At 38.6% G+C, this 120,106-nt stretch overlaps 1 protein-coding gene and 1 long non-coding RNA gene across 2 annotated transcripts; both read right to left on the bottom strand.

Moving 5' to 3' along the window:
* Positions 1 to 26,894: 26,894 nt before the first annotated feature.
* LOC111947709 lies at positions 26,895 to 27,213 on the bottom strand. The gene is made up of 2 exons (XR_002873603.1): positions 27,167 to 27,213; positions 26,895 to 27,083 (listed from the first exon to the last, which is right to left on the bottom strand). It is a non-coding gene; the product is annotated as an uncharacterized LOC111947709 (long non-coding RNA).
* An 11,009-nt stretch (positions 27,214 to 38,222) lies between these two features.
* LOC101156579 (heparan sulfate glucosamine 3-O-sulfotransferase 2-like) lies at positions 38,223 to 57,757 on the bottom strand. The gene is made up of 2 exons (XM_004071593.4): positions 56,830 to 57,757; positions 38,223 to 39,506 (listed from the first exon to the last, which is right to left on the bottom strand). The coding sequence occupies exons 1-2, from the start codon at positions 57,315 to 57,317 to the stop codon at positions 38,888 to 38,890; spliced, it is 1,107 nt and encodes a 368-aa protein (XP_004071641.1). The 5' UTR covers positions 57,318 to 57,757; the 3' UTR covers positions 38,223 to 38,887.
* Positions 57,758 to 120,106: the final 62,349 nt, after the last annotated feature.

Below are 120,106 nucleotides of genomic sequence, written 5' to 3'. Positions count from 1 at the left end.
AGCCAATACACTAGAAATATGGTGAACATTTGCATGAATTTTTAATGAAGACGTTTATATGTTTGTGGATTAACAAAAAAAAAAAAGGAAGGATACATTTTTTTCCTAAAATTAAGTTAATAAACTGGTAAGTTGTGTTTGCAATTCAAATAAGAGGAGAGTGGAGAGCAGTATTCTGAGGGAAGTTAAATCCCTTTTTAAAAAGCTTCATGCAAATAATTATGTTGCAATGAAAGACTGAATCAGAATGTGTTGACTGAAATGTTCTGTTTTTGTGTTCTAAAAAATTCTTTTCAGATTTTGATAAGTTATTTTGAAAAAATACTATTAAAAAAATCAAGTTCTTGTGTAGGGATGTAACGATTAATCGACAAATCGATGTTTAGTCATTCAATAAGTCAATTAAATTGATATCTGAAGAGACCATTTGGATTCAGTCACTCTAGGTTTATTACACTAATAAGTGCATGTATCATAGTGAACACAAATAGTGATGGCAGCAAAAAATGATCAAGTCATCATTTCAGTCCAGTTTTTGGAAACATTTTGAATTATGCAAAGACATGTGACCATGTAGTGTGGAACAGTAAAGTGTTCTAATAATGTATTATTTAGATGTGAAAAAACAACAGTGGGCTGAACTTTATGAAACCAAAATGTAATGGATTTGACATTCATTCTTGTTTACTTGTTTTTACACATTTAATTTACACTTGATTATCTTACAAGGAATCTGGAAAACTCTACCTGCACTGTTCAGTATTCAGGTATTTAAAATGTTGAATATCTTATTTTACCTAAAAACTTAAAAATATATATAAAAAAAATCCTCTTAGTTATGCTACTCTGTGTCAACTTTCAATCTTTAAAACCAACGATTTACACTTTTTTAACGAAACATAGTTTTGCCAACAAATAACACCTCACAACTGGATTTTCAATGCGTTTTACTGGAAACCTTCTTGTGCATCATCTTAAGCTTCCAGGTGAGCAGCAGGTGCCACTTGGTTCTCATTGTCGAACCAGCCTCCTCTGGTGATGTGAGCAGAGCCCCGTGGAGCTCCTTTGGAAATCTTCCCGCGGTTTTATCTTCTTTGTCCCTTCTTTTGACTCAGCCCTCGAGAGTGCAGAGAAATCAATAGTAATTGATTTTACATGGCAGGAAAAGGAGGTTAGAATTCAGGGGAAGGAGTGAAGCAAGACAGAGACGGAGAGGTTCCAGCAGAGAGGTGAGAGACCCTCAGCGGTATATGTATGTGCCGGCACGGATAAAGGTCGTCAACATGAACCTGTCTGTAACAACAGATTATGGAGTGTCTGAGCCTCACAGTTACTCAGGTCCTCCACAGAAATTAAATGGTGACACCTTCAAGCTAGGGGAACGGGGAAGAAAAAAACAAAGTAACAAATAATTTCTTTTTTTTTTTTTTATCCTTTTGAATATGGAGACAGAATGGAGATGCCTGCTGTTTTGCCTCAGCACATTTATTTTAACTTTCAAAAGTCTAAAAACATCTGGAAGGATTTCAATGACGCTCCCGACTTCTGACAGCAAACAGAGAAAACCCTATGGAGAGAGGAGAACTCCTGCAGTGAAAACAACACAACAGTCAAATGCTCTCTGTGAAACAGTTGCTGCGTGTTCATCTTCTTCATAGGTTTTGCTAATAATCTGCATGTTGAATTTGTATGTTGAAGCCACTAATTGGCATTGTGGTAGCAATTCTTTGGACACAAATTAATACTTTTTTGGCAGAACTTCATATTTTGTGGGCGCAAATTGACATTTTGCGTGCACAAATTTCTGCTCACAGATTAGGAACGTTTTACAGTATGAAACTTCTAAGTTTTCCAAAATGGATTATTCTGATTTTCGATCGAATGACAGACTGACATCAGCATCAAAAATGCTAATTCTGTTTTTTTTTAACTCAAATTTATAGATGGAACTAAAACAATAAATATAATCCAACACTACTGAATGACTTCCAAACATAAGTGCAGTGGGGCGAAACATTTTTTTTTAGACACAACTGCCCCCTTTAAGAAGATGCGTGTGGTCTGTAAAGTTCATCATAGATACACTTCAAATATGTAGAGGGTTAGCTCAAATATTAGCTTGGGTCTTAAGAGGTCAGTTAGACTGCAATTACTCCAGCGTGATCAAGACCCAAAGAGCTGTCGAAGGACACCAGTTTACAGACCGAATAAGAGTGGCTTTGTAGAAATCCTTCCAAGGCTCTAGAGTGGTCCGTCTCTGGGTCTCAACCCAAAAGAAAATCTGTGGAGGGGAGTTGAAAGTCTGGGTTGCCCGGCAACAGCCCCCAAACATCCCAGCTCTAGAGAAGATCTGCATTGGGGCAAAATAGCAGCTATACAGTGTTTTTACAGGAAGCATTTGATGTTTGTCATTACTAACCAGGGTTGCTTTACGAAGTATTGAGGTGAAATCATTTAATTTCTGCACCATTATTCAACTATATATTTAAAAATCACACTGTGTAATACGTGTTTTCCTGGGTTCTTATACATTCTGTCTCTCACAGTTGAAGAGTTTCCATAGTTACCATAACAGATAATACTCATTTTTAAGTGGGACAACTAGCACACTGGTTTACTGTTTTTGTGTCTTCAATTAAGTTTTGTCTTACTTTGCGAAGGAAGTTGTATCTTTTAAGGATTTCACAAAAAGCTTCAGTAGACAAACGTAAAGTTCATGAATTAGGAAAATCAAATTTCACTTTTATATAGAAAAGCTCTTTAAATTAGAATTGAAGCTCAATCTGGAATAAAAGCTGCTCTATACAGTGACATTCACATTGTAGAGTTTTTGTTTTTCTCTTTTCCTGTCAACCTTCACAAAGCGATGCTCAAAGCTGAACAAGAAAGCATCAAACTTTCTCTACAGAAGGGCCTGACTGTTTGATTTCTGCTGCAGGATTTTTGTGGGGTCCTGTGGGGGGGTCAGTGAGCCTGACAGCTTGGAGATTGATGGTTCAGATTTTTCCCAGACGGAACTTCGTTGGACAGCATGGGCAGTGATCCGAGGCTCTGAGGAGGCGGCGGCCGCACATGCCTGTGCACATGTGTGTGCACATGCGTGTGGTCTTTGTGCTCAAGGCCCCGTCTCCGCCTCGTCATCAGCACTGCTTTATGGTACTTAGTACCTGGCGGCTCCTTTCTAAGCACCATCTTGGGAGCCATCCGTGGCTCAAGACGGGTGCGGCTTCAAGAGAAACGGTAGCTACTACCCCCCCACCACCACCACCTTTTCCCGTTTTATTTATTGAGTTTTTTCTCTGCAATCATTTCTTCTTCTTCCTTGTCAGCCATTTTCAGACAAAACAAACACCTCAAGATAAATAAAGCGTCACTCCTCCAGATTTTGATCTTGGCCATCAAAACGGTGAAGTGATTTTAATATAGATGCATGCACACATGCACACGGAGCCCGCTCTTTCTCATTTGTCATCTGCAGCATTATGAGCATTGTAAAAGGAATTCTTGGAACAAAAGATGTCACAACAGCAGCGAGTTCTTAAGAAGCACACAGCCGTCTCATCTGTTCTTACAGCTGAATAATTAGACAGGTGTAATGACCCTTCAAGCAGCTCTCATTATATGTGCAGACATGTTCAGTGTGTTCATAATTACTTAATAAAAGTTTTGTAAAAGAAAAATGATGAAAAACATCATTTTTGATTTTTCTTAAAAAAAAAAAAAATAACCAGACAATATAGTAAACTACAAAGCCCTGGACTTTGACATAAAAAATGTGTGCCCAGAAATTCACAAATTAGTATTTTGTGCAAACAATTTATATGTCAAGGCCACTAATTGGCATTGTGGTAGTATTTTTTTTACACAAATTAGTATTTTTTGGGCAGAAATTCGTATTTTTGCAAATTCTGCTCACAGATTAATATTTTTGGAACTCAAATTAGTATTATTACTTTATAGTCCTACAATTACTTTGTGGTCCAAAAATAATAATTTGTTCTAAAGAATTCTAATTTGAGTTCACAAAATACTTATTTGTGTGCACAATATCACATTTTATGCATAATTTGTGAGCACAAAATTAAAATGTGTGCCCACAAATACCAGTTTGTGCACACAAAATATTAATTGGTGCACAAAACACAGATTTGTGTATAATAAAATTAAATAAAAGTAGTTTTTGTTGTGACAAAAACTAATTTGTGCATAAAAAATATTAAGTTTGGCCATAAGTTATTATTCTAAATAAATTTATTTTTGAATGTCATGTCCAGGGCTCCATAGTAAACAAGTTGGTGCATTAAAACTTAAAAAATATATATATTTAGTTATAGTAATTTTCTGCTTCATCATGAAAGCTATAAATGACAAAAAAGAAAAACAAGAGAAAGACAACATAAAATATGATTCCATTCAGCGTTTGTGTTGCCACAGCAACCACTTATGGGTGCTCATGTTTGAGGAGTTTCTTCAAACAAGGTAGTTAACTGGGATAAACACACAACATGCAGTTTTCATTCAAAAAGTGAAGTCCCACTTTTTTTTTTTTAATTTGTTGTCTCATTTGACATCATGGGGGACAAACCAAAGAAAAAGTCCGACTTTAAGCTCTATCTTTGACAACATGCTTCTTTTTCAAGTGTTACTATTGGAGTTTTGGAACTGAGTGAGCTTTGATCCTTTGGCTGGTCATCTACTCAAACTCCTGCTAATTACATCCCAACTGTACTTGCAGGCAAAGAAACTGTTCTTATGTTGTGCAGAAAACTAAGATTACTGCTGCCTCTGCCCTGAAAACAAACTGGTGAGATGCCTTCATATTAACCTGAAATTCCAGGAGCAGGTCTTTCTATGTACACCTTTAAAAGCTTCCCCTTTAGCTGCCACCTGCTGCACTGCTGCAGGCGGGATTAGTCCTCCCAGCTCGGTTAGATTCCAGCTCACAGCACGCACTGTAAGTCTCAGTACTTAATGTTTTCCAACTTTAAAGAATAGAGGCACTCAGTCACTCTGTGCCAAGACATTGTATTAGGTCAGGGATATTCAGCTCCCTCTTTCTGCAGCAGAGTGATGCTCACATCCATCAGCACCAATGTTACAAAAAATCGTAATAGCCATCTAAGAACTGCCATTAAGGTCCTTTTCTTATCGTGATGTCACACATACATTAAATTATTATCTTAAGAAGATCATTTTAAAAGATAAATAGTATCCACATGGCTCTTTTTTCACGTTTCCACTTGTTTTTCTCTGAGATTGCCAACCAGTGAGTTTGACAACTTGAAGATCACATCAAAGGAATCTGTTTTTCTTGTCTAAATTGAAGCTTAATATCCATTTCCACCCTAAAAACCATTTCTATGGTATAGGATAAAAATGTGACCATTCGTGGTGTGCATAGAACAAAAGACTCGAGCAAAGCATATTTTAAGGAGGCCCAGTGCTCATGAATCCTGTTTATCATGATGCATGGTTTCATGAGCACAGCCGCTAATACCAATCCAGCGCCAGATGCCCCAATAAGCTGTTTCACCATCATTTATTTATGAATGAATATTCTCCAACTGCACTAATATGTCCCTGGGTGTTGGGAAATGCTGTAATGTATTTGTTAAGCTCGGCCTGGGATTCTTTATTGCCTGTCACATCTGTAAAGGTAGCACTTTGTCATGTGTTTTTATTTCTTTTCCTCCCCACAATGCGGAGGATCGGCGTGAGCTGACAGCAGCTGATAGCTGAGCACAAAGGTCTAAAGAAGTATTTTTCATAGTGTATGTGGCGGCTGCATTATCCAAACTGAAATGAAATGGTCAGGACGTTTGCAACCTTAGAAATTTATCACACGTCTCTGTCTGGAAAATGTTTGTTTGAAAATATCAAGAAAATTGAGCTTTCTAATGTTTTTGGCTCCAAAACAAGAATAAATGAGAATGTTGAAAATGTTCATCCTCTTATATTTCCATATAAAAACCAGAACCATGTGGAGTAGAGATGAAATGCTTCTTTGCTTTTCTGTTTTGGGCTTTTTGAAAGGGAGCAGTGTTGCTACAACAGAGAACGTTGTGCAAACGGCTCAAAACTAGATTAAAGGAAGAATTAAAATGAACAAAGAATTAGAGTGTTTCTCACATGTGGAGGTTTTTGACTCCTGAATCAAATCAATTTAAATCAAACTTTTTATCTGTTTATAAAAACAGATGACAGAGTGCTTTACACTAAAACAAAACAAATAAAATACATGATATAAAGTTGGTTGTTGGAAACGCTAATATTTGTGACCTCCCTTTCTGTAAAGAGCTGCATGGCCAGCCAAAAGCAGCATCACAGGCGGGGACCAGCCTCACCACGTCGAAGTGGCGATGTAGGTCCCATGTAGAGCTGCAACGTTTGAACAGCAGCTGACCCAGAGGGAGAGGATCCAACTGACCCCTGAAGCTATGGACACATTGGGCATGTGACACATGCCCAATTATGAGCTAATTGTGCGTTCCTAATAGCCCATGGTGTTCACACTGGACATGCAGGGAGGGGTTTCTTCTTCTTTTGTTTTTCTACTGTTTACTAGCGCATGTCTGCCATCTGCAGTTGGAAGATACTTGGGGTGAATCGTCGAAGCAGTGCAAATCTCTTCTTCTTGCTCCAGACTTTTTTTTTTTTTTTGACATCTCTACAGAATTAAAAATTTGGTGTCAAATTATTTCGGCTGAGCACCAGCCTCAATTATTATTTCTTCTCCTTGATCGATTGTCAAACTGTTGGCACCTCCGTGACTTAAAAGGGACGCCATTCGTCACTATCAAGTTCGAGTCTCTGATTGGCCAAAGCTCAACTGCTTTCAATTACACATATTCAATGGCTGCGCATTTTGTACGTAGAGCCCGAAAAACGGTCGTAGAAACTTGCATAGCTATGCGTAAACGGAAGAGTTTTAAAGGTGGAAGCCCGAAACGAGCATTTACTCGCATTTTTATAGACTTTTGATTGGAAGTGGCTGCTTGAACAGGGATTTGCAGAGGGTGGTGTGAACGCAGATTGACAGGCAAACATTTGGAGGTAGTCGAAAGAAAACACGGCTTTTAAAAGCACACATTTTTACCATAACTCCCCTTTTTGGCATTACTGGAATTAGCCAAATATGCTAGTTTCAAAGAAGTTGAATGAAGAAAAAGAGGGAAAATCCAATCTATCTGCTAATTAACAGAGAGAAAAGAGCCGATCACATTTGCCATGCAGTGTCCTTTTCATAGGAATAACAATGAACCTTGCAGAATGAATTATAGATTGCCCACACTGAAGGATAACTCTCAGGCTTTAGTACACAGTAAATTTCAGCGACTGTTTAAAGCTCTTTTGGGCTCTTGACTCCTCATAAACTGACTAATGAATTAGTCAGTGCTGTAATGAGTTAAACAAGCACCCTGAAGCTGAGCCATGTTGCTGCACTAGTGCTTTGCGTTTTTGTTATATTTAAAGAAAGTGAAATGTTTTTTTTCTTCAAAAGTTAACTCAATTTGTTGAGGTATTATTAATAAAATGACACATAAGAACGTTTTTAGAACACGTTTTTCATGCTCATAGCAGCTGGTTTAAAGGGTGATGTCCACTTATTTTGTACAACACTTTTCTTTGAATATTTTGTAGAATTTGGATTTATTTTATTTGTGTGCCCCGTGTGTTCGAAAAATCTGTTTTTCCTCACTATTTCCACTAAATTCCTACACAACATACCTTTAAAGTCTTTTCCCCTTTAAATCCTATACATTAAAACGCTTTATTTCCCCTATTTTTGTTTGTTTAAATTGCCATTTTTACTACTAAAACCAACAATCTTGAGCTAAAAACAAATGTTTTCCTTTTTTTAACCACTATTAAACTAAATGATTTTTATTGCTTCATTTTGTAGCAAATGGAAAATGTTTTACATTCCTTTCTGCACATTTCTGACCAAAATATGACAGATCTTAACCTTTAGAGAGCAAAAATGCCCTCAAGAGTTTTCTTAGCTTTTGCTGTGAGAGACGATATGAAACCTACAAGAGCTGCAGAAGATTCACTGCATCATAAATTAAGAAATGTCAGCTCTGACTTTAAGGCAAGCACCCAAAGTCTACCTCTGCAATTATGATATGAGAAAACCCATTAATGCATAAAATATCAAACTGTGCTTGGAGTTTATAAACTTAAAAAACCCCGAGGCGACTCATGAGAATCTTAAAACTATCACTTTCATGCATTTTTAATTGCTGGTAAAATAAAGCGAGGGGAAGAAAACAGACCAAAATGAACTCTGCGAAAAGTCTTTACATGTAATGCAGGGGCAATTTGCAGCAATTTAGTGTGGCTGCTATCCAGCAGCCTCCTCAGGCGCCTCTTTTATTTTCATAGAGGATTCAGTGACAATAATGAATCATAGTTAAGACCATACTGCCGTGTAAGCTTGCAGTTTAATAAACAGTCAGCAGGTCACTGAGTTTAATCCTTTCGAATGTCATTAGAACTGATTAAGGTCCACAGCGTTGATACTTTTCCAAGCCATCCTCCTTTGGCGTTCTCATGCCTTCATCGTTGGCAGATATAAATATTTTTTTGCAGTGGACTCCATAGCAGGCAAACCGACCCAAAGAGTCATGCTTTGGAATGTGAATGCGCTGACCTTGACTTGTGTTATCCTCTGGAGTTTTGAAGTTCTCCATGGCTGAAGGCAGGAATTTAATCACCGCTTCTTTTGTCTCTGAAACAGGTTCAGTCTGACATTCGGCTGAAGGACGAGATATGTTTGGGGAGACTTATCAGGGCTCGCGCAGACGCGGGTCATTTCAGTCTCACTTGACTGTAATATTTATCATCACATGATTGATGTTTATATCTGCGACTGCAACGGAATCGTTCTTTTTTAATTATTTTCGACATTTTTCTCAAGCGCCTCAGAACTGAGTCAGAACGGGGTCATTTAGAGGATTAGCGAGCATTAATGATGCCAGTCAAGTTCTTTAGTGTTGACCCACAAATCAATGGTTTTAGCTGGGAGATTAGGAAATGTGACACTAAGATACTTAAATAATATTCAAGGCTTTATTGTTCTCCTTTACCAACCTTTGTAAAATGTATATGGTTGAATTTTGGAGTTCATGCATTGCGCCCTCTGATGACCTGTCCAAAATGTGCCTTCCCTTGCCTCCCATGACCCTATACAGGTAAACCAGTGCCAATAAAGTTTTTTATTTAATGATTCATAAAATCACGGCATAAACAAAGTGATAAACTGGCTCATACAAATCAAATTTTCAGACTTTCTTGTCCATATTCTTTGTTTTAGCTCCTAAGTTTTCAAATGAATCAAACACATCTGCAAGCCACTCCAGACACACCGGTCAAGCAAAAGAAAACAGAAAAGATTGAACTTTATATTTATTATCACTGAACAGCCAAATGTTTTACTTGATAAAAAAAAAACGCAAGAAAGAATCTTTAAGATGGTCACCATGTTATTTTACTTCTTGTGTGTTCTTAATGCGAACAAATGGATGGATGGATGGATGGATGGATGGATGGATGGATGGATGGATGGATGGATGGATGGATGGATGGATGGATGGATGGATGGATGGATGGATGGATGGATGGATGGATGGATAGATAGATAGATAGATAGATAGATAGATAGATAGATAGATAGATAGATAGATAGATAGATAGATAGATAGATAGATAGATAGATAGACTTTAATGATCCCGAAGGAAATTTTAAGTGGCCAGCTGCACACTTAAAAACACAATCCTTCCTAAAACAAATAAAAACACAATAAATAGATAAAAAGATAAAAGGATAAAAAGATAGAAGCAAAAAATCACCAAAATGCAGTCTGATGGCTCGTGGGACAAAATACTTTATAAGTCTGTCTGTGGTGCAGCGTCAGCACTAAAGTCTGCTGCTGAAACTACTCTTCATCTTACTGAAGGCCTCAGGCAGAGGGTGTGTCACATTGTCCATGATTGCCCGAAGTCTGGCTAATGTCCGTTGTTCGGCCACATCCTCCACTATGGCCAGCTTCAGTCCCATAACAGAGCTAGCCCTCCTGATGATCTTATTTAACCGGGTCAGGTTTTTCTTGCTTGTGCTGCACCAGCACACCACAGCGTACAGCAGAGCACTTTCGATGACTGTTTGATAAAATATACTGAGAAGCTTGTTGGAGATGTTAAAAGATGCCAGCCTTCGCAGGAAGTACATCCTGGTGTTTGTTAAACTAAGAAAAAACTATTTTTTTTAAAATACAGTGAAAAAGAAACAAAAAAACTATTTTCTTAGAGGAAAAAAAAAAAAGATCGTTCTCATCTTCTTTGACTTCAGCTTTTATTTATACTTTTACTTTTTGTTTTTGTTTTTTGTCCTATGATAGGGGATAGAAAAAATTTCCATTTCCCGTTTCAATAGTTTTGTCATGTCTATCCTTTTGAGCTGCCAGAACCCTGTATGTGTTTAGCTGCCTCTAAACGCCCCGCCGCCCACTTGAACCAAATGCATTAAAACATGCCTGATTTCATCATGTGTGTAAAACAGTTTAGCGGCGCGTTGCAATCACCAGCTGCACATCCCTGTTCCCATGCTTGGTGAGAGGGTTGAACACCTTCAAGGACATAACACGTCCCAGATTGCATAGCAGAGCGCGTACGCTGGAGAAGTGCATGTTGAACAATGAGGCGCTTGCATTACATAACACGCCAGCTGCTCCTCGCAGATCCAAAGCAGGATTTCTCCACTGGTGACGTTCTCAGAGGAGAAGCGAGAGCTGCTGCTGGTCTGGTCCAAGCAACAATCAGAAAACTTCTTGTTCTCAGAAAAATTCCCACTTTTGTGAATTGTGGATGATGCATTGACTATGAATTGGGAACATTCAGCAACTGTCAGCAAAAGGTTGTTTTAAAAAGTCTGCATTTGAGTGTGAGAAAAAGCTACAAGTAAATAAAACTTCTCCTAACTCCTCTCCTAACAGTTGAATGGAGGAAAATCAAGAATTAATACTGCAAGATTTGAGACTTCAGTTTAGTGTACAAAACAGATAAAGTGTATGATTATACATATATACATAACTTCATCTAATTAAATGTTTTTACAATAATTTGCTGTAAAATACAGTTTTAAAAAAACTTTTGTGATATTTAAAGTCACAAAGTGTAAACTTATTTTACACCCTTGAGCTGAAACTCTTTTAAAACTTCAAATCTCTTGAATAAATGTCTTTAACTCAAAAAAACTAAGACCTGATTACCCTTTTAACAACGTTTTCTGCAAATAAAAAAATCCTGGATGAATAAGAGTCTTCATAGATTTGTTTAAGGTCCTACTTCGATCATCTTTTGATCTGTTGTAAAAGCGTCCCAAGTGGTCTTGTGATAATGATTATGCAGAGCAGCAACAGTTAATTAAATATTCATCTCTGACTTGTGAGCGGGACTGTTGGTGCGAAGCAATCCCGCCCCTACTTCCTGGAATCCATTTTACACTCCCTCCCACTAGCTTACAGCCTCTCATACTCCCAACATTACCAGTACATCAAAAATGGCAAACAATAGTGGAGCTATCCAGCCGTACAGTCTAGTGGATCTAGTCGTTTCCAAAGATACAACCGAATGGAGCGGAGCAGGGAGCTTGAGGCTTGCCGTAGTACCTTCTAGTCACACCAACGAGATTTTTTCAACACCATTTTTCTGTTTGCTCCTGGTTCACAGCAATTTGAATAAGGAAATATGCAGAAATGTAATTTTAATCTTAATTGTCTTTACATGTGTCCTCCATCATGAGAAAAATGCCCCAACATGTTCATTTTTGGAATAAAATGAACATGTTGATAGAAAGTTAGTTGAACAATGTCTTTTTTTTAAACAAAGTCCCGGCTGGGACTTTTCGGTGTGGAGTTTGCAAGTTCTCCTGGGGCACTGTGTTTTCCTCCCCAGTCCATAAACATGCATGATATTTGATACTCTTGTCGTTAGGTGTGCATCCAAATGCATGCATGTGATTTTGCGCCCTGCCACAAACTAGCAGCCTGTTCAGGGTGTACCCCACCTTTGCCCAACAGTAGCTGGGCTCTGGCAACCCGATGACCCCAAAAGGTTTAAAGGGAATTTGGAGACTGAATGGATGGATGTAAGGTGTTCAAAATCTTGATTTGGGTGCTGAACAAGCCACACCCCCACCATTAAATGAACACCAGCTGTGAATTATTGTTCTCACAGGGCTGTGATGGACCCAATCACACCAAGAGTCACCAACACGCAAGAAAAGAGGCTGTAATCAGTGTCATCATGTCTTGAGTCCACCGTGCCGGGTACTGTCAAGCTCCCGCCGCACAGAAAGACAGCTAATCCTCTACTTGCTTTGCTCAGCATGAAGAAATGTGAGGGCAATCTAAAAACGCTGCTCTGCTAACTGAAAGAGAGCGTGTTTCCAGGGGCATATAATTTCCCGTTTCAGCATATTGGCCTCTTGTGTAATTCATCTTAATTTAGGAACAGGGAGTGGCAGGGAAGGAGGTGACACAAGCTTTAGAGGTTCTCTCCTTTGAGGTTGACGGAATAGACGACAAACACAACACAAAAACGGAAAAACTTAAAAGTCACAACAGGTTGATTTCAGACTTTTCAGTGGATGCCTGGGTCCAAAAGTTGGGATTGTGAAGATTCAGGATCTTTTTCATAGCAGGATATTCAGTTTAAAAAAAAATACCATCACAACTTTGTTTGTTTCCAAATAAAACCCCCAAAATATCAGTATAACAAAACAATGGCATCATACTCACAACTGTGCTCTCATGCTCAGAAGCCCAAGCTGCTCCTGTCCTGTTTGCTCCCATAACCAGGTTTCTATTCAGAAAATTCTCTATAGCAAAAGCAGATGCTTGTGTAATTTTTAATTAATTTGATTTTGTCTCCTCATTATGGAAATTGATCCCCTGAATATGTGCTGGCCTGTCATTAACATCAGACACAGCACATTTAGAGCGTGCTGCTGAATAAAATATGGCCGTTCATGTTAAGCAAAACAGATGAAAGCAGAATGAATGATGACTCAGCGCTTGGGAAGTGAAGCCTAACGTGTTTACGTTTAATTGCGGCAATCTATTATTGAAATCTATTAAATGATACAAAGCAGAGTTGGACCCGGCATGGGAACTTTGGGGACACAGAGGAAGAGACCACATGCATGAATGGATGAGGGCTTGAAGTGGGAGGACATCAGGTTTTTCCATTCGAATGTGGAGCTGATCCAGCTTCATTTTACAGAACAATAATACTAGACGCTATTGGGGTCATCATTTCAAAAACTGGCTGTTTGTAGATGTTGAGAAGTCTCCAAGAAAGAGCTTAAGATTTTTAATTTCTATATTTTAAAAAAATGCTGATGTCGATCATCTACATTTGATGGCAAAATTATTTTAAAATCAAAACAATGCAAAATGCAAACTTTTCACTTGATACTGCTTGTCTTTGTGACTCATTTGCAGCTTTCTGCAACCATCTTCAAAGTCTCTGAACAACTGAGACTATGTCTTGCTTGGAGGCTTATGATGCTGATCTTGTAAGATTCACTGTTGAACACACAGATATGTAAACACAAACACATGTAAAAGCCTTCAATAAATAAGATGAATACAAAAGCTGTAGGTTTGATTTTATTTGAAGTGTTCTCTTTTCTTGCCAGTCTTTCTTCCCTTGTACAGTTTAACCACATCATCCCACATGCTGCACTTTAAATATTGTTTCCTGTTAGCATTTCAATGTAAACTCAAAACAAAACTTTGAGGAATTAGCTAATGCTCTCCCTGAAATATTGATGAAATATTGATTTTTCCTTTATTTTTGGCCAAAAGAATTAAACATAGAAACATTATTTGACAACTATTTTGCACACTTATAATTTTATTTAAACATTTGTTTTTATTTTACATTTGTTTTTCTAAAAAAAAAAAAAAAAAAACATATATATATATATATATATATATATATATATATATATATATATATATATATATATATATACAGAAGCAGACGTTATTTCACCCTCACCTGAGCAGAGGGGGAGCGGCTATATATATATATATATATAAATATATATATATATATATATATATATATATATATATATATATATATATATATATATATATATATATAAATATATATATATATATATATATATATATATATATATATATATATATATATATATATATATATTTATATTCTTAAGAACATGAAACCTTTTATGATTATATGGTCAATCGAAGTACTTAAGGGTAGGAGACCAGAGTAGGTCTACAAAAAACTAATTAATAAATAATGGAAAAAGTAAAACTTGAATTTTTTTCTCAGAGATCAGATCAGATCTCAGAGATCAGATTTTAAATGTATGCATAACTGGAACAAAAATAAAAAATTAATAATTAAACAAAATAAGACAAATGATTCAGTTGGTGACGTACAGAAAATATGACATATTGGCAGAATCCGAATAGTTCTTCCTACCCCGACATTTAGCCCTCCAAATGGAGCATCATGGAAGTAAAAAAGTCTTCTGATTCGGACATCATTCCCACTTGATGATGATGTCCTCCATAGTTGCTGGTCATCCACGCTAGCATAGTTGGCAGCGCTCGGAAAATGCACAACATCAGTTTTAAAACTTTAAAAAGTCAAGTAGTGCACAAATTGTTTGCGTGATCGAATGAAATATTTCACACTAGTGTGTTTGAAGGCATAGGTATGCATGTGTGAACATTATTTGTATTGTGTACATGTTGACATGTGAACATTTTTGGAGCCAATTACAGGTATGTTAATAACATTTGAGTGTGTGTGTGGACATATTCTACCCTTATAGACTTGTATTACATCTGAACCTGACTGTAATGAGTATAACCATCCAGAAACTTGTTGCTTTAAGGCCTGTTCACACCGGGACGAATTTCGCCGGCGATTTTCGCCGACGTTTAACGCCTCGTGACTAAACAAAGGGCACCAATGAGAGTGTGCACACCGACGCGAAAAAACGCCAGGCGTTAAAGCGTCGAAAAAAAAAACGCCTCGGGTTCGTTTTTTTTTTTCGACGCGTCGCGTCGAAATCTACTCGACCAATGAGAACGGCGCTTTTGCTCACGTGTCTGGAGCTTCTGAAGTTACAGTAAAACACAACTTGGGGGCGCTCAAACACAAAACTGCCTTGCTGAGCACACATACCAGCGAAGAAGATAGACGCCAAGTAGCGTCTACACTGCCGCGAAGCAATAATGACGGACATTCTAAAATATCCCCGAACCAAGCACCAGTTGGAGCAACTGGTGCTTGAAATATTCATGTTTTCTTTGTTTGATTCTGACAAGCGCGTAAATACTTGCTCTCTTCTTCTGAGTGAAAAGCGACTTTAAGAAGCGTAAAGTTGCGCAGCGCCACCTTGTGTACAGGAGTATTTCTGTTTTACATTAAGCGCCATCTAATGTCAGGGAATGAAATTGCATGTTCACTCCACTCATCGTCAGCGAAAATCGCCTGGGTGTGAACACAAAAAACGTGACGAAAAACGCTGGCGAATAACGCCTGGCGAATATTCGTCCCGGTGTGTACGGGCCTTCATGCTGCTTCATGATTTTACACCCTCCCCCTTTCCATAATCACCCCCCCCCCCTTTCCATAATCACCCCCCCCTAACATCCGTCTTTCTTCCTCCCTCATTTCCTTTTCCGTCCGGTCCAACACAAAAGATTTTCATACATGATTAAAATTAATAAAGTTTGGCCTCAATTACAAAAGGGGGTTTATTCAGACATACCTCTGGTTTGTCTGAGGATTCATAATCCCTGTTGTTAAAGTAAAATATGTCCAACACAAGAGGCCCTCAGCTCTCATCTGTTTGCCCAGCTGTTGGACAGGACAAGTTAAAAAAATTACATTAAATTAAAATAAAGTCATGCTAAAACAAAAAGTCATTAAATACATTTACATGTGGTTGTCTATGCTTTAAAGCTCACCCACGTGAAGAAATTATACATCTCCTCAATCTCCCATTAAAAAAGCTATATCGGATACCCCTATCCCTCCAAATGCCCCTACAATTGTAGGGTTAGGGAGAAGCCGGAGGGGTAGTGGAAGATTCGGCCATACTTTTTTGTTGACAGGGATTCTTAGGAGAAGACGCACAGACAGCTTTGGTCATTAGCAACTATAACCTGGTGTGATCACAAAAGGCCTAAACTGAAATGACGGTAAGATAGGATGGACGGAAAATGACAAAAATACAACGGAATTGAAATGCCATACCAGAAAGATTAGATCAAATAAGTTTAGTTTTTGTTTAAGTGCACATCTTAAACGGTAAATTGCAGAGAAAGACCTAAATTTGGTATGTCTTTATGCTTCCGATTATTAAAGTCTGTGAAAAAGTAGGAGAACTGGAACATGTTTGTAATTTTTGGAACTTTTTTCTGTGCATGCGTGTCATTTTGGTCAACAAATATAGGTCACCAATACAGATTATCTTACAAATGTTAAACACTCATTAAAAATGCAACATTAGACAACGAAGAATCAGTTAAACGGAGACTAAATTGTTTTGTATTTATAAGTAATAAAAGGCCACATATACAGAATTCTATGTTGTGCAAACAACGCATCTGTAAGGTGTGTGACACCATTCTGATCAGCTGAGATGTTCAGTTCAATCGGATCAGCCTTACTAGCAGCTATGCAGCTTTAATTCTTTGCTTTGCACATATTCATTCAAATTATTGAACAATCTGATCTTACAATTAAATATTTATTTATTTTTGTCACAGTTAAGGACATTTTTGAAACACATAAACCACGTTTTCCTTGCAAATTTTAGAAAAAAAAAGAAAAAAGAAAAAAAACTTCCTCTGGCTTCAAGGTATAAAATTCAGCCCATTGATGTATTTTTTATATTTAGATGCGGGCTTCCGTCTTGTAATACACAGCAGTGGAGCTGGACGCGCCTTTGTGCCTTGAATAAAAATCTTTCATGTTTCACAGTGCAGCCTCTGAAGGGCCATCTTAACCCCCCAGTCTTCTGCTTTGTAAAAATGACAATCATTAAAGGTAATGATCATTATTCTGTCACTTACAGTCAAGGGTAATTAGCAGACTGCACATATCCTGAAAACACCCAGCAATTAGTGAGCCCTGCAGTGATGTTGAGGGAAACGAATCGGGCCTTAGAAGGCTGCCATGAACATCTAAAACGTTGCTTTATATACATCAGATAAATTATATAAGACATCTCTTGGACACGTTAGTTCAAAAGCATCTTCTGCACAATGCCATTCGCCTTTCAGAATAAAAGCCCAGAGTCTTGCTGAAACATCAAGGAGGACACAGTCAAAGTCTATTCAGCACATCTCAAAGAAAACTTCTTGTTTGCTCAAGTTTTGTGCACACTTGCAGCTCGCTCGTGCACATCTGCTCCAAACTTCTCACTTTGACACGTTATTTAAAATGTTCTTTAATCCGACACATCAGAACAACAAAAAGAGAATGGGGAAAAATGATGAAGGGATGCCAATCAAGGATTTCAAACATGGCAGACTAACTTCAGCGTGTGCAGCATTCATTTTTTTCTCTGAGAAGCACAGACTAAAAGGCAATGTTTGTGTTTTTTGGAAAACAGAAAGGCCTAGTGGTTTCAACTGTAGAGCCTTTATGCAGAAAAAACTAAAAAAGCTTAATACTAACATACATTTTTTACTCCTTTGATCAGAAATGAAAATACATTTTTAGCCATGCGTTATTGGTCACTTTATCTGTTGCTGTTTAAAAAGTGCTTTATAAATAATGTTCAAGATTCAATTTGAATCCAAATTAAAACTTTGCTTTAAACATCAGTTATCAAGTCTCTCCTATCTTTGAGTTGCTAAAGATTTTTTACCCCTTCACAAACAGCAGCTTCATTTTCGGCTTACAGAATTTTAAAATTTTGTTGTAATAAAGCTGTTGTAAAAAATGTGTTGGCATAGGTATTTATCCTAAGAAAAACTGTAAGCACGTTTTAATGTAAGGTATTAGCCAATCACTGTATTGTATTATTGAGAAATACATAGAACACTGGATAGTTGACCTTTTCTCTCCAAAAATGTTTGTCAAATATGTTGCTCCTCTTCGAAAATCCCAGATCTTTGACCACTTTCTCGGATATATTTTTAATATTTCATTAGAATTTGCGTTGTGGTCTGTTCTCCTTCTTCTTCCTCTCTCTGGTTTATCCTCAGCCTCTTCCCTGTGTGCCGCTCAGTTTTAAGGATGGCCGATGATACACGAGCAGTTAAAGAAGGGGGTCAAATTCTCACGCCTTTATTTCATCAGCAGGAAAAATGAGCAGCTTCTATCTGACGGGTGGACGGTTTAAGAACCACTATCTTGTTCCTATTCAGCCAAAGGTTTGTTCTTTCAGATCAGCTTGTTCGGATCAGGTATTCACAAGCTGAGCAACTTTGGATTTTCAAATTTCTATTAAGTGATGTTTGGCTTTGTTTACATGTTTGTTTGAACATATGTATAACTGAGTGTCTTTAGTCCTTTCTTGACCCAAACTAACTAACTGGAGACATTTTGATCCCTTAACCATCACAGTTTGGGTTTAGTGGAGTCAAGTTTTCCATACCGTCCCTTTTTTCGATCATTATGATCAGTGATGATACAACAGAGAGTTTGACAGAGGTTCTTTACTGCTTGATGTTTATTTCTCTGAGCTGCCAGAAGAAATCCAAGTCACACACACACACAGTGCCATGGAATTTAGAGAAATTAAGATGACTGGCTCTGTTTTTTTTATCATGAGTTTATCTTCTCACAGAGGGATGAGATGAGCTGAAAAAAATGTCAAAAAGTTTTCTTTCAAACACAGCAAGACTGAACTGTCTCTGTGTCAGGAAGGGATAATACAGAACAATGGGAGATGAAACGACACCATGATGGAATGAAATGAGACAATGAGGAATAGTAAAAGATGAAAAAGTTGAGATTTATTGCATGCACTTATCGGACATTACCAAAATTACCAAAAAAATAACAGCAAAAGGGATGATATAATCTGAATACAGATGCAAGGAAAAGTTGTAATCTTCCTCTCAGTCTCTACAATAGAAAAACAAAGTCTGTTTAAACTGGAAAATACAACCATTGTTTTCACGTTTTTACTGAACACAACGTGTTTACATTGACAGTTCAGTGATGAATTATTATGTGACAACTCTTAAAACACTTAGGTTGTTTCTTCAGCCCAATTTTTCATCTTGGGATATATTTTTGGGATACTTTTTGAAGCAATACTAGTTTTTTTGGGTTAAAGTGGTTTCACCCAAACGTGTCTCTGAGCTTCTTATTTTACATTTGAAACTCCGCTTTACCAAAACTGGACCCCGGAAAGCCGGCTGTGCTAATGATAATCTGATTTTCAGTCGCCATATGTTTTGAATTTCTTCATTTTTAAATATTTATTTGGAGTTAAAGCTTCACAAAATGCTCCACATCTTTAATCTTCAGGCAAGGCTCCGATAAACAGAGAACTTCGGTGTTTATTCCTTGTTAATTTACTAAACTTATGAGATTTTAAGTCGTAAATTCACCACTTTATTCTCGTAATTTATCTATTATGATTTTTTTTCTCGTAACTTTACGACTTAAAAGTCGTAAGTAAAAGAAAAAAAAGTTTGTACACTGGCCCTAAAACTCTGTCGTATTAAAGCACCTGGTATTGGGTCAATCAGAACTTTTCTTCGTATTGATATTACGATCACACAATCTGTGGCGGGTTGCTTGAGAAGTTGCTTGAAAAGCCTGAAGCATGAATAATCTTTGAACACATGAGATCAATTGTCTTTAATGATCAAAACCTCCAGTGCTGCAGTGATTTCCTTTGAAGTTTAAGGCAGTCCGCCCGACGGCTTCTGATTTCTAGCTTTGCTGAATCAGTTCCATTTCAAAAATCCCTGCAGAGGATCATCACCTGTAATCCATTTTTAACAGCCCAAAGACAGCCTTGATTGTGACAATGCAGAAAAAAATTGTGAGGACAAAACTAATAAAGTGTGATATACTGATAAAGATAAGGGTTTACCTTTTGTGCTTTGCTAAATAATTGATGTTCTGTTTGCTTCATGATCACACCAGACTCAAGTCACCGCAGGTTAACTGTCAGTAAATCAGTCATTCAGTTTATTTAAGCCTGTGGTTTGTGGTCAAATGTTTGATTGTCATAGTCTGCTTATTTACACTTATTTTTCTGTTTTTCCTGCACTCAAAAACCCTTCACATTGAATGAACATTAAAAAAAATTACGGAAAGGATTTCCACCTGATTATATAGCGTTACTTGAACAAAAATGAATCATATTGGTCCTACTTAATGTATCTCGTGGTTGTTTCATTTTTTTAAGTAGTTGTGTTTAAAACAGAGCATAAAATAACATTATAACGATGCGCAAAGGCAACCAAATAATTCGACAGCTTTCATGGATTTGATAAAAAGCTTTTGTTCAATACCCAACTGTCTTGAAAACAGTGAGATTATAAAACTTGTATAGCAAGAAAAAAATGCCTTTGATTGTTAAGTGCTGGCTGGTAAAACTATCCTCTCCAAGGAAAATAGATCATCTCAAGACTGAACAGTTATGTCTGTATGTTTGAAGTAGTTTTAAAAAAATGGCACACAAAGAAAAATATTCTTGAAAGAACCACTTTGATCAACTTCAACCACAATTTATGGAACTGCAGCAAAAAAAAGAAAAAAAGAAATCATCTATCATAAAGACAGTTTAGCTGCTTTTCTAAAAACAGGATGTGACTCACTTTCAGAGATGCTGGGGCGTATACATATTAAAATTCATCAAGATCTCAAAAACGATTTGTGTTATTTGTTATTGCAAGTTTTTTTAGTGGTTTTGTGATATAACCTCTTTTTTTTTTTTTTTAAGAAAAAAAGCATCTTGGATTCGCTTTGTTGCTTCAAAACAACAGCATCAGCATTTCAGTGTGTAAACCTTATTACGCCCAGCTTAAATCTGTTTTATCTGGGGTTGTGTTGGTGGGCCAGCTAAAGGTCACCAAAGAGAGAATTTAGGCTGGCAATCATTTTCCAAACAGAACGATTATGCAGTGTGAAATGAGTGGCTAAAAAACGGGCAGCTGAGCTGTGTTTTTCTAATAATCTGTACCAAACTGCAGCGTTAAAAGGCAGCTCCTGTCGACTTAACACGGTCTCTCTCTCGGGGTGCTCATCAGCCCCTCTGTGCAGCATTATCAGTGACCTTTACGTGATGAACCATGTGGGGCGGCAGTTCTGACATATCGTTTTGTCTTGGGAGTCTTTGGCGAAGGGGCCAAACTCTTTGCGGTGCAAGAATGCCAGCAGAACTCTGAGTTTTCTGAAAGGCCACTATCCATTTTCAGAACATTTAACAAGCAAGTATAGGACACAGTGTCTTCTTGGCCCCATGAATCATATGTGCTCACCCACATCATACCCATTTGTTTTCTCTAATGTGTTTTTGGCTGGAGGGGAAGAGAGAAACCTTAAAGTTGTCTTGACGATAATAGAGTCGTCTGCTCTTGGTTCCAATTGATTTTTGTTGTTGTCTTGTTTTTCTGAAATGATCGCTTAAAGTTCTGTTTGGTTGATATTAAAGTAAATTTAGTTTGGATGATTGGTGCTCTATTTATATACAGGAAAAAGTAGGTACGGACTTTCAAATTTTCTGCGTTGTCTCTTTGAGAGCTTTTGATAGCTTTAGTTGAATGGCTAAAGATGTAGATCAGATAGATGGAAATTCTGTTGAGCCCAATTAGTTTTAAGGAGCTGGTAAGGTTTTACTAGAGTTGCATGCAATTTCAAAACCCCAAATCTTTCAAACTGATTTATTTGTCCTTTTCACGAGCTGAAAATAACATATTTAAGAACTCTCAATGAGAGTTGTCTTGACTCAAAAGCTCTTCATGGCTTAATAATATAGCCGGGGGGGGGGGTTCGGTCATTGAGGATTACTCATACCAACATCCCACGCTCTCTACCTTTTTTTCATTGAACAATTGCTTGACACTGCACGATTGTTTCATTTTAGTTGGTGTTAAAGACATGAGATGCTCTGAAAATTGACCCAAGCAAGATTTCAGCCTTGAAACATCCCAAGAACAAGAAGAACAAGAACTGAAATCAAAGTCTTCAATTGCTGAACATAGAGAAAGGGCCCAGGCATCCTTTTTTCTTTTTTTTTTTGCATAACATTTGAAAGTCAGAAAGTCCCACAATTTGGCACATCCCAGATGGGATTTTCACCTTTTGACTTTTGCTTTTAGTCAGGCAAGAAGACCAGAATAAGGTGACTGTTTGTCAGATTCAGCCAGATTTCACAGATAGATTGGACTTTCTTTTTTGCAATAGATCTTGAATAAATGAAGCAATTATGTTGTCGTTGAAGGTGACTATTCAAGAAAAGGGTCATTTTGCACCCTTCAGTGGTGGATGGTGACACTGCTTGATAGTTGCCATGAGCTAAACTGGGATTCATCTTTTGGGTTGTTCATATTTTTGCATATAGCTTTTGTTTTAGGGTTGAAAAGTAACAACAAGGTTCCCTCTCGTTCAACCAGTTTAATTTTTCTTCCACCTTCTTATCCCAGTTTTTGTCAATGTTCTGGTTTTGTCCAGTTTTGGTCTGATTTAAATCTAAACGTTTTTTTAAGCAAATCCAGGATTATAAAGTTAGACTGCATGTTTAAATAAGAACTACAAAGAAACAATGAACACAACACAAAACACAACTGCTGTCATGTGCAGCTTTGCCTGAGACACATTTTCCTTCTTTGTACTCAAGCAGTAAAAGCAATAGCGTTTGATGTTCACACTGGACAAGCAGGGATGGACTTCTTTTTCTTTTGCTTACTTTCAGATGTCCGCAACTATAGTTGGAAGAGGCTTGGTGTAAAATGTTGAAGCATTTCCATTCTCGTGAATCTTGCTCAAGGCATTATCTTTCACAGCTCTATTCCAATATACGAAGAACTTATTGTCATAGAATTCTGCTTGGAAACAATAATTATTTCTCTTCTGATCAATTATCAAACAGTTGGCACTTCCGCAAATTAAAGGGACGTCATCCTTATGTCTGATTGGTCAAAGTTCGGCCTAATTCAACTAAACACAAACAATGCATTTTGTACGTAGAGCCTGAAGACACTTGTAGAAACTTGCATAGCGACACATGAATATGCAATTTTGCAGAAGCCTGAAAACATGGATATATGCATGTTCAAATAGACTTTTCATTGAAAGTGGAAAAAAAAGGTTTTTATTTTTATTTTATTTTCCAGATTAAAACAAATTATATTACATTAAATTAAGTCACTTGTGATATAACCTCTTTTTTTTGGAGCATTTCTTGCTCCAAAAAGTCACGATTTGTTTTTTTTATTTTCTGATAGTGTTATTTTTAATCATTAACATGATTTTTCTAATGACGATGGGAGCTGGTTTAGCTCGTGCTGGTTTGCGGCACCTTCCGTCCGTGAAACCAGGGTTCGACTCCGGGCTGTTCCCTGTTCCCTTCTCTACCTCTGTGCCGGTCCCAAGCCCGGTTTGAGAAGGTTGCGTCAGGAAGGGCATCCGGCGTAAAACATTGCCAAATTTACCATGCGACTAGTTCGCTGTGGCGACCCCTGATGGGAGAAGCCGAAAGTGGAAGAATGATTTTTCTAATGACAATAATCTGAAAATATTTCAGATAACTGATCTGTATGTGGTATGTTATTACACAAAATAGATACTTAAGCATGCGTAATGACCTGAAACTGTGTTGGTAAGGCTTTGATATCCGATGAAAAGTTAAGAACTGGATAATGGTAAATCTGTAAAAAAAATGGTTACGGTAGAACAGGGGTGGGATTATGTAAATTTAGTTCCTCCACTCCCTTTCAAGTAATCTTTGATTTAATATCTAATTATCCTAAGTTTGATACGTCATTGAATGAATTTATGAATGCTTATTGTATTGTTTTGTGCATTATCCATTGATTGGTTGAAAACAACATTTCAAATTAAAAAAATCAAAAATGAGTTGTACACAAATTTTTGCATGCAATAATTGAAATATAAATAGTAAATGACGTATACTAATATAGCGCTTTACTACCTTTTTAGAAGACTCAAAGCGCTTTGATTGTTGAGTTAGGAAGCATTTGGTCCATTTTTGGAGATAATTTTGTATGACTTGACCATGGATTTAAACTCTCAACCTTCCAGGCTCAGGGTGGACACTCTACCACAAGGCCACTGAGCTGGTGATTCAGATTTCAATTGTAGCAACCACAGAAGTGCTGCTTCTGATTCCTCACATAATTAGAGTAGATTTGTTTTTATAAAATAAAAAAAGCTCATAGTATTAAAACAACTGAGGTCTCTTTAGCGTTCACTTTTTGTACTTTTAAAACAATTTTCATGCAAAAAACCTATTCCGATCACAGAAAATAATAGCCACAGTTAGACGTTTTTTGGTTGCAATCATATGATTTGTGATCTGAAGGGGAAAAGCACTTGTGGTGTCCTTGAACTGTGAAATGTTTTCTTTTGTTGCAGTTCTGGCTGCAAAACGACTTTTTCTGTTCAGTGAGAGAGAAAAACTCACTTGGAAATCTTCATCTTCAGCCCCTTTAAAGAACAGCGTTGGCGCATTTGAAAGACATTCGCTTCAAAGTCGAGCAGTAATTTCAGGCTGTGTCAAAGCAACAGCAAGACTTCCACAGAGAGGGAAAAAGAAACACACACTGGTTAACACTCACAGAAGTTGACTCACAAATTGGGGATGGTTGTTATTTAAAAAGCACAAAAAGTAGTGGTAATAATGTAGAAGTCTTTGCTTCAGCTCTGCCAGAGCTTGCTGTCCTCTGAGAACAGCATTTATCTGCAGAAGCTCAGAAATGTCTTCTGTTCACAGAAGATTCTTTAAAAGAATCATTAAAAGCTTAAAATTACTTCATCCCAATCCCTGTTTGACCTCAAAAAAATAGAAGATAGCAAGCTTCCTTTTTATGTATAAGATATGTTTTTAACTGAAACATCTTCCGAGCGATCGCTGTTCATAAAGCATTTTTAATAATGCAATACTCCAAAAACCTTGATGTTAAGACACCAAAGCTGCCAATTCCAGTGGTGCTCGCTGGAAGTCCCAGTTATGTCAGCAAACAGCAATAATTCTTCTGCATTCTGGACCCTTGTAGCGCAACTTGTCATACTTTTCAGACCGTCTCCTTGTTGCCTGCCCACCGGTATACGAGCTCTTTTCACAGCCAGAGAAAAACACGTTCTGTTTTTCTCATCAGAATTTAAGTGAAAAGAAAAAGTCAATCTCACAGAAATGTCTCGGCTCCCAATGAAAAAATGCAAAAGTTAAATGGGTTATTATCTGTCATTTAACAAGATGATGGCAGGCTCTTGGATTTTTTTTTAAACACACCATTTTCAGCACTTAACACATAATTTTGAAAGGTGGCAAAATGACGCATGTGCCTGTAATTACACCATTTTTTTTCTCTTTTACTTGGGGTTGGTTATAATTTCCTCAGAGCAAAATCCTTCTTATTTCTCTTGGTTTATTTGTCTGCTTTAAAACCAGAAAGGACGAGGGAAAAATTCCTCTTTCAGATGCATGAATTCATTCCAAATCCATTAAAGCAAAAACATTGAATTAATCATGTTGCCATGCTTTAAAGCTGTGGACTAAAGTATGTTGACAGCTCTAAATGTTATTTAGTTTCAACTCATTTTTTTAAAGTCCTCTCTCTTGATAACAGCAAAAACATCCCCCTGATCTCTTTGCAATCTGTGTGCCACCGATGATGATTATTTCTTCTGCATATTAGTTCGCCCTGCTGTGACGAGTTATCTCCAAGGTTTGAAGTGTTATGCTGTTGAAACATTTTTGTTAACTTGTTTTTTTCACATTTTTTTATAGAGCTGAGAGGGTTGACACATTTTCCACATCTGTCAAGTTAAAATTCCCATACTTATTATACTTAGTATAACACCTTAAGAAATTAGTGATATATCAAAATGTTGGTTTTCTTAATGAATTTAAGAAACTATGACTGTAAATACAAAATACTGTACTGTAATCTGTAGCCTTCTTAGCAACAGACTAAAAAAAAAATCAGCAAAAGAACATTTGAATTTCCTAGGGGTGTAACGATTCATTTTAACGATTCTATTCATATCATAATTTGTGGATGATGACAAGATTCATAGTTGATTTTGGTTTATTTTGAATTATCCGATTTACTGACTTAAAATGAATCAAGAGCATCTTTAGCCAAAAATGTAACAGTGTGACTCAGTGGTGAATACCTGGGTACTGAACAGTGCAGGTAAAGTTTTTCAGATTCCTTGTATTTTATGCAAGATAATTAAGTCCAAAGTAATTAGGTGTACAAACAAACAAGTAAACAAGAATGGCAAAACCATTCGTCCGGTATTTTAAGGCCATGTCACACAGCCACTATGTGCATTTTGCGCATTTTCCACTGAAATTTCTGTCTTTCGTGATAGATCTGTGACATACGTATTTCATAATTGCATTTTTTATTTGTCGATGTGTGCAGATGTTTTTACGTGAATCCAGTTTTGAGCTTTTCAAAATTTGTGGTTGTTTGAGCATTACGCAGTTTGTGCGAATTACACAATTATAACTTAAATCTTACGAAATTGTGAGTGATATTGTAAGATGAATGCACAAATTGGTGGCTTTCCACACACTAATATATATATATATATATATATATAGATAGTCATGACTTGAAGGATTGACAGACCCAGACGCTGAAACCCAGAGAGAGGACGAAGATAGGTGAAAGGTAAGAAATGGGTTTTATTTTCCTTCCAGGAAAGTTGGTGTGACTTGGTGGGCAGCTGGAGAGGAAAGCGGCTTGTGGCGTGGCTGGAGGTAAAAGCGCGGCTTGGCAAAGCTTGAGGGTTCCACCGGACTGCTGGAGAACTCGAGCTGACATCCACACTGGGGACTCTTGGAGGCTGGAATCCTGAGACAGAGAGAGGCAGGTTAAGCACTAGGCCAGACTTAAACAAGAAAACATGAACTAGACTTGAGACCAGGTAGAGTCACCATAGAGGGTAACGAACTGGCGTTGGCTAATGGGTCTGGATCTCCTTAAGAGCAGAGCAGGTGATGAGGTGAATTGGTCCCAGCTGGTGGAGTCAGGAGCAGAGCAGTAGGGGGAGGGGGAGGAGACTGACAGGCACCATAACATATATATATATACATTTTCTTTTCTTTTTTTCTTTTTTAACTATTGCACATGCTGGAAACAAGCACACAGTTCAGGGTTTGCATAGAATGACTGAAGTGCACACAAAATTAAAGTTAAACCCTACTCTTTTATCAAATACAATACCAAATAAAATATGTGGATTCAATTTTTCTTTTAATTCAGCAACCTTTTGAAAGATTGCTTATCTACACCTTTTTTGGATCTATTTGTTTTTGGTTCTTTACATTAAAATGCTGTGCTGCAGATACAAACTGCAAGACTTCCCCACGCTTTTCTCTTTTTCAATTTTTCAAATAAGTAAAAAAAAAAAGAAACCACAAAAAAACAAAACCTGCATCCACCGATTTTTCCTGCCTTCAAATGAAGAAGTATGCTGCAAAGTTACATGGTGAAAGCCTCCGAAAAAGAGCAATCAGAGCCAAGAGCTACTGAAGTGGGCTGGAAATGTCTTAAAATATTTAATGTTTTGGGGTGGGGGTTGACACTGGCAGAAAAGGGAGACAGGAAAAGATAAGAGAGTGAGATGGACTGATACTGACTGAATGAGCTCATTTTCACTAAAAGCAGGAAAGTAATGACACAATGGAAGTGCTTTAATGAGTTGCATTACACTGGAGCGGAGTCGGGGTGATTGCAAAAAGCTTTGAGCAATCTGTGATGATTTCCCTCTGAGAATCTATCCCAGAAGCCATCTCAATGGTTTCACATTTGCTGTGGTTATTGTCTCCTGTTCTCCAGAGTGAGGCCATTAGTTCCACAATTACAGTGGGATATATCCAAAACTGATTTGCATTTTTTTTCCTCAAAATGTTCACACATTAAGGGTCAACAAGGCAATTTATCAGCGTAGCACGTCTTCATCCATGTGTATGCCTGTGATGGCATTTACTTATGCACCGACAACAACAATGACAGTTTTATGATTCCCAATTTATGAAAGATGCTTTCATAAATCTCTACTTTGCAGTTGTAATTACAAAACAGCCCCATGATGCAGAATTAATTAAACTAAAGCGTATTTCTTCTGAAGAATGAATACAGAATGAATACCATAGGGGCTGAAATCAAAGTGCATTGCACGCTGCTATATTCTTTTCATGGTACTGATGTTGCAATTCAGCTTTTTTTGGTGTATTAACATACATTTTATTATTAATACTTTTGTTTACACAGCCAATAAAAAACAAAAAGTACAACAAAGATTATGACAATAACAAAAGAAAATGAAAATTTGATGAATTATCATCCAGTGATGGCTGTCAATCAATTATTTGGCAGAACATTGGTTAAATAATAATGAAAATCTTCTGCCTGATGACAGCAGATTTAATTAAATTTATGTTTTATTTTTTTATTTAAAACATCATAGCAATTTTTATAATAAGTACAATATGGAGCAGATTTAAAAAGAATGAAAAATATTCCAACATGGAGCCGAGAGGCACACCTAGGCTGAGAGATGCATGTCAGGATCAGGACAAAGCTCACTCTAAAATCCGACATACTGATTTTTTTTAAACGTATTGTGCAATATTCATAAACTGAACATCTGCTTTTCAAAATTCAAAATATTGCAAGTGATCATTTCTGTTCTCCAGCTGTGTTGAATTTTAAGAGTTTAAATAAATGTTGGTTTAATCCAGACGTGCATTGGTGCTGCTTTACAGCACATCTATTAGAGGTTCTGATGTGTTCATTGTTGTTGTGTAGTTAAAGCGACTCCTTTTTATACAGTTATCTGCCTGATATCGAGCATTTCAAGAACAAGGTAAGGATGTTTCACAAAGAAAAAAAAAGTAACTGAAGGAATTTAGCCAGTAACGCTGGTATAGCCAGTTAAAAAATCCTTAATACATTGTTGGATAATGAGTAATAATTGACCTGTTATATAACAGTGAACAGTTTGTTAAGGATTCATTAATGTGCCTTATAGTAAGCCAATAGATAACTAGGTTGAATAAATTATGAGGGTCTAGGTTGTGCTGAGTTGTGCGATATTAAATATGCCAATGGCTCTATAATTATCTATTTTGTTTTTCTGTTCTGCACAAAAAGTGCCCAAACAGCATGGGTTTGTTTACTGTTGTATACTGCTGCTCTGCTGTGATGGCTCAGTATGTGTTCATGTACGATAAACACAATGTTCAACATTTCATTTGTGGTGTTTCTTTGGTAAAACACAGAACACAGAAAGGCCTATGGGTGGTACAAGGCTGAAGTACAATATTATATATAATATATATAATATATAATACATATAATACCAAATTTCAAAAATAATTTAGTACAATGTCACAGTGACCTATATAAACTAGCAATTGATGCTTAACAAATCATGAATCAGTAACATAATAACAGCTAATTAATTGTTCATTGTTTATTAATAAAGTAAAGTTGTTGTTAATGTACAGTTAAAAAGTCAGTAATGAATCACTTACTAATATCTTGTTAGTCATCTATAGGCTATCTTTAAGGCACATTTATATGTACATTGATAACTTATGAACTAGCATAACTACTTACTACTCAAGTAAGAAAAGTAGGACAGTTTTTATAAAAAGAGTTACCACCTACTTCTGGTGCAAACAGTCAGAAATGGGCAAAGAAAACTTTTGAAAATAGTCTTACTCAAGTCCCAAGTTTGCACGATTCCAAAGAGTTAGAGGAACTAAACAGAAATCTTCAAATCTAACCCCATAATAGCAATCGATTTTACCTTGTAGGGGTCAACTGGATATTTATCACTTTGTGGGTAGGGATTAATGTGGCACTTAATAAGCCATAGATAGTTACAGCTTATGCCTATTGGTTTTGACAGAAAATGATAGATGAAGGAGAAGTCCATCAATCCTTTGGCAGAGCTATTTCTTCTTCACTCCTGAACTTGCTGCCAAGCACATTTGCTCAGTTGACTGAGCATTTAATTATTTAAATTATAAATTCATACAGGATGCATTTATCAGGCATCCCCAAGAAGTTGTCTCTTGTTGTTACATGGCCTCATATTTTATACAGTGAAAGGACGTCTTCTGGTATCTTACATTTAAATGGAAGGCGTCAGGCCGAGCTTCGTCTTCTGCCCACACATAGTCAATGTTTGACTTGCAAAACCACATCCTCCAGAATTGAAGCTAAAATTTGCTTTTTAAATTGGCTTTTTTGTTCAGAATATTGTTAACATGAAAATGACTTTTTCTATAAAGACTGTCTGTTTCTAGATAAATTATAGTGGCACACTAAAGTAACATTATTCAACTGTGTTGAGGATGAATGTAGTGACAATCAGTGACAACAAGCTTATTAAAAATCTAAAGTTTGTGAAAAATTCACAGTTTTTAGAGGGGAAGGTGAATACCGAAGTTCCTTGTGACCATAAATGTCTAAGAGTCATCTCTTGTTGCCTGGCAACTGGTGTAAGAAAAATTGCATAAAGTTCAGGAGGAGCAGAAACGGTAGCGATCAGCTCATCCTCTATTTCAGTTGAAGCTCAGCTGCTATTCACATCATCATCGCATCACAACTAAAGCTAAGCTCCTGATTGGTTGAAACAACACGGAGCTTCGCCAAAGTGCTAATATTTAAACTCTGGAAAGGATGTGCCAAAAGTTTGATGCCTGAAAAGCCAGGAGATAGAGAAATGTGCCGAGCCTAACGCTTGAAACACATTTCAGGATGGGGTCTGTACCTTTACCGTAAAATAGGATGTCGCTGATGCGTGAATCGCGTTCGGCGTGAACCCAGCATAATTCCTTCTCTTTAACTATCATGAAAGCAATGCGCACTCATCATTCGTGTGATAAAGTCAAAATATTAACCATGACACCAAAAGGAATCAAACCCTGACCTGCTAAATCAGTAGTAGCATGCCTAGTGTCTTTGGCGTTTTGATCCCATCAAGACCTTCATTCAAATTTACAGATAAATTATTTAGTCAACAGAAGAAGAAAAACAGGCAAGAAATATGTAAAAAAGTATTGACCATTGCTTAAATACACTATACTTAAATTCTGTCTTTCATCAGAAAGGCGCTACTTGCCCCACGGCACGTCAAGTCCCCGGCAGAAGACCACTCCAGCCCACTGGGGTGTTTATTGAGGCCCGGATCGCGTGCCTCCGCAGTTCCCGCCCGATGGATCCTAGCCCTCTGTGGCAGCAGTGTTTTCCGTTGCACGCGCTTCCCAAGGTGCTAGCCGCGCTTTAGAAATGCCATGCTGCCCCCATGGCGCGGTCACTGCTTTCTGTTTTTGTAATAAAACGCCTCATCTGTTAATACAAAAGAATCTCCTCACAAACATTTGTGTACTCTTACTGTGTAGTTTTAGAATGATCAGTACATAAACAATGTTGTGTACTAATAGTTCATTATACTATATTTATTAAACAGTATTTCAGTCTCAAAATACCATAATTAATAAAATAAATAGATCTTTAAGACACTGTCGTCTCAAAAGTAGCTCACACGCCAAAAAACGGTGGGCCCATTATAGACATACACCTTCTGACTTAATGTCTATTTTAGAACCACTTTTTTTCAACTTTATTTGAAAAAGAGAAACAGAAAAGCAACCTTGCACTGTTATGCAATTCTTCAAATCAGTGAAGTGCATATGCAATCGACGTAAATCAGCTGATTCGGTGGTGGAGAAAAGGGACCTTGCAAACGGCTTTATGAAGTTTAGAATATTAGTGCAAAGCTGATATGAAAAGCTGCTTTTTCCTGCATCAGGACCACCTGATTCACGATGATCAGGTGAACGACTGAAGTGTGCATGTGCTTTTTAGGTGTCGCTAGCAATATCTGTGGTGTTAAAGGGTTATATATAGACATACACCTTTTGACTGATTGTTTTAGAACCACTTTTTTCACTTTGAAATTCGAAAAAAGAAGGTTGTAATATGTTTCTGAAAACCAATGCAATATATAAAGCTCTCATTTTAATTTTCAATGATGATAAAGTTGTTACTCGGAGGGTGGTTACCAACCACACCAGTGTCCCAGGAGCATGTAAGTATCTTTCACCACTGCCGTTTAATTAGTTGACTGCGAGCCTGGAAACCCGATCTGCATTTGACCTTTTCTGAAGGTAAGGCATGTTCAGCAGACCACAAGAAATGAGATGAGGGGAAAGGTTTTTACATGGTTTCTGGTGTGTGTATCTACAAAACTGGAGACATTTGTTTGTGGGCATGTACTTCTCCAACTATGCAGGGTTTCTTTAATGGGAAACTTTTCATTAGTATGGCGCAGAGCATCCTGCGTGAGGGAATTGCAGACCGGCTGATATATTCAGAGAAAAAACTGAAATGCATCTGGAGGAAAAAAAAAATCAGTTTTTGTACATCTTTAATTCAAAGCAACAGCTTCAAGTACCTGAAGATTCATGGTGACAGTTTCAGGAAAAACTCCTGGGTCTGATGACATATTCAAAAGGTGCATCGATGCAGATAGAGGTTACTTCGGATGCCATTTTAGTTTTTAATGAGATTTCTTCTGGAGGGGTTTCTGGCTGGCAGGTTTCAAATCATCTAAAGGATAGTCTGTTTCTCTCATTGTCCAATGGAGAAAGGGAACATCCTCATTATCTTCAATGGCTTTGGCTCATTAAGAGGGACGAGGAGATGTCTCGATACAAATGTTTTCCATCTTTCCCTAAAACAGAGGAAGTTATATTGGAGGAACAAGGCAGAGATGTGTTACATAGGAAAATATCTACTGAGGAAATATAATATGGTGCATCACACATGACATGCCACATTGGGTTGGTTGGTTGGTACGAGGTTGTAGTTTTGGAAAGTATTTCTCGAGTGAGTCGGAAATTAACCAACCCTAATGTAGTGGAATTTAGAGTGTTTTCTGCTAAAATGTATTTTACCACCCAGTCTTTGAAAGTTCAAGACATTTACAAAAAGCTTCCTTGGTATTTATTCTGAGGGTGAAAATGCTCAGTCAGACAACCTCTAGTTACCTTTCATTTCTTCATAATGACAGGGTGAAACAAAACACACATCAAACGATCAGACAAGCTGAAAATGTGGTTTATCTAACCTTATGAGCTGAAAAAACATGTAAGGGGCGAGCTTCCATTTCTATTCCAGTTCAACCATGATATAAAAATGGCAAAATAAAACGACTAAACAGGATTTACATTCAAAGAAGCAACATGATGGACAAACAACACATTTTACTCAGCTGTGTAACTTAGCTCCTCACATTCTTTGTAGGAACTTATAATTAACTGAACAATGATAAAGTTGAGCTTATTGGAAAACTGCTGAGACAGATAACTTGTACACAGCTGTAGACAGTACTGACAGGTTTATCAAATATTAATGAGGATTATCACATGTGACAGGTTAAATATTGCTTCTGGACAGCAGGTTGAAGTGGAAGTGGAACGTGGAAGGACGGATTGTGACATTTTATAATTGTGACTTAGTGAAGCTGTGGCCATGATTATCTGTGGACTTTGTTCTTGGTTTTGTTTGGTTATATATAGTCAACACCTTATTCTGGTTCCTCCATATGATTTTTGGTATGTACAAATTTTAGTTTGCATTCAGCTTGTTTGTCTATGGTGGTACTAAAAGACCCTCTCAGATGAAATTTGTGTTTTTGGTGGTTTAACATGTTTTTGGAGCTAAAAAACGCATTTCTGTGTATTTCTTTATTCAAATTGTTGCATTGTTTTGTGAATCAGGAGCAGATGAAAAATACTGTTTGTAAAGATTGTATCATAATTAAAAGACCACAGGGAACAGTTTCAGAATCAATCAAAAGATGAGAATGGGACTTTATTGTTGTTTTGGCTTACTTTTATTGTTTTACAAATTAAACTGCCTTATTAGAATCAGAAAAGCTTCACAATTGTCCAATGTTCTTGCTTTCTAAAACCTGACAACTTAAAAAATTCAGAGACAATCCCACCCTTTCACGTGTTCTCTGGCTTTTTGATAGTTATTTCAGGTTCGGCCACAAAATAACAGACTTTTGTTTACTTAAATGTTATTTATGGTCTTTTTAAAAACATTTTAAACCTTTATTTCATGTATAAACTTACTAAATCTTTTAGAAAACGCAATTAAAAAAAAAAAGAAATTGCAATTACTTTTTAGCTGTTATCGTAGCAAATTCTATTGTTAATTTCTTTTTTCAAACTTTGTTACACTTGACAGATTTATCATTTATTTCCCCCTTTTTCAAGTATTTTGTTGCTTAATAATCTTTTACATGTTTTGCAGGAAAGCAATGATTTTCATTTGAACTTGGTTCATGTTTCGGCTCTTTGTCACGTTCACACCTGTTCTGAATCACCACAGCTGTTGCTTGTTTCTTAATTATTCCTCATTGTCTATTTAACTTCATGGTTTCCATTGCTTCCTTGCTGCTGGTTGTTCTTGGTTCATCTGATAATTCTGTAAACCTTCTGCTAACATGCCTATGTTTGCAATCCCACTGAAAGCCTGGGTTGAAGACTCTTTCAGTTCTTTATTTTGCAAGTCTCCCTCTACAAGATGCATTTTGTTTAAGATCTGATTTTTGGTTTTCATTTCACTTTTGCTTCAATCTCTTGCCCTTTAATTTTTGTCTGACGTTTTGTTTCCCTTGCTCTAGTTTCATTGCATTTTTTTTCTCTCCGTTTCTACATTGAAGCATTTCATTGGCATTTAGCTGCCTTGCAGTGTTTTACCAAGTATCCAAGAACCAAGGAGCCTTTTTCTTTACTGTTCTTTGAAAAACAATGATGTGATTATCACACAAATTCAAGCAAAGTACTTTATGCTGTCATTTCCACAAATTGACTTAATTATTTTCTGATGGTTTCATAAATGAATCTGGCATAACAGGAAGCAAAATATTTTGTTTGGTTTTAACTTTATAGCATGAAGCACACTTTCCTCTGATTTCTTATAAATAACTGACATATTTTGCATTGACCATCATACACGTCTTGTTTTGAAAATAATTTGTGTGGAATACAGAATCATATTAGCTTTTAAGTCCAGAATTACATTGAGCTAACTTATGAAAATGTTTTCATCTAATTTTTAGAAACACATTTTACTGCATTTAAAGCAAGTTCTCCTGTATGTTACTTGAGAAAATGATCTAACAACTGCATTTTGCAGGAATTTTGTAAATTTTCCAAAGCTGTGTTTTTATTTTTTTTTTACAAAGTTTTACCCTTCTCTCCTCAGTGCAAATCATTAGTGACAGCTCTGATTGGCTTCATAGAGAAAATTCGGAAGGTTAATAGAGCTGCTTGGTATGGGGAGCTGTTCGGTGCAGCGGCACCATCAACTCCATCAGAAAAGGGATTAAAGAAGCTAAAGAGATCAATGACATGCACCTAGAAGGGAATATTCCTTTTTTCAAGTCATCAGGAACGTGATTTTCAACCATATTTTCCATAAAACCCTCACTATGTATAGATTGAGATTCCAGATACTATATGCAGCTGTACGTTCAACCTTAAATGGTATCTCAGCTTGTTTTATGGGTTCAGGCTTTCACAGCTGGGAGAGCTTTAGACCAATTAAGTACAAACCATAGAGATGTTGCTTTTAAATGCACATATTTTTGACACAGTTTACATTTCATATCAGTGTTTGACTTAAAAAAATGTCCTTTTTCTATAAAAAAAAGAAATTCTAACTTAACCAATGGGTGGTGTTAAATATGGCAGTTTTTTCTTTGACCCTGTCATTTTTGTGATACACAGAATCCATAAGGCAACAACTGGGCTTCACGTGTTGACATGAAACTGTGAACAAAAGCTGAAAATTGGAAAGGAAACGTTCAAAATTCACCAAAACGTCCACAAATGCCAATTTCTTTGCATGGTGCAATGCCTGATGCCAGCGTTTCCTTTAAAATGTTCTTTTTTCGTTCAATTTGGTTGACCTCTGTCAGAAAGTGAGAGTAAAACTCGGATGTACTAGCATGTACTGTAATATCATTGGTAATCTCTGCAGAATCTATGTTGCACAAATTGACTAGAATACCTCTGAATTCCTTCATTTCCTTACAGTTTTGTGTCTTCAACTACGGTCAACAATTGAAGTAGAGGCAAATTGTGTCTAAGAAAAAGTTTCTAAAATGTTTTTAACCATTCGTGTAGTTTGAACCTCCTAAATAGTGTATACGTCCAACTCTAAAATTACAGTTTTTCAAGTAAGTCTCAGTCTCCGGGCTCCCTGGGCCCGGCGGTGCTCTCTCCGCACGGTGGGGGGGTTCATATTACACCTGAGCCGGGGGTGTTCGTGTCCCTGGGGGGTGGGTCCTGGTCCTTGCCCCTGGGCGCTGGGCCCCGCCAAACTTCCAACATGGCCGAGCCTGGTCGGGCCATATTTATAACATCCCTTGTGGGCCGCCCTTTTTTCCCCGGGGTTCCCCCCTCCTGGGCGGGGGCGGCGGGCCCCTGCCTTGCTCCTACCTGGACCAACCGTGGGCCGGGTGGGTGGCTGCCTGGAGTGCGGAGCGGGTCTCCCTTGGGGGGTCCTGGCTCGTACCTGGGGTCGGGGCGGGGGGATGCCCGGAACTCCTGGGTGGTGGTGGGGTGCTCGTCTGGGGCTGTGGGCGTCCCTCTCCGGTGGGGCCCTGCGTTGGGCTCTTCCGGCGCGGCGGGGGGCTGCTTTCCTGGCTGGGCTGGGGCGGCGCTCTCTTTCCCTCTGCGCCTCCCTGCTCTCTGGCTCTGGGGGCCTCGCGGCGGTCCGGCTGGCCCTGGCCTGGGTGGCGGTCTTGGTCGCCCGGGGGGCGGTTGTTCCCTGCCTGTTCCCGTGTGGCGTTGGGGGAATTCCGGCTGCCGCTGCTGCTGCGGCGGGGGTATGGGTGTGGGGGTGGCTGGGCGCTCCTCCTCCTTCTTTTCACATTCCACCATCCATTTTAGAAGAACATAAACACTCACCTGAGCACAGGTGTTAGCTCACCTTTGCACTAATAGTTTGCATGATTGAATGAATGAAAGATTTCACACTAGTTGGTTTAAAGGCATAGGTATGCGTTCGTGAACACTATCTGTTTTGTGTGCATGTTGACATGTGGACATTTTTGCGGCTAGCAGGTGTGTTGATAATATTTGAGTGTGTGTGAACAGGCCCCGCCCTTTTTGTACTACATTTGAACCGTACCGTAACGATAAACAACCAGTAAACCTGTCTGCTCTATGCTGCTTCATGGTCTTACCCCCCTTCCCCTCCTATTATCACCCTCCTACCCCCCCCTCTCTCTAACGTCCCTCTCTCTTCTTCCCCTCTTTCCTTTTCCGTCCGGTCCAACACCAAAGATTTTCAAACATGATTGAAATTAATAAATTTTGGCCTCAATTACAAAAGGGGTTTATTCAGACATACCTTTGGTTTGTCTGAAGATGAATAACCCCTCTTGTTAAAATAAAATATGTCCAACACAAGAGGCCCTCAGCTCTCATCTGTTTGCCTAGCTGTTGGACAGGACAAGTTAAAAAAAAAAAAAAAAAAAAAAAAAAAAAAAAAAAGTAAGTCTCAGTCTGTTGCCAATTAAATTAGTAGATGGTTGGTTTTCCTCTAACCATTTTGGGATTGGAAAGAAGAATGAGAATCTAAGATTACAGGCAAGCTGTTTGTAAAAAACAAAAAAGCTCAACATTCTACCGAACAGCAGCAACATTTTGCAGGCATTTTGCTGACAGTCGATGGAGCATTTCTACAACACAAATTCAGTGTTAATTTGGGTGAAAATTGATGCTATATTGTATAACATGGCAACCTTGAGTTCAGACATGGAAGTATCTGATCAGGTTAGACAACCCTAAAGAAACAAATCATGCAAAAATATTAAAGAATTTTGTTTTGCAATGTACTGTAGATTTATTTATTTTTTTTATACAAAAAAAGCATGTCTTCAATAGATACTTTGATTTAAATATTGGCCTTTTATTTTGGTGGTCATTACAGAAATTTCAACAAGAAGTGCAATTGAAAGAAAACAAGAGAAAACCTTTTATATCAGCTTTAAATTACTTTTCTTAAATAAACTCTCACCTTCATTCTAGTACATGTGACTTTTCCGGAGCCCCTTGATTTAACTGCAGAGTAATCAGATTGATTTTTGATTAGTTTGACATTTGGAAGGAAAGTTATTTTCACTAAAAACCAAGTAATTTTATTAAAAAAAAAACAAAAAAAAACTTTAAAAACCCCCCAGCAGAAATAGGCAATTAAGTTATAACATTCACTCTGTGTCTTTATTGTATATTCTTTGTGAGAAAATAATGCTATAAGGTGTCGGCAAGGAACCAAATGGTCTTTTGGCAGCATGAAAACAAAGAGGGGCATTTTACTTATCCATAAATGTAAATATTTTTTCTCCATAACACTTTACAATAGGAAGCCAAAAAAATGCAACTATTACCAGACCAAGATGACCCACATAATGACACATTCGCTGAATTAAACTTTATATTGTGACTTCTATACCTTTATGATAATCTGAAATTTAAATATATTTTAGGTATAATGTTATCTATTTGTATCATATCTGTGGAGGTAGGCTTTTTGAGAACAGCACATCTTTACATTCAATCCCACTTAAAATCTTGTCCCACAGTTTCATAGAATTTGATGTTAAACGGCCTATAAAACTCCTGCAGCTGCTCTATGGTGTCCCGTTCGATCTGTACGTGAGTCCGTCCCTTAGATTTGCCGAGGCATCGTGGCTGACTGCTGCTCTCCGGCTTTTTCAGACACGGGAAACCTTTGGTTCGATTGAAGTAAAAGTGCTTGTCTGTGATGATCCGTTTGAGGCCCAAAAAGTCCTGAACACGACCCATTTCACCTGCTGGATCTGTTATCAGGCGCTCGCCGCTCACAAAGTGCATCTGCGACAGGCGGAAGTACTGCAGCCAGTTTTCCAGGTGCAGGATGTACATCCCAATCCTGATGGCATTCCAGGAGGTGTCCACCAGACCTAAGCTTCTGTTTGTAAAGGCCAACTCCTCGAATGATGGGATGTCGGGCTTCTTGGAAAGTGTTTGTGTGTAGTCTGAGATTGCTCGGGTGACAGGGTTGCGCACCACGACGATCAGCTTGGTCTCATGAGACATCCTAGAGATGCGTCTTGGGGCCTCTCTGGTGACAAAGTAGCTGGGAGTCTTCTCCAAAGTGATCTGGCTGTCCAGCGTCCGTGGCATTAATCCCCTGGATAGAGAGAAGAATAGTGCACAAAACAGATATTAATGATAAAATATTAGAAACCAAAACTGTACACTGTGGAATCTGAGCAGTCTGGATACTCACAAATGAGTATCCAGAATATGTGCAATGTTGTAATGGTCTGCTACTCAATGCCAAGGGCAAAAAAAAGAACATAACCAACAATTCAGGAAAAACAATTTGACTACAAATCAATCTGCACAGGATTTCCTAAGAGATTAAAGTCCATCTTTCTACAGAAAGAAGGAAGATTTACAAAAGGAAAGCATTTAAGGCATTTGTGAATCTTCCCTGGAGTGAAGGTTCCAGTAAATTTGCCTCAGGGTCAGACTGCAGCGCTTAGAGAAATACAGGAAAAAACCAAAAGCCATATTTCAAACGCTACAAGCTTCACTGAGCTCGGTAAATGCTAAAGTCCATGACAGCACAATTAAACGAGGCTGAACAAGTGTGGTTTGTTTGGGAGGGGGGGTTGTTGCATGAGAAAGCCTGTCTGTGCTTTTGCCAGTAGGACGTGTGCCTGACAGCTTCAGCTCTGAAATCCGATTCACCAAGACAAAGATCTGACGCCTGACGTCATTCCTAAACAGAAATGACAGAAAGGGGTATTAGGAATTTGAGGGCCATTTAGTAGAGGTACAATCCTGAGATCTACAGAAAAAAATGAGGTTTTAAGAAGAATCAAGTAACATGGATACTTTTTGTAGTTTGTGTTTCTATCTTTGTTCATTTTTGATAGATACAATGCCAAGTTCATACCAGCCTCAGCAACACATGTTTAGGCAACCATTTTCAATGAAAAGTCTGTGTAAACTTTGGTATATGCTGTAACATCTTCCAGTTGTAGGTGGCAGAAAAAAAAGTATGGAGAAGTCGCTCCCTGGTTGTCCAATGTAGCACCTTTTTGCGTGTTCGTGAATGTGCGGTGCGAACGTAGTTTAACAGGAAAAATCAGGAAAGACTTCATCACTGTTGTTCATCTGAGGCCCAAAACCTCAAATGATCAACAGTGATGCCTTTTTTTTAGCTTGATATAAGGATTTTCCATCATTGTGTTTAAGCTTTGCCACAACTGCTCATAGTGGAAGAAAAGGGCTGTCTGTAGGCGAAAAATGGGCAAATGAGTACAGAGCATGCAGGGGAACAGCACAAAATATCAAGGTTGAAGACCGCTTGCAAGTCCTTAGTTAATATGTTCATGCACATTTTTTTTATGGCATGCAGTAAGCAATGGGTCATAGCAATCCTTTGTAGATCTGGCAAGAGTAAGTACTGGTTAAGTGGTAAGATGCAGCCATGCTATATGTTTTTTTTTCTTTCAACCTCGGCAAATCCGGGGCACTGCGCAAAGGGCCATTAGTGCTGTTCAGATAAGTATGGGCCCTTTTCATCCAGCCTGACTGTTAGAGATGAGGGAATTAGACAGAGTCTAGTTTGTGCACACCCTGTGAGTGCGCATTCGCAGGCTTTCAGTAAAAGGCCAGTAGTTGCACCTTACCAATGACAAGAGTGCAGCAGAAGGATACTATCCAACAGCACCACCCATTTGTTATAAGTGTGTCCAAGTTACTTTATCCTTACAAATACCTTACTTTCCTTACCTTCCTTACCTAACTTTTTAACAAAGATTTAAAATCAAATAAGGATCTGGCAGACCTCACAGACAAAGGGAGACAGTTTAGGCGCAACCACTGAAAAGGCTCTGTCAGCCTTGGTCACAAGTCGAGTCCTGGGAACCACTAGGAGCATCTGATCTGCAGATCGCAAAGTTCCACGAGGGTGACGATTCTGCAGGGGCACAGTAAGAGAGGTGCTAGACCATATAAACACTGAAAGTCAAGAGTAAAATTCAAAAATCGATTTTAAAAGAAACAGGCGGTGTAGTGTAGAGAGCGTAGTATTGGGGTAATGTGATCACGCCGTCTGGTCCCCGTTAGTAAACGGGCAGCTGAATTCTGGACCAGCTGAACACGGCGGAGGAGGGACTGCTCCATCTCAGAATAAAGGGAATTATGGTAGTCCAGTCTAGAGAAGATGAAGGCATGAACAACTCTTTCCAGAGTATCATGAGGGAGGTATGGCTTTACTGTATTGATTAATCTGAGATGATAAAAGCTAGCGTGAAAAACTGCACTAACTTGTCTATTGAATTTGAAACTACCTAAAATAACCCCAAGATTTCTGATAGAAAACAGATTCGAGTCCAATGATCCAATGGTACTGCTGCATTCTGTCAAAAGTTCAGTTTTCCCAAACACGAGTACTTCAGCTTTGTTTTCATTTAAGCAGAGGAAGTTTAGGTTCATCCAAGTTTAACTTTCTCTTAACATTTCTATAGGTTATCTACATACTGGGCTCCACCAGATTTTAACGGTGAATAAATCTGGATATCATCTGCATAACAGTGATGGGACACGCCAAAAATGGCGCCTAGTGGAAGCTGGTATAACAAAAATAAAATAGGGCCTAAAATTGAGCCTTGAGGTACCCCATGTCCAAGTGGGGCCTTTGTGGACAAGATTTGTCCAAGTTGGACAGAAATACAGAACTGATGAGGTCGTACTTAAAGGTTTTATTCTGGACAAGAGCAGGAGCATTCTGGATAAACTGCTTTACCATAAAAAATGTAAAACTTTTAGTGTCTGCCTGAGAAAAGTGTGTAGCAAGGGGTTTTATAGCCTTAAAAACTAAAACTTAAAACATAAAACTGACTTGCAAATGTAATCTGTTGCAGATTATTTTGAAATCATAACTCCTGCGAGACACAAAGGAACTCTCTTTGCAAAAGATTTTGGAAAATAGTTTGATTAAAAGAACTTCCTTAAGACCATTAAAAAAATAAAGAAACTTTCCTAAAGTAAAAAGGCATTGCCTAGCAAAGCAAACCAGAATAAAACTAAAAAAGTGTATATTTAATTTGCTCAACTAAGAACCGATTAAGGAAAAGAAAAAGGGGAATACCTAGGATCTAATTTTGGAATGACAGGTTTCCCTAAAGATTGTGTTTTCCAAGCACTGTCTCATTTTCAACAAACCCTCAAATGTTCCCTCAGTGAATATGTCTTTTAGATACTCTTTGATGACAGGGCAGGTTGTAAAATCAAAACATGCATCACAATTATAATCATCACGCTGCCACGATAATGGGTTTGCAAACCACAAGAAAATGACTGCATTTGTCATATTTGTTATGAGGGGTTTCCATCCAGGTGTAATATGTCATTCAGCTTTGGCACTTTGCTTCATAAACGTTGATTAATAACCATGTGGGGCTGGCAGTTTAGAAAATGAATGCCTCATTTTCCATTCAGAGATCCGCTATACATCTACCGCTCTCTGTTTCCCTCGGATTGAGAAGTGACTCGGCTGCAGCATCAGCATAGTAATTCAGAAGTTTGGGAGGAATTATGACTGTTGGTTTATTTATTTTTATTTCTCTTGTAAGACTGGAGGGCATATTGCATCCAAACTGGCACATTTTTTTAGTCTCTGCATGCCAACCAGTCTTTGGATTACAGGCGCATTGCTGCAACGTTCCGATGATGATAAATAGCACGCTTTTTTATTATTTCAGGAGGAAGGCTTTGATTAAAACCTAACCTTTCTCAAATCTTTCTCTCGGAGGGTAGAGGCAGCAATAGGTTACTGCTAAAGTCTAGGAAATATTGATCTGTTTAGTTTTATTTATGAATCTGGAACAGTTGGCCTGGGTGCCTCAGGGCCACCAGGGAAGTATTATTCTTTTATGGCAATGGTCCCTATCCTAGCAGCTTTTTTTATGGTATGGATACACAAACTATCTCACAAAAAAAAAGAGAAAAATTCTGTTATAAATTGGAGCGTATATAGTTTAAAGGCATCATATGTGTTCTGAAGAAAATGTCCTTGATATCTGCCTTGTCACTTTCTTCCCGAGAAGATTCTGTGTCTGCGGGATCAAGAAAAATAAAAATAAAAAAATAAACTCAGCAACATGTCACAACACAAAACCGAGCTCACAACACTTACAGTGAAAGGTCACATATGGTTCTGCTCAAAATAGCAAAGGCAGCTGGTGTCGGCAGACATGTTAGCACACATGCAGGCAAAGGGAAAGAAGCTGGCACCCTTTGCAAAGCTGATGCTAAATTGGGGAAGATAATTCACACCGGATTCCTTCCCTCATCTTGACAGCTTTGTTGCAAAAACAGGAGCCTGTCCATCAGGTGAAGTTTCAGCATCGCCTAACTTGTCTGGAGTTATTGATTTTTACAGTTACTGTGTTTGTTTACTCCCAGGGAGTTTTAGGAGTGGATAGATTAAATGATTGCTACACGGACACCGTGCACCACAAGATGTGTATGACAAATACACCTGAAGCACAGAAGTTTGCAGGATATTGACCCAAAAGAGATTAATTTTATAGTACATTAAACACATAAAGAGAAAACACTTTACAGATCAATTTAACAGAGGAAACCTTTTTGCAAAGGCTTGCTCAGACACATGTTGGCACAGTCAGTTCTTGATAAAATCCTATTTGCATGTGGTATAAAGATGATGTGATGTGGGAAAGCACATTTTCAGAGGATGCTCATCTATTCAAAAGAATTCCAAAATGCATTTGGTTTGCATCCAGTGGGGTTTGACGTACTGAGAAAGGAAGACGCAGAGAAACTACTCATCAACAGCAAAAAGTAAAAAAAAAAAATAGAAAAAGAGATGGGCATATCCATGTTCCAGGGGAAGAAAACTCAGTGGACTGTGAAGGGATTTTTTTGCCTCACTGTTAGGCTTCTCGTGTGATGGAAAAGAAGCAGCTGTGAAAAAAAGTTAAAAACACTTCTGAGCCACAAACCAAGTGATTAAGCTAAGCTAAGCAAATGAAACTAAAAGAGGGATTTTAGTGACACAACCATGCAAGCTACAACAGACTGTGTTATGGAAATGCAAATGTTTGGAATATTAACATTTTAACAAATTAATGGCTTGGATGATAATGGGGCACTGTGAAATTAACCCATTTCACTGAATATACATGGCAACAAAACTTGGATATATTTCATAGAATGGGTTGTTTTTAGAAAATATTTCTTAATACAAGTTATTTACATGCTTTATTGCCAAGTCTTTTGCTCATTAAAGTAAAATTGTTCTATATCTCATGTATATAATGTTTTTTTTATGTTTTTTTCTGGAAAATTTTTGTCAGTGCAAGTTGCTTTTCTGATATTTTGCCAAGTGTTTTTGTCTGTTAAAGACCCACTTTGAAGAAAACTGTGTTTCTGTTGTTTTTAAAATGGTCTTGCAGCATTTTTTCTTCTGATGGATGTATATAGAAAGACAACAGTTAACCTTAAAATGTCATTTCTGAGTATTTCTTGATTCAAACCGTGGTGATTCAGCACCAGACGGAAAAAAAATGCACTCTGTAACAATTTTTTTTGTTGGGTAGAAAATATTCTGGGGAGGACAAGCTTCTGCCTCATTCCGCTGCATCCACTTGTAGACAACTAGATAAGTGTACGTCTTCATGTTCTTTGTCTGAGCTGGCATCTGGCTCAAAACTGAACGTCTTGAAGGCTCCAATATCACTCGCCTTTTTTATTGCACCGGCAATATTAGGTTGTGGGGTTTTTGGCCTAAAAACTGCAACATAATATTTAAAAGACCACTGGGAACAATTTTAAAATATATTAAAAGATGATTGGAGTGCGTTAAAGAAGAAAGTTATCTATAATTATCTACCCCCCCTCCCCTCTTTTTTTTTGCTAGCTTCCTTACTCCAGACACATTTTTAGCCTCAATACTTTCTGGATAATTTACAAGAAATTAGCAGTTATAACAACTTGGAGTTTTAAGCGGCGGCAAAAAAGGTGCTAATCACAGGTTTTTTTGTTATTTTAAGTTTGACTGGAATGTTGACGTGTGCTAATGATTCCTTTCGTCTTTCCTCACAGTTTCTACATTCAAAAATAGGCTTAAAACGTTTCTCGTTGGACAGGCTTATTGTCAGGCTAGCTAGTAATCAGAGAATATTTAACTTACTATTAACATTTTTGAATTAAACTTAATAATTAGTTGTTAGTAGGCTGCTAGAAGTTTGAAGCTGCAGAAAATATGGTGCACTGGGGTTCTGTCCTCTGTTCTTGACCTTTCATTTATTTATCATTTAGTTCTCCATGCCTCTGTTTGGTGCAGTGCGATTCATGCATTGTCCCTCTTTCCCAGAGGAGTGTTAGAGTGTTCTCTGCTCCTGGTCCTACACTTGGATGTGAATCCTACCTCTGACTTGTCTCAAACCCCCCAGGCTGTCCTCCAGCTTCATCTGGATGAACCACATCTTCTGGGCTATTTAAACATGTAGTTGTAGAGTTATATAAGCTAATTCTTTCTAAGAGTTCTGGAATCCTTTTTTTAAGAGTTTTTCCTTACAGAGAAGGAGGGTCTAAGGGTAGGGATACCCAGTTTAGTTTAGTCTGTTTGGTTTAGTTTAGCCATATTAAATTCTATGATTTCATGTTCTTTATGATTTCATGTTTGCTATACAGTTACCAGTATGAAGCCCATTGAGACGACTATGGTTGTAATATTGTGCTATATAAATAAAATTACACTGAATTGAATTGGATTCTGGATCCCCTTTATCTTTGGGTTAGGTATCTGCAGTGTGACCAGCTTTTCTGGATACTTGGGAATCATTACCCCCTTTAACCCTATTAAGATCAGAACTTCATTTCTTTTGAACCCGAGGCTGTTTCTGGGAAGCAGTAATAATATATCTTCATTTTTAAAAATCCAATAAAAAAATGCTTCGCTCCTTCAAATGAAACTAGAAGCACAAACTATAGAAAAACACTTTGCATTTGTTCCTAATGGAGGTAATACAGACAAAAAAAATGTTGGATATTATTTTAATAAATCACCCTGGCAAATGGCAGCAGCAGCCTTGCTGAAGTGTTCCTCATTGAGATAGCTGGAGTCGGGTCAAAGGGAGAACATGAGATACCTGAGGCAAATGTCAGAACCGAGAAATAACAAATTTCTTTTTCGTGGGGACAATTTCAATCAGTGTGCCCTCGAGGAGCTATCTGCTCTGCACAAATCATTTTACAATAAGAAGATAAAACTGAATCTAAGTTCAGCTGTGCATTTAAGTAGCAACAGCTCTAAGAGGATGACGAATATTCCCGCTAATAGCATCAGTGGAGTGGATGGATGGCTGCTTTTGGAAACTTATATTTTATCATTTTGATTTTCTCTTCTATGCAGAGGGAAGAGAACACCCTCACACATGCACACACATCCAAAACCTATAGTTGATTAACTGACATTTGAGTGAAGTGTCCTTATTGATTACTCACTTAGAATCAACTGCAAATTTAGGGGCCATTTCCAATCTTTTCCACTCATCTTGGTTGAAGTCAGAATGCATTAAAAGCTTTGCTGTGACATTTTAATTACTTTGGTAAAATTAACACAAGTGCAGAAAATCTGAAGCAGTAATTGAAGAAGTTCCTATTTGGCTTTTTATTTTTGTGTCCTATCAGCCCAGTCTGATTAAACATGGGCTCACAGAACTTTACTGTAATTGGATGGACAGCTAAACACACACTGTCTCCATTTCATTTTGAACTGTCGGATTTCTGCTTCTCACTATTAACAAAACAGCACATTGTAGCACAGAAACATTGATGGTTTTGGTTACAACACTCCTCATGTTCTCACACAGGGGACTTGTGTTTGGACTTGATTTGAAGTAACTGATCATAGTTTTCTAAGAGTGTAAAAGTGTAAAAGTTGGCCTGTGTGACTTTAAACCCTGTCTTAAGTCACACTGTGACAGCATAACGACAGATTGACAGCACTGTCTAGCCAATGGCAGTGAAAAGCAAGTGTATGCCTTCTGGACCAATCAGAGGAGGACAATCTTCAGTTTATTGTCCTGTTCTGGATTTTGTAAAACGTCTCATAAAGAGTGAACAGTAAACTTTCTCTGTAACCCAGAAGTTTCTTGTCTTTTAACGGAGATTCTTCAACGGTAATTTGAACCTCAGATCAGACAGTATTTCCGATGTATTTCCGATGTTTTCATGCTGGACCAGCAAATACCAAGATATTTATTTGTCCCCTTGCAATCTGACCCCCAAGTCTTGGGGTTTTCATTTGTTTCTTGTTGTTGTAAGGAATTATTATTTAGTTTAGTCCAACACACAGAATAAAGGTTTGATAAATATTCTTTGATGTGGAATGTGTTTTTAATTCAATCTTCCAGTTTCCTGTCCAAAAACATACTTCATAGGTCCAGGCTTTGCAAACGAGAACTGGATCTCAATTAATTTAGCTGGTGAAATAAAGGTTAAATAAAAAAAAATTATTGAGTTAATAAAAAATGTAGCAATGGATCTGCAACAGACTAGACCACCTCAGTTTTTGCTTTCAAATTATTTTTTTGAATGTATTTTTTTCTATATATTATATTAAGACGGTTGTAAACTGATAAAAAGGTTAAATTGATTCACGTTAAATAAGCTTTTTTTAAATGCAGAGTATTACTAATAGATCTAGTCTGCTCTTTAAGCTACATGTCTGCATTATACGTGACAAAAATGCTAAATGTTCCTACACTAATCTCCAGCTGTCCTGAAGAAAGTCAACACAGCAAAAGCTGGAGAACTTGGCCGTCATATCAACACGGATCAGTGTGCCTTTCAGTGAACCGTTCAGCCCGCTCCAGACAGATGCCTCGTTGACCCGCTTTAACTAAATAAGAGCGTCTCAGGCTCATCAGAGATGCACATCGTTGGAACAAGCAAAGGTCAGCATTGATTACCGTTCCGCTTCCGAAAATGAACTCTGAATTTATTTATCCACTTTGAAGTAAAACCACATTCTCTTTAGTTTTTACATATTTTGGAACTCCTATCTTGCAACCATTAAAATGCAGTAACTAGAAAAAAAGTGTACATTTAACTTTAAATGTGTGTTCAACAAATATATATGAATAAAAAAACATTTTTTTGTGCAAGAATGTATACATTATTCAAACATTACAATGAATCAAAGCCTAAATTCCTGCCCCTTTTGACTCATTCTACCGCTGAGAAAAAACAGTTTAAAGAGAAAAAAAAAAAGATCCACCATAGACCGAATGTTGCATCCAACATGACAACTTTTTTGCATTGGATGGAAGTGAATGGCCCAACTATCTCACTTGACAACAACTGTTCTTCGTTACAAGATCCAATGATGAACTTTAACCAGTAAGTAGTGTGCAGACTTGCAAGCTTCCACACAGAGCCCCAAATCAAAGAGTCCATTACATTCCATGTTTGTCTGGTCTCTGGGGTAATTTAACAAAACTGCAACACAATAAATTCGGAGTCTTCACTGCTTGCATTGTTCTAAGCAGTAAGCATAGTAATGATCATCACAGGCTTTGGGAATAAAAGGACCTATTTAAAAAACTGGAATTTTGGCACTTAAAGGACGGAGATACATTCTAAAGCCAATCATGTTTATTTTTAATAATGTTATTTAGAAATAATTTTATTATGGAGATCCTAACATATTTTAAGGTATTTGAGTGTCTTTTGATTGATAGATGAATTGCAAATTAAAGGGCATTTAAATCTGATCACTTTTTTATTTAAAATTTGAAAAAGTGTCCAAAGTATTTGCTCCAATGTGTTGTGAAAAATCCAAAATTGCACCCAGACCTGCTACTTGCCATCCAAACCCATTAACAGTTTGTGTTACACAGACAGACAGAGCAGACAATTGCTCTTGTGCTGCAGGATTCTCATAATGTCTCTCCCTCAGCACTCCTAAAAATGGCAACCCCTTTCTTTCTGACATGACAGCATAGATCTACTCCAGCGAGGCTGCTCCATTATTAAACTATCACTCACTTAGATTACAGCTGTGATGACATGCGATCATTAATCACCAGCAACAGAAGCCTGCCACCTCCAGGAGGTTATTAAGAGTTAACAGTCCAGTAGTCCAGGTGATTACAACAATCCTGTTGCCAAGCAAGCTCAGTGAGCAACAGAAGTGAATAACAATTCCGAATCTGGAGAGCCCGGCTTCCATTTCTCTAATTTAACTGGAGACACATTGGCTAAAAATGCACAAATGTCTCAGCCTGTTGTTATCTTCATGACATCTTCTCAGCCAGATCCTCCCAGCCACACATGGAAACATTTAATAGGTTAGTTAGTCCACATATGTATGGTTTCAGAATCACATAGCTACATTTTTAGAATGTCTGTCTGTAAACAGGATTTTAATGCCTAACCCTTCAGCCAGAGCCAGTTGAACCCAAAACTCTGTCATATTATTTGGCTACCAGCTTGAACAAAACATACACTGAACACAGCTGGCTACTGATATCCTGCAGAATGACAAAATGTTGTTTTAAAATATTCAGGTCTGAACAAAATCCCATTAAACTGCTGTCAATTTAACTCCAGCTTCTTGTTTTCCCTTGAAATAACAGTTATTCATGGTTTGACCTGCAGAGAAAAATGGCTGACACTTGCTCCGCTGGAGCAATAACACGTTCAATTGAACTGATCTCTGAGCTGTCACATTAACATGTGGCAGAGCAAGGTGTGCTCAGACACGGAAATGAAGACATAACAACTGAGCTTAAAGCTTTTGAAAGGCTTAATTGAACCATTCCAAACGAGAATTGCTGCTCCAATGTTTTAATGTGATTTTTATTTATTTTTATAAAAACGTTAATGCTTTGAGCTGTCAGTGGAATTCCCTGATAAAAAAGATTCAATTAGGCTTGAAAAGGCTGTTTTGTCTTTTATAGCATGAATCAGCAGTGCAAACTAAAGCAGAAAATAGTTTACAGGCTCAAAATTGTCTTCAAATGCCTGCCCCTGTGACTATGTGAAGGTCCTAATCAGCCTTAGAGACAGATTCCTATCTGTTGCCGCTCATCTCCCTGCAGTTTCTACCTTTTTGAGAGCAGCTTCACAGCAAAGTATTAACTGACAACAGCACAGGAGCCCCTTAACTGCTCTCTCTGGCTTTACAGTATCGCCTCCAGCAATGTGACAGTCAAGGACATTTGCAAATGGAGAGCAGTCAAATTGCAGATCTTTAGAAGATTTTTTTTTCTAAAAATGTTGGGGGATAAAAGAAAGGGAGACAAAAAAAAGAGAGATGAAGAACACCGCAGACAGGATCGGATCTCTGCAAACAAATTAGGTTAGCCAAAAGGAGGAGACTAACAAAAAAAAAAGTCGGCAGGAAGTTGTTGAGCAAAGTAGTTTACATGCACGTTTTCTACAAAGACACTGTATGTGCACAAATATGTCACAAAAAAATAAAGAAACTTGTCAGACACGATATAATTTTGTCATCATTATTAGATCTACTCACAAAGTTTGAGGAAAAAAGGTTTTTAGACTGGCAAAAAAAACAGAGCTTACTTTAATTGATCAAAAGAGTTGGTTCTTGTTTGTAATCTTTGTTGTCTGTGGTATCCAGGCAGAAAAGGACATAAATAAATCAAGAGTCTTTCTAAAAATGGGGAAATTGAACTGAGATTACAAACAAAAGTTAGAAAAATTAAGTTTCTGAGTATTTCCATCAGTGTAAAAGGAAGTATCTGGGCTTGAAAACAAGTCTCAAGGGATTACTTTGTGAACTGTGGCTGCCTCCCGTTGGTTTTGTTTTTAAATGTGCTTCAATCCTGAAGAAGTATACTGATTCCTGTCTCTTTTTCTGTCTCTGTGGTTTTCAACATCACCTCAATGATCCCTAGACTTTCTTGAAGTGGTTAAATGGGTATTAAATCTGGTTAGAGTCAATCAGCTGTGATTTAAAAAAAAATGTTTTTTTTATTAAGTTGCACTGACAGTAACTGGTGAATTTTAAAGGGTCTACAACATGTTTCTCTTAAGCCTTTCAGAGTAAACTCTGTCAATACATATAAGATGTTACCTTTGGCACACTAAAGAACAACTTTTTTTCAGAAATAAAATATTATTTTCCCAAGTAATTTTCTACCTGGAAGTAAGACGACTTGATCTCGGAGGCACCGGCTTTCGTTGTGGGTTCCGCCCATTTTGTGACATCATCCTAGAGTCGGCCTCAGCAGCGTGTTTGCGTTTCATCCGTGAAAATAAACATTCAAACTTTTGCAAAGATAGTTGTGCATCTAAAATGAGAGCGTTTTTTCTGATCACTGCTAGCTCCGCGGAGTCTGTGTGTATATTAGCCTGGGTTTGGTGCTGGCAGCGCAGCCTCTCCCTGGAAGGGGCTGTTCTCACTTATAGGTATGGAGACCCTCTTGTTTTCGTGGAGTGGGAGGAGGAGGGGCTTAGAATTCAGGTTTTAGAGGAATACTCAGAAATGCTTAAAATGGTTCAAAATACAGCTTTTGGGTTGCTCATAGAGAGAAATGAATATTGTAATACACCTAATTGCTCAAAAACGTGATTTTGCATGATGTGTGCATGAACTGTGCTTCAATCCAGAATGATGAGAATTTTTTTTTTTTCCTTGATCCTGTGGGAAGCAGCTTAAATGTTTACACGTGAGTTGGCACAGGGGTTTGTGGGTTTGTACTAAAGCTGAATTAATATTTTCTAGGTGTTGAGTCATGCACTGATGACATAACAGTTAAGAAACCATCACAAACAGGCGACTGAGACACTGAGTGTCAAATGCGAAGGCCTATTAAATCACCTATCAAATTACCATCACAGTTGCTGTATTGAACTGATATGTCAGGTTGCTTAATTGACTGAAGATATGAGAGGATTAGGATCTTCTGAGCTATTTATTGGATTTCTGGTATGATCTCTCTATTTCATACTGTTAGCATTCTGAAAACGTCTCAGAGACCTTCTTCGTAATTGATGTTAACCAACACCTATCTGAGAGCTGGACTGGAATGCAGACAGCTCATTAATAATGCAGAGTTAGGGCTCGAAATCTCTCATCCTGTAATGTATATATTTTTTTTTTTTTTGTTTTAAATGAGGACCATCCAGCTTTCTCTCCTCATCAACCTTTTGCGGCGCTCCTGTTCTCCAGCCTTCCTCAAGCCAATTAAAGGGAACTTGGTTGAATTTTTGTAGCTGCAGCCTCTCATATAATTTCAACACTTTCCCAAGAAGCAACCACAAGTGCTTTTTACTTGAGTGAAATCAATAGAGCTGAGATGCCCTTTTAAGTTTTGATGGTGTATACCAATGTGTTTCTGTTTGATCTTTGTGATTCTGTAGAGGACGGGGAAAGCATATGGAAGAGACGCAGGAAATCAGTGGCAGAGGAATGTCTTTTTCATCAGGTCCTCCGTGGTAACACGGATGCCCGCACACAATAAATGAGAGAAAACCTGGGTTCTGTTCAGAAGGCCGCTTAATGAAGACTGCAGTATTTTTCTATACAGCCTAAATGGTCTGTGGTATTTAATGCAACAAAATTGATGAACAGTTCAGTGCAATGAAACTTAGGAGACTTACTTTGGCATTACATGTTGTATTTTCTGGACTTTTTAACAGGTAACCTTTACAAGCCATGTTTTTACACGAAACTAAAGTTTGAGTAACTCAGTTTTACACAGATGTGACAACATGTCTTTGAAATTCTCATGGTGGCAAAATGGTTTTCCTTGTCAACTTCCATTTTTGGGCCTTTATCCTCCAGCAGTAGCAGCAGAGAATCTTCTTTCTCTTTCAGCTTGTCCCGTCAGGGGTCGCCACAGCGAACAAGTCGCATGGTAAACTTGGCAATGTTTTACGCCGGATGCCCTTCCTGACGCAACCTTCTCAAAGCAACCGGGCTTGGGACCGGCACAGAAGTAGAGAAGGGAACAGGGAGCAGCCCAGATTCGAACCCTGGTTTCACGGACGGAAGGCGCCGCAAACCAGCACGAGTTAAACCGGCTCCTCCCGTAGCAGCAGAGAATACAAGGGCAAAATAGTTTTATCCTTAGACATGATACAAGCTTCCTGACTCACAGTCGTTTTATCTGTCAGAAAAATTGTGCAAAATCTGTCTGCACCCAGAACTGTGAAATACAGTTTTTTGTAGCATCCCCGTTCTGCATACTGATAGGTTAAAGGAGCTATCCGTGGTGCTGAAGTTTCAGGGCGCACTGGAATAATTTCTCTCTTGGACCCACCCTTTTGTCAGTTTTATCCAGAATGAATGATATTCTTTAATCTTTTGGTGATAAATAGTTTGCTGTAGACTATAAATTCTGTAGAATGGAGTGTCAGTATGTCACAGTCGCAGAGGAGCAAAAGGATTATAGTGACACACAGTAGCTTATAGCAGGTTTTAATATTGCTATAATCATTCAGGATGAAACAACACTTCACTGAAGGCATGCACGGAGACAGAAGTTTTATGACTTTTATTTTGTGCAACTTCGAAAAAATCTTTTAAAAGTTTTCAGATATTTTAAGTTGAAATTTTGATAGAAGGTAAAAGAAAATGTTACTTTAAAATATGTATAAATTACAAATGGCATAAACTTATCTACCGCTTTTCTACTTTACAGTCACAGTTCCATTGATCCATGCTTACACACATTCACACAATGATGGTGCCAACCCTAATCACAAGAGTAGAGTGGGGTTCACTTGATATGTATTGATACATGATGTGTATCAATACATTGATAATGATCACATACAATTTGATTACAAATAATAAATTAAGAAAACAATCAAATATTATCATTTGATAACTAAATGTAAATATTTAATAGTTAGAATAATTAATGACATTTAAAGATAAATATACAGTAAGTCACAACATGTGTTTGTCAATTTATAGGAGTAATACATTAATAAAGAAATATTAAATTACTTTATAATTGAAGCCATAAAAATAACTGAAGCTTTAAGTAAAAACCTTCTGCTGTTGCCAGTCTTTAAATTAATTGAAATAAAACTTTAATGACGCAGTAGATATTCCACTGTTTATTTGCACTTAACCAAATCTATTTTACAAAGCAGAAAGCATATATTTAAAATTAGATGCTCCATTACAGTTTTCATGGAAAATGAGAGGTCATGTCGAAGTCAGGTACTGCTAGTCATATGTAACTCATTTAATGGATCATCAGCAGATGTGCAGACCTCGAGCAAAGCAGGAGTCATGCAGTTTCCTCTGGAGCTTTCAGGTGTGTGCTAACACAACAAGACATTAGCAGAGATCTTCAAGAAAATAATTGCTGCTGTTTGTGAATCTAGGAAGGTCTCTGAGGCTATTTCCTAGAAACTTAGAATACACTCACCATTTTGAAATAACTTCCAGGACATTTTACAACAACCCAATGCTAAATTCTAGACTGGAAGGGGACTACGTCACAGAGAGAGTGTGGTGCTGTTTTTAAAATGTATATAAAGGAAATCTCCTTCCCATAAAATGTAGTTAAATAACTTAGATCTGGAAAAACAAAAACTTTTGAAACAGTGTTTTTATTTTTTATACTTTTCAGATTGGATTTAATACCAACTGTTAAGCATGGTGGTGGTGTAATAATGGTTTGGGCTTTTTTGCAGCAGGAAATTGTTGCATTTTGTCAATGAACGCATTCAAAAAAGGGAGTAAATATAGATAATACATAAATAAAAATAAACACATTTTAATTAAATTCAAAGATAAACAGTTAGTCCGTAAATAAAAAAATATAATTTTGTTAGCCCCATGTAAATTTCAGAGAAACAAAGTGGAAAAGCACATCCACTCAGTCGCGACCGAACCCTCAAACAACCACAAATAATTGTGTTATCTGTGTGCATTTTAATAATTCTGTATCTTTAAAAACATATCAAGCATAGCAAGTGCACTTTGTTCTTCAGATTCCACTTAGATTCACACATATTTAAGGAATGGATTTAACATTTAAAGTGGATCAGTTGAGGTGGCTCAAGAGGTACTGGAACTGTTTAGTAAATGCTCAAGATGCATTCAAACTACATAAAAAGGATGTTAGAAATATTAATAATAAATGTCACTGCATTTTATCTTTTTGCCTAATGAAGTGTTCAGAAAAGTTGTGGAAAACCCGCTGATCCTGGCTGACTTTGATGTTCTCTCAATCCTTATTTTTGTTGCAACCAAGGACAAAATAGTAAGCAGAATCTTAGGCTTTGGTCAGATTTTTGTCTGAAGTTTGTTTTTATACAGAAACTTTCTCTTGCAACTGTAGTTTTTTTTTAAGCTGATCATTATTGCTTTGTTGAGAAAAAATGAAATCAGCAAAGAGCTGCTTTCATAACCGAATGTGTGGCAGGTCTTTGTGAGAAGGCAGGAGTGTTGGATGAGGTTTTTCCTACACTTGTCTAAATAAAAACACATCAACAGCCTTTTCCTCTTGGAATTTTTCAGTTGTTTTGAAGATCAGGATTTTTTAAAGCACACGGAGCTTTATGATTTAACAGATTTATCTGTGAGTATTGACTGAATGCATGGAGAAAAGACATTTATTTCAAAGATGTGACTCACATAAATATAAAAAAAATATTATATGAGCTGCAGATGCTTGGCTTAAAAATCAGCTGACATAAATTCCATTCTTGGCCTGTATCAGAAACTTATTCAGATGTTACATCTCCACAACCTGACTATGGACTTCCTGTAATTAATCACTGACGTGGAAATAAAGGAAACCTATAGCCAGATAGAAATCAAGGTACATAAAGAGTTGAGCGTGATGAGATCTGCGGCAGCTATCAGCAGTCGTGATAGACAGTTACCCGACATGTTAATTTACTGCTTTAGTCCATCAGAGGAGGCCGCGAACATCCATTTTCTCTAGTTTTTATTTTTTGGATGTCACTTTAGGTGTGAAAATGACCAGCCAGGTAGAAAAAAGCAAACCTAGTTTCAAAAATAAGCAAGATCCCTTTTCAGAAGAAGCTCTGAATCTGTGTAATTTTAAAAAAAGAAAACATAACAGGGGTAAATGAAGAGTAATTAAAACAAATGGAAGAAACGATGAAGACAAGAGCGTGGCAATGCCTTGCTCAAAAGCAAATGGGAACCTATGGGCTATTTGTGCCATTTGAGGTGCTTCCTCTTTTGTTTCACGTGTGAACTATGACCTTGCATGTGCTGACAAGTGCACTGATGAAAAATTATCTCTCTGCTAAGTGGGAAGTTGTCATAAGGGTGCTTGATTGTGAAGCAACAAGAATGTGTTTGAGCTGTAGATCCTTGCTCCAAGGTTTTAGAATTCCTTAAAAATGATGTTGCAGCGATGGATCAGAAATCACAGACAAACGAGCACCTAGGTGGAAAGATAAGACAGTTTGACAAAGTATTCTGCTGGGTTTCTCCTCACCTGTACCAGTCCAATCCTCTGTCATAGTTTCTGTCAAAAAAGTGCGGCTCCGTCCCGAGAGCGCGCACATCGGGATGTATCCGGATGAACTCCAGCACCGCTCTGGTTCCTCCTTTCTTAACACCGACAATTAACGCAGTAGGCAGCTTCTTGTTTCCATATTTCTGCGCAACGCTCATGTTTCTTGAATTCATATCAGTCCACTGACCTCCAGCGGCCGCGGGGGTGTTTCTTTGAAGATGACTTGATCCCCTCTGAGCGGCAGAACTGGGTTCCAGCGAGGCGCAATTCTCCAGTTTCCCAAGAAGTTTCTTCCCTCCTGCGCTCTTGCTCGGCGGACATTGTTTCCCCTCGAATCCCTGGTTCCTCATGACTGCGCTGCGATAAATAATGAGGTTGTAGAACAAGTACGTGCAAGATACTGACAAGGTGAAGATGAAGGCGATTCTGGCGTTGACTCTGCTCGCAGAGAGGAGCCTATGTGCCATGTCTCCATGGGTTCAAAGTGCTGCATGATGTTCCATCACCCTCCTGCTGGTCTGCGCTCCGCGTCTGATGCAGGTTCCAATGTGAGGCTCACGTGCGCACATGAAGGCAAAAGAAGTCTAGGGGACAACCGAACTTGCACAGACTGATTACAGGTCAGAAGCTGGTGCAGCCCCCCCGGCTTAAAAATAAGTTCTCATCTGGGCTGATCGCCTTCTTGGAGCGCGCAGAGGAGGGTGTTTTGCGCGCATCCTTCTTTGCTTTCACTGAGGATTGCGGGAGAAATTAGGAAAAAGAAAAAGTCCGGCGCGTCCTCAGTGTCCCTGAAACTCAGCAGCGCGGCGCCTCTGCTCTCCTCAGGGATTTCAGCGCTCAGCCTTCCTCTCCCGCTCTCGTTATGAAGTTGGAAAGATATGCGCACTTGGACTACCAGGTATAAATATTTAATAAGCGCTCTGACGTCACGTGCTTGATCATAATTCTATATGCGGGTCAAATTTTAAAGGAACAAATACAGGGATTTCTAACATTTCAGGAAGAAATGATTGGGTTATTTTGCTTTGATGAAGGTGAATACTCAGGTGTGAAGGGCTAACACCTTCTGGAAGCTTTGACAACATTCATAAAGTGCAGAAAAAGTAAAAGAAAATGACAAACAAACAGATTAATGGGGTCCTAATGAACGAAATGATACACTTATACCTTTGAGACATTTATTGTTCTTTTTAAAATTAAAAATGGCAATGATTTGTTGCTGGTTTTGTCTGATTTTCTTTCAGTTTAAAGAAAAGTAGAGAGTCAGTTTTGCTTCTGTTCTTGTTTATTAAGCAAACAGGACCATCATAATTACTGCAGAGAGCTGAAAAGAATGTGCCTAGTTTCTACAATCAGCCTTGAACTGTTTTGTCATCAGTTTTCCGCTTTACCTGCTTGCTTTTGACTTGAAACAGAATGATTCATTAGCGCTTAGAGGTGATCCCTACATGCTGAGTGTTTTCTCTGCTCACATTTAGCCTCAAAAAGTCACCGCATCGCACAGAATTCTCTGTGTTGCAGGGATGAAGGCTGGAATGCAAAGTTCTGGAAGTAATATTTTTTTCTTTTTTTTGTGCATGTGTCAAGATATAGAGATTATGGAGTTTTATTTGATCTGGAAAACTATCATAGCACGAAAGCATGGCTTCCTCATTTCCATTAGTTTGGTTTGTGGACTTTTTTGTTTTTTTTAAAGAAGTCACAGACATGGTAAAAGATGCTTCATGTTTCACTCTCAAAAACTGAAGGAGGAGGCTTTTCATTTGCCTCTGACTCCCTTCTTTCCTGTCTTTTTGGTCATCATAAGTTTAAAACTGCATCAAAACAACACAAGATAACACCCGATTCATTCCTCTTATAGATTCTTAACCCCTGAACTAACTGAAGATTGACCAATCCCGATACGATTTGTGCTTTAATCTGTTTTACATTTACAAGTTCTTTACCTGTTTTTGATATCTAATGTCTGGTTTCTGAGTTTCCAACAGTGAGATTTCAGACGTGTTTCATTTGTTACTTTTATTTGTGAGGTTTCATGTTCAGAGGTCCTCTCCATTATTTAGTAGCGTAATTCATTATTTACTGTCAGCTGCAGAAAATCGGTGGTTAACTGATGTTCGGGGTTTAAATCTCAGTTTGTACCTTTAGAAGTTTTGTGTAAAAATAGATCATTCAGAAGTCAGTCATCATTAGAATTGGTTTTCTTTTGCTCATTGATGTATAATTGTAACAAGAAAAAAGAAGTTTCAACTTTTCTAAAGCTTCTTTTGCAACTAAAGATGACAGTGAGTCTTTTACACTATAGCAAATGAACTTTTGAGCAACATTGACATGTTTTCTAGTGTTTGGCCACACAGCACAGTCTCACTCAAACTGGCTATTCCAAATCCTTTTAAGATGTTGAGCCATTCGTTAGTAAATGTGTTGTGTGCCTGCCTGGTGTCATTATTCTAATGCACAACTTTATTTATAAACACATTTTTGATCTGACATTTTGCAGCAGATACGGCACAGAATTTGTGGTTTTGTACAATAAAGCATAAACATTCAGGTCCTGAAGCTGTTCAGCAGCCCAGACCACCACCCTACCACCACCATGTTAAACTGCAGATGTTAATTCTTTCAATAGAAAGTGTATCAGGATGCATGAACTTAACCTAAGCCTGTGTTTTATCAATCCTCACAAACTTTGATAAAAAAAAAGCAATTATAAAACTATTTTTGATATAATTTAGTCATTTTTGGTTAAGATCTTTATAAAGTCTTTTTTTTGTTGCATTGGTAATACTTGCCTTAAATGAATCAGGTGGGACCTGAGGTTTTGGCTCCTGAAAGAGTCGTTGTTGTGTTCTTGGTATTATTTTGGTCAGTTACTCCTGGGAAGGTTCACTACTGTTTTCTCTGTTGGTCAATAACAAATCATACTGTGGTTCCTAACATGTGTGATTTTTTATAACCCTTTTCAGAGTCTTTCATGTTAGTGGCTGTTTCTTGTCTGCTCTTGCATTAGTTTCACTCAACATTTTTGATTCAACGTGTCTCCTTTTTTGACAGATGTGTTCTTTTTCCAAACAATCATAAAGTGAGTTTTAACAAGCTAAATTGTCATTTTTTTATTTACTTGTATTTTTGCTTTTCATCCGTTTGTTTTTCATCTTCCTTCCTGTCTTTTATCAGCAGTCTCCTTCCAGTGTCTGTCTGTGCAGAGGAACAAAAACAATTAGACCGCTGAACAGCAGGTTACCTCTCTCCTCATCAAAAACATGTCAGATAATTGCTGCTGACATTTCACCTGTGTTGTTTTTATCTCCACTTTTTTGATGCTTCGGTTTGTCTCTGTCTTATAAAGAAAAATATCCCCAGTTTAGAAATGCCATCTTTGCTGTCCGCCGAGAATTTCAATATTTGGAGAAAGTGTCTCCTAATTGGCACACAGTTTGCTTTGACGGAGCTCAGCAGTTTTCTGAAGGTGGCAAAAATGTCTGATTTCAATGGGGAGGAGGCAAAAAATAACATCTACAAAGCAGGCAACCAGTAAGTAAATAAAAGACTAAATAATTATTAGCCTGAGTGAATTTAATTTGTAGTTTTTAGTTTTTTTTTTTTGATGGACACCAGATTTTAGAGGTGCATTGGTAGTTTTCCAAACCAACTCACCCAAGTGTTTTTTGTACTTCAGAACTTAGCACCTTATCGATTCAGACAAACCGCACAGCTGATGGATTTTTGTGAGTTTTATTTGGATCCCAGCGACACAGACAAAGAGCTGCTTCACTGACTGATTGATCACTGCGCATTGAGGGCAACACTCTTGTTTCTGTTGCCTATATGTAACATTTTATCGATGGCTACGAGGCGGCGCTCCTGGTGGCTCACAAATCTGTCTTCAGGCTGATCGGCAAAAACAGAAACAAACAGGACACTCCTGTCTGCTGGCATCCTAAGGCTCTCCAGTCCTGACAAAGAAAGCCCTCTACATTATTATAGCAACATTTTATAAATACATCACTGAGCAAAGTCACTGGTTAAATTCCAAGCCTTACTTGACTAGTTTTCATGAAGATTCAGATGAAATAAAGATTTTGTTTTAGCAGATTTCACATGTTACCGACCCCCCCCCATCACCACAATTACTCCAAGAGTAAATTAATGGAGAGAAAAATTGATTGGAATGTCTTGCGGGTCTTAACTTAAATGAGAATATTTAATTTGGTGATATTCTGCTCTAAGGCAACTATTCAAATTGTATTTTTTTTGCATGCATGCATGCATGACCAGAATATTAGGTGAAACACTTTTAAATGTGGTGCTTTGGTTTGCCAAAATGTTCACCCACTGTGATTGTACAGGAAGAGCTCACTTAAAATCAGAACTTAAGTTGAGAATGAAGTGTTTAAGTATGAAAGAAAGAGGAAGAGGATTGTATCTAAAAGGTTACTGTTAACTGGCTTTGTTCCATTTTTAAGTCCCACTTGGATCAAATTCGATCTATTTTAAAAGATTTTCTAGTATTTTTTCTAAACATGATTATGTTATTTTTAGGCAAAACTGTTGTTTTTTAGGACATAGTTTCTTACAGAGCAGCAGTAGTTCATCAGAAATGGTAGACAAAGGAGTTCTAGTTGTGGGTGGGACTGTTGGTGCAGAGTTAGCCCCCCCCCCATGCATCTGAAGAAAACAAAGCTGACATGGATCTAGTCATCAACAAATAGATTCAAGATTCAAGATCAACTTTTCAAGATCAACTTTATTAATCCCCAAAGGGAAATTTGGTAAGAAAGTTCCACTATCTGTCACACACCTAGGTGTGCGAAACTTGTTCTCCGCATTTGACCCATCCCCTGGGCGAGCGGTGAGCTGCAGACGAGCCGCGCCCGGGTGGCAGCAGCATTAAGTTTTCTGATAATGTGTCACTTTTAGCCCAAGAAGTCATGTCTGATTCAGCTCAGACTACTCTATCATCCTTGAAGGACATTCATCATAGTTTATGCAGTACATGATCTATTTTCTATGATAATATTTGTATAATAAGGATTAAGATCAATGAGCATCATATTATTGGAATACAAAACACAAGAATATGAATAAAATACAGCACTGCAGGGCAACAAATTGAGAAATAACATTTAAAATATGCATTAAGTCCTTCAAGGGATTTCGGATAGAAGCTTTGTGCTCATTTGGTGTTCATTTCTAATCCTCCTTTTTTATCTTAAGAGTCCATTAGGAGACAAGAGAGATGCAATTGGTGCAGAGAAACTCAGAAACTGGAATTGGGAATGTTTTGTTTTACAAAGTTTGAAAAAAAGTAAGACAAAGATCCTACTTTTCAGCTCAACTCTATCTGCTGATGGAAAAACACGTGGTAACCTTATCCATCCAGCTTCCAGTGCACCGTAGTATTGTAAAAAACATGCTCTCATACAGTGTTGTGAACAAAGATGGATTTAAATCCCACCATCCTTAATAAATGTTATCACTAATCTAAGTTTATTCTAGCTAAAATGACCCAAATAACTAACCTGCAAGACTTTTTTTGTCTTATTTTTGAATGGGTTGCACTGAAATAACATGTAAATTTTTTTTCTGCATGTAAGCTTTTATGATTTTGTACTACTTTAGTTTCCCCTACACTTATGGGTGTGTTTAATTTATTTTTTTTAGGGTGGCACAAACAAGAAAAAATATAAATAAACAGTGATTCCAGTCTTATGAAGCCAAATCCTTTTTTTTTCAATTTATCTGGTCAAGCCTGACACTGGAATCTAGTGAGACTGGCCTCACTTCTAACAAAAATTGCAAGTGACAACGAATAAAATAAAGAATAAACTGAGATGCATTTTATGGAAACTTGGCCCTCAACATCAATACATTAAAAATCCCCCAACAGTCACATGTGATGATGGTTGATTTTAATGGTGTGAGAGATTCTTCTGTGAGTCTATAGAGTCATTTTGCAAAGAAGAAAATCAATACAGTGACCTTTGAAGAGTTTGTACACTTTTCTTTTTCAACTCCAACTGGTATTCCAGATATTCTTGCAAAAACTGGGAATGTAGAAACTACTTCCACCCAGAATATTTTAAACATCATTATGCCAAAAAGAACAAAACAAATATGGAGTTTAATGTTTCTCTTTGATACAGATAAAACAGAGCAAGGCCTGTCTCTGTGGTGTTTGATGACATATTGGTCCGTAAGCTGTTTTATCCAGATTAAAATTGACGTTAGTGTCCCATGCTGCTGGCTCCAGTTCAACTGCTAATCTAAGATCTGGATGCTCTGCCTTGGAGCAAAAATCCCACCAAAGCAGCATTATGGATAAGGGTTGAGCTGGTGCTGCTTTGAAGGGATTTTCTACCAACAACCCAGCTTCCAAAATGCTGAGCAGACTGTCCGATATGACTCAAGTGGCAGAGATGAGTAGACTATTTGCCTGTCTCAATGCATCAATTTTTTAGGATACCTGCCACTGATTCCCCTACAGCACACTCCACCTTCAACAGTAATTTTAGAGCTTCCTGGGGAGCCCTGCGATTCATCAGACATGTATGATTTCTGTCAGTGCAGGATGAAGGAGCTTAGCTCTTACAGGGCATCCTGCTGAAAAATTGTCAGAATCTATTTTTTCGGGTCTGTTAGCGCAAAAGCTCTGCCCTGATCAAAATAAAACAACCTGCATTCTGCATGCAGCTATAAGAGTGTTCAATCTCAGAAAACACTCAAACTTGGAGGTTTTGTTCCACTTTTCCTTTTATTTTAATGCCCTCAGCTTTAGGGAAAACAGAATTACTGGACATGACTTCAGCAAACACCAGTATTTGAATTCAGAATCTATATAAACTGGAAGAGTACTCAAGCATATCTATTATTGAAGAGTGAGCGAGAATTTTTAGAACACTCAGAATTTCTGCCGTATTCATAATTTAAATTTAAATCCGTCTTGGTCTCCTCTGCATATTCACATCTCATTTGCTGTCATCCGTGCCGACTCGTCGCCTTTATCCTCCTGGAATCTAGTCTCAATTAAACTTCTTATTGGGATTTAAACGGGGGGAGGGGGGATTTAAAAGGAAAGGCAGTTGGCAGAGATCCTGAAAACCAGGTATCAGGAACAGTTTCTCCCACAGTGAAGTAACTCGATCGGACGGCGGCGCTTTGGCTGTCACCACAATCACACTGCGTTCAGCAAAATCCTCCATGAGCTCAATATGTTTATCAGAGCTTTACAGGATGTGCATGCACATATAAAGAGGAAGCCGTGGGATCACTGCGTAAATATCTGAACAACTTTTCAGATAAATTGGCTGTTGCAGATGATGAAAGAGGTTTTTTAATTTTCTGCTTAGTTTGTCCTGTCACAGAGGGCTGACTCCATATCCCTGCAGCATCCCTGCACTGCAGGCTGTGTCTGCAGAGGAGATTGTCAAGCCACAATAAAAGAAATATAACTTATTAAAGAATTTATAAAAATAAAGGTCAGCAGGAAAGGAGACCAATCATTTATTAGAGGAGCTTCTGTCGCAGATGAGTTATGAGAGCAAAGTTCAAGGATGCCCTAAGTGGAGAAAAGAAATGAGGGCTGTTTAAAAGGACTCTTTACTTTTTTCCTCTATAAATTATGAATTTGCTTCACATTTATGCGTTCTGTTTTTAGGGGAAGTATTTGTCCCACTTTTTTGTGATACAACACGAGTAATGTCAAATCTACAGGCGCTACTTGCGCAAAGTTTTTTCTTTGTTGAAAAGGACAAAAATGGTGTTTTAAAGTTTTATTAGCATGCTTGACTGCTGCAGAATTCATGTTTTTGCCCTTGTTTTGAGACAAAAAACTTTAAAAGTCAAACCATTTTACAATGATGCAATGATTTTTGTCTTTTATTGTCTCTGCCTTTTATTCAAAACCTATTAATATCTTGGTTTAAATTGAATTGGAATTAGTCTTAACCTACATGACTAATTCCTAAATGGAAAATTTGGCATATATTACATTTTAGGGTTCAATAACAAATAATGATTTAGCAAAGGGAATATACATTTTTTTAATCAAAATTATTTACTGTTTTTTTTTCAAATTGTTTTGGCATAGTTTGTGCAGTTGTCCAGTGTGCTACTTATACTCAGATATGACATATATGTGATTTTTTTTACAAATAAACAGCAACATTGGTGAAACTGCTGCTGCTGTTCATGTATCCAACAAGTGCATCACACATCTGTAAGCAGGTTTCCAGCTGTCCTTCTGGTTTTTCCCATTTGTCTGTCTAAGCTGCTATCGTTTTGGTAATGTCACATGATCAGGAGAAGAATTTGATTTAGTTGACCAGCTCATTTGTAGATTTTTTTTGTTTTTGTTGGCTGGTGTGTGGATAGAGTGCAGGCTCTAGAATTGTTTATTGATAGCTTCTTTTATTATTTTTATTTATTTATTTATATTGATTATGGGAGAAAGAGACAGCACATAACAGCAATGCCCAGTGGCTGGTCTCTCTGAGAAAAGAGAGCATTGCAACATTGCAACTTCCCTGAACAGAATCCAGTAACCATCACAGTGGCAGACATCCAAGAAAGAGTCTCAGGTATGAAGAACTGGACAGCACCAGACCCTGACATGATACATGCTTACTGGCTAAAGAAGCTCAACACACTCCACGAGTGCCTGGCAGCACAAATGAACCAGCGTCTAAGAGATGGGACTCACCCTGAATGGATAACGGAAGGGCGAACGTCATGTCAGGCATCATTGCAACCAAGATAAATATGGATCAATACATGAGCAACACACAGAAGGACATTGGTAGAGACTCCAGAGGAGCCAAACACCAACTCCTGGTTGACAGAACAGTCGCTCAAGACTGCAAGTCACGACACACCAACCTGTGCATAGCCTGGATTGATTACAAGAAAGCCTATGACTCAATGCCACACACATGGATCACTGAATGCTTGGAGCTGTACAACATCAACAGGACTCTAACTCAATGAAGCTGTGGAAAACCACCCTTGAAGCCAATGGGAAGCCACTTGCACAAGTGTCTATCAAATGTGGGACATACCAAGGTGATGTTCTGTCCCCAATGCTGTTCTGCATAGGTCTGAACCCCCTCAGCCAAATAATCAATAAGACTGGCTATGAATACCGACTCAGAAATGGGGCCAACATCAGTCACCTCCTCTACATGGATGACATCAAGAGCATAAGAGCATATAGCTTGATGTCATTAATTTGATGTCATTAATTTTCTTTATGTGTCCTACATCATCAGAAAAACGTGGGTCAGCGTCTTTAAAGTGGGTCTTTAAACCAAAATCCCAGACATGTCTGAGTACAAGAACACAAAGCTCTGATTGCTGAACTTACTCGATGCTGTAATGCAAACTCAGATGAGGTTCCCTCCTCCCTGTGGCTTACCAGATGCTGTTTGAAGAAGATTGGAATGAAGGACATCCAAATGAAGGAGATGACACATCTGAGGAGTGTGAGTTGGGGTGTGACTCCAATAAAGCTTTACTTATTTTACCTTTTTGCCCACTATCAGTTTGGATCTCCTGCTAAAGTGAGTTTAAGAAAAAAGAAAAAAAAGAACCTAAATTCTGCGACAGCTTACTCATCTCTAAGAAAGCAAACCATGGAAATGCTGTTTTCTTCCAAAACAATCTCCACACAAATAATCCACATTTGTTTGCTCTCATACTCTAAGCTGCTGCTAAATCAACCAAATCCCCCCAGGCAGCTGTTTTCAGCAAACAAGGTGAAGGAGGTGATGGCGCACCTTCATTTAAAAGCAACAGCAAAGAAAAGAACCTGTTCATAATTTGCAGACTGGCAACAATGACTCAACCTGTTGGCTCATTAGTGAGTGCAGATGAACTAGATGGGTCCATCAGAGAGGGCACGAGCGCAATAGCTCTGAAAACACAAGAAAGTTAATCACGTTTTTAGTTGAGAATCTAATGAGGAAATAAAGTGAGACTGATGTTCATTAAATCAGTCCGGCACTTTGTTAATTTACATTTTGGTTTCGGAAGGCTGCAGTTCCACCACGATTAGAAATAAGTGTGAAAGATGGCAGAAAAAATGTGACATGCAATGCTTTTTTTATATTTCTGCTTCTACATTTGAGGAATGCAGCAGTTTTTAGATCAAACGAGATCAAAGGCTAGAGGTTTTACCACCGTCTCAGCCTGCTTCATTTTATAATCCAGTCGAATCTAAACTAAATTTAGTACTGGATTTTATAAATGGCAAGAATCTTGTGACTCAGATTTAGGAAATACTCTTTTTTTTTAATAAAACAAATTTATCTTTTGGATCTCATTAAACTATTTTGCATTGAAATGTTTAAATGATGATCATCTTCAACATGATTCCACAAATAAATGCAGATATATGATGTGCATAGCTTTGATTTGTCCTGACAGCACCTCAAACTTTCATCGATTTGTTTGCTTTTGCTGAGTTTTGCATAGTTTTTGTAATCCGGTTCAGATCAGCTCAAGCGCCACGCCCATAACATGCAGATTTTTTCGAGTAATAAAATGAAATGCTTATTATTATCTTCAGAAAACATTCATTCATGATTTCAGTAAACTGTCACATGGCATGTGATTCAAGTTACAGATATCTAACACTCATTGATTATAATCAGAATACAATTTCATATTATTCCAGATATCATTGCTAAACATTGCAGATCAAGTAATGAAAATCAATAGCTTATTGATTGTAATTAAAGTATTTCAGTAATCAATAGTTGCACATTACACAATGTAATACTCTTTGTTGTAATTAAAAGAGACTGATCATTTAACCTCATTTAAGTTCACATATGTATTTAGAATTATTCAGACAACTGTTGATCCTTAACTCTTCTTATCTCCACATCTTGAAATCAGAGTTTCTTTATACATTTTCTTGAATATTTGGATATTTGAACATTGTTTGAGTTCATTACATAACCCCTTCCAAGGTTTAGTGCCACACACCGACACACAAAACTTTTCTCTGTGGTTCCTATCAAATCGATCTTAAAGTTCCAACATCCCCTTAGTTTGTAGCCTCCTTCATTTTCTGAGAACTGTTTCTAAGTCTGGATTGATAAAATAATTTTTTTGTATGATCAAGATATCCGGCTTTATGTACAATTCTGATGGCTCGTTTTTTAAAGTAAAAAGAGAAATAGCACCTGCTGTAGTCTAATTTAGATGTATTTATGATTGAAATACTTTTTCAACTTGAGTTGGTCCTCCTCTGCAGAGTTAGTTGTTTTTTGTTTAGTACAGCAGCTTTTTTGTTTGCTGATGGAAGAACTTGTCCGAGTCAACGCCATGCTGCTTTATATTTAGAGAAAAGAGAAGTTATGGGGGGGAGGGGAGGGTCTAGGAGCGGAACCCCAGACACCTGAAAGTCAGTGGTGCTAATGTAGGACCTGAGAGTGCAACCTCACTCCCAGTGTGCTCTGATTAAAGAATGATTTATAGGTCTGCTGGAGATCCCTCTCAGCAATCTGTCTCCTCAATGGTTTATTTTTTTCCCTCCTTTTCAAGAGGTTTGGTAAATCAAGCTATCTTTGAGAGGATCTCAGTTGTACAATGTCAATGTGTTACTATGAGAGAGTCATTAAACTCCATAATCATGAAAACATGCATGGGGGGGGGGGGGGGGGGGGGGGCTCGCAGGTGTACTGAAGTGATTTATTCTATGTTGTGGTGACGGATGTGGAATAAAAACATGTTTTTTTTTTTCTTTAGATCTGTGGAACTGTTGTCCATTCACATTTTTGCACAGATAGTATTTAAAAAAATTAAAAAACTTACAACTTCAAAGTCATACTCCAGTCATATTTTGATCTATTGTAAACATGTTTTAAGTGGTCTTTTAATTACGATTATGCTGTTTTATGCCAAAATATAAATTTGCCTCTGAATTGTGGGCGAGACTGTTGGCGCGGAAGTCAGCCCTCCCTTTGGTTACACACTCACCTAACATACAGCCCCTCACAGCAATATCAGGAACTATCCAGGGGGAGATGCCAGCTCGGACGAGGAAAACGAAGACATTAACATATCTATTTGTCTGCAAGTGAATACATCAGAATGGAGTGGAGCAGGGAGGCTTTGGCCCGCCCATTTCAGTTCCTGCATCCCAAAAGAGAGCTTTTCAAACCCTATGGTTTTCATTGAAGTGGGACTTTGATGGATATGACCCCCTTTAAAAAAAATGACCTCCCAGCGGCAAAACTGTCAAAGTAATGGGTGGCGCCAAAATCTCTCAAAGGAACTTGTTAAAAATCCACCAACAAAACCAAAATAGTCCAGGATATCCAAGGGACGTTTTAAACATGTTATAGGACCTATGGCTTGACGGCCATGTTTATGGCAAAGTCGTCACCCTTGTGCTAAAATAGGCAGTTTACCATTGGGAGTTGGGTCATCTAGACCCACTAGACAGTGCTCTGAACCTTTTTTCTTCAATGATTTGTGATCTTCACTGGTGTCCATGGATTACATGAAATCTTTCCACCTTTATCCACCTTTGTGATGGTAGTGAGAACACGTCAATGGAAGGGTGGGGTCATCTAAGATGGCACAAGGGTTAAATTTGCCATTTTTCACATTTTTGCACAAGAAAAGAAACTTTTGTTTGAGCGATGGTCGAGAAATTTCACAAACACGCCACCAGGGTAAGACTACAACCAAAACAAACAGCGTTAGCGTAATAGGCTTCAAAAGGGGCGTTTATCTGATGCTCGCAAATTTTTTACCGGACCATTTTGAACATGAATGAATCCAAACCATGTGACATGCATTGTAAACATACTCAGAATGTGGGTGTGGTTAATAAAAAACCTCCATTGCCAAGGAAATTCCAAAAAATTACTTTAGCAGATTTCTTCTAAAAAATTACATAGATGTGTTTGTCAACCCTATAGGTGACCACAAAATTAAAATGGTTGCTATGCAGATAAAAGCAACAGAAAAGCTGCCATTTTGAAAAAGAAGTGTGTTTCTTTGTTTTTTTATTTTTATGATTTTGTCACATGTAGCTCTGACCTGGTTAGCAGACGGAGAGATTGAGGGGAGTATAATAGCTGCCCCGCCAGTAAGGGCGGGACAAAGGGGGCGGCGATGGCGACAGGGGGTACAATGCTGCTCACGGCTTTAATCAGAATATTTTTCTCACAACATCAGCATTACAATTTTATAAAACCTCAGCATCCATTAAAAAAATGTAAAAGCTACAACTAAATCATTAAATCATTTTTAATTAATCACAATTTGTTTTTTTTTCCCTTTCAACTTGTCTTTATTGTGTATCATTTCATTATTTGGTTTTGTTTATTCTTTCTGTAATTTCTTTTAGCAATAAAGTTTGCTTTATGCAGCTTTTTAACAAGCACTGGCCCACACTCCCTGTTCCTTTTGTCTCCCCATTATCTCTTGTTGTTTGCTCATTTATATTAATTAGAGAACAAAGAATTTACATAACCCCCAACAAATAAGCCATCAAGCTAAACCTATTAAGCTCATGTGAGAATAATTAATCCATAAACTGTTGTCATTGTTTGCATAGTGTTATAACTTTCACAAGCAGAAGGTTACAGGTTTGTTTCCCCAGCAGGACAATTATTATGTATATAGGGACTGCGTGTTTAGTGCATTTATGTGAAAAAAATGATGTAAACAACGGTGCAAACATGTCCAAATGCACAAATGAGATCTAAAATGTTTTGTTTCTCATAAAGGTTGATCAACATTGTTTTTTATAAATCCATGTTTTTCAGAGTGGACTTTCTAATATGGCCTTTAACAATGTAGCCCACGTACGGCACATACCTGCTTGAATAACAGTGATTCAGCTGGCAAAGGGCTTGTTCATCATTATGGCACAAGGAGACAGCAGTCAGAGAGTGCTTTAAAGTGCTTCAACGGTAACAGAACACATTATTTTTCCACAATGATTAGCTCACCCGGCGCAGAAGAGCGCGGGTGACGTATCCCTCCAGATCAGAGGAGCAATCTTTTGAGATGCAACAGGGCTGTGCTGAATCTATAAATGTCCCGGTAAGCACCATCATTCAGTGCTGTAAGCACCATTTCCCTTGTTCCTTCTACCACCTCAAGTAAAAACAGGTTATCCTTGACTTTTATGCTGAATGTGGAGTCTCCTTGGCAAACACATAGACGGCATCCTGAATGTCAATTCACGAGGAAGGACGTTTATCACTGTTAGTTTGCTAGAAAACTCCCAATTTTACCAGATCTATCCTGGTTGGGTATGACATGCTCGATATAGGATGTTTTGAACATACATTAACTTTAAATGAAGACAGTGTAGCTCCTTAAAAATGTGTTGTATGTGTTCATGGAAAAAGTGCCAATTATAATACTAAAGATATCTGTACTGCTGACCTTTCTGCATTTGCTCTGTATGCTATTACACTCAATCAAGAAAGGTCAGCGATGGACGTGGGTCCCATGTAAAGCTGTTTTTTTCTTCTTATATTGTGTTTGTTCAATTTGTGACCCCATTGGTGCAATGTACAAACATACAGGTTGTTTTTCTTGAAAAAAAAAGTAAACACATTTCAGACTTACAAAAGCGAGAAATGGAATACAATTAGCTCTGCACGGAGCCACAAATAAAGATGTATACATTTCATTTATTTATGTTTTTCTTTTATGTTTTTTATTGCTTTAAAATCTACCAGAACCCGTTAAAAATAAAAATCTAAATTTAACTGTAAAAGAAAAAAAGGTCAAACTTTGAAAAGATTACAAATATAAAATTGACAAATTATCCCATAAACTGTCACAAAACCATTTTTAACGACTTTATAAGAAATAGCCACCAGTTTGAGTCCTTGTCACTTGAAAACAGTTGAAACTTGCTTCACACGTGAATGTGTTGGCGTAGGGAGCCCTCTTGTGGACAAACTCTGAACTTTTCTTCCCCCCCCTTAGAACATATAAATCTATTATATCACCTTTTTTTATTGCCAGACTGCACAGGCAGTAAAACAAATGTATGCAACATTTTTGGATCAATAATATTTGCTCTTTCAGAGTATACTATATAATATATGTCAGCTATATATACAATATATATAAGATGTGTTTTTATTTTTTTGCTTAATAATTAAATATGCTTTAAATGTGTTTTAGCTTCATCTTCTCAGTTCTCTAGGTGCTATGATCCGTTTTTCCTATAAAAAAAGAATCATACATTAACAGTTGTTTTCACCTTCATTAGTGAGAAAACACTACATAGCACATCCAGATCTGATTTGAGGGTGCATGCCCTACTGAAGAGTGGCGCCTGTCCAGGTGTCAGCCTGACTCCATCAGCTGTGTGAGGGTTCTACTTCTGCAAGACCCTGAAGAGACACATATGTGGAGAGTAGATGGATAGACAGAGGGCTGGACCAAAAATGCTCCTCTATTTTCTGGTATGTGATCATCAGATTCAATTTTTTTTTTCCAACTCCTAGCAAAGGTTTGTACAGAAAATGTAACACAGATGAGCATTGTCTTCTCCTTGGAAGATTGTTTGCTCTTGCAGCATTATTCTCAGCCATATTTGTGATACATTTGAGTTCCTTACTTTAATCCATTTGAGCAGACACTGTTTCTTTCAAAAATCCGACATAAATGTAACAATTTCTACAGCATCGAACTCATGGAGTCTTCAAAAATTGTTTAAATTGTTTATTTCATGAGAACTTTGAAAATAAATACAATCCAGACATAAAAAAAAATCAATCTACCATGTTCTGTACAGTGCATGAGGCATATTAAGTATGACAAAGGATAGTTTTCAGTACACCAGATCAATGAAATGAAATAAGCTCACATTAACGCCAAGCTATAATGGGGCCTCAGAGAGTAGCATTCATGAGTGCTATCTAATTAAATGAGTTTCCTTGATTACGTGAGCCTCCCATGTAATAAGTATCCTTTGACAGACTTTCAAATCATTATCAATGTTTCTTCAGCCTATTAGTGCTTTATTTGTTTTCAGATACAATCTGATTAAACTTTTATAGCGTTCTCAGTTAGTTCATTAGCGTCAAGCGTTGTGTGTTGATGTTTAAAATGCTCATTTAAACAGAAGGAAAGAGCACTGACAGTTTAAAAGAACAGTTAAAACTCGCTAAGTTGCTCTTTCTGAGTTTTTCTTTTCTTATATTTTTTTGGAGATTCAGTAAAGTAGTAATAACATGGTTGTAAAGATCTTCAAAAGTAAAGGTATTGTGCTGCAAAGCTCTGCTCTGCCTCAGTTGTATTCAATGACTTCTTCATGAATTCATTCATGCCTAATCCATTAGTCATCCATTAAAACAAGCGGAGCTCAAACTAACTCACACATTTCTTTATCCGCACGCAAAACAAAAACTTTCCCTGAATCCATCAGGTTGTTGATGCTAGAGATATCGTGCAATATTCAAATGTAGAGCTTTGTTGGGATTCATCATTAAGTTCTAAAAACGCAAAAGGTCAAAATTGTAGCTTTTGATGAATTTCTAGGACAAAAAGAGTCATTGTTCTTAATTGTTTAATATGCTGCTTTAAATGGAAAAGGCTGCAATGATATCAAAGCGTGGGGGGTGCTGGTGCAAGTTCAGAAGAAAGACCACGTCTCAGTCTGACTGACTCAGATGAAACACATTAGTGGACTTGCAATGGAGCATGCCTTCAGCCATCAGACAGTGGAAATTATTGGATTTAAAGTGACTTAATGGGGTTCTTGATTATTATATTTTTTTATGAGTCATCATACAACACTGTACATTCATCAAGCATCAATATGTGTAGGTATTCCTCTCATTTTCATGCTGATGTAGTGCCCCCCCCATAGACAGATCCATTTATTACATCTTTACATGATGTCAGACTGAGGAATTAGCTGCATGGGATGTAAAAGTGTATGCTGTCTCTGTCTCCCTTTAAATCTTGTAAAACAAAAAGTTTTTATAGAGGCCTTGGGGAATAATATATTTATATAATTTTAAGCAGTTTGGATGTTTATTTTTTTATATAAATCACATCTTAAAAATAAATACGTCACTATACTTATTTATTTAATACTATAAAATGTTCACATTACAACCATATTTGTTTTCTGACAACATATATATACATATATATATATATGTATATATATATATATATATATATATATATATATCAGCCATCTTTATGCTCTCCACAATGGGTGTGGATTGATCTGTTGCTGCAGTAATGGGGGAGAATTTGCTGTCAGCCTGCAGACGGTCTGTGAGTTCCACCACATTGGTTTTGCTTGATGGCACATGTCCTCAAGACCACGAAACAAAATAGTTTTTGAATGAATACTGGCAAATTGAATTCCTTCCTCATTTGCTGGATGCCACTGAAAATGGATGCTTATTGACACCCGTACTTCACAAGTGAGGAGGCCCAGCCCTCGACATCCTAGATCGATAACATTAACTGAGACATCCCCACAGCGAGCTTAAAAAAAAAAGAAATATATATATATATATATATATATATATATATATATATATATATATATATATATATATATATATATATATATATATATATATATATATATATATATATAACTTGATTTATCCTTAAATGAATTCTTGTTGGTTTAGTGAGCTTTTTTGTGTTCTTCCTATTTTTTTAATGTCATTTCAGCAACTTTATCAATTAATAAAATAGCAGACATAAATAATGTGTTAAATTTAGGATTTTTAGCAGTTATTTATTAATAATTGTTGCACATTCTTGAACTTTTTGTTTAAAATGACATAGAAGTCTTACTAAATGTTGCTTTTTTTTGCAAAATTATAGATGCCAGTGAAGCATTTGAAGCTCCAGTATATATCTTTTTTTATACCCCCACCCTTTACCCAGCTTGTAAATCTGATGCAGCATGCCAAAGAGAAAGGCCTGCACACTTTGGAGGTAACTGGCTTTGTAGCTGTCACAGCATCAGGCTGTTGCGAAATGTAGCCGGAGACATGAAGTCTGAAAATATGCCCCCTGTCTCTTTGCGTAAACAAGCCAGCGTACATTCATTAAAGGGCTTTTGACCGCACCTCAAATACCTATTGATCAGCTGTGGACAAATGGGATCCATTTCCCTGTATGAGTCGTGGCCATTTGTTACAGTTCACGATTGATTCTTTGCCATGGCAACCGCCAGTGTGCGGCCATGAAAACAGAAATTGCATTATCTCAGTGGAAATTGATGTAAGAGTGTATGGTGCAATCAAAATGTAACTGAGTACTTATGAAACAAATCTTACAAAGAATTTTTTTAAACATTGATGTTTTTTCCCCTGTAGTTTTATTCATCAATTTATAGATTCAAAGTCAACTAATCCTGATGCTGGCTAAAAGGTAAGGTCAGCAGGTAAACCAAATTGAGAATTTAGAAAACATTCATTTTCACTTGCAATAAATGTAAAGACTTAGTTGAAGCCCAGCAGCTTAAAAAAATGAAAACTTTGTAAAAACTAACAGAAAACCCAAATTTCCTTCAGGTGGCAACACGTCTGTTTATTATGACGGCTTAATCCATGTTTCTTAAGTCCAGAACAAGATGTTTCTTTGCATTTTATAAGCTCTAAGGTTGGTGAAGTTTGCCTTAAGGACAATGCCAAAGTGGCTGATGTCAAATGTGACTTTTAGACACAAGAAGTGACACCTCGATATTAAAGCAAGTTGACTGACTGTTATGGGCATCTTTCAGAGACAGAGAACATTTTTGTATTTTATCTGCAGTAACACATCCAAATATTCCTAACAGACATTTTGACTTAAAAGGCAATTGAGAAAAATCACTGATGATTGTGGTTTGGCCGTGATTTCACACTGTGTAGTAAAAAAGGTGTCACAAGAGGTGATGTGCTGTTGCTTATCTAGCGCGTTGACCTTTACAGCTCCCTTATCTTCGTCTACACTGCATCTAGATGTTCAAAAATAGTGAATGGTGAATTCACATTTAGCACTTTACTACCCTCTTTGACAGTGCTGTGCAGTCACAGTCCCGTTCACCCATGCACACACACACATTCACACACTGATTTCGACTCCGCTCCCAAACACTGGCGCCAACCTATAACCATCAGGAGTAATGTGGGGTTCAGTGTCTTGCTCAAGGACACTTCAGCACACAGGCGTGCAAAATGGGAACAGTAAGAGTAGCTTTTCTAAACGGTTCATGTAAGTAAAAGGCACTTATTTTTACATTTTATTGTGAAAAAATCATCTTGATCCTTTTTAATGGATTCAAGAAATTTTGATTAAACTACTTACTTTCCAACTTTTTAGAAGGGTTTTGAATGTTGACTAGTGTTGTATGGAATAAAGCAATAATTTGAGACCTTGTGGGATATAAATGTGCAAAAATGAAAACCATAACATCTCATTTAAATCAATCCCTTGTACCTCTGTCACATCTACCCTCAGGCGTGGATACGGGCGGAAAATGGAACCATGAAACCACGATACACGCCTCCATGAAATTTTAAGATCGTCGACTGCTCAATGAGCCTATAGAGCAAACATTTTTGTTCACTTTTTTTTCTACAGGTAGAAAAAGTGAACATGTAGTGAGCACTAATGCAACGCGTAAGGGTGAGACACAAGCATGTCGTCGAGATTGTGCAATGAGCAAGGGTTTAGTTGGTGCATTTCAAGTGATAAGTGTTCGCTCCTTATGTACAGCGTGACTGTTAAAAATTAAGAAATTAGACAATCTGAGCACAGATTGTGCAGACATCGTACTTGCGTGTCACATGCGTATCAGCCAGTCTGCACAGCATTTGACTAGAGTGCAGTGTAAGAACATCATCTGACAGCACATTCGGATGTTACAAATGCGTGTAACTTTCATTAGCCTTCACAATACACTTACCACTGACAAGAAAATTGTTTATGATGTCACTTAAGATGGCTTTATAAGCCTCAGAGACCCGGGCAACCCAAAAACCTTCAGCACCCATGCAGGTCACCCCCATGCATGTGACTTATGCATCGCTTGTTTTTACAGTTAAAAAGAAAAGCTCAAAATTGTCTAAAAATGTTACATTACACAAATAATAGTGTGATTGAACTTTGAACTGCTAACCTTTGGTGTAAGATGTGTTTTCTGGTGAAACCCACCCTGAAAATGGATTGATTTAAAAGCAGTTTTCTTGAAAGCTCTTTTCATCTTCCAGCTCATTCTCGGAGTTGCTCTGTGTCACGAAACCTTCTGCTGTGTGCTCTGGCAAAGCTGAAACAAAGGCAGCATTTGCGGGGCCCTGGTGGGACCAAAATTGAGACGATCTCAGCAGGAACCCTAAATGTAACGAGCAGAGCTCTTTCTTCCTTCAAGACAAAAGCCAGACTTCTCCAACAAAGCAACACCGACACAGAATCAGTATTTCATTTAACACTGGTTTGGGAACACTTTACCCTGGCACATACTAGACACTTTTATTTAATCTACAAGCTGCTTGCTCCGTCCCTTTCCCAGACTAGCACAGCAGGTGCTTGTTCATTCAATCTGCAGTGACTGGAGAAATTTGATTATTGTTGAAGCCTGAAAAAGCTGGCAAGGAGCAAAGTTTACATTGACGCCTACAAGTACAGTTCCTTTTAGGCTTGGTGTTGCAGTTTATAGTATTTACAGTCAATCTGGAAATGATTTAGCCCTTAAAACTCCAAGATTTATCCGTTTCAGAAACAAAAAATAGCATAAGAAGATCAATAGTTTGTTGGATTTTTCCTCCAGAAAAAAATCTTCTCTTGCTTGCCTTCTACAGCTAATGAATAACATAGATGGTATCTTTGAAAATCCAGCAGTCTTATCTGACCACTGACCTCCAGAGCTTCAGATGCATTTTTGTGTTCGGGTTTTAACTGTTGTGAAATGTGAAGATGTCAGGAAGCAGATGTAGAGCATGCGCAGCAGGTTAGAGGTTAGCGTGCACGCTGTGCGCACAGATAAAGAAGCACATCCAGCTTCCAGGACAGCACCAAATAAACAGACTCCTGCTGTTTTCATCCATCCCATTCATGCAAGCAACCAATCTTAATGAATGAATTAAAGATAATTGAAACAATTTGTGAATAGCTGATATCTCAGTGTGCTTATAGGAAGAAAAAAACCACACACACACAAAGACAAATGCTATGTTTTTATTTTTTACACAGACAGATGTTCTGATATGTGTCCCCCTCTCCCTCTGTGGTCCCATTTCTGTGATAGACTGAATATAAATTGAAAATTTATATTGTCTCAGATTTTGGATTTCTGAAAAGTCATTTTTGAAGAGTCTTGGGGAAAAAAGAACAGTTTTTAGCTCACCCAGTTGTATTAAATAGGAACAAACTGGTCTGTTTATTTTCTTCTCCATCAAAAAGTCAAATCCACGTTTGTTGTAACTTTGAGGGATTTGTCTGCAAACTATGCCTGAGGTCTGTTTCCTGTGTGTTTTAATTATTCTTTCTCCACATTTCATGCTTGTTAGTTCTGCATACAATACAGAGGCACAGCACGTTTCCTGAAGCTGTAATTGAAAAGGAAAATCCGGCTGTGTTAGTAACGGGCTGCAGATGGCAGTAGTTGAACAGACACAAGCGTGTAAATTCTGCCTTTTTTCCCCTAATTTATTTCGTTTTTGTCTGAAACGTTAAGTCGTCCTGCAGTGACAGATGAGAAGTCGGAGCCTCCCCAACAGTACTTTTAATCTAGTTCAGATTTATGATATCAACAGAGGAAAATTCTCCTCTGCTTCTGGTCGGAGATGAAATGGAGAGTCTGCAAAGGCATTAAATGAAGAGGAGGGTGCTTTTTGTCCGTATAAAAGGCTTTGCCAAGTATTCACCAAAGTCAATGCCCCGTGTGATTCATCCCAAAACCTTTTAGGTCTGACTGAGGGAAGCCATGAGTTGAACTGATAACCACGTTCCACATCAGACGGGAATGAATTGAAAGACAAAGTATGAATGTCTCTAACTCCAAGAGAGATGAAAGGAAGACCTGAAAAAAAAAGTTCAAACTAGATCTTGAAACAGGGCAAGAAAATAAAACCCAGAAAAAAAAGATGAACAGCCAATGTGCTTCAGCTCTATCTAGTAGCTCATTCAGCATGTACACCCTGTGGCTGGTTCCTTATTTCCATAAAAGTCAAGGCCTTTATCTGACAAGGAGGAGAGAGGAAAAAAAGGCACTTGGTGAGGCTGAAGCAAACACAAAGCGTGACGGATGTTGCATCATAGCTTTATTCCGGAGACACCCTTACATTATGTGCTCACACTTGACACATCCATTCACACATTCGTATGCTGTGTGGGGATGCAGTGTCCCATTAAACATTGAATCCAGGGTTGAAGTGCAGTGCACTGTTAATTAATGGCACATTTCTCTGAGAAGTAAGAAGTGAAAATTATTTAAAATCGGACATGTAAGTAATCCTTACTTCAAATGTGAGTCATATTCTTTTACTGCATGAATTATTGCTGGGTATATTGCGTAGTGCTGTTTCAGATCATGAACTAATAATGCCTGTCGTTATAGGATAACTTCACATTTGAGAGATCATCAATTACTGATCGCACTGATTGATTGCTTCCTTCTTTTTATATTAAGTTGATGGTTTTTCCTGCAGAAATTTAACTGAGAAACAGCCTAATATATTCATTGTTATTGAAATGGGGTTGTTGCTGAACTCCTTTAACAATTTGATTGATCAAAGCAGGGTTAATACTTCTTACATTGAAGCTCATTATAAAAGAAAAAAAAAACATGAGTCATGAAGAAGGAAAAGGTCACAAATCAGTTGAAAAGACTAGAATATTGGTATTTATGGTCAAAAGATCTATGAATCTGTTAAGAAATCAGATAAATCTACAAAAATATGCTTTTTTTGTGCCTGCTGAGCAACAATAATTATACAAACTGCAATAATTTGTGATTAAAACCATTCATTTATTCATAATTTAGGAATGAATGAGGTCTTCATGTAAGAAAATGTGGCCATCATAATTATAAAGACAAGTTTGATCATAAAACACTTTCAGACGGACAAAACCCATTGTTTGCTGCGTCTGACCTTACTGATCTGTGCAACATTAAGTGTCAGATTTCACAGCTACTTGACCCAAGACAGAAAAAGGTACAGAGCAAGTTATATTGTGATTATGTGGGCAGGACTTGATACCCCTCACGCGGTCCGTGTTATGGAATCGGAGTCCGGCAGCAGAACACTCTGGGGAGGCTCGATGAGGACTTGGCATTTAGCCAAAACACAATGCCACACAGCTTTGCAATTTGTCTTCCTCTTCCTCCAGACGCACCTCATGAAAACTAATGACCTCTCACCTTTGCTGCTGCAGCCTGAAGGCGTGCAACATCGTTAGAGACAACAAAATGATGGTTCATGCGGGGTCTTATGCACTCCTTCTTTCCTGCTGGATCTACACCTTTGAGATACTTCATGAAAAAAATCGTAAAGGTAAAGTAAACGAATAAAACAGTCCCTGAACCATATCTACTGATGTTCGACATTTAAGGTTTGTGGACTAGATAAAAGACAGTAAGAAAAGGGAAAGTGTTGGAAATCACTTTAGGGTCAGAGTCCAGCTTCTGTATAAGCACTCACGCTGTTGGAAGATCATAAAGCAGTGGGTGGTTTATTGATTTCAAAGTCTTTATCAGTGTTTCTGTGTGGCCACTGGCTGAATATCTGTGGGAAGAGGTGTCTATCAACTTTCTGGAAACATCAGCTGCACCCAAGAGAAACGCACTGTTCAAGCCTTTTATTTTCTATCAACTACAAATGACGTCCTGTTTGCTTGTTTTCATCTGTTAGAATTTTTGCTTTGTTTTGTGCCCTGACAGCCTGTTATCAATGTACTGTATTGGGCTTGAACTACAATGTTTTAGTGTGTTGCTTTCATAACCATCATTTTTTTTATTGCAAAGTTTGACACCTAATAACAGGGCTCCAACGAGAGACAGACATAGCAACTGGAGAGGTCAGACAAGCCCAGTTATTACTGTTTTAAAAGGAAACGTAAAATAAAAACGCTTCTGGTGAACTGCCTCTTTTATTATGTGACAAGGGTGTAAAAGCGGTGATGGAAGTAAAGGTTATAAATTCCTATTTTTGTCATAATTTTTTCACTTTTTTTAACCCACAGGGTCCTTTTATCATCCACTGACTTTCTAGTAAAACACTTTTTCTCTCCATTTAAAGACTAAATCACCTCCAGCAGAGATGGATGGATGGATGGATGGATGGATAGATAGATAGATAGATAGATAGATAGATAGATAGATAGATAGATAGATAGATAGATAGATAGATAGATAGATAGATAGATAGATAGATAGATAGATAGATAGATAGATAGATAGATAGATAGATAGATAGAGTATTGACTGTATGTGAAAATTGAATTAAGTGATACCGCCCCCTGCGGTTCCAAACAGGAAATGCCCTCGGGCTGCTTTCAGTGGTACAGGTGTGGTCTTCTAACATGCTCACTCCTGTTTGGAGAGAGTGTTGCCATACAAATGAGGCCTCAGACTAACTTATACCAATCACTGCTTACTGACAATTTCTGTTTCCAACACAACGATGACCATATTGTGAAAAATGATCATTTAGAGCAGTGTTTTTCAACCAGTGTGCCGTGTGAAATTTTTTTTTTTTTTTTTTTTAAATCAACTTTATTGCACATTATGTCATTTTACAAAGATGTACTTTTAGGTATGCAATAAAAACACAACTGCAAATATCAAATACACAACTGTAACAAACAGAAGAACAAGAATAGAGAGAAATAAGCCAGGGGGTTAAACTCTACGAGAAAATACTGAAACTATCACATACAGACAATGTTCTGATTGCTTTTTGCTTCTCTGAATTTCGAATACTGTTGATATACTGATTTAATTCAGAAAGGAATACAGTGAAACAAGGTTTTCTACCAGAAAATTTACATTTATGAACATGGAATTTAGCCAAAATTAGTAAAAGATTTAAAAGAAAAGCAGAGTCCTTTTGCATATTGTTTGATATTAGACCCAACAAAACATCTTTCCAAGATAAGACAAAACAAGAATGAATTTTATCATTAATAAAATCACATATCTTCTGCCAAAATACCTTCACTTTGGGACAATGCCAAAAAAGATGGATAACTGTTTCAGGGGAATTACAACCAAAACTACAGAGTGTGTCAATGTTTAATTTAAATCTGTTTTGAATAAACATTTTAGCTGGGTAAATTCTATGGATAAGCTTAAAAGAAACTTCTTTAACCTTATTAGTGATTAAAAATTTATTGGGTGTTTGCCAAACCTCCTTCCATGCAATGTCTTCAACAAACATGTTCCAATAAGGCATGCTACGAGGTAGTGAAACAACGTTCGTTTGAAATAATGTTCGTATTGCTTTGTTGTTTTTCCTAGGATAACCGGTCAGACATATTTTCCCCACAGGAGTATTTATGGGAGAGAGTAGAAAAGGCTCCTCAACATTAACTCTGTGTTGAAATTTAAACAGCATGCAGACACCAGAAGGAATAGCTCCAAACACTCTAGCATATTCTAAAGGGGGAACAGGGAGGTTAAATTTAGATAGGAATTCCTCATAAGTTAAAAGTAAGCCCTGGTTGTTAAATAATTGATACACAAAAATAATCTTATTTCGAAACCAATGTTCTATGAAGAGTGATTTACGTTTATATAAAATGTCCCTGTTATTCCAGATAGAATATTTGTGAGGTGAAAAGTTGTGTTTGTATACAAGGGACCATGAAATGAAGGCTTGGCGGTAAAATGCAGATAATTTTAGTGGGATTTTACATACATCATAATTACACATGAGAAAGAAATCAACACCACCAACTTTAGATAAAACATGAAGAGGTATAGTGTTCCAAATGGAGCTGGGATTTCTAAAAAGTTGTTTCAGCCAATTAATTTTAAATGTGTTATTCAAGGTAGAAAAATCGAGAAAATTGAGGCCACCTTTGTCATAGGAGTTCATGAGAACATTTTTTTTTAAGTAATGGGTTCTATTTTTCCAGATGAAATTAAAAAGCATTTTGTCAATTTCTTTGATAATTTTATCATCAACATGTAAAGCCAAAGCTGCGTATGTTAAGCGGGAAATACCTTCTGCTTTGCTGAGTAAAATCCTTCCTCTCAAAGATAAATCTCTGGAGAGCCACTGATTCAATTTCCTTTGAGTTTTTTCTATTATTGGGTTAAAATTTAGGGAGCTTCTTGCATGTTGGTCTTTTGTTATTAAAATACCTAAATATTTCACTTCAGATTTAACTGGAAGATTATACAAAGTACTAGCAGCACCTTCTTTAATTGCTATTAATTCACATTTATTCACATTCAGAAAAAGACCGGACGCCTTTGAAAATGTCCCAATAACGTCAAAAGCAACAGGAATTTGCTTTTCATTTTTTAGAAAAAGTGTAGTGTCATCTGCAAGTTGAGTAATAATTAGTTCTTTGTCAATGAGATTGATGCCTTCAACTGCACTGGATTTAATGTGATCTGTTAACAGTTGAGAAACTAAAAGGAAAAGATACGGAGAAACAGGACAACCTTGCCTAATTCCTCTCTCTAGATTTAATCTGGGAGAGGTGCCACCTGCTAATTTAATAGAGCTGTTACAGTTTTTGTATAATGTAACAATAGCTGAATAAAAGTATTCTCCAAAACCAAATTTTTGAAGACAATGAAAAATGAATTTATGTTCTACGGTATCAAATGCTTTGTAAAAATCCAAAAATAAAATAAAACCGTTACCATTTATAATGTCTGGATGATCAAGAATGTCCAAAACTAGCCTGATATTATTCATTATATGTCTTCCTGACATAAAGCCAGACTGGGTCTCATCAATTACTGAGTCCAGTGTCAATTTTAGTCTCTTAGCCAAGATTGTTGCGAAGATCTTATAATCATTGTTTAGTAGCGATATTGGACGCCAGTTATCTAAGAACAATGGGTCTTTTCCAGATTTCGGAATTAATGTCATCAAGCCTTGAGTCAATGTCGTAGGAAGAAGTTCTTTATCTATACTTTCTAAAAACACTTGATGTAAAAAGGGAGACAGATCCTCAGCAAAACATTTATAAAACTCTGAAGTCAGCCCATCTGTCCCTGGTGATTTATTGGATTTAAGTTGTTCTATGGCCTTTTGCACTTCCTCAAGTGTTATCATGCTCTCACATTGCTCCTTTTCACTTTCAGTGATTGTTTTGACTGTTAACGAATCTATGAAGGCATCTGTTAAAACTTGACAAAATCTAGAGCTATAAAGTTTCTGGTAAAAATCACAACAATAGTTAGAAATGACTTTATGGTCTTCTGAAATAGTTCCATCTATATTAATTTTGTGAATGCTACTACCTTTAGAATGGTGTCTCTCCAGATTAAAAAAGTAATGTGAATTTTGTTCACCATTTTCAAGCCATCTTGATCGAGATCTCACAAAAGCTCCCTTGGCTTTTTTAAGATATAAATGATCCAGTTCAGTTTGAAGGTTAGAGAGTTGAAGTTTATCTTCATCTGATAGTGTCAGCTGCATTTTGACACAAGTGAGTTATTTTTGAAATGACATTTGCTTCATGTGCTCTTCTACTTTTAGCTTTATCACTACTTACTTTTCTGAGATATTTACTTATTTCAAATTTAAAAAGCTCCCAGTGTAAACCATATTTCTTTTCTATATTAGCTTTAGACCAAAAATGTGCTATTTCTCTTTTGATTTGTTTTTTAACAGAGTCATCCAGTAAAATAGAGCTATTAAGTTTCCAATAAGCTGAATGAGTGGCATAAGACTTAGAGGTGGTAAACTTTATCTTAATAACTATGGCTTTGTGGTCTGTAAGAGGGGTGGGGCAAATGTTTACATCAATCTGATCTATGGCAACACTTTTTGAGATCAACCAAAAGTCAATTCTGGACTGACTTGTACCCGTTTTGTTACTCCATGTAAAGCATTTGACATCAGGGTTTTTCCTTCTCCATATATCATGGAGGTCAAATTTCTCCATAAAATTCTTTAGCTTGGTGTTGCTTCCATCCGGCGCACGAGGAGGACACCTATCTGCATTATTATCTGGGACATTATTGAAGTCACCCCCCAACAGTATGATAGCATTTGGAAATTTTTCTAACCATTTCAACAATATGTTTTCTATAGAGAAAAGAAGTTGTTCATTTTCTTTGACAGTGTTGTATCCATAAATATTGGCTGAAATAACAATATTATCATCACATTGTAGTATTTGGCAAATATAATGACCTGATGGATCACTTTCAGTAAGTAAAATATCCCCACTAAACTTATTTTTTAGAGTTGTTACCCCGGCCGATCGCTCTGTACCGTGTGAAAACCATAAAGAATGACCCCACTGACACTTCCAGAATTTGGCATCATCAGATATTGAATGAGACTCCTGTAAAAAACAGAGATCTGAATGAAACTGCTTAGCAAATAGAAATAAAGCTTTGCGTTTAACATTGTTGCGTAGCCCCCTGGCATTAAAAGAAACAAAAGATAGAGTAAACAGATTAACTAGAACAATAAACAACACACAGAAAAAAGATTTTGTTTTATAAAAACTATAAAGTTATTTAACAAACAGTGCAATATCGAGAACAGCACCAAAATAAAATCTTAGCAGCTTTAGTACGGAAAAGAGAACTTTTTTTTCTTTTTTTCTTTTTTAACCTCTACTTTCCTTCCCTTTCTGCCCCCTTTCCCCCTCCCTTTGCACCCCCCCCCCAAAAAAACCCAACTCAGATATAGAATTGAAAAGGGATTCGAGAGGGGGAAAAGTTCCTGAGAATGCAGAGGAGAACAAACTGGACTCCTCACATGGTTGGGAAAACAAAGAAAAAAAATAAAGAAAAAAAAATAAAAAATAAAGTCTCGTATTTATTTATTTTTCCTTTTTCTTCCTTTTCTATTTTCATGGGTGAACTTCTGACCCATTAATAAATCCACGGCCTCCCACGAAGTAAGCCGCCTTTCCCTCCTCGCGTGCTTTCTTGATTTTCGGCCACAGCTTCTGCCGATTCTCCCTGTCCTCCTTTGTTAGGTCCTCGTTGAAGCGCAGGCCTTTGGCTTGGAGAAACCCGTTCTTCTTGGCCGCTCTCCAAACCTCCTCCTTCAGACGCCGGGAGATGAATCTGATTAGAACCCCTCGAGGCCTCGGGTCCTCCTGGCGTTTTCTTCCCATCCGATGAGCGACATCAACAGCATCGGGAAACTTTTCTTTTTCTGAGGGCAAAACATGCTGGCAAATGTTGATCACCTCCTCGCGCACGTTTTCCTTCTCAGCCTCAGTAAGACCGTAGAGCCTCAGATTCCATCGACGACCATAAGCTTCCATTTCTGCAACCCGGGCCAAGCATCTCGATGTAAATTCCTCATTTTTTTCCACACGTTTTTCCATGACCTCAACTTTGTCATTTATGAGTTTAATTTCGGAACGGACAGTTTCAACCATTTTTTCAAGAGCATCGCTTCTTGAGTTGATTAGTTCGGCGAGCATATTGACTGCTTCATCTGACTTCATGGACCAGGGCATAGTAGGCTTTTTAGCAAGAGGAGGCTTACTTGGGGTCACTGGGAGTGAAGGAAATTCCTCCTCCGAAGTCACGGGAATGTCCATGCTGCTGCCGGAGTAGTCGTGCTCGTCGGCTAACAACAAGCTAGCGGAGCTGTGTTTGTCTTTTGAAGATTCGCTTCTTTTAGGAGGTTTGGGCATTTTGAATGGTGGGATTTTGTAAAAAGTATCCAATAAGTACAATCCACAACGTTCACCGATCGTTTTCAAGAAAAAGCAAAATGTTGCTGCTTCAAAAATGCTCAATAAAAAAGTTAGGTGCTCGGAGCTCGATAAAAACAAACCGGTCACGCCGCCATCTTGCCGGCCAGTGTGCCGTGTGAAATTGCCGTCATTAACTGATCTAAAAACATTTCCCATCTCCAGGATTTCAGCTCTGTGTTCATCCAAACAGGCCCTGATAAAACACTGAGGAGTTAGGAATATAAAAGATCGTAAAATACTTTTTCTTTGCGTTTATTTTATTTTATTAAAGACATTTTCATAAGAATGACGGCAGCGCGATTCAGCTGCAGCTCCGGCTGTATTTAGGAAAAGTCACGCTCCTTTACCTGTCTCCACCAATCATTCTTGGGGGGGTTAATCACATGTCATCAGTCTGCCCAATCAGAAGTGGTTAAAGTCTTCACTTCCTTGTCTCGATTTAGCTCGTAAAGTCGCTCAGTTCTAACAAAAATACCAGCTAAAGCTTGTCTTTAGCGGTGTAGATTTCCACAGAATCCGGTATCAGACCGTGGAACAAGTGAACAAAACCATGAAGCTCCGAAAAGCGATCTCCGCCGGCCGTTTTTATGCACTACATCTCCCATGATGCATTGGGTTGTGAGAGTGACAGCGTAAAAGGAGTTCTGTTGTTAAACGTCTTGAAAACAACGAACACACTTCAAACTTTTTTTTAAATCTTCTAACTTAACTTTTATTGCATCTTTTAGAAAAACAGCTGCAGCTTCCAGCTTTTTCTGCAATAATTATCACAAAAATGCATGTGAGATTGTGGAGGGGCTGTAGATCAATACAGACTATGAGTTTCTCCTTTTTTTTTCATTTTTGGATGCTGGTGTGCCGCGGGATTTTTTTTAAGCTTAAAGTGTGCCGTGGCTCAGAAAAGGTTGAAAAACACTGATTTAGAGGCATGGCGAGAAGGCCCTGGTTCAAATCCCAGCTGGGAACTTTCTGTGTGAAATCAAGTGAAATCAGTGAAATCAAAAATCTGCATTTGTGTGTAAAAATCTTCTGCTGTGAACTGACAAATTTCCATTTGCATGTGTTCATTTAGAGTTACAACTTCAAATCTGTTGTTACAACTGCTCAAATGTGCTTCTGCGTGTGCTCGAATCTGCTGGCGCAAATCACAAGTGCACTACAACTGCGCTCTGAATTCTGACACAGTCCTTGCGAGAAGCTTGTGTCTAAACTGATCTGTGTCCGATAATGGAACAAGGGGGGGAGGGAGGGTTAGAGGAGGCGGAGTCAACCAATCAGAGATCAGGACTCGGAGAACTTGGTAAAGTTAGAAAGATCTTCACAGATTCGGACTTCCTGCTTCAATAACTCTTCTGATAAACATTCAAATGTGACAGAGTATCTCAATCATTTTGTATTAACATGGAGAGTGAACCACGAATGCATTTCTAAAGAAAAAAGTCATTTTTTTCCAGCATTTTAACGAGAAATGATATCTTCGTGCTTAAATGCAGACATGCAGCGAAACGGCTGCCAACAGGAAAATCATCTTTGTTGTAGCAGGACAATAGGGCCAGGGCTATTGAGCATCTTTATTATAAATCATATGTATTAACATTTGAAAAAATATATTAGAAACCATACTGGGTCTGCGACACTGCGCTACACCGCTGCTCAGAGACCAGCCGCCGAACTCCGCGGAGGAAGGAGATGCGAGGACCCGCTGACCAACGGCGGAGCACCAGCGGGATCCTCAAATCTCCTTCCTCCACATGCAAATGGAAATTTGTAAGTTCACAGCAGAAGATTTTTACACACAGATGCAGATATTTGATGCACAAGTTTTCACATTCTATATTACAAGTTCTCACATCAAATCTACAAGTGCGTTCTTTTAGACACATTTTTACCTTCAAATGTATCAAGCTTTACATGAAATTTAACATTTAAATTTAGAACTTCCATTTAAAACCCTGAATAGGGGACTGATCAGTTAATAATCAGTCTGACTTCAATTTGGTTAAAATGCAGCAAATAAAAGTTGTCTGAATATTATATAACTGTCAGTTAACTTTAATTAGCGCGACTTTTGTATTTGAAGACACATAATTTATCATTTATCATTTACCATGCAACTAAATAATGTTTCAAATCCTGGTAGTGTGCACGTCCCACTACCTTGATTGGAGTTTATTTGAGCTCACCTGATTTTGGTCAATCTGTGGTCAAACTTGTTCTGTTTTACAACCCATTCAACATCTAAATTGTTATTTACAAAGTATGGTTATAGAAATTCAGCACATTTGGACTTTATTATAGAGAGTTTTCAACAAACATTTGCAGCTTCTTACCGATTTGCATGTATAAACTGGCATAGAAATCTGAATCTTCTGTTCAGTTTGATAGATTCTCACCAGCAGATGCTTTATGGTTTCATGTTTTCATTCAATATGAATTCAAGCAATTAGAGAAAAAAATGTTGATGCAGATTCCATTAGCAAACCCTTTCTTTAAGAAGCATGCTCATGTCAGGGATGTCTGAAGCCAAATGAGCTCAACAACCTCAGCTCATATGCAGGTTAATTATGCTTGAGCCTGTAAATAAATGCAGGTAGTTGCCTCTTTAACCTGCAGCTGCCGCCACCGTATTCATTGAAATTGACTTTCTTTTTGGGGGGGATTAGTTTGACCTGGCAGATGAGAAGATCAGCTCTTTCTGTGTACTTCAGCTGTGTAATCACATGGGAACATAGCGGTTCAAATGATTGAATGGTGGAGTGTTGTCATAATTTTGAGCAGTGATTAACTGTTGGGACTTCTTCTCTCCCAGACTCAGCGCCGCCAAGTGGAGTTCAGAACTCGCTTTGGAGGTGTCACTGACATTTTCCACCCAATAACCACAAAATCCATCTCATCATTTATAATTCATGTCAAGCAATAAAAGGATGTGCCAGCAGAGACACAATGAAGTCACAAGCAATTATGCAAAAGTTGAACCCGTCCTTTCATTATTATTATTATTATTGGTTGGAAAGAGTTATGATCATCTAACACCTACTGTCCTACACTTTTTGTAGGATTTAAAGGTCCATGTTGCTGTGAGATCTATCTTTATTTATGTCATTCAATCAAGGAATCTGAACTTGTCTAGAGATTTGTTCAGCACATCAATTGCAAAAATAAAAATAAATGAATTCCTTACAGACTTGTTTTCACTGAGTGCTCTGGTTTAGTTCTAATGGTCAAGGCATTTTAGGTGAACTTCTTTACTCAAAGTTAGACTTTAATAAGGCATGCAGGGTGAACCTAACAACAACAATGGAGGTCATAAAAGAGCTCATGTTTGTCTTTTGGGACTTTGTAAATACAAATCATTTAATGTTGTTTGAGAGAAGATGGCGGGCGGCGAAGAGGAATACGGCCGCTTTCCTGGCACTTTCTTTTTTTAGTGATGACCTTCAGCCAATCAACGTGTTTCAAAAGTAGCTCCATCCTAACCAGTCCGTTCCATTTTTCTATTGACCTAAATGTGGTATGGTTCGGTCCAGGTCAATGTCTCCATCTTATACTGGAAACACTAAAAACAGTGGACTGGACAAAGTAGAAGCTAAAAAGTCAGATTACAACCTTACTCATACAACATTTAGATAAATTCAAAAAAAGTCACTAAAAATTCAATTTCTAAATATAATACATGCGAACCACCATATAACCAACTTTACTAACAGGAACCTGATACCAATTGTTGAGTATTATGAATTATTATTATGTTGTGTGGGAAAAACAGTTGCAATAAATCCATATTTTGAGTAAAGACTCCTGGTTTTTGATTAACCCTTGTGCTATGCTATGACCCCACCCTTACATTGATGTGTTTTCCCTACCATGACAAAGGTGGATAAAGGTGGAAAGATTTCATGGAATTCATGGACACCAGTGAAGATCATAAATCATTGAAGAAAAAAGGTTCAGCGCACTGTCTAGTGGGGTCTAGATGACCCAACTCCCAATGTTAAAGTGCCTAGGATAGCGCAAGGGTTACGTGCAGCATTCTTTTATTTTGACGTTGAAGGCTATTCGTCTGTTTCCTCACTGTGAGAAGAAACTTTCCAACTATTCCTTCAGAATCAGATTAGATTAAACTAAAAAAAATGTAGGTCGCAATTTTTTGTCTGTATCGTTACAGCCAAAAAGGTTTGCATATATATATATATATGTGGTGTGGCTTAGACCAGATCTCAGACCAGTCGCACGCACTCACGCACTGAAGGAGGAGGGTTTGGGGAAGAGACAGAGGGAGCTAAAATTGTGTGCCTTGTCTAGGCTACCCCACCTTGGTGGGACACAGCCTTGGTAAATAATAATAATATATATATATATATATATATATATATATATATATATATATATATATATATATATATATATATATATATATATATATATATATATATATATATATATATATATATATATAAACCGGCATATTCTTCCTGCTCCATCATATATTTAATTTCATAACGCTTAAAAAGTTTTCAATGGATGACGGGTTTTGCATGCATGCAGGTCAAATTCAGCAACAGCATTCAGTATTTTATCAGCATCCTCTTGCTGATTAAAGTAATGTATTTCTTGAAAGATGCAAATATTGGCTGCGCAGCAAAATTCACTCTAAAACAAGCTGAAAACTCAATTATTTTATATTTTTCCCATTTGCCCTCAATATTTCACCAATAGAGAATATCCAACAGTTAAGTTATTTGGTCAGATTCTTTTATAAATAATTATCTCTTTGGCATGAAATACCAAATCATATATTTTTCTTTACAAATAAATGCTTCTTTTTTCTAGAAAGTTTACGTGATTAGTAAACAGACAGAAATAAATGCCTGATACCTTATGCTGCAACCTCAGGTGAAACTATTTCATCTTTGTGAACCTTGTAATGGAATTGGCCTTGTGTGTGTGTCTGTGTGTATGGGGGGGGGATAACTACTACAGCCACATTTTTTATTTCAAAAACCACAACCATCCTTTATTTAATAAATATTTTTTATAATATAAACCCCCAACAATACACAAAGCATATTATACAAAACAACCACTAATCTTAAATATGTGCATCATTTTCACAGTTTTACAGCCCTGTACATTTTTAAATTTGTTTAGCTGTTGCTGAATTTTTTTATGTAAAAAACAATTTTCTTGCAGGATGGTGGTTTTGTAAAAACATTTTTTTCATGCCTTTTGGAACTCAGATGGTTGAGATGCATGTCAAAAATTTTCTTACAAACTCCAGGTTTCTCTTGTTTTTGTTGTTGTAGGATAACTCAGCTTTCTATTGCCTTAAAGGCTCTTCATTAGTATTTTAAAACATGTACTTTTAGGTTTATATTCACTTTTTCTGCATTTAACAGCTGAAAAAGACATGCTCGTACAGTAAAGAAGTAGAATTGTTTGGTTCCTAAATTCCAGAGGTAGGGATTTGAAGAAGGGATGGGTTCAGGTCTTAACTAACTCTGTATGTTGTAGATCTGCTGGCTGGCTGTTGCCAAGTACACAAGGTGAGTTAGCTGACTGACCAGAAACATCCGATGATTCAGCCATTTAGTCCACAGATGCCGGTCACTGAGTTACAGTCGTTTGAATAAATTTGAAGTTTGCCAATATATATCAGTGCTACAAGGAGTATTTTTACACAATGGAGTTCAGATTATACGTGAAATGTTTTATGTTTATGCTGCAACAATATTAGAGTCTATACTTACCACAAACACTAATTTGATAACATTTTTGAAGAAAAAAGATGAAACCCTATTTTTGACCAAATAAGTCACAGAAAAGGACTCTGAAAAACCCAAAATTCAAACAATGACAGGCTCTGGGGGAACAGGTTAGCTTCACTTTTGCTTGACAGAGAAGGCTGCCTTTCGCTTGTGAGTAACGTCCGGTTCAAACGACTACGATTGGTGAACGCATTAAAATATTTGGCTCCACTCTGTCTCTTTCGCTTGCCTTGGAGTCAAAATGACTGGGACGGAATGTGTAGGAGTGGAAGGTCAACGGTACTGAGTATGCAGGTGTGCATGTGTCAGAAGTTAATAGAGGCAACGGTGGCTCTGTAACAGATTACAGCAGCTCTGTCAAAGGAAGAAAGGAGGCAAGGCCTGCAGCCCATTCATCACTGGCCCTGTCTTCTCCTCAGCCTCAGTCTCCTTAAGCCAAGTGATAAAGGTGCATGTCAGCTCCTCTCTGCTGCTCAACTGCATCCACTCTCTGCAGAATCCATACACAGAGGATCAGGTGCCTTTGGAGCTTGACACTATAGACACAGCAATACCAACACCACTGCCAGCCTGATAATGGAGTGCATGGGATAAAATAAGACTGCTTCTTCATATCTGTGCTATTTTACCTCTCAAACCATCTCAACTTAAGGAAATAAATTGAGGTTAAAGGCAATTGTGTGAAGATTTATTTCCGTACTGCCTTCTTTATTACAGAGTATTATTTATTTCTGCTATAACAGATTAAATATGCCTGAGTTTAGGGTTTAGAAAATCCTCAATCAGCTCCAATGCTTAGGGGACTTTGGTATTAATCTTGACAGTTTGCAGTATTTATAGCATCAAAATCGAAACGATAACTTCATTCAGCTTAAAAACCACTAGAAGGTATTTTATGTTTGACCTAGATTATAACACGAGGGGATATTTTTCCCCCATTAGTGACACAGGCTTATGTTTGCTCTCAACTGCATGTGTAGGTGGCAGTTGGTTGAGTCATTTTTATGAAGGATAAGTCATTAAATCACACCATGTTCCAGAATAAGATTTTTATTTTTTACATACAATTAAAAAAAAAATTGCAAGTTTCATCTTCATGGGGGGGGGAAAAAGTGTCTAAATGTTCTAAAACTTTAAATGATGCCAAATATGAAAATGCAGTCTCAGTTTGTTCCTGATTTCTTTTTAATCTTACAAAATAAAATCAAACATGAACATAACACCTTACGGTACTTTATATTGCCTGAGCAGATGAAAGCAAATGCACTCATGTAATTTTTTATGTTTAAAGACTTAATAAAAATCTGTTTTTATGTTTCCTAACTAGTTAAGTCAACACTAATAGCCAATAGGCTATAAAATTACATAGTTTTACTGACAGGAATCTAGTCATGGGAAGTGGTATATACACACATATATATATAAAAAAAAACAAAAAAAACTTGCCCCTTTCACCCTTTCGTGGGTGGTTTCTCACTCAAGCTCGGGTCCTCTACCAGAGGCCTGGGAGCTTGAGGGTTCTGCGCAGTATCTTAGCTGTTCTTAGCACTGCTCTTTTCTGGATTGAGATGTCTGAGATCTTTCCAGGTATCTGTTGTAGCCACTCCTCCAGCTTGGGGGTTACTGCCCCGAGTGCTCCAATTACCACAGGCACCACTGTCACCTTCATTTTCCAGGCTTTCTCCAGTTCTTCTCTGAGTCCCTGGTATTTCTCCAGTTTCTCATGTTCCTTCTTCCTGATGTTCCCGTCGCTTGGCACTGCCACATCCACCACAACGGCTTTCCTCTGTTCTTTATCCACCACTACAATGTCTGGTTGGTTCGCCATTACCATCCTATCAGTCTGGATCTGGAAGTCCCACAGGATCTTTGCCCTCTCATTCTCTACCACCTTCGGGGGTGTTTCCCATTATGGACCTTGGGGTTTCCAGTCCATATTCTGCACACATGTTCCTGTATATTATTCCAGCCACTTGATTGTGGCGCTCCATGTATGCTTTACCTGCCAGCATCTTACACCCTGCAGTTATGTGCTGGATTGTTTCAGGCGCCTCTTTGCACAGCCTACACCTTGGGTCTTGTCTGGTGTGGTAGATCTGAGCCTCTATTGCTCTGGTGCTCAGGGCTTGTTCCTGAGCTGCCAGGATGAGTGCCTCAGTGCTGTTCTGTAGGCCAGCCCTCTCTAGCCATTGGTAGGACTTCTTGATATCAGCCACTTCAGTTATGGTCCGGTGGTACATCCCATGCAGGGGTTTGTCCTCCCATGAGGATCTGTCCTCCAGCACTGTATCCTCTGCTCTCCATTGCCTGAGACATTCACTGAGCACACTGTCAGTTGGGGCCTTGAGCTTGATGTACTCATGCATCTTGGATGTTTCATCCTGGATAGTGGCTTCTACGCTCACTAGTCCTCGGCCTCCTTCCTTGCGGCTAGCATACAGTCTCAGGGTGCTGTATTTGGGATGGAACCCTCCATGCATGGTGAGGAGCTTTCGTGTCTTAACATCTGTGGTCTGTACCTCTTCCTTTGGCCATCTTATTATTCCTGCAGGGTATCTGATAGGGTGCGTAGCTGTTTATTGCCCGGGTCTTATTTTTGCCATTGAGCTGGCTTCTCAGGACTTGCCTTACCCGTTGGAGGTATTTAGCTGTTGCAGCTTTCCTTGTTGCCTGCTCCAGGTTGCCATTTGCCTGTGGAATTCCAAGGTACTTGTAACTGTCCTCGATGTCTGCTATTGTTCCTTCTGGGAGTGAGACCCCCCCTGTGTGGACCACCTTGCCTCTCTTTGTCACCATCCGGCTGCATTTCTCGAGCCCAAATGACATCCCAATGTCAGTACTGTAGATCCTGGTGGTGTGGATCAGGGAGTCAATGTCACGTTGGCTCTTAGCATATAGCTTGATGTCATCCATGTAGAGGAGGTGACTGATGTTGGCCCCATTTCTGAGTCGGTATCCATAGCCAGTCTTGTTGATTATTTGGCTGAGGGGGTTCAGACCTATGCAGAACAGCAGTGGGGACAGAGCATCACCTTGGTATATCCCACATTTGATGGACACTTGTGCAAGTGGCTTCCCATTGGCTTCAAGGGTGGTTTTCCACAGCTTCATTGAGTTTCCTATGAAGGCTCTTAGAGTCCTGTTTATGTTGTACAGCTCCAAGCATTCAGTGATCCACGTGTGTGGCATTGAGTCATAGGCTTTCTTGTAATCAATCCAGGCTGTGCACAGGTTGGTGTGTCGTGACTTGCAGTCTTGAGCGACTGTTCTGTCAACCAGGAGTTGGTGTTTGGCTCCTCTGGAGTCTCTACCAATGCCTTTCTGTGTGTTACTCATGAATTGATCCATGTGCCTATTTATCTTGGTTGCAATGATGCCTGACATGAGCTTCCATGTTGTGGAGAGACAGGTTATTGGCCGGTAGTTGGATGGGACTGCACCCTTTGAGGGATCCTTCTGGATCAGGATCGTTCGCCCTTCTGTTAGCCATTCGGGATGAGTCCCATCTCTTAGCAGCTGGTTCATTTGTGCTGCCAGGCGCTCGTGGAGTGCTGTGAGCTTCTTTAGCCAGTAGGCATGTATCATGTCAGGGCCCGGTGCTGTCCAGTTCTTCATACCTGAGACTCTTTCTTGGATGTCTGCCACTGTGATGGTTACTGGATTCTGTTCAGGGAGGTTGCTATGTTCTTCTCTCAGAGAGACCAGCCACTGGGCATTGCTGTTATGTGCTGTCTCTTTCTCCCATATACTTTTCCAGTACTGTTCAGTTTCTAGCCTTGGTGGGTCTGCTCGGCTGTTCTGACCCTGCCACTGAGCGTACACTTTTGCAGGTTGAGTTGCGAACAGCCTGTTTATCCGTCTGGCTTCATTGTCTCTTGTGTACCTCTTTAGGCGGCTGCTCAAGGCTAGGAGCCTTTGTTTGGCAGTTTCCAGTGCTTCAGGTATGGGCATCTGGCTGTATCTCTTAGGTACTTGCTTTCTCATTGTACCTCTTTGAGCCTCTGTCAGCTTACTCACATCCTTCCGAGTTGCCTTGATTTTGGCCTCTAACCGTTGCTTCCATGGTGGGTATTGTTTTCTCCCATGGTTACTCTTATAGCCAAGCATCTCAAGGATCACTGCTGCTGAAGTGTAAACCAGTTCATTGGTTTCTGTGATGGTTGTGGTAGGAATTGCCCTCAATGCTTCATTCACAGTTTCCAGTAGACTTTCAGGCGGTACATCACTTAACCGTTGTAGCTGGTGTCGAGGTTGCCAAGTGTTCATTCTAGACATGATCTTGTCTTTCAGGTCAGTTGCTGCCTCGCTCAGCGTAACTGTGGTTGTTGGGGCTGTGTACCCAATCTCAGGGTGGGAGTGTAGTATAGCCTGCTCTCTGACCTGTTGTTCTTCTGGCTCTCCCGGGGTATTGCCATTGTATTGTATCGCTTCAATCTCTAGTTGTGATAGGAGTTGCCGCTTGTGGATGTTCGAGCATTGGGCTACCAGTTGTTTGGCAGTTAGCCTTGATTGTGAGTTTCGAAGCATCCATTCATTCCACATTCTCTGCATGTAACCACGCTGGTTGGGATTACTTGAGTAGTAGCATTCTAACAGAACCTTGTTTTCGCACCTAGTCCATTTCCGTCTTGTTCCAGTAGCCCACTTTCCATCAGAGTGCTCTGGTCCCCCAGCACCTGATGCAGACCTTGTTTGGCCGGGCGACGTCTGAGCCGGCATGACATGTGGTTCATTGTCTCTCATGTTTGTGAGGTAGGCCATAGCGTAAAGGGTCTTGCCCAAGGACCCTCACTGGGTGATGTTAATTGCTCGCTATTGTTATGGTAATTGCCCCATTTCCATTGTTATGGTAATTGCCCCCATTTACCAACGCCATTATATTGTTCATTCCGCCCCTGGGAATCGAACCGAGGTTTCCTGCATGACAGTCCTGCACCTTACCAACTGAGCTACCCAGCCGCTATATATATATACATATATTTTTTTTTTATTTCGGGATTTATTAAAACTGTATCTATTAAGAAAGAGAGGATCATAAAAATGTAAAATGTCAGCATATAATAAATTCTGATGTTTATAAAACAAAACCCTCTAAAACACTCTAGCTGATTTCACATGAATCAAATCCAATTAACACACACCTGGTGATTAGTTTCATAACTCTATTTTTAAAATCCATAGCACAAAGAAATTACTAGAAAGAGGGAAAAGCATGTTAAATTTTAACCCTGTAAATCCCCCTACATCAACGATTTCACAGAAAATATTTCTGTTTCAAATTTGATCCAAATGTTTATAACATGGTGTAACTGTTTTGAAAAAGAGTAAACTATCAAAAAGTGTAACACACCCTGTAGACATTTAAAAAAAAATGGACAACGATAGATGAGTTATTCTCACCCTAAAGTTTTAAAATTTGCAAAAGATTTTTCCAACAGAAGTGTTTTTGAGAACTACTGCCCCAAGTGGACTTATAATGCATTACAGGGGAGAAAACTTGGGCCATTATGTACAACAGGATTTTAAAGCAGGGTTGGATCATGCTAGTTAGATAAGAGTCTCAGAATTTTTTTTATCAAATATGATCTAAATGGTACCACAGGGTTAAAGTGGTAAGTCTCCCGGGTTTTTTTTTAGCTTGAACAATCCCGTTTTCAATAATTGAAGCTTAAATGGAAACTTTCAAATCCTGTAAAATCAATATTGGACAAACTGTTTTAATTCTTTGGGTATACTGTACTGTGTATAGTGTGACCCAAACACCAGCTTTTATTTTGCAGTTTTTATTCTGCTTTTATGTATAACTAAGCTTAGATATAGGAGTAAAACTATCATTCAGGGCATGGATTTTCATGTATTTTCAATAAACATCTTTTGAAAATGTGCATAAGTAACTATGATTAGAATTAAGTCTCATTTTTTATTTTTTTATTTTTTTACTTTAACAAGAGGGGTTATGAGTCTTCTGACAAACCAGAGGTATGTCTGAATAAACCTCTTTTGTAATCGAGGCCAAACTTTTATTCATTTTAATCGTATTTGAAAATCTTTTGTGTTGGACCGGACGGAAAAGGAAAGGAGGGAGGAAGAAAGAGGGATGTTAGAGAGGGGGGGTAGGAGGGTGATTATGGAAGGGGGGTGGGGGTTAAACCATGAAGCAGCATAAAGCAACAAGTTTCTGGATGGTTATACTCATTACAGTGAGGTTCAGATGTAATACAAATCTAGAAGGGGCGGGGCCTGTCCACACACACACTCAAATGAATGTTATAAACATACCTGTTGGCTGCAAAAATGTCCACATGTCAACATGTCCACAGTACAAATAGTGTTCACACATGCATACTTATGCCTTCAAACCAACTAGTGTGAGATATTTCATTCAATCACACAAAGTATTTGTGCAAAGGTGAGCTAACACCTGTGCTTAAGTGAGTGTTTATGTTCTTCTAAAAAGGATGGTGGAATGTTAAAAGAAGGAGGGAGAGTGCCCAGCCATCCCCACACCAAGACCCCCGCCGCAGCAGCCGCAGCAGCCAGAAAACCCCCCAACGCCACACGGCAGCAGGCAGAGAACAACCGCCCCCCGGGCGATCTCATCCGCCACCCAGGCCAGGGCCAGCAGGACCGCCACGGGGGCCCCCAGAGCCAGAGAGTAGGGAGGCATGGGGGGGGGGGCAGAGAGTGCAGCCCCGGCCCAACCAGGAGAGCCGTTAGTTTAGAATGACCGATGATCCTAAACTAAAAAAAAATATAAAGATTAAAAAAAAAGAATTAAGTCTCATTATTTGATAGTCCTCTCACTTTTTTTATCTTACATTAACATTGTAATTGACAAATACTTTATTAGGAAATTCTGACAGTAAATTCATATTGAAACACGAGACCTGCACGGATTGTTATGAACAGCCTGGCTTAATTCTTAGAGCTTCTACAAATCAATAAAAATGAAAGGGAACATAAAGCTGAATGCTACAGTCATGAGGATATTTAAAGTAATTGATTAACACTGACATTTACTGCTTTTTTTCTCAAACACCACCATTCAGGATCCCGATTATGGCCAGGCAGTTTAAATTCTTCTGTTATGATTAAGTGCACACCGCTGCAATCGATAATGTCACACGTTGCTGCCTAAAAAATGAAATCAAGCTGTATGTCTTATCATTTCCTCTGTTGTTTATAGACCTGTGCTGCAAGTTATTGTGAGATGACCAATGTGCTGCAGGGGATTCAAACAAGATCCAAATGAATCATGTTTTAATCCTCTGTCTCAGCGATGTGTTTTTCTATTAAACCCTAGAAACACAGATGTTAACCTTACTGTACTCCAATAAAACAGGCTGACGTGGTGCATATCTTCAGCACAAAAGGGTCATGGATGAAAATCTCTGGATTCATTTACATAAATAGCTGCTTTATTTGTAAAAGAAGCTGGGAAGAAAGGATAGAAAAAATATTTTTAACAACAGTTTCTTTTCTTTTTTTATCATGTGTTCAGTAACCTTAATACCCTTCCAATCGTCCAGAGTCCTTTAAGTATACTCTTCATGAGCTGATGTTCAAAAGTGAATAAATGTTGTGCAGGAACTTGGCTACACTTCCTGTCATTTTGCAGCCAGTTCCCCCAATACAAGGAGAGTACTTCTGTTAACCACTCTGCCACCTGAAATCTAATCCTGCCACTTGAAGGCTGCTCTGAAATGATATTCCCTCCTCCCCCAAACAACACATGGTCTTAGGGATGCAGTGCATATCAAAGTGGGGAGAAGAACAGAGACGTTAGACAAAAAGCAAGGTGTAGCGTCCTCTGGAGAGTGCAATTTTAGGACTGATCAGGATTAAGCTCGGGGAAACCATTTCTATGGTGATGGGGATCAAACAGATCACATGAATTATTAATCATAAGCATTTTGTCCCTGATACCCTGAGGATAAAGCAGCTACTTCTAACACAATCCACATCTAATTTATTTTATGGAAAGTTATTAAAGTGTATACTTGAAACCAAACTGCTGGTGCAAACAGGGAATTATGATCGTAATGAATGTCTGTGTCTTGGTTTCAGAATATACAATTTTAAGAGACACAGATGTGTTGATAAACTCTACTCAAGGAATTTATTTATTATTTACAGGTTGTATTAAAAAAAAAAAAAAGATTTAAAAAAGCACAAAGCGATGACCTGTGTTGTCTCTAGGCACCAAAAAACCCGCAAGAAACATCAACAAGAGCAAAATAAATTTTCATTGTTTTATTCCATTTTATTCCAAATAATTAAGATTGCTGCAGTACAATTCAGGCTAAATTATTTTAATTAAGCAAATTGTCTCAAGTGTGCCTAACCCACAAATTACAACAAAGGATTTTTGGTCTAATCTCCTCACCGAGAAAAAAATGGGCAATAGTGGAGAGAAATACTCAGTAGTAAATTAAGAAAAAACAACCTCCAGCAGATTTAAACGTATTAGGAGAGATACTCTGCTATTCTCGGTTGGGGTTTGAGTAGGACAGGAAAGAGACAAACAGGAAAAAAACAAAACAACAACACTTCTGTTGAATGACATTTAGGCTAGGTTAGTAACTGCAGCAATTAAAGAACAAGAAGCAGACAAACAAACAGCAACACTGGAACATCTGTTCAAATACAAGAGAGACACAAGTTTGTGGCTAAAATACTGCATCAATTCAAAGATAAGGTTAAGAAAGAGGAAGGTGAAGACAACACTATCCTAAAATGACCCCATGGAGGCTAAATCTAAGGCAGCATCAGGAAAATACATGACTCATGGTCATGCATGCCAACCTTCTCTAAAGGTTTTAACAAAAGAAAACTTCAAAATCTATGTCTGTCCTTCAACATATAGATAGAAAAGTAAACTTTCAATTACATTTCTGAGTATTTCTTTATTCAAATCGTGGTTGATCGGGAGCAGATGAAAAAATGGAGTTGGAAAAAGCTACAGTGGGAGGGCCACAAGCCCCCTGCTCTGCTCCATTCTGATGCATCTACTTGTAGGCGACTTTGTTGTGTCTTTGTTTTCCACCACTGGGAACGATTTCAAAATAGATCAAAAAAGGATTGAAGTGTAACTTTACTAACTTGCTGATTATGTCATTGAAGGTTCAATTTCATTCAGATGATGTTGTCTTAAAGTTGAGTTATGGCAACTAGATCCGTGATTCACCTTTAAGACAACCTGCTGATTGGGAATGACGTTTTAAGGGAAATATGGAACTATTAGTTCTTTAAAATAAAATCATATAAGTTTGTATTAAGTTTTTTTTTTTAATTTAAAAACTATTTTGAAGTCTATTGTGATTTTAGGAGGCAGCCAATGTAGTAAACCTAGGCTAAATTAAGTACAACCTCTTTTACAACTGATTTAAGTTTCTGTTTGTCAAGCATTAACCCATTTTTAGTAAGGTCCAGGTGAAAAACATTATGGATGCATTTTGACCTGGTGAAACCTTTAGCTGTCAAACCCCCCCTTGTTCCAGATAAATCAGAAACATGCAATTTAAAAAATGGGGGATTTTTTTTCCAAGTTGTCCTAAGGATGGCATTTTAGAGTGTGGTTGTTGTCTGCATGTGGTCCTGCATGTGGAGCAGCAACATGTCTGAAGCATAAAGATGAGGCGGATGCTGATGCCTGAATCTTAAGGATTTAATTTTTCTTCACAGTAAAGTGAGAATTGGAATTAGTTTTAGTTGTATAGGTGCAGAATCTTGAGTGCTATTGCCAAACTAGATGCTTAAATACAAGCAAAGTTAACTTGTTATCTAGCATTTTCTAAGATATATTAAGCTGTCCTTCATACCTGAGATTATTATAAAGGAGTGTAGCTATGCGCTGGTCTAATGTTTGTAACATGATAGAGATCCGTTGACTGTAAAGTCTTCCAAGAAAATGTTCAAATGTAATTAAATAATCCTGGGGCAGGCTGAGGTCCTAGCCTAAACTCAAACTGTGTTTGCACTCAACCATGCCTGAAAATCACTATTCACTGCTTCTTAACCCCAACTGGCCTGTTCTCATAGTCTACTTAATTTTCTGAGCTTCAGCACATTTTTTTTTTAAACTAACACAGTGGGTGGTGGTAAGTACTTTTCATTGTCTTACTGTTTGCTGTTAAATTAAAGGAAGATGGGATTGTTTGAACATACATAGAAAACAATCTCAGTCTCAGAGAGCTATGGAACTCTACTTTCACCTATTTTCCACCTTATAGAGTAAATCATGTATTTATTTATTTATTTTTTTGCCCATGTGTGGCATAGGATATTATGCATAGCTCTGATCCACTTTTTTATGGCAATGGCACCATCACATCAGAGCTTGGTATGGAGCAATCACACAAACCAACCACAAACATTAATGAAATAATGCAGACTCCTTGATGTGCATAGAGTCTTTGCCAGCATCTGTTTCATTTATTTCATTATTTAACAATCACTTGTCTTTTTTTAAAAACATTCCACCCTGCCTTCCCTCATCAGTGATAGGCTCCAGCAACCCCAAGACCCTGAAGCCACATTCGCACCGCCCTTAGTGCATCCAACCGGCGTCTACCAATGGAAATCTATGAATATGTGTGTAATCACATGCTACAAGCTTCCGCATTTAAAACTTTCACCTTCACCCAAAGTTTTTACAACAGACAATGTGTGGCCAGTGAACGTGCGTTGTCAGTTAAACCCGGTCAAACTTTGACCAACAAAGGACTTTGGTTTGCCTGGTAAACCCAGCCTGACAAAGTCTGCGTTTGTTTTTTAAATAACAATAAACTAAGGCCACTCTGCTGACATGATGGTAGTGCATATCCGCCATTGCAAGGACGCCAGCAATGAACTGAACTGTTTCAGCTTCATACCCAAATCATGAGATTTTCGCCACTTCGGCATTTCACACCAAGCCTCTTCCAACAGCATGTGGTGGACAAGCACTAGTAAATAGTATAACAAGAAAAAGAAATCCCTCCCTGTGTGAACACTATAGGCTAAACGTGCATTCAAGAATGTGCGTCAAATGCCTGGTGTGTATGTGAATTGAAATAGAGAAGATTTGAAAATTGAGCATTCATTCATTCATTCCTTCATTCATTCCTGTAAATTTATCTCCTCAACCAGTTTTGTCCCTTTCGGGGTCACGGGCTGCTTGACAAGTTTGACAAGTTTCAAATAAAAAAAATTGAGGGTACTTGTAAAACTTAATGAGACGTGTGGATGTGTGAGATTGGCAGCAAAAAACAAAACAAAAAAAAAACGTCACACGATTTTCTGTGAAATTTTAGCCTGGACTTTAATGCAGACTGAGAGAAATAAAATGCAACTTTGAAACAACAAAACAAAAGAAACATTGATTTTATCCTAATGATCAATGAATCTCAGTCCTTGGTAGCACCAATACATGTGCTCAGAAAATTCCACTCAAGACCTAATTTTGTTCTCAATCTTTTAGTATTGCTGTTATTACTGCACTTTATCCAGATGCACACCTATTCCACACATTAATGAAAAAACCCTGAGCTTTTGGGGCATTTGGAAGTGCGGGCAGAACATCTCTGAAAACCATTAAATCAAACGGCTGCTTTGGAGCTGAACTGTCGTCATCAAATGTTTTCTGTGCAGAACTACATATCGCCTGTGATTTGCTTCCATATTCATTAATATAACAGCCTTGAGAAAAATATTAATGTGAAGCAAACATCAAATCACAGTGTCCCAGCTTGCTCCTGTTGATAAAAGCCTGTGCTACATTAGAGTGTGATGTAAACTCGCTGCAATCAAATGTAGTTTTTTTTTCTTTCTACATCAGCGCTGTTGGCACTTGTTCTTAAATTTTGCCAAGGAGACATTACTACAATTCAAAGCGTTCCACTCCAGACTACAGGGCTGCCTTCGCGTCTGCCAGAGTTTTCCTTCCAGCAGGGGATGTGGATGATGCCTTCAGCTCTCCTCTGTGATGGGGAAAGCTAATGAAGAAATACAATGCCATGGCCAACGGTCAGCAGTGTTTATGAGGAGTGTCATGATGGCTGACAGCCTTCCTCCTCTATGATTTATACACTTCCAATCACAGCAGGCACCTGCAGAAAAGTGACGGCTTGCCTACAGATGAGTATGGACCTGTTTCAAGTGAGGCTTGTCCTTGGTGAAATGACAATGTTTGTTTAACTGCCAGATTTCTTCAAAACTTTACAGAAAAATGTCTTTAAGGAAGCTTTTGTTAAATGCAGCTGTTTCTTTGTACCTTGAGTTTTAAAGAAAATATTGTTTATTTTTGTGTGTGTTTGTTCATATCCCACCAAAGATTCTACATTTACTTCTGTAGAAACCGCAAAATACAGCATACATTTAAAACCATGTTGCACAGACACTACGTACATTTTCCAAGTATGACATTTTGTTCTTTCACGATACATGTGTGATACTGTAAATAATTTATAAGTGTAACTTGCATTCGTCATTTCTACATGTGCTCCGATGTCTGTTGCGGGTTTCGGCTGACAGGTCTTCACGTGAATTCGGTTTTGAACAGTGCAAAATTTTTGGTCGGTTGAGAATTACGTACTTTATGCATATTTAAAGCAGTTTATTTTCAATGATCATACACAAATTTGTGCCTTTCTACTACTATTCCACGTATGTCTATGTTTGCCTGACAGACGTTGGATGCATGTACCACTGATTACATTACATTTACATTACATTACATTACACCAATCCCAAAATCTCTACACTGGCTCCCTGTCAGCTTCAGGATTGATTTTAAGATTCTTTCTAAGTTTTTAAGAGTGGCCATGGTCTTAGTCCTTCTTTTATATCCGACTTGCTTTTAACTTATAAACCTCCCAGAGCTCTTAGGTCCTCAGGTGCAGGCCTGCTGAAGGTCCCTAGTGTCAGGACAAAAAACCACAGCGAGGCATCGTTTAGATACTACGGGCCTCGTCTGTGGAACAGTGTACCTAAGGATGTGAGTACCTTATATGCTGTTTTTAAAAAGAGGTTTTCAAAAAGAAATTAAAGACACACCTGTTTAACTCAGCTTTTAATTAGATTTCATATCTTTTTTCTTTATCCTTTTTTTTACCCTTATGTTTTATGATGTTTTGTCGCATCATTTTATTATTTTATTTGTGTAATCTAGAATTTTTACTCTATTTTATGATATTTTATCACATACGTATTTGTATAATCTAGAATTTTTTTCTCTTATATTTTAAGATATTTTAACATATATTTATTTGTTTAATGTCTTTTAGCGCTCTTGCCTCACAGCAAGACCCCTGGTTCAAGGGGCCTTCTTGCTGTGAAGCAAGAGCGCTAAAAGACCTGAAACAGAACATCAATGGGAACCTTTCTGTGTGGATTTTGCATGTTCTCCCCGTGCATGCGTGGGTTCCCTCCGGGGTCTCCGGCTTCTTCCCACTGTCCAAAAACATGCTTCATAGGTCAATTGGCAACTCTAAATTTTCCCTAGGTGTGAGTGTGAGAGTGAATGGGTGTGTGATTGTGGCCCTGCAACAGACTGGCGAACAGTCCAGGGTGAACCCTGCCTTTGCTCACCAGTGACCGGGACCCCGAAAGGGATAAAACGGTAGAAAATGAATGAATGAATGAATGAATGTCTTTTAGCCAAGTTAGACTGTTTACGAGTGTTTTTTTACCCTTAGCTGGGGTGTTTGTGTCGATCTGTCACCCCGGCCAACAGGAGGACACGGCAAACGGCGCCCTTCTGGGTTCACTTTTCTTTAGCTTTTTTTTTTAATGTCATTTCTCTTTTACTCGTGTTTGTTTTTGTGTATTTTATTGTGCGGGGCCTATTTAATTATTTTATTGCTTGAATGGGTATTGGTGTTTTCTGCATTCTTGTTTGTTTTAATGTACAGCACCTTGAGCTGTTTTTTTACATGAAAGGTGCTATATAATTAAAATTAATTAGAATTTGATATTCCATACATGGTGCACATATCACCTTCAAATTACATAAATTATGCACAAATCACTCATGAATTGCATTTAAACAGCACAATTATCAGGCATGGCTCATGTTCTATGTTGATTTACGGGTCATGTGTGTCTTATTTGTACTTCTTCTGTGGTTATAATGTTATACATCTGTAAAAACATTTCACGAAAAGACCACAACTTTTCTCATTTTTTCCTTCGCATATTCAGGTGTGAGCAATTTTTATTTGTGCAATATGCGCAAAATAGTGGCTGTGTGACATGACCTATTCCCTTTAAAGCCAAACGTATTTGCAGACATGTTATTTAACCATCTAAATTTCTAAAAGCTTTAATATTTATTTTTATTTCAATATCAAATCATGTGCAGGCCTCTTTTTAGATTTTTTTTCCTAGTTGACAACATTTAAAATACTGAGCTTAATGGTTTTTAATTAAATTCACTGTGTTCTTTTGTATTCTACTTCAAATGATACCTTAGCCCTTACTCATGTTCCCCCATTGTCACTTTGTCACAATGTGCACTCAAATTTGTATATTGAATAGAAAAAAAGAGTTAAATATGAAATCCTTACTTTTCCAGTGCCACCCACCAAGAGGTTGAGTCATTTCTTTATTTCACGCACTCCAGCAGTTTGATGCACCATTAAGGATTAAATAACACAGTCAATGACTTTATCGCAAAGTGTCTATAAGACAGACTAGCATCATTTTCATCCTTGAGAGCCATCTTTTATTTTCATCTCCTTTTGTCATCTAGCAGCCATTCACTCAAAAAAAAAATACATATTGAAGTAGGTAAAGCCTTTAGAATCATTTCTAGTTAATTTTTTAAATGTACTATATTTAATTCTTGATAAGATTGATCCAGTTTTGTCACATTTCTGTGTGTGTGACACATCCCTGTTCTTGCATTGGAAAAATAAAAAGACTAATTGGACAGTTGAGGCTTGTGAATTGATGATGGGGCTTCAGTTGTTTTACATTCAAAACGTGACATGAATTGAACTACAAATGTCCTTCTTCCTCTTTTCCGCTGTCTGTGACCTTCACAGAGTTTCAGAATAACATTTTTTATATTGAATCTTAAAGTTATAGTATGCTGTAACTTTTAATCTGTGAACCTTTTACAAATGGATCAGTGGATGAAGTCCCTCATACATGATTCATACAGAACCAGCGTTATACTAACGCCTCAAAGGCTTGATATTCAAAAGAAAGAAGATGTTAGGAGTACCTCCACAATCTATGTACAGTTGTGCATCCCTTGTGTTTATAGAAAAGATTTAATCCCCCAGTGCCTTTTAAACACTATAACTGCTAATGCTAAGAAACATCTGCTTGAACTGAGTCCTGCAAAAACATACTTGCATGACCATTCACACTATTAACTCATGCAAATGTTTTACTTTCAAGAGGTCATAGAATTATGTTGTAAAGCCAGCTAATATTATTACTAGTAAATTTTATTCCAACATTTATTTTTATGTTACCTCAGTTTAAAACTGGTCCCCATTGGCACTCCAGTGTTGTAACGGTTTCAGTTCCTTTGTGTTTTGTTCCTGGGTTTCCTGTTTTATTTTGTAGTATTTGTCTGTTTTGTTGTTGTTTTGAGTTTTACCTTGCCCCATCAGTCCTGAGTGTTTCCACCTGTGTCTTGTTGCCTTGTATGTATTTAAGTGCTGTCTTTCCCTTCCTCCTGTGCTGGTCCATATTGTATTCTTCCCCGGTTTCTGAGCTTAGTACATTTCTAGTGTTTCGAGTTTTGCCTGCCGTATGCAGTGGTCTTGTTTTTTGTCTTTAGTTTTGTTATTAAACCCTAATCCCTGCATCCTCCTGCCTCCTCTCCTCTCTGCGCCTGGGTACTTCCCTTTTCCCCCCGTAACATTATGGACCAGCCAAACCTGTACCCAGCAGAGAGGACCTGGTTTTGGTGGACCCCTGAGTGCTCCCAGATCCCCTCGGACTTCAGGGGGAGTCGCCTAGCCTCAAGAGGGGGTCGTCGTCGTCGCTGCCGCCCTCACCGCCCTCACCGCCCTCACCGTAAGCCCTCCCCTGACTCCTGGATGGAGTGGGACATTCTCCAGCCACGGGCCTTCCTGGACCCTCTGGACCAGGACCTGTGGCTGTGGGAGGACCGTTACCTGGAGGAGGAGGGGGTCGAGTCCCAGTGGACTTTGGAGGGTCAGCTCCCCGCCTCCTTCTTCGACGGGCCTCGTTTGGCTGTGCGAAGGGGCCGTCGTCGTCGCCACCGTCCCTCTCGACGCCCCGTTTTGGTTCCGGAGGTGGAACTGGAGGCGTCCCAACCCGGTCCTGCGTTCAGGAGGGAGCCGGACCCACCACGACCCGTTCCGGCTCCTAGGAGGGTCCCGGACGCACCACGTCCCGTTCCGGCTCCCAGGAGGTTGCTGGACGCAACTCCTCCAGTTCCGGCTCCTAGGAGGGTCCGGGACGCACCTCGACCCGTTCCGGCTCCCAGGAGGTTGCTGGACGCAACTCCTCCTGTCCCTGCTCCCAGGAGGGTCCCGGACGCACCACGTCCCGTTCCGGCTCCCAGGAGGTTGCTGGACGCAACTCCTCCAGTTCCGGCTCCTAGGAGGGTCCGGGACGCACCTCGACCCGTTCCGGCTCCGAGGAGGTTGCTGGACGCACCTCGACCCGTTCCGGCTCCGAGGAGGTTGCTGGACGCACCTCGACCCGTTCCGGCTCCGAGGAGGTTGCTGGACGCACCTCGACCCGTTCCGGCTCCGAGGAGGTTGCTGGACGCACCTCGACCCGTTCCGGCTCCGAGGAGGTTGCTGGACGCACCTCGACCCGTTCCGGCTCCGAGGAGGTTGCTGGACGCAACTCCTTCAGTTCCTGCTCCGAGGAGGGTGTCGGACCGTCCACGACCGGTTCCGGTTCCGAGGTGGTTGCCGGACGCCACCCCTTCCGTTCCTGCCGCGGATCCCGAGCCCGAGCCACCAGTTCCAGACTCTGAGCCTGAGACGCCTGCCGCGGACCCCGAGCCGCTGCCGCCTGCCGCGGACCCCGAGCCGCTGCCGCCTGCCGCGGACCCCGAGCCGCTGCCGCCTGCCGCGGACCCCGAGCCGCTGCCGCCTGCCGCGGACCCCGAGCCGCTGCCGCCTGCCGCGGACCCTGAACCCGAGCTGCCCGCCGCGGACCCTGAACCCGAGCTGCCCGCCGCGGACCCTGAACCCGAGCTGCCCGCCGCGGACCCTGAACCCGAGCTGCCCGCCGCGGACCCTGAACCCGAGCTGCCCGCCGCGGACCCCGAGCCGCTGCCGCCTGCCGCGGACCCCGAGCCGCTGCCGCCTGCCGCGCACCCCGAGCCGCTGCCGCCTGCCGCGCACCCCGAGCCGCTGCCGCCTGCCGCGCACCCCGAGCCGCTGCCGCCTGCCGCGCACCCCGAGCCGCTGCCGCCTGCCGCGCACCCCGAGCCGCTTGCAGCGGACCCTGAACCCGAGCTGCCCGCCGCGGACCCCGAGCCGCCCGCCGCGGACCCCGAGCCGCCCGCCGCGGACCCCGAGCCGCCCGCCGCGGACCCCGAGCCGCTGCCGCCTGCCGCGGACCCCGAGCCGCTTGCAGCGGACCCTGAACCCGAGCCGCCCGCCGCGGACCCCGAGCCGCCCGCCGCGGACCCCGAGCCGCCCGCCGCGGACCCCGAGCCGCCCGCCGCGGACCCCGAGCCGCCCGCCGCGGACCCCGAGCCGCTGCCGCCCGCCGCGGACTCCGAGCCGCTGCCGACCGCCGCGGACCCCCAGCCGCCTGCCGCGGATCCCGAGCCGCCAGCCGTTTGCTGGTTAGACTGTCGATGCTGGTTGGCGCTGCCTCCCGGCCGCCCTCCGGATCCGTTTCGCCGGACAGGGCGGTCTCCGGGCCGTCCTCCGGACCCGCTTCGCCGGACTGCTGTTGGCCCTTGGATTGGCCTTTCGGGCCCCCTCCTCCTGGACTCTTGGAGGAACCTCGGTGCGGTTCCTTGAGGGGGGGGTTATGTAACGGTTTCAGTTCCTTTGTGTTTTGTTCCTGGGTTTCCTGTTTTATTTTGTAGTATTTGTCTGTTTTGTTGTTGTTTTGAGTTTTACCTTGCCCCATCAGTCCTGAGTGTTTCCACCTGTGTCTTGTTGCCTTGTATGTATTTAAGTGCTGTCTTTCCCTTCCTCCTGTGCTGGTCCATATTGTATTCTTCCCCGGTTTCTGAGCTTAGTACATTTCTAGTGTTTCGAGTTTTGCCTGCCGTATGCAGTGGTCTTGTTTTTTGTCTTTAGTTTTGTTATTAAACCCTAATCCCTGCATCCTCCTGCCTCCTCTCCTCTCTGCGCCTGGGTACTTCCCTTTTCCCCCCGTAACAAGTGTCATATGCAGTCTTTAACAAAGTGTATCTGAGGTTTCTCTGGCCCTGTACTGACAAAATATTTTTGCAGGTGGTGAAATAGCAGTAAATTTAATTGTTTAAATTTTAAGCGGCAGCTCTTTTCTTAAATGTCTTGTCAATGTGTGTTTCACACACATTGACAAGACATTTGCTGTCTCATTTCTTTCCGTGGAAAACCAGACTTGCCCATGGAATCAAAATCCATTTTTAAAATGATGATGTTATATATTTTCTGTTTTTCTATCCTTTATAGAAAAAAAAAAAGTATATCCGTGAGTAGTGGCCATAATACTTCTACCTGTTCATTTCTTGTAAGATTTTTGAATTATTTTCTGTTGTTTGTTGTCACTGACGCGGTTAAAGACATCATCAATCTTCAAAAAAGCATTAGTAAGTCATAAATTCTAATAAATTATAAAGCCATATCTTCAGTGAATTTTACTTACCTTTTCTCATTCAAATACACATTGAACAACTAACTAGTTTGTCTTTTGACCATGATAATTAAAAGGTATTTTCTACATTATGTTGGGATGATATTGGGATGTCAGTAAATACTGCAATAGTCTGTTTTTCATTCTCATAACTCAAGCTGAATTGAGCCATGTAATAACTTGTCAGTCCCTGTATGGAACCTAAAACAATAACACTGGATTCTTCTTTCCACAGTGTCCACCTTTAGTGATAAGATTTTTATTGTATTTGGAATGAAAAGGTAAAACAAAGAAAACAAACCTCAATCTTTATCTCTTGACATAGCAGATAAAGTTAACCTCTGCCTGGATGTTATCAAACGCCTGTGAACAGGACCATGATTCTTGTCCTTGTGAACGTTTATCCTGTAGTCTTCCTGGAAAGGAAAGTTACTGTATGTTCCAAAACAGGTTCTTAGACAAATGTTCCCTTTTGGACCCAGAATGCCGTGCCAATAATAAATCCTTTAAATTGCTTTACAAAGAGAAAAACATGCGGTTGGAGCTTCCAGTCATTCTAACTCATGTTTTGGGCATAGTCGTTGATTTGGCAGCTGTTTTTAAATACATCAACAGTATGCATTGACTCTATGTACATTTTTTAATGCTCAATTATTCCATGTGTGATGCAACGGCCTGAGGGTAAAAAATGAATTCATGGAGTCAATCCATCAAAAATTAATTGTGAACTTTCTTTTATCCCTCAAAAACTTCACCAAGTTGCGAAACTCTAATTTTTCCTGACATCTGATGCAACTTGTGAAAATAAATCTCAAGCCAGCAGAGCAAAGCAACAGTTTAGAGCTGCTTTATGCGCCAGCCATTGTTGAATCGGAAGAATACTGATCTGTATTTAGAAAGATGTGCCTGTTTTTATACATGATGGGGGGGGGGGTCATTTCAAAATATGTTTATATATTTTATTTTATTGTTAAATAATTTATATCTACTTAGAATGCCTTAAACAAACGCAGTATCTGAGCACCCTCATGTGAAAGCTAGTGGATGAGGCAAAACAATAGCAAATGGTAAGGCACAGATGAGTCTAGTTTAAAGAATCATGCATAGTAGAGTCGTTTTGCAAGTAAAATCTGTACTTTCCCATTGTTGCCATTTCCAATTTTTTTTTATCCAATTTTTCTTTACTTTGTATCATTTTCTTTTTTTGCATTGTGCATTATTATTCTTTGAATCCTTTATTTGGATTCGCAGTACTTACATGCCCCTTTTCATGAAAACACTTTTTCAGGGTTCCTACCAAAATTTCACTGATTTGTTATGGGTCTATGAGAACTGCTGTTTCTACAGCAGATACATTCTCCTTGTGCTAATCATCCTTGTTCCATGTTCCTGCAGTTTCCTCAGAGAAATACATGTGTAACCGCTGCTTTGATGGTGAATTTGCCAGATTGCAAGGCACAAGCTGCACCTGTGTGGTCTGATTATATGCACCTTCATCTAAGCTGCTAGTTGGAAACGTTCTGTCCATTTACGCTGGTTTTGGTAAATTAAGTTTAGCTCCATCCCAGATGTTACACGGTTCGCCACTCTGACTGGTTATAGGTGTAGCCAGTTGTGACCGAAGGCATTATGGTCTTGTAATTGCTTATATTTCTGAGAATGTTTGCACACACTTTCACTTGTTTTGTTGCAGCTTTACGCTAGCTTTTTGTCCATTTTGCTGCTCATGCTCAGAGCCTTACCTTAAAGTTTTTAGTGTAGCACCTTCTTGTGAGTCATTACTATGTGGAGGGGATAAAAGGATTTACATATGCATGACCAGCAGAATGCAGATGTATTTCTTTGCCAGCACTATTAGGGTGCTCTCCATTCATTGAGCATGCTTTGGGAACAGTATGGCATTCTAATTTTGTTTCCGTTTCAGGGGTTATGGTGGGAGCTAATCGGCTTGAGTCTTGAAGTCAGACTCTGGATGTTTCATCTACTACCGGAGTCAAGGTCGTGAGGATAATTTGTTTGCAGAAGATGTCATAAATAAAAACATCTCCATCTGACATGTGACTCATTTTTACAGGTCTCAAAAAATGTGACACCTTTATTTAAATGTTTTTTTTTTTCAATGAGGACATAAATTTAAGACAAGTCCTTAGTAAGAGTCAGAATTGGTTTGGGCATCATGGGAAAATGCCAACTGGATGCCTCCCTGAGGGGAGCTGAGGAGATTTTTCCTTTCTCAGAAACTGAAACTGTTGCCCCCATGACCTGAACTCTGGGTAAGCAGTGGATTACGGATGAAAGGATGAAGGAGCAAATCCTACCTTAAAAGCACAAAAAAAATTCATTCAGCGACACGACAGTCAAACTGTTCCTCCCTTTTTAAAACTAATGTCTAACATAAAAAAATTTAACTATTTTTTATAATATAGTCTGCAATTTTTGAAACTTTAAACACCTCTCTTTTGCAGGTTGTGACACTGTAACATAATGAGACTGTGGATTTAGTTTTGTTGTTTGATTGTTTTTGGAACACAGTTTTTTTCCTCATCTGCCACATTTTGTGTTGTGCACACCTCTTACAAGTTTGCAATCAACGCAGCTGCTTCCTGTCAGCTGATCACTTTTTCAGTCTTTTCTGTTCTGCTCCATTGTTTGCCTGATCATTTTGTCTGTAGTTCCTCCTCAGGTATTTTCATGTTTTATTGTTCTTTAGTTTTAGTTTGAGTTGTTTTCTTGATTTTCGGTCCTCCAAAATCCTCCCGCATTTAGCTGTAACACATGGCACACTGAAAATATAAATGTTTAGTCTAACCGTAATTATCTTTGAACAAACTTGAGTTTTCTGTTAACTGATTAGCGGAACTTCACTTTACTCTAAAAACCTTTTTTTACTGTAGTTGAAAAATAGTTATTTCTAAATTTTCCACGTCATCTTTCAATGAATCTTAAATTCTGGGGATGGGAATAGAAGCCCCATGAAGCTTCCCTTGGGGTTCATGTAATTGTGCCGGAAAAATGAACCAACCATTCGGGGCTTTGAAACCACACAGAACTGCATCTGGTGGTGGACTGGACGTATATCGACATGTGCTTCAACTAAACTCCTTGTAGCACTTCAATGTGGAAATGATGATGAAAAAACGTAAAACAAAACGATGTTGTTAATGATGATTTTAAAAAAAATTCAACGTAAAACAACACATTCAATGTTTTTTCTGTGAGAAGTGCTTGACACAGCAAAATACACATGACATGAAGAAAATAAACGCAAAGCAAAAAAAAAATAATAATAAAATGTAAAAGACTTATCTTTATCCCAGGACCTCCGGATGCAAACCCCATTGACTTTTCCACTGATAGTAATTCGCTTTGCCATCATAAATTCATTGAAGTATTTTTTTATACACAGCGTTTATAGTGTATTGTTTTATTAGGAAAAATCGAGTTGAAACGATCCAGAGCCACTGTGCGTTTTTTACCAGGAGTCATGGTAAATCACAGTGAAATGACACTGATTCCGATACAGGGGAAACAATAGAACTGGTCCGGAAACGTTCGTGATTCATTTCATGTTTCTAGAGAATAGAGCGCCCAACTGTTTGAACACAAGTGACATCTAAAGCGTGGTTCGACCAAACAATACATTTGGCAGTGACAAGTGGATGGTGTCCATTCTAATTCATGGAAGTGCCACCATTTGAGAATTGATCATGGAGGAGAAACTAATAACTGCGGTTTGTGTCCGGTCGGATTTCCATGACACCAAGCCAGTCATATATCAGAACAGAGCTGTGAAAAAAAAAAAAGACAAAACCAGGGGCAAGATTTGCCAAATTTGTACCGCTTTGACATTTCACACCAAGGATCTTCCAACTATAGGTGGTACACATGCGCTAATATCGCATAAAGACAGCCCCGTGTGAACACCATAAGCTTAATGCGCATTCTTGAACATACATTTAGCCCGTTTCCATGATGCCATCTGATGTATTTAAAGTTGCATGAATCAATAGAAATATTAAACCAATGTTTCGTGATCTAAAAAACAAACAAAACACACCTGTAAGACTAAAAAAACCTTGCAATCAACTTCATTTAAAGTTATTTCTGCATCTTAATTGTGACAGCTGCGCTCTGCTCATCCACACAAATATGCCCAAAGTTTCTATTTTTTTTTTTTAAATACACTTGATTGTTAAAAGCAGAGATAAATAAAAACCAGTACAAAAAAAAGTAAAAGTTGATCTATTATTAACTTTCAAATGTATTTCAAAAACTTTATTTTTCAACAGTCAGGACTTTGTCACAAACTGCAAAGGTTTCTTAGATTTCTCGACACTGCTGGAAGCAATTCTGAAAAAAATCCAGACCCAAATAAGAATCGTCTTGGTATTTTTTTAAAAGTCTAGAGTCATATTTATGGATCATTTGGATATTTTAGAAGTACAAGCTGCAAAATGACGCGTTTTGTAAGTATTCATGCTGTGCCAAGTTTTTGATGTGCTTTGCTATGTATTTGTTTATGTCTTGGAGACAGAATATGTGATTTATAGTTAGACTGGTGGGGGTGGCAGCAAGGGAAGCTGTTATGTTCTTCCTTTGCTGCTTGTCGTGCGCGGCTGCTGTTCTCTGCAGCTTGCTGTACGTTCACCCTGATATGCACCCTCAGGCAGTATGCCTTTCATTATTTCTTTTGAAACTTTCATCTGAAGTCTCTGAGGGATTAGCCCTCTTGATTCCTGACACAGTCAATGAAAAACAAGCCTCATATACAGGAAGGCTTAGAGCCAGAGAACCCGCACTCAGCCCCCCCTCTCAAATCTCAGTGTGAAACTGTAGAATGATTTAAACAAGGCGAAGACTGTCCTCTTATGTCTGGCCGTTTTGTATGCAGAATGAGTGGGAATTTATATAGAAGCTATGGATGTCATGAATTCAACACAATCTGTTCTTTTTTTATTATTGTGAAAAGCTTTTATTTATTATAAATACTTAATTGAGCCGGCTTCAAAATAGAAAAAACAAAAAACAGGTTTGTTTTTCAGGCTTTTGTAAATCTGCTTTGGCGAGATACTTGACCTGCGTTTGTATAATGTGTCACCCTCTGAAGCAGCAGCGTGCCTTTGTTTGCATGTATTTATTCAGCCAAAAACACATTTTCAATGATGGTTTAATGCAATATTAGATATTATGACAAAAAAAAAAAGATCTGCAAGGGCAAAACAAAGCAACCAGAAGCCATTTCCGTTTGTGTGGAGCTTTGTAATGAGCTTTAGGGTTTTGTTCGTGCTTCGGACTTGCAGCTTAATAGCAAAAAAGTTCCAAACACCCACATTACACCATGCGGTCAACACCAAATGGGAGACAGCCACATTCACAGATGGACAGTCCATAAAGAGAGCATGCAGAAATCTATTTCCATTAAGTTTGAATGAACCAGAACTGTGCTCCATTGTTGCAATGGTCTCTTATGTAACGGGCAAGCTTTTGAAATTGAAGCTGAAAAAGTTCATTTGTGTACTTTTAGGGACATTTTTGCAGTAATGAGGTCAACAAGTATTTGGCTTTCGGAAGAAGATTTATTTTTCAAGTTAACATGTCGAGTTTGATTGATTCCATTGTACAAAACAGAGCAATAATGAAACGTTTACCTGCTGTTATTTGATATGAAGTGATGATTACAAATAAGATTAGCATCAAGGGGCTATTTTATGATAAAATGTTTTTTTGTTTTTTTTTATTCTTTGCGTAGCAGTTTTAGCATCAACCTGTCAGCACGATCTGCAATAACTGAATGCTTAATAAGAGATGAGTTATTATTCAGATTTCCCTCAGGATCTATGTGTTGTGTAATAATGCATTGTCTGTTTTGCGCTTCCTGTTGTCAGCATCTTCATTACTCAGCACTTTGCCACTGTGCAGGTGGAGCTGATCTATCTAGTTTGCCCTTCAGTTATGGTTTACTGTCCAAGAGACTGGACACAAGTGTCTCCAATAACCTCTTAATTAGGTAATGATGGACTGTTCATTTAGTATGCAAAGCTGCAAATCTCCACCGAGCGCCGCTCTTCGCAGTCGTACACGGAGGCTGGCGCTAATGATCTCAGCAAGTGGCAGCAATCCATTGCAGCGCTGCAGCAAGCGCACATTAATCTAACTGGTGATCCAGTTGATGAATGACCCTGGCCCAGAAGTCCTGGCAGATCCCTCCTTAATTATGCTGAGGGATCCACACCTGGGAGGCACCAGGGACATTGCTAACTCAGGATCAACGATTTGGGAGCACGCCCACGGTGGTCGGGGAGCTTGTCCCATGCAAAACCAACGTTTTCACGGGTCTACTCAGGACGTTATTGCTCAAACTGGGAGAAAATGCAAGTCATTTTAGGTTACCAGAAGACAGATGTTACATGTTAATCCAGTGCAACCTCATTATCTTTTACAAAAAGTAAAATAAACGCTGGTTCTAAACTTTTTCAGAAACTGCTGAGAAAACTGCAAATATTTATGTATTTTGTTCCAATCTCATGGATATTGTTGTGAGCTTTTTTTCATGATCTGAAATAACAGTGTTGTCTTTTTTTTTCTTTCTTCATTTTATTTCAGACAACATACAGTCACCCATGTGTGAAGAGGAGGTGAGAAAAAGAGGAGCGTCTAAAATGAGTTTTTTCGCTCCAGAACAGTGCAGTGGTCATTTTGTCCTGTTGTAGAAAAGAATGATCCTAAGTCTTCCAACCTTGACTGTTTCCATTCTTTAAAGGTTTCTAATAGTGAAAAAAGCAGCTGATATAAAACACTTGAGAATTTAAAGGAACACACTTTAATCACCCTTTTGGGAATTCCAGTCCATGTGATGTACGGCTGCTTCATTTCCTTCCCAGTAATGGCAGAGTGGTCCTTGTGTTCTCATAGGATTCTATTGAGCCCATGACCCATTCATAAGGTTATTGGATTCCCCGGCAAAACACTCCTATAGGAATAATTCATCTGGTTTCATGAAGGAAAGTCATCGCAAATTTGTGAGATCTCATTATCTTTTTTTTTTTTTTTTAAGATATTTTTTCCCAAGCAGGATGTGAAAAGGATTCTTTAAAGACCCACTCCAATGAAAACCATCCTTTTGGTATTTTTAACATGTCCTTATAGCATTTTTCTCATGAACAGATTTGTAAATAGTTCAGATAAAACTACATTTCTGAGTATTTCTTTATTCAAATCATGATGGTTTAAGAGCTGATAAAAACCCACTGTTTGTTTGAAAAAGCTCATATTTGTGACGCAGCAACTGAAATGGGCGGACCAAAGTCTCCCCGCTCTACTCAGTTCTGATGGATCCACTTGCAGAAAAATAGATACATTAACGTCTCATTTTGCTCATCTGTACTGGCACCTGCCTCATAAGTGTCCCAGATAGCTCCAATATTGCTCGCCTATTTTGTTGCACCAGTAACGTCAAGTTGAGATGGAGAGGGGCTGTAAGCTAGCGTGAGTGAGTGTAAACAAAAGGATCATGGTCTCTCAGCGGAGGGTTACTTCTATGCTAATAGTCACGCCCACAACTCAGAGGTGAATTTCTAATACTGCCGCTCTGCAGAAAACATGTCCTGGAAAACTGCACAGCCTTAAAACAGCCTAACCATCATTTAAATACCACTTTTAAACTAAATCAATTATGATCAGAATAGGACTTTAATTAGTAATTCTAACAGCTGCAGTGCTTTATTAGAGTATCAGCTAAAATCTATTTTATCAATGCATTTTGCTCACCTTTCGTTGTGCACTAAAGCAAAATGCTACAAGGCGTTTGTTTTAACAATGCACACACATTGATTAGGTCAGGGCTTTGTGTTCCAGCTAGAATGACCCAAAAGTCCTGCTGAAGGCCAGGCTATAGGAGGGTTCAAAGCTCAAAATGAAGCTTCATGCTACATCTGACAATTTCCACCTGTCGAAACTATTTTTCCTGTAATTGACTATGTTTTGGGGTAATGTGGAGTTTAGTGTGTAGCACTTAATATGGTCCATTTATACAAAAAAAAACAAAATCCTGTTAGAGTGTGAAGTATGTTGTGTACAGCTGCAGAGCAGGGCACATATTTGCACAGTGTGTTTGTGTTTATACATCCCATGCTCTTGTTTATGTACAAGCCCCCAGGCTACAGGTCTCTGGCTGGATTTTTTGCTTGGTTCGACTTGTTGCTCAGGTCTAGTTTGCACATGAATTTACCAGATTTTCTGATTGTTTACTTTGTGTTAATAGTAAAATAATTTTTTTTTTCTCAAAAAAGGAGGAGCTTCATATATTTTTTTGCAGAACATGTCTCACGTTTTTCAGATTTTTGATTGTGTACATTGTTTTGTGTTACGTCTGGACCATTTTATGAAGTGCAGCAACGACACAGCAGTATGAAGTTTACATTTTCCCCCTGTTGCTCTTTTAAAACATTTCTGTGCAAGAATGAAACACTTTTATGACTAAATCGACTCATTGTTCATATCTGAAAAATCTGAAAGTACAAAACAAAACTGTTATTAATTTACATATCTAAACAATGCATTCAAGGTGATACAAGGCCTGTTTTTCACAGTCCAATCCTCAATAAAACCTTCCTCCATGCTCATTTCCTGCAGGGCGGACACGGTACGCTGACTTAAATTGCACCGAACATGGTAACATTCTGCTTGTCGTACCTGCTGCAGCCTCTCCACAGTAGCTGTTTGTCTCAGCCACGGCAGGAAAGCTCAGACTGTGGCAGAGCTCACAATCCGATCATTCCATATTAGAAAGTCTGAGTCTCAAAGGTAGTGCGGCGGTTCCTGAGCTGTTACTATATTGAAAGACTGCCACA

Source organism: Oryzias latipes, chromosome 8 (assembly GCF_002234675.1).
Source record: "Oryzias latipes chromosome 8, ASM223467v1".
Classification (NCBI taxonomy): domain Eukaryota; kingdom Metazoa; phylum Chordata; class Actinopteri; order Beloniformes; family Adrianichthyidae; genus Oryzias; species Oryzias latipes.
The sequence above is the reverse complement of the archived record's forward strand: the minus strand, read 5'-3'. Positions and strand labels throughout refer to the sequence as shown.

Coding starts and splice junctions, on each gene's coding strand:
- LOC101156579 (XM_004071593.4), bottom strand. CDS start 57,317: ATGGCACATAGGCTCCTCTCTGCGAGCAGAGTCAACGCCAGAATCGCC. Junction 39,507..56,829: donor AGAGGATTGGACTGGTACAG/GTGAGGAGAAAC, acceptor CTCTCTATCCAG/GGGATTAATGCCACGGACGC.